The 144,179-nt window shown below is 37.0% G+C and overlaps 1 protein-coding gene across 1 annotated transcript; it reads right to left on the bottom strand.

Moving 5' to 3' along the window:
- Positions 1-39,485: 39,485 nt before the first annotated feature.
- FOXO1 (forkhead box O1) lies at positions 39,486-143,197 on the bottom strand. The gene is made up of 3 exons (XM_003764553.4): positions 141,961-143,197; positions 43,784-45,129; positions 39,486-43,309 (listed from the first exon to the last, which is right to left on the bottom strand). The coding sequence occupies exons 1-2, from the start codon at positions 142,618-142,620 to the stop codon at positions 43,798-43,800; spliced, it is 1,992 nt and encodes a 663-aa protein (XP_003764601.3). The 5' UTR covers positions 142,621-143,197; the 3' UTR covers positions 39,486-43,309; positions 43,784-43,797.
- Between the last annotated feature and the right edge of the window lie 982 nt (positions 143,198-144,179).

The following is a 144,179-nucleotide window of genomic DNA, read 5'->3' as shown; positions in this document are numbered from 1 at the left end:
TAGACAGAATTCTCCAGGCCCTGTTTGAGTAACTGAGGGACAGAACAATGGTTGATTAATTTTGGGGTTCTCAGAGTAAGGAAGGATCCATTCTCCCACTGTGAATACTCAAAATAGTGCATTAAAACTATAAATCACAAGGGCTTCCTGCATCTTGTTTTCAATTTATTTCAACAGGAAGTCCTAAAAGTTTTAGCTTTTATATATGAAATGCTTTGAGTTTTGGAGGGAGGGAGTTAAGAGACAATAAAAATATTGATCATACATATTTCATAATATTCCAAATTCCTAAGTAACCTTCCCCAATGATAATTTCCTAAAATTCTGAGAAAAAAGGGAACCTCTCAAAAATCATATTAAATGAAAAATGAAAGATGTCAATAAAAAAGATTATACAATTGCTTATACTCTAAAATTGAAAGGAAATTTCTTTTTCCTTTTCTCTCTTCAAATTTTCTTTTTTCCTCTCATTATTTCTTTTTTCTTCTTTCTTTTCTTCCTTTCCTCTTTCTTTCACCTTTATTATCCTTTTCTCATCCCTTCTTGTTCTCCCATCTTAGTCATCAGTTTTTAGTTCCCGATTTTCTGCATTGATCCTCAATGTCACAAATTCAGCCAGTTTTTAAATGTTTCATGCCATCTTATATGTTTGTGAGGCAAGTGCTTAGACCTCTATAATTCCTTGTTATCAATATAAACATCCCTGGAAAAAAAATAAGTGAACTTATTCATAATATTCAAAATTTCTTCATTCTTCTGATAATTCCACATATGGATGGTATGGTACTAATGGGTGGATTTTCTTTGTATTAATTATTAGGCCAAAATTAGCACAAGCATCAGAGAATTGATCCATACTTTGTTGCATCTTAGCTTCAAAGGCTTCCTTGAGTGTACAATCGTTTGTAAAAAAAAAAAAAAAAAAAAATCACAGACCAACACTCCCTCCACTTTAGTCTTGGCTTATAGCCTTTTCCAGTTGAGTGATTTACCATTAGTGTGGTAGCTGACCTCCAGGGCATGTTGGCCCTCATTAATGGTGTTTGACAACATGGCTGAAAACATCGTGCTAAAAACCATGAGAGCAAACACACAGCCTTGTTTTACTCCACTGGTGACTGGGAAAGTGTAAAAGCATTGTCCATTATCCAGAACCCAGGCAAGCATGCTCTCATGAAACTGATGTACTATACTGATCTTCTCTGGGCAACCAAATCTTGACATAATTTTCCATAAGCTCTGGCAATTGATAGCATCAAAGACTTTGGTCAGATCAATAAACATTGTGTAAAGACTTCTGTCTGCTCCTAGCATTTCTCCTATAGTTCTCAGGCAGCAAACACCCTCTCAACCATTCCTCAACTGTTTCTGAAGTCACACTGGCTCTCGGGTAGATGACCATCTTCCAGGTGAAGGATTAATCTATTAACGAGGACTCCAGCAAGAATTTTGCCAGCAGTAACTAAGAGAGAGAGCACCTCTCCCCGCCCTGCCATAATTATCAAATGACAGTCTATTTCCTTTACTCTTAAAAGATGGACAATATGAGGGAGCCTTTGAACTCCTCCAAGATAAGCTCCTTTTGCCATGTATAGAAAATTTCAATCAGATTTTGTATAAGCAACAAACCCACACACACCTTGTATATCTCAATTGGAATAGAATCAGCACTAGGTGCTTTACCACATAAAAGGAGCTAATGATCTTCAAAATCTGTTCTTCAGTTGGAAATTTGACTAGAGAGGGATTGACTTCAACTTGAGGTAAACAGTCAGTGGCTTCAGCATTGATTGAGATCGGTCTGTTGAGAACACAATAGAAGTGTTTCAGGTTCATGTCCTTATCACTAATCAATATGACTCCAACAGACTGAGTAGCTGAGATGCACTATTGGTCTTTGGCCCATAAATAGCCTTCAGGGCATCATAAAAGCACATTGGATGACTACTATCAGCCTAAAACTGAATTTCCTCTCACTTCTTGTTCTTTACTTTTGATGCAATTAAATATTGCCTTCTTAGAGATGAACTATTCAGCTGGTAAACCTGTAGAGTTCTCATTTTTCATTTTGCAATTTCTGAATTTCCCCATCATTTTTGTCTAACAAGTCTAGATTTTTGTGAGTGTTCTAACCCAGATGAGTAAATACAATGGTGTACCCCAAATCTTTGAGAGCTGTCCACTCTTCTTCTCCTCCACTGTTGGCAATTTGTGTTGGTTCAACTTTCCCTCAGAAGTTGCTAATGAACTGTTCTTACTTAGAGAAGTGCTCTAATCTATTGACAATAATTCTTTTTTTTTTTTTTTTTTTTTTTTTTGACAATAATTCTTTGGGGCACTCATTTTGCCTTAGGGCTGCCACTAATATAGTCTATAAAATGCCAATATTTATTGCAAGGTTGTATTCATGAAGTTTTATTATGTTTAGGTAAATGGAAGGCAGTGTGGGTGATGAGAAGGTCATGAGATACACAGGTCTTCAGACCATAGCCGTTGCTGTTTCCAACTCCATTCTTCCCAAGGAGTCTTTACCATGTCTGATTGTCTGAGTTTATTCTAGCATTAAAGTCACCCAGAATTTAAAAGTTTGTTCTCTTATGGCACACTGATGATCATAAAATTTGTCTTTGATCTCATCAAAGTTCATCACAGGAGAAACATAAGCACTGATGATTGTCATGAGCTGGTCATTCATTACTTCTGGTAGACATACAAGATTGTTAACTGGATTAGTTTTGATTGTATAAGCTGTATCAGCTTCACAGTGTTTTTCTTCATAATGGCCACTCTAAAAAAAAAATGCTTTCAGTAAACTGGCCATTTGTCAATCTTGTTTTATGTGGGACTATTTGGATGTGATACCTGCTGAGTTCTCTCACAGCAAGGGCTATTCAGCTTTCAGGTCTACTGAATTTTATATTATTTATAAGTATGTCCACATTCCATGTGCCAATGGTGAATGGAATCATTTTTGCACAAGATTTTGTACATTTTTGTGTGTTTTGACCACAGGATGGGAAACCCTTCTGCTGTAGTTAATAGGTCAGGGTTGGCTAAGCAGAAAATTTTTAGGGTAACTTTTACAGCCCCTTCCTCATATCAGGAAGTGAGCAATGTGGTCCTTAAAAGGCTTCTCAGATACTCAAGGGGCTACCAAATCCCACTGCTATTTCCAGGAAGAAGATGACTCTGTGGTTTGGGACACCTGTGTGCAGGGTTGTGACTACAGATGCCAGTGTATCCACACCTGTTGTTTCATCACTTGCCTGTCACCACAGGACTTTGAGATAGGTAAAAATGGTAAAATGGTAAAGGTGGTATCTTCTGATTCATGTATAAATTGGTTTTGTCGTGCAGAGTTTTACAAAGTCTCAGCCTCATTGTCTCTTCCAGAATCATCACAGTCCAGTGACAGAACAGAGCCAAGAAGACTTGGTGATGGCTGGGGATCTAGCAGATGACTTTGCCATTTTCAAACTCTAACCAAGCTACAAGGTATCCATATTGGATGGATTTTTTTCTTTATGGTTGTTGGAACACATTGTTACTAATCAGCCATTCCAGCAAGGGAAGTCTTCACATGCTTGAGATAGACATCCCCTAACTTACCAACAAGTTTGAGACCCCTCAGCTGCCCTCAACCTGGCTTAGCCAGAATGCCAAAATGATTTACTAGAACATGGCTATTCCAGCTTCCCAGAGATATAGGTGAGAGGTAATGCATCGGGTAGACACCAAAGATGGAAAGCAGCCCTCAATCCAGAGTTAGTCTTTCCTGAACATATTTCAAACCCCACCAGAATCCACTTGCTAGATCTTAAAATATGCTAAGAAGAATAGACTGTAATTAGCTAGGAAAGAACTTGGAGTCAAATTATGAAGGGTTTTCAATGCTAAATGAAGTTTTTATTTTATATTTTCTATTTCATATAAGCATGCTAAGAAGTTCTACCAGAGGACTTTCCATGGAATTAGACAGGTGTTCTGACCCCTTGCTAGAACACACCAGTGAACAGTGACTCTTGATGGATCCCTTTGTCTCCATAGAGGGATGGGGCTTGAGAAGTAGCTACATCAACAATAACTGGCACTTGAACCAGGAAAAATAAGTGACCCGCTCTGCAGGATCTAAAAGGAGAAAAGAAAGATCCCATCTCTCCTTTTTTTTTTTTTTTTTTTTTTTTTTTTTTTTTTTTGAGTGCACCATTTTGAAACTCTTCTAGAGCTCTCTTGGGAAACTAGTTGGATAGAGTGTCAGACCTGGAGTCAAAAAGATCTGTGGACTCAGACACTAGCTGTGTGATACTGGGCAAGTCATTTCACTGTCTCTTTTTTCTCATCAGTAAAATTAACTGGAGAAGGAAATGGCTAACCATTTTATTAAGAAAATACCTGAAAAGGGGCCATGAAGATTTGGAAATAAGCGAATAACAAAAGAGCTTTCTCTCAGAGAGGGAGGGGATTTCTCTCCTCTCCCACCTCTCTCCCAGTCCCATCCATCCCCAAAGTGGCAATGAACATCAAGAACAAGTTCTTGTTTAAGTAAATCTGAGACTAGGCTTCCATCCTGGCTGCCTCTCCCATTGTGTCTTTCTCTGAACCTAAATGCCCAAAGACATGGATGCTTCTAGCTGGGCAGCCAACTGGTAGGGAATTCCTGGGTTGACATCAGTTTCCCTGCAGAAAGTGCTTCTGACAATTATACTGATTTTTAGGGGAAAAGAAGCTTCACTATCAGAACAAGACTGCAGCTGATAAGCTATAAGAAAACCTAAGTCATTATTGGCTAGTCAGGAAATTCAAGCTTGTGGACTATGAAAGCAGCTGAGGTCAGAGATTATCATGAGGGTAATGGGTTATTGTCTTACGTTTGTAGTATTTGTTAATGAACTTTATGAGTCTTTTGTGTTTTAAGCTTTTATTTCTTTTATGATAGAGAAAATAAATAACTATTTGTACATTAAGTACCTTTTCTAGAAGAAACCTTCTAATTCCCTATAGGGAAGACCCTAGCTAGATGAGACTTGCCCAAATTTTCTGTTGAAAATTTCCTCCTCAGAATTATTTTGATTTTAAAAAATATTTGTATTTTCCCCAGTTACATGTAAAACAATTTTTTGCATTTGTTTTTAAAATTTTGAGTTCCAGATTCTCTCCTTTACTCTCCACACACATCCTCATTGAGAAGGCCCAGGCATGGTTGTGCAAAACATTTCCATAAAAATCATGTTGCAAAACAAAAATGTAAATCTCTTCCTCATGCCCAAAATAAACTTTCAAGAAAAAAAAGAAAGTAAAAAAAAAAAAAAACTATGCTTCAATCTGTATTCAAACACAAGGCTCATTCCCATGGAACTGGGATCCTTCAGACTGGATGGAGTAATCACATCTTGTTCTGATGACCAGATTCTTTCCATGTAGAAATAAGGAGGAACATATCAACTACAACCTTTTTGAGTATCCTTCTTATGACATGAGTAAGTTTTATTATGCTAAATATTTATGCCAAGTAGTTATTTCCAATTCCAAAATCAGACCTAAATTTCCAGAGGACCTCACCTGAATCAGGCATTTGAGGTGGAAGCACTGAGTTAAGAGAAACTCACTCTTCATTCACTGATGTGATTCACTGAATGATATGTTCACTGAGTGACTGGAAGAATAGTGATACCCTTAAAAAAATCAATGAGCATATTAAATGTAATAGCAAATCTGTATTCTTTGTGCCTAGATGAAAGCTTATTCAGAAATTATTTGAGATTATTCACTGTAAAGTCAAATATTATAGCTGAAGCTTAAATACTTTGGCTTCCAAATGAGAAGATGGGACTCACTGGAAAAGACCTGAAAAGCTGAAGGTAAAAGGAAAAAGGGATGGCAGAGAATGAGATGGATAAATAATGTCATAGAAACAATGAACATGAACTTCAACAGACTTTGAGAGATGGTGGAAAAAGGCCTGGTGTGCTAGGGTCCATGGAACCAGGAAGAGAGGAACATGACTGAATGAGCAACAAGAAGACAGATTATTATTCCTATTTTACATGTGTCTACTTACAGAAGTAGAGTAACCCAAAATTACAGGCCTTGGAGTCAGGACTTTTTATTCCAAGTTCATTATTCTCCATCACTTCATATTACTTTTGAAACACAAGTCAAAAAAAATATGGGACCTGGAGGAGGTCAAAAATTGGTTCAATAGACTGGTAACTGAGAAAATCCTCCACATATGAGAAATCAGTTACTACATCAAATGTCTCTGTTGAAGATCCCTGGACAGATAAGTGGAGTACTGAGTTTGAAGTCACCCTTTTGTCCTTCAATTTCTCTATCTTTAACCAAAGTAATAATACTTCCCTTCTTCCTTGTCATTTTTTTTTTATTCAGACAAGTGATTTTATTGATAGAGAAAACTCCCAAGTAAGGAAAACTCCCACCAATGCAGATCAGTAGCCTGTTTTGCAACATATAAATAGATTTAGAAAATTCCCAGGGACACTGAGAGATGAAGCAACTTTATGTCACCCTCTATTTCATAAATGAACACATAGATGTTGAAAAAAGTGGAAGTAAAAGAACTATAAAGATTTTAATTATTTAAATTATTGTAAACCCAAATCTTGAATCCTATAGGTGTGAGACTCTTTTCTCAGTTGTGGAGAGGTAAATTGATTTGGAGTCTGACTTTCTTCCAGATCTTGAGATGTTTTTTGGGGACTCTACTTTTGCTTTGGGTATTTCTGGCTTCCAACTTCAAGAGAGAAGATGGAAGATACCAATTCTACCTCAGTTTGTTGAAGAGAGAATAAAATTTTGGGAAAAAGCTGACACGAGAGAAGATAGCAGTCTCCAGTGTGTCCATATTCCTGCTTGCTCCACTAGAGATTTGGGGAAATTTCTCCTTAAGGTGAACTCTGGAACTCTGTTTCTTGGTTGACCTGAGTTACCTCATTTCCAATGAGAGGGCCCTTTCACTCTGTATTATCCAGTATATATTCTTCTTGTATACTTGCTCTAATTTCTGTTTTGCTATTGACCTAGATGAATGGGCTTCTTTGCTCTTTCCTATATGTGTTCATTGTGAAATTTTTCATTTATTTATTTTGCTGAGGAAATTGGAGTTAAGTGACTTGCCCAGGGTCATACAGCTAGGAAGTGTTACATGTCTGAGGTCACATTTGAACTCAAGTCCTCCTGACTTCAGAATGGTGCTCTATCCACTATACCTATTAGCTGCCCTCCTATAGTTAAAACTTAACAGAAAAATTGCTAAATTCAGCTGAATAAAATTTTCTGCCAAATAGTTATCTCCATTTCATCCATTTATACTTCAACTCTTTTAGCCTAATTTCAGTTTCCACCAATGCCTAGTATTGTGCTTCTACAGAAGATGCTAAATAAGTGTTTGTGTGTTTTAAATTGACTTGAATTACAGGCTTCCCAATATCCACCCCAGCACCAACTTAATCTTCTACTAACAGAAATCAGGGCAGCTAAATGGCACATGGGATAAAACACTGGGCCTGGAATTAGGGAAGAACTGAGTTCAAATCTGGCCTCAGATGCTTACCAGCTGTATGACCCTGATAAAGTCACTTAATTAATTAACTAAAATCACTCCAGAAAATGAGCTGGAAAATGAAATGACAAACCATTCTTGTATCCTTGCCAAGAAAAGTTAGACACAACTGAACAACAAGATAAATCAGTCTGTTCTTGAAACTAATAAGTACTTAATGGATTGGAAGGGATTAGACAGAAGCCTGGTCAAGGAATAATAATACTAAACATTTATATAATGCTTATCTTTGCAAAGCAGTTTTTACACACTTCATCTTATTTGATCATGAAGCAGGAGACTTGGGCTTCTCCAACCCCACCCACTTTGGCGGGTGGTTGTAGCCTGGGAAAGATAAAACCCCCTACTCACTGTTTCAGAGATACAGATCTGCAAATTATAAAATGGTAGCTATAGCACTCAAAACATTTAGCAACTAGGAGTAGAAAGGAGCTCAAACCAAAAGTCACTATCTGCAGAGACAATACACAGACAGAACCAACATGACCCAGCAGTAAAAAGATTACTGAGCAACTTAAATCCCTTTACATAATCCTTGTTTAAAATAAACATGTATTTCACATTCTTGGCCCAAGTTCCCAGAGGTCCACTGGCAAACTAGCACAAAAGAATTAAAGGGTGGAAGTTCAGGCTAATGGGGAAACGGGTATAGGAAATTTACTGAATGTTTCATTCCTTCTTCCCTGGAACTCACTAGTTCTACCTCACCCACCCCATCCCTCTCCCTGAACACAGTTTTTTAAGTTGTAAAAGTTTTACCTTTCCTGAGAAGGAACAGCTGGGGTTTGAAACACTCAGAGAAGTTGCATCCCTCAGAGCCCAATCAGCCAGGCTGGAATGACTGGTAAAGATTTGAAGAGCACCCCAGGTGATTGTTCCGGAAAATTCACAGATAAATGCAGAGGAAAACTGACCCCATAAAATGTCACCCCCATAATGTGGCTCTTGCTTCTTGGATATAAGGTGATTGGGGGCTGAACTGGAGGATGGGGGCAAGCAGCTTTATAAAGCAAGACCAAAAACAAAAAAATGCTATGAGATCATGATCAGTCTGGGCTGCCCACTCAGGAGGATGATGTGTTCAGACTTAGTCCCACAAGTAGTTTTGGCAAGCTGGGCTGGGACTGGAGGATTTGAAAGTCAAAGGTTAGCAGCTGAGTTCATTGCTCTGTATTTTTGTATTAAAAGAAAATATCCAAGCATCAACTTAATTTCTTGGGGCTCCAGTTTCTTTATCTGCATATAGGAAATGGTACTAGTTAATCTCTAACTTTCCCCAAGTATCTTTTTTTCGGGGGTGGCAGGGTGAGGGAGGTGAGAGACAGAAGGGAGAGAAAGAGAAAATTGGAGAAAAAAAAAACATTTACTTGTTTTCTGCAAGCCCAGAACACTGACATCTTGATAAGACCAGGGACAGCAGCTAGAGATGAGGCAGTTGACTTTGAATAGCCATGTCAGAATGACTGAGAGGATGAGGGAGAACCATACCCAGGAACAAGTCCAATAAGCATTTCTTATTCTCTAAGGGTCAGACAATTGATGCAATCAATGAGATAAGAACTGGCCACCTAGCTGTTTCTTTCAGCTTCCTTCCTGCACAAAAGAAATACTGCTTTTAGTGGAGTTGATTTGAAATCAAAAAGAGATAATATTTCTAGGCACTCATCTTAAAAGAAAATTTGAAGAAGCCATTTTTAAATTACATTACCATGTGACTGTACTCTGAGAATGGCAAGTCTTTCCAATATTTGTAGGTCCTTTTCAATGGGATATTCTGAAAATGAATTTCAGAATTCTTTGCTAGTAGGAACTGAGTTTTTGAACATACCTCACAAACCCACTACTCTCTATTTCTTTGGGTCAAATGCTACTTTGTCTATCTTTCCAATGCTTCATTTAGTTAAAGAGGAAATACTATAATAAGCTTGAGACTGCATTAATTATAGTGGAAAGAGCTTGGCTTTGGAGTTAGAAATTATAAGTTCAAATAACTATCTCTGGCCCTTGCTATCTGTATGACCACAGACAAATCACAACTTCCTTGGGTCCACTTTCTTTATCTGTTAAATAATAAGGTTGGACTAGATGGTCTCTAGGATCCTTTATACCTCTGGATGTATAATCCATGCAGGAGTTTATTCCTTCTTTTTTATTTTATCTTATTTTTTCTCATTCACATGTAAAAACAATTTTTAATTTTTTTTAAATTGAGCTCTAAATCCTCTTCCTCTCCCTTTCCCACAACTCCTTGAGAAGGCAAGCAATTTATTATAGATTATACTCATGCCATCATGTTAAACATATTTCCATATTAGTCACGTTGTAGAAGAAAATTTTAAAAACCAAAAAAAATAAAGAAAGCTTTAAAAACTAAACTTTGATCAGCATTCAGATTCCATTGATTCTTTCTCTGATGATAGATAGCATTTTTCATCATAAGTCTTTTGGAATTGTCTTAGATTATTGTACTGTAGAAAATAGTTGTCATTCACAGCTGATCATAGTACAATATTGCTGATACTATGTACAATGTTCTCCTTGTTCTGATCATTTCATTTTGCATCAGTTCATGGAAGTTTTCCCAAGTTTTTCTTAAAGCACTGTGCTTTTCATTTTTTATAGCACAATATTTTTTCTTCACCATCATAAAGTCACAATTTGTGCAAGTATTCTCCAATTGATGAGCATTCCCCTCAATTTCCAATTTTTTGGCATCACTAAAAAAAATTGTTAGAAATATTGTATATATATAAAGGTGATTTTCATTTTTCTTTGACCTCTTTGAGGTATGAAAGAGTATGTAGAAAGATACCCCTTTGGGCATAGTTCCAAATTGCTCTCCAGAATGGTTGAACACCAGTTCACAAGTCTACCAACAAGTGCATTTAGTGTCCCAATTTTTCTACATTCCTTCCAACATTCGTCATATTCCTCTCCTGTATTATTAGCCAATATTATTAGTGTGGGGTTGTTTTAATTTGTAAATCTCTCATCAATAGCAACTTACAGCATTTTTTTTCATATGGTTATAGATAACCTTGATTTCTTCTTCTGAAAATTATTTGCTCATATCCTTTGACCATTTATCATTTAGGAATTATAAATTTGACTCAGGTTTTCATATATTTGAGGAAGGAGGTCTTTAACAAAGAAACTTGCTGTAAACATTTTCCCCAGTTTTCTGCTTTCCTTCTAATGTTGACTGGTTTTGTTTATATAAAACTTATAAATTTAAGGTACAGATAATCAAGAAGTACCTACTTTACATCCCATAATGTTTCCTATCTCTTGTTTGGTCATAAATTTTTCCCTTATCCAAAAATTTGATGAGTACTATATTCCATGTTTCCCTATTTTGCTTATGATATTTCCTTTTATGTTTAAATCATAAACCCATTTTGACTTTATCTTGATACATTGTGTAAGAGTTGGTGTATAAGTATATATACAGATATATATATATATATATATATAGTTTTTGCCAAACTTCTTTCAGTTTTCCCAGAAATTTTTGTCAGATAGTGAGTTCTTGTCCCAAAATCTTGGATCTTTGTGTTTTTCAAACACTCGATTAATATAGTCATTTACTAATGTGTGCTGTGTAGCCAATCTATTCCACTGATCTACCACTCTTTCTTAACCAATACCGGATTGTTTTGATAATTACTGCTCTATAATACATTTTGCAATCTTGCATGGTTAGATCACCTTCCTTCACATTTTTTTTCATTGATTCCTTTTATATTCTTGTCCTTTTATTCTTCCAAATGAACTTTGTTAATATTTTTCTAGGTGTACAAAATAAGTTTTTAGTAGTTTTGATTGATATGGCATTGAATTTTCAGATTAATTTAGGTAGGATTGTCAGCCTACCTATTAGCAATTAATATTTTTTTTCTAGTTGTTTAGATCTAAATTCATTAACATGAATAGTATTCTGTAACTGTGTTCATATAGTTCTTGGGTTTGTCTTGACAATGAGATTCCCAGGTATTTTATATTGTTTGCAGTTATTTTAAATGGAATTTTTCTTTTTATCTTTCGCCACTAGACTTTGTCGGTAATATGTAGAAATGTCCATGATTTATGTAGGGTTTTGTTTTTTTTAACATCTTGCAACTTTGCTGAAGTTGTTAATTACTTCAACTTTTTTTTTAGTTGATTCTCTAGGATTCTCTAAGCATACCTTCAGATTGTCTCTAACAGTGATAGTTTTGTTGACTGATTGCTTATTCTAATTCCTTCAATTGGTTTGTTCTTTCTACATCACTTTAGGTATTATATAACCCAGAAACAAAGGGATGATATTCTCCTGAACTTAGATTACTATGGAATCTAAGGACAGTCTGATACAACCATATAAATTTAGAGCTGGAAGGGGTTTTGGAGATCATCAAATCTATTGTCTTCATTTTGTAGATGAGGAACCTGAGGCTCAGAGAGAAGAAAAGGTGCCTCCAGACACATAAGAAGTAACCAAAAGATCTAGAATTCAAGCTCTGACCACCAAATTCTAAGTCAGGCATTCTTCCTTCCATAACACTTAAATCCTGTGACTCAGTTTTTCAAGCTGCAAAAGTATATTAAAATTATAGCTACCTCTATAAACTGCAGAGAGGATTAGAGAAATTAACAATTAGTGACCTTTTGTGTGTGCAATGGGACTGCTAAAGTAATAGCCCAGATGTGTTTCAGCCATATTTTATATGCATGCTGCGTTTCCTAGTGACACTGTACCTTGGAAATGCATTGTTGAGCATATTTATGCCGGCAAGAGCAGATCCATGATCCCCAGAGAATAAGTTCTTTTTGAACTGAAATCTTTGAAATTACTTCATAAAATCTGGAGTTTCTGCAGCCTTTAATACTGTTATAGCAGAAAGAGCTTGAGTGGGAGTTTTCCCAACAAAGTTTAACAAAAGAGCCCTGCACAGACTTGACTCTGCCTTCTCCACATAATGGTTGATTATTAGTTAATACAGATTGTTTTCTCCTTTATTTTCTTCTGAATCATGTGTATGACATTAACTCCAGAAAGCAGATTGTTCAATACATTCAGGCCACCACAATTTTAATTCACAAAACTATCCTTAGCTCTGTGGGACAACAAAGGCCTGTTCTACATTGGGTATGGCTGGTGAGTGTATAATATATATTTTTTTTTACAAATTTAACAGAGTAGCCATAAGGAAACCTTCTGAGTTTTTCCCTGGGTCCATCTCACTAAATGCTGGAACTAAAATAAGGGTGAGCTGGAGAGAGACCTGAAGGCTGCTACAGTTGGAAAAAATGCTGTTGGACTGAATATTGACCTGGCAGCAAACATTTCAGACAAGCTGAATTTTCCACCAGTGGTTCTGAAACTTAAAAAAATGTTTAAAAGATCTACTGAGAATGGCAACCATCTCTCTGTGACTTAGGTCATGATGACCTCAGAAGTAACTACTCTTTCATCTACTCCTACTTTCTCTTTTCACACATGTATACACACACACACACACACACACACACACAGCCTCCCAAAAGTTAAACTCCTGAAGATTTGGTTTGGATTTAAGATCTGATCAGAAGGAGGAACCATAGAAGTTAATGGGGTATGATTTTACTTATCTCAAATTCCCAAATCCAGGTCTCTTATATGCTCTGAGTCTTCTTGATTTTTAAATTCCAAGCATGTCTAAATAAGGGGAAATCTGATACAATTAATTGCTTTATGGATAGACAATCACTTTCTCTAATAGGAAATGACTAATTCATTTTAAATACATCTATTAAATTAATTACATTAATTACATTACATTAAATACATCTAAAAAGTATATATGGTGGGGCCAAGAAATAAAAATCCATTCTGGATGTTTATTATCAAGTCTAAAGTAATACATCAAGACCATCTCTTCAATTAAAGCCACCTATAATCATATAAAAAAATGCACTATTGATTAGAGAAATGCAAATTAATTCTGAAGCACTTCACACCTATCAAATTGGCTTTAATGTCAGGAAAAGGTAATTATAAACATTGGAGAGGATTGAGGAAACTGGAATACTAATGCATTGTTGGTGGAGTTATGAAATGATACAATCATTATGGAGAGTAATTTGAAACTATGCTCAAAGGGCTATAAAACTGTGTATATGTTAATATATATATAATATATATGTGTATATATCTATATATATCTATAGATATAGGTATAGATATAGATATATATAATAAGGTATTTTTTGATCCAGCAGTGTCACTACTGGATCTGTATACCAAAAAGATTATAAAAGAGGGGAAAGGACCCACATGAGCAATAATGTGTGTAGCAACTCTTTTTGAAGTGTCAAGGAACTGGAAATTTAGTGGATGCTCATTAACTGGGAAATGGCTTAATGAGTTATATGAATGTAATGGAATATTATTGTTCTATAAGAAAGGATGATTTCAGAAAAGTTTAGAAAGACTTACATGAACTGATGCTGAGTAAAGTGAGTAGAACCAAGAGAACCTTGTACACAGTTACAGCAAGATTATGTAATGATCAACTATGATAGACTTACCACTTCTCAGCAATACAGTGATTCAAGACAATTCCAATAGACATGGGATATAAAATGTCGTCTGCCTCCAGACAGAGGACTATGGAGACTGAATGTGGATCAAAGAATACTATTTTCACCCTTTTTGTTTGCTTCCTTGGTTTTTGTTTTTCATGGCTTTTCCATTTTATTTCTGATTTTTCTTTCACAATATGGCAAATATGAAATTTGTTTAAAATCATTGTACATGTATTCAATTTCTTGCTGTGTTGGGAAGGGAAAGGAAAAAAATTTTGGAACTCAAAATCTTGCAAAAAAATTAATGAGAAACACTATCTTTATATATAATTGGAAAAATAAAACAATATTGATTTAAAAAAAAAAAGTCATTCCATCATATGAAATTGGATTGCAAAGGCTTGCTCAAGTCACTCCCCTCATTGCTTAAAAACCTTCAATAGCTCCCTATTACCTCCAATAAAAAAAAATTCAAACTCATTAGCTTGTCAAGTCTGGTATTAAGCCTTTTCTCAATCTGGCTTCAAGTGAATTTTCCAAATCCATTTCTTTTTCAGGTTCCCTAGCTTCCAAATGAACAGTGGTGTTATTTCCTGATCTTACCCTGCCTCCAATTTCATCTCCCACCCACCCATCTCAGACTGAAATATGTTATTACCTCATACTTTCATCTGTTCAAATGTTTTTCTTCCTTCAAGACCATACTCAAGTGCCACCTATTTCATGAAGCTTTTGCTCATTTCTCCACATAAAAGCAATCTTGTCCTAGAGTTTTGTTTTGTTTTCTAGTCATCTTGTTGGGATTCCATTTACCTTTTTTTTCCCCTTTTCTTTTCTTTCTTTCTTTTTTCTTTTTTTGAGGCAATCAATGACTAAGCTTGTCAGACCAGATTTGGACTCAGTTCCTTTTGACTCCAAAACCAGTGCACTATCTACTGTACCAACTAGCTGTCTTTCCATTTACAGACTGTTGGATACATACAGGCCACCACAATTTTAATATATAAAACTTCCATGGGATAACAAAGGCCTGTTCTATGCTAGGCTAGGTGCTAGAATTAAAATTTAAAAGTCCATAGTTCAAATTCTGCCTCAACTACTTGCTAGCAGTATTATTCTGAACAAGTCAATTAACTTTTCTATATCTTATATTTTCTATCTTTAAAATAGGAGAATTGTACTTGGTGACCTCTTCCAACTCTAAACCTATAATCCATGGGGGTAAGGATAAGGGAAAGAGCCCAGAAGTTTTTAAAACAAATGTAAAGAAAAATTTTCAAATGTAATTAGGGGAAATACCAAATTAATAAACTGATTAATTAATAAAGAAAATTAAATAATTTAAAAAGGAAAAAAATATTCAACAAATAAAAATACTTGAGAAGAGTACTGAAGGCATTCAGATGAGTCAATGAATAATATCTGAACATTAAAACCATTTTCCAAATGTTTATCAGCTATTACCTAAATAAATGCAGACATTAACATTCATTGTCAAAATAAATAAAAATTAAAAAAAAACTATAATCCTTTGGAGCCTATGATTACTTTAAAATGGAAGTCATACCTTTCTTATTAGATTATAAACTCCATGAAGTTAACTATAATTTTCTAGTTCTTCATCCCCCAGAACCTAATACTATGTTTTGCACTTTTAAAATATTTCATTTAAATAAGTAGACTGATTTAAGAAAAACCTGGAAAGACTTACATGAATTAATGCTAAGTGAAGGGAGTAGAACCAAGAGAACATTGTACACAGCCACAAGATTATGCAATGATCAATTCTGATGGACTTGGCTCTTTTCAACAATGAGGTGATTCAAGGCAGTTCTAATAGACTTGTGTTGGAAAAAGCCATCCTGAATGTGGATCGCAGAATATTATTTTTGCCTTTTTTGTTATTGTTTGTTTGCTTGGGTTTTTTTCTTTCTCTTTTTTTCCCTTATTGATATGATTTTTCTTGCGCAGCATGATAAATGTGGAAATATGTTTAAAAGAATTGCACGTTTAACCTGTATTGGGTTACATGCTATCTAGGGGAGGGGAGAAGGGGGAAAAGAGGGAGAAAAATTTGAAGCACAAGTTTTTGCAAGGGTGAATGTTGAAAACTATTTTTGCATGTATTTTGAAAAATAAAAAACTATTATTATTTTTTAAAAATATTTAATTTAATCTACTCAGTGACTTTCCCCAGTTTTAATAGGATAAATACAACAAAGTTGTATAGGAGAAAACCAAGGCACAGGAAAACTGTCTAATTCCAGATTTACTTCTCTCCAATAAAAGTAATGGAAAGATTGATTGTTGGATATATTGGGGCAGTTAATACTAATAGGAGAGATGTGATTGTGAATGGATAAGTAGAAGGACCTGAGTTTAAGTCCGGATCCATATTGGCTAAGTGAGCCAACACAAGTCACTTAATATCTTAGCATTCAAACAACAACCTAAGACTATTCATTGCAGAGAAGGTGCTAACCTGCTTCTAGCAATGAAATCACAGAACCAGGTCCTATCTATGGTGCAAACAGTTAAGTGATATGCTCTCTACTCAGTCTTGCTTTTGACTCACCCTATAGTCTTTGCCTCTGTGGGATTAATTCAGTGAGAACAAGTCAAAAGCACCCGGCTCTTAATTTAGGGGAATTCCAGATTTAGTAATAGTGCTTCTAGTTGTGAGAGAAGGGAGAGAATTACAGATACACTGAAAATCCATTTCCTCATTAAAAATAAATAAATAAATTAGCTGAGTTCTGCTGCCTGTAGGATCTTCAGACAACCATACTCCCAGGGAGCTTAAGAGTTTAAGTTTTCCAACAAATGTGGTCTTGTGATTTAAAGTCTCCAAGGCTGGGTTGCAATCCTAAGACACCAGACTTTAGCTAAGTCCAAAGGCCCTCCAGTATCTGATATACCACACAGCTGCTGAGCTTTATGGCCCGTTAGCAGACAGTTCAAACAGAGGGCATCCATCAGCTTCAGAAAAGCAAAGCAAAATAATATCTCAATGCTGCCCAATTCCCAAGTATCAAGTGTTGGGGGCACAATGGTGCCAGCCACAAAATCATCTTGGAATTGGTCATTAAGCACCATAGTGTGACCGGCTGCACCTGTCTCTGTTATACTTGATGCTTCCCTTGAGGACTAGGGTTTTCAGCAGCAAGAAGACCAAGAGTCATTGACGGGGATGAGTCAAAAGTTCCCCCAAGCTTCTGAGCTTCCAAGCAAAGGAAAAGGGACAGCAAATACACACAGCAGGAGTGTCTAGCCATGACATAAGATGTCAGGCAGAACACTGAGTATATTTAGAAAGTCATTCATCCCCAAATCCCAACCTCCTTTACAAACACTTAGGAAAAATGCTCCACTTCTAGTATCCCCACAGGTCAGAAAGTCTATTGCCAAAGCTTTTCTCCTTGGTGAAGAGGCCCTCTGATATGGCCACGTACCATGTCCTGACCGCTGGTACTGAAAGTCTCTGGACCAGCCATGTTAATGTCTAGCAAGTGGAGGAGTCAAAATAACGGGGTGATTTTCTCCACTGGTTATTCACCTCTCACTGTCAAGGATTGGCACCCAATCAGCTTCTCTTCCTTGACAAAACAGGAAACACTGTGGTACCACATGTGAGCCTAAAGCAGACGGGAGCTAAATCTTGAGACCCTGGAGGCAAACCACACTTTCTAAATGACTCCCAAGAATGACAAAGTCTCACTTGACACAAATTTCCTCTTTGGAATGCAGCTCTCTCTACAAAGAACACTAGAAATATATCAATTAATCTCTTAGGTCTTTCTACAAGTTCTCAAGTAAAAATAAGACCTAGAAACATATTACTTACTACCCTGGTAACGCTCTTCAAAATCTGGACAAGTATCTAGCAAAGGGTGCATTGCTAACAAGATTTCTACCTCCACATCTGTCACATTCATCCCCTTCTCTTTCCTCTTATTTCTAGCACCTGAGCTCAAGCCTTCATCATCTATTATCTGGGCATTTGAAGGAGCCTCTTAGTTAACCTACCTAAAATTTCTCTCCTTTGTAATCTACCTTTATACAGTTATTAAGTTATTTTCTTCAAGCACAAAGATTTAATAAGCATTTATTCCTTTTCCATTTTCTTCCCTCAACTTCAGTGGAAAACCTTTGGCAGGTAAGAGATTTAGATCTGGAAAGAACTTTAGAGAAGATCTAGCCCAATCCCTTATTTTTGAAGATGAGGTAAATGATTTACCTAAACCCTCAAACTCCAAAGCTGGCATTTTTTTCATAGATCCACACTGCCTTCATCATCCATGCAGGATTCAGCACTTTTTTCCATCTTCCTATATATATTAGACATGCTATTGATCTTATATTAGAAAAAGTACTTATTTCAACTGTTTCAACACCGTACAACTCACTGATTACTACCAACACAGGTCCAGATAAAATGTTATACAGGTTTATTGGTGGCTTGTCCACTTGGTCTTTTGCAAGCCATGTTGAAATTTCAGCATCAATCCTGTCTAACCAGTATTGGCAATCTTGGTTCACCATTCTCACAGCGCTGAGAACACCTGCCTAATAGGCAGAATCACCCACTCTTTACATTACTCCTAGTATCCCAGCCAACAGCATCCGAATAAGTTTCTATGATAGTATCACCAGATGTGCACATCTGGCTCCATTCTGCAGGAGTTTCACTTGGAAGTGGTGTGACTGGTCTAGATATGCTGACTTGTGATCTGTTGGTTGCATTGTTAGCAGAATAGTCAAAACTGAATGACATCATGGCTGGTTTAGAATGGCTTACCCTGAATAACAATTCTCTATTGTTATCAGATCCAAAAGTAAAGGAACAAAAATGTCATCTACGTGTAAGTCAGAGCACCCATGCCAATTTTTAGGAGTCTTAACTCCCATGATCACTGATCTATGAAGATTAGGTCAAGTAGCTTTTCAAGGAATCTTACTGAGTCTTCTTCCCATACTATCCATACAATCCTTTCCTAACTATTTCCATATACAGACAACATAGACTAGAATAAAAATAATAGGGAAAAATGTAAATCTACTGCTGAAAAGGTTAATGGATGGACTAAATGATTACTAAAAATGTGACATTTTCTGGAAAAATACTAGAGGAAATTACCAAAAGGTAAGGACTGAACTTTTGATTTCAATATAATACAAAACTGCCACCGGTGGAGTTTGACACTTTGCCTGCAACTTGTAGTCCTAAAGACTGAGACACTGAGAGATTAAGGGGGTGAGAGATGGGCAAGGACCTGGGAACAAAAAAAAGTAAATAATACAACATGGACAATACTTCACCAGACCATAAAGGTCAAGTGGTAACTTACTTCAGGAATACAAATCCTTCTGCCCAAAGACCTTGCTGAATGATGTAGCTTCCCCCCCCAGAAGGAGTTATTGTGGTGAACGTTTATCTACTGAGCTTTGAAAATCTACTTCTTAAATAAATTTTTTAAAAGCAAAGGCTTTTTTACTATTTTCTTTAGAAAATGTCTCCTATCTCACCTTTTCTCGGGATGTGTTCATACACAGAGGAGAATGAAACTCAATTACTGGAATCACTTTCTCTTCTTGACTTAAAATATAACAGGAATACAAAGACAAAAATGAAACAATTCTGTTCTCATGGAGTTTAACTTTGTTTTAGTATATAAGATGTACTCAAGCATATATAATACCCATGTATATGTGCATGTGTGTATGTATATAAGTATTCCTATTATTGCATATGAGCCATTTGGTTCCTGAAAAAGACAAAAAATGAAATTTTATGTAAAAAAAAAAAGATAGAACCAACTTGTAAATTATGTAAAATAATCCCATCTTTCATCTATGAATAGTTTCGTTACTGAAAGGGGTAGAGAAAGAACATCTTTGAATGAAAATTTTAAAAAAATCCATGCATGAAGAAATATAGTTTTTCCATTAAAAAAAAAACAGATTGAAAAATCTATTTTTAAAAAAATCTATTTTTAAAAAAGACCAATTGTAAAAAAGTACCAATTGTAAGGATTAAATAGAGAATAGCCCCTTGGGTGAAAGGACCTTGAAGACTTTTAGGGGAAGGGCAAAGGAGTTTTGAGTTTCCTCATTGCATCTGCAGGTGACTGTATTTAGGTTTTAAGAGTTTAAAACTGACAAAGCAGTAAATCAAATAACTGGAGAATGTGGAAAGATTCAATAAGAACTGTTAGTTTCATAGCTGTCAGAAAGTTAGATTTCGTTGATTTTACCTAATAAGGAAAAGATGCCAATAGGAGGCTTTGATTTGAGCCATTAGGGGAAATGAAGAACTCATCAGGAGAGTTTAGAGCCCAGAGGGGGGTAAATGAAAAATATACTAGTTGGAGCAGCCACCTGACAGGAAGGCTTCAGTCCTTGAACTTGAGAGGGAGGCTTCTGATTAGGGGGGAAAATGGCATTTCTTTGCATATTGGCTGAAGCACAGGCTAGAAGCCTGTTGATTAGCTGCAAACTGTGTCAGTATTTTTATGTAATTGAGACAGTGGTGTCAAACTCAAATAGAAATTGATCCACACTGGCCACATGTTGCCTTAGAAAACCACAGATTTACAATATCTACTTTGTATCATATTTTCATTTATGTTGTTAAACATTTTCAAATTACATTTTAATCTGGGCTCAGAAGTTTTGCAGGCTGTGAGTTTGACATCTCTGGTTTAAGCAACTTAATCTTCTCAGAGATGCCATTGTTTTCAATTGCCTCTGGTTTAAGACATAGCTATGGTGGTTGGTTGTTGTCCTTGGTTGTCCTTGTTGGTTGTTGCTCATTGAGCACAGCATCTTCTCTGATGAGGGCACACCACACTGGGTGGTCCTGTGCCAGCATCTCCCATGGCATATAATCAATTCTAAAGTTCTTAAGAGAGACCTTGAGAGTGTCTCACTTTTTCTAACCACCTTGTGAGCACTTTACCTACATGAGTTCTCCATAAAATAATCTTTTTGGCAAGAGTACATTTGGCACTCAAACAATATGGCCAGCCCAATGGGGTTGTGCTCTCTGCAGTACAGCTGGAATGGCTGGCAGTTTAGTTCAAGAAAGGACCTCAGTGTCTGCAATCTTACCCCTGCCAGGTGATTTTCAGAATATTCCTAAGAAAATTCAAACGGAAGTAATTCATCTTCCTGGCATAGAGCTAGTACACTGTCCAGATATCACAGACATACAACAATAAGGTCAGCACAATGGACCAGTAGACCTTCAGTTTGTTAGTCAGTCTAATATCTCTCTTTTCCCATACTTTCATTCAGAGTCTTCCAAACACTGAGCTAGCTCTGGCAAAGTTTCATCTTCATTATCAATGGGAACATCCCTGGAAAGTCTACTGCCAAGGTAAGCGAACTTATCCACAGCACTCAAAACTTCATTTGTTGTTACTGATGATTCCACATATGGATGGTGGGGTGCTGGCTGATGGAGCACCTGTGTTTTCTTATTAATTGTTAGACCAAAATTAACACAAACAGCAGAGAATAGATCCACACTTTATTGCATCTCCCTTTATTGAATTTCACTTTGATTAAGTGCATAATCATCTGCAAACAGAATATCATGCACCTCCATTCCCTCCACTTTGGTTTAGGCTTGTAGCCTTTTCAAGTTGAAGAATTTACCATTGTGGTAGCTGATTTTAATGCCATGTTTGTCTTCACTGAAGGTGTTTCACAACAAGGCTGAAAATATCATACTAAGAAGCATGGGAGCAAGCACACAGCCTTGTTTCACTCTATTGGTGACTGGGAAAGCTCAGGACAAGCTCTGTATTTGCTTTGCTATAACAGAAGCTGGGAGTTGATTAGACAATGCAGCATCCCACTGAGTGAAGAGCTGGCTGAGCTGAACTTGTACTGCCCAGAATGTCATCTTGGGAAGCTTTGTAGTTCTCTGGCTTAAAAGGAGCTATTTATCACTATATAGTATGACAGTTTTTCATCAATTTTTTGAAGGTTATTTGTGAGCTAAAAGACCTTATTGCTGTTTCAACAGTTCAAGAAGGGAATGGGAGTGAAATTCCCAACAAGAAAACGATGAGGACAGGATGGGAAACAACTAAGAGAAATGTGGCTTCAGGTGGAAGTATAGATTATTCTGAAGGAATCAAGGACCTCAGTGCTTGCAGTCTAGATTTGGGAGTTTCGCTGTGTACATGGGTTTTCTTCATATATCTCCATGCTAGATTTCTATATGTGTTTTTTCCCCCATTGATACTGCATGTATTAGTGGGAAGGTATCCAGGTTTAGGTATGGACTATGATTATTGACAATTCTTTCATTTGTTTTCTATCAAGAAACTGATGTGACAATTATGGGGGGGGGGGAAGTTGCCTTAGTATTAAGTAAATATTTACTATTTATGAGTTAATAGTGTCATGATGACTGATTTTATGTAAATGGGAATCATATTCCTGGTAATTCAGTGAGCTACAATTACACTCCCCTCCATACACAGACACACAGAAACACAAAGACACACACACACAGAGCATTGCCTCTAGGACTTTGAGAGAGTTTGAGCTAGATAGTGATGATCCATGTCTGAAAATCTTAGACCTGTTAGTGTATGTTCAGGTTGGAAGAGTAAGCCTACCAAGAGAAAGAGGAAATGGGCATGTTTGCATATGGGTGTATATGTATATAAATATATATGTTTATGTATGTATATAAATACAAGGGTATAAGTATAAATGAAATGGAGAGGGTAGATGTATTAGCAATTGGAGGTAAATCAGAAGAAATCTGAGTGAAATTAGGGATGCTAAGAGGTATAAATGAAGTAGAATTATATTCCAAACATGGGGGAAAGTCAGTGCCAAGTCTAAACTTATGCTTCAAGATTGCCTATAGGCTATTCTCAGGGATTTTAATCTTTTCATTTATTAAAAAACAGAAGTTACATGATTTTATTGAAAATATTTTAGTTGGTTAATCAGAAGTTGAGCATATGCAGAGCAGCATCATGTTGACCACGAAGTCAATACCAGTTATCCTCCATTTCTCAGAAGAGAAACAGTTCTTTCTTATCAAGAGCCAAGCAAGGATATAACTTCTTGCCTTGAATCCACCAGTAGAAAAAAATGGGACTATTCATCCAACAGCCATGGCCCTTCTCTTTCAATATATTTTAGATAGAGAAATTACACTGATTAAACACCTAGTAGTATGTGTCTCTTTGGATTAGATGGTTTTACATGGAATGGGCATTTTCTTCAGTAGTATATATTGAGCATAAGCTGTTGTAAATCTTAAGAATAAGAAAAAAATGCAGCCTTACATTTATTTAGTTGATATAATGCACTGGAAAGAAGGCCAAAACAGGATCAGCCTATAACCTTCTGCCCATGAATCTAAGAATCTGCAGTTGACATAATTCAAGACTTTCTGCAGAAACTCCCACTGAAAAAATGTCAAGACTCTCCTATAGCCCTTCTCTGTGTGTGTGTCTGTGTGTCTCTGTCTCTGTCTTTATTTCTTTCTCTCTGTCTCTGTGTTTCTCTGACTGTCTGTATCTGTCTCTCTGTGTCTGTCTGTCTCTCTCATACACACACACACACACACACACACACACACACGCAGGAGTCAAGGCCAAATCTGTTCTTTCTTCCACTAGCTCTATTGTACCTTCTTAAAGTGGTAGAATAAAAGCAAAACAATTTTCTTTCCTTAAAGCAAAAGGACAAGAGTTTCTGAGCTAGAATAATGGATGTTTTTTGGAGCAAAGGGAGATAATAAGTTTTATTTTGGACATATGGAGTTTAAAATGTCTATTAGACATCATTTCAAGATATTTGAAAGGCGTAGGTTTTTCGGAATGATAAAAACTTGCTCTTTTCTTCCCCTCTTTCACCACCCAGGAAAACAGGATTTAAGTGAAATCTGATCCTAAAGAGTTTGGGTCATGTTTTTTTTTTTCCTCCTCTGATTAGAGATAAATGAATGCAGAAACTGCCCAAATAAAGGCCGAATTAGAGAGTAAAGCTATTCAATTTGTCACTAATTATACAGTTACATTTCATCTACCCAGAGGTCACTTCTTTGGCAACCTCACCTCCCTGAAACACTGACACCAAGGATTCAGAAACAAGCAGAGATTTCTGGAAAACCACGACTGATGTCACCAAACCCCTTTGTTATACTCTTAAAGACTTTCATTCTGCCTATTTATTCTTCCTTTAAACATCACTCTAACTTATCAGGTTCTCTGATTTCTCTGTCCACTATAAAAGCAATGAATTAGAAGAAAGTGGGACTGGTAACAGCAAGTAAATGACACTGACAGGAAGGGGAAAGATTGAAATCCTATAAAAAGCAGATGCAAAAACTCAAGTCATTAATTATCTGAGTAAACTCTGTATAACAACAGTTCCAAGGAAAATTTCAGTACAAACATAGGACTTTAGAACAAGAAGGAAACTCAAAATTCATATACTCTAAACCTATTATTCTCCAAGTAAAGAATGCCCAGAGGCAGTCAGTTGATCATAAATCAATGCTTAATAAGCAATTATTAAACACCTACTATTTGCCAGGCACTTATATTAAATGGTAGGAAGACAAAGAAAGGTAAAAGACAGTCCTTGTCCCCTAGAAGCTCACAGTCTAATGGGAGGGACAATATACAAATAACTACCTACGAACTTTCTACAAAGGATACTGGTATTAATCCACTGAGAGAAGGCACTAGAATTAAGTAGCTGGGAAAAATGTCCAATAAAAGGTAGGATTTTAATTGGGACTTGAAGGAAGTCAAGGAAGTCAGTAGGTAGAGATAAGGAAGGAGAGCTTGAGAATAGATGATGAATAATACCGTGAGCCCAGGGATGTTTACAGAAGAGATAGGAGGCCAGTGTCAATATATTGAAGAGTATGTGTTTGGGAGTAAGACGTAATGAGATTGGAAGGAGGAGGGGGCTAATCAGGATATTTTGTATTTGCTTCTGGAGGCAGTAGGAACCCACTACAGTTTAAGTAAGGGGGAAAGGTGACATGATCATGTTTGATCAAACTTGCATTTCAGGAAAATCACATTACTGGCTGAATGGAAAATGGATTAGAGAAGGCAGACTCACTAGAAAGCTATTTTAATAGTCCAGTCTATAATGATAGGGGAAGAGAAGAGGGAGGAAAGTGGGGAGGAGGGGAGATAATGAGTTCTATTTTGGACATGTGAGTTTCAGATGTCTATTGGACATTTCAAGATGTCTGAAAGGCACTTGGAGATGCAAGATTAGAAGTCAGTAGAGAGGTTAGAGCAGGTAAATCCAAGTATCATCAGCATGAAGATGATAATTAAATCCAAGGGAATTGATGAGATCACCAAGTGAAGTAATATGCAGACAGAAGAGAAGATGGCCCAAAATAGAACCCTGAGGGACACATATAGTTAGTGGGAATGGTCTGGAAGAGGTTCCAGCAAAGGAGGGAGAGAAGAAGCAGGGTGACAGGCAGTGAGGAAGAGGGGACAAAAGAGGTTCATAAGGAATGGCTTCAATTTTTTTTGTTCAGCAAAAAGATTCTCAGTTGAGAGAGTTGGGCTAGGGGTAGCATAGGAGGTTTAAGGAGGATTGAAAAGTTTAGAAGAGCTGCCATGAAGAGCACAATAATGAATTGATAATTGAAGTATAGTAGGATTGCCTAGCAGCAGTGAGGGCCCAGTTGTGTAACATAAATTTGTAGTAGACTCAAAATAATTACATGATTTTCTTCACTACATTAAGCAGTACATGTGTAGGAGTGAAGGCCACAGAAAGCAGGAGTTATCTAAGGCTGAAGTTTTGAGGTGTATAATCAGTGTTATCATAAAGAATTCAATAAAAGAAGATACTGTAGAATGGAAGTGGCTCACCAAAGGGTCAAAATGAAGAGAAAATGGAGACGGGATGGCCAGGAAACAATGAGGTTAGAAAGATTGGAAGTGACTATGCAGACAAAGAATAGCATTTAATAAGGGAAGTTAGGACAGGAGACAATAGATTGTAGTCTGATAAAGAAATTTTAGATTTTTGAACATATAGGTAGTACATTTGTGGGTGATGGCAAGATCAAAGCCATAATCCTCTTTGTGTATGGCTGAAGAGGGGTAGAGTAGATGGAGAAAATGAGTAATTAGGGCACTTGAGAACGTCTAGATATATATATTAAAATCTCCCTAGTATGAGGGCAGGAGTAGGAGAGGAGTAAAAGATCGACCACACTCATGGAAGAAGAAAGGCAAATGACCAGCAGGGTCTATGGACAACTTCTACCAGATTTTGTGGATTTTGAGGTTAGATATAAATAGAATAGGTATCAAAGAAAGAGTGGTTTCTGGGTGATGGAGATTCACCTCCTGTAGAATGTGGCATTTGAACTTAGTTATCAAGGACAGCAGGGAAAGTAAGAATTAAAGAGAAAAAGCAAGAATATTGCACAGTCAGTGCAAAGATGCAATCAGGAATGTCATGTGCAATTGTCCTAGGAGGTCAATATAAGTGGATCATGAAGGGGAATAAAATATAAAAAGACTAGAAAGTTAGGAAGGGAGCAAGTCAAAGTGTGAATGGCTTTAAAAGTCCAACAGAGTTTTTGTTTTGCTTTTTATTTGATTTTTGGTTTTTTATTTTGTTATTTTTTCATTTGTTATTTTATTTGATTTCATTAAATAGGAAGATGACACAATTAGACCCCAATTTAGGGAAATCACTTTGATAGCTGAGTGAAGGAAGGATTGGAATAGGGAGACTTGAAGGAGGGGAATCAATTATTAGACAGCTATTATAATAGTCCAGGCAGGAAGTAATGAGAACCTGTCCTATAGTGGTATCTGTGTGGTAAAAAGAAGGGGACACAGGTGAGATATTGTAAAAGTAGAACTGATAAGATTTGACAATAAGTTGTGAAAGAAATTATTTCTCCCTTGTTTTAATAACTAATATTGAATCAGGTCCAAGGTTTTTTCCCCTTTTCTACTTCCTCATCCAGAAATCAACTAGCATGAAAAATTTTAGGCAAAGACTTATTTATCTTATTATTATATTGTATTATTCTATGTCAGGAGAAAGATTAGGGTCCAATAAATAGATCTGAAAATCAACTGCAGAGAGAATCACTCTGATGGTAAAGAAAGCCCAGTTTCAATTAAGCATACCATTAGGTGAAATAATAATATTAAAGGGGAGGCAGTTACATTTGTGGAAATAATCTTACAACTAGGCAATCAGTCAGATTATATTACTTAAGACTCTGCAATGTTCACATGGGGGCTTTGTTACAGTTTTTTTGTTTTGTTTTGTTTTGTTTTTTACTGAAATTATTGTGAAAGAATTGCTATGGTTGTCTTTCAGTAAAGTTTCTTGAAAAAGATGTGAAATTCACTAATATAATATCAATTTTCCCTCACCAGTTAGTGGTTTGAAAGTATTTCCTATGTCTTTTCCAAAGGATAATCACAAGAATTATTGAATCAATGTATGCAAAGTATCCCCAGAATCCTCAGAAAGGGCACAAAAAGTTATCACAAATGCCAAGTGTTATTATAATCACACACACAAAAAAAAACCCACCTTTGGATTTAAAAAAACCCCACTTTTCTAATAATACATTTTTTCTTAATGATAGTTTTCCTTCCACAGTCTTCTAGTTATTCTGGAAAGATTACATGTTCCTTCTCATCTCACTATATAGCCTAAACCCCTAAAACCAGTTTTGTGTCTTATCTCATATTCCCTAAGCCTTATTGTGCTCTTCTTTTGCTAAACTTCAGAAATCATTGGAAGGCTTTCTTGAGCCCTAAGTTTTATTAAGTTCTGAAAGACCAGATTGCAAACTACATCAAATAATAAATTTTTGGAAAAGCATTAGATTTACACTTAAATTTGAGGCAAAGGAACTAATTAGACAGATATTATATTAGTCCAGGTGAGAAGTGCTAAGAGCCAATTCTATGGTAGCATTTGTTATGAGTGAAGCGAAGAGGACATAGATGAGAGACATCGTGAGGGTAGAAGCCTGGTTCTGAACCTTGAATAGTAATAATAGCTGGCATTTACACAGTGCTAAGACATAGATAGTTACAGTTAGTATTATCCTCATTTCACAGATGAGAAGCTTAAGGTTCAGAAAGTTTAAGTCATTTTCCTATGATTACAAATCAGGTATCAGAGATAGCATCACACACAAATCTCTACTGATTTGCAGTCTGCTGTCTCTGCTATTTAGGCAGAGAGATTAAATAAAATCTCTGGATCTTAGTGACTTCATCTACCAAAATCCTAAAATACCTTTCCTTCTCTTGTAATCTTGGTGAATTAATTATTTTTCATTATAAGCAAATCTTGATCTTCAGGACACTTATTGTGACAATGATCCAAAAAGCACATCTAAATGGCAAATTAAATAGTGTGCTACAATTAAGAGTCAGGAAGACCTGAGTTCAAATTTGCCCTCAATCATTGAGCAAGCCACTTAATTTGTATCTCAGTTTTCTCATCTGTAAAATGGAGATGATAATAATAGCACCTACCTCCCAGAGTTGTGAGGAATAAGTGAAATAGTAAAATACTTTACAAACCTTAAGGTATAGTATAAATGCTATTCTTATGTTTGGAATTATCCATGAAAAATTCAAGTTTCTTTTTGTCACAAAATGCATTTAGAAAACCTTAACAAAACAGGATTGAATAAATGAAAATTCAATCTCTAACAACTATCCATAATAGAAACTGAGTTTTCATTTATTCCTATCTGTTTCTCAGATGCTTATAAACAGCAGGGGAGAAAAACCAGATGGATTTTGATCTGGTGCTTTAGGCAGACTTAGTGGAGGAAATGCAGACTTCTAATTTGTATAAAATAAAAAGCTTTCTATTGGAAATGTCTCTAGGCCTTTCAAAGCACAGTGACATGGATGCTCAGGGATGACAATGAAAATTATGTACCCTAGAATAATTTGCGTGTTGGTGCAACCAAGAGATTGAAAATTTTATTTCTCTACATCTTTCATTCCATCTTGAGTCCTTCCAGGATCCAAATATTACCCTGGGATGTGGTCTTTTGGTCTTCTATTTTTTACCACATTTTTTTTTAATAAGACCTCATTTCTCAAAAAGAAAACTGAAAGTTATGTGATTTTTCCATTCAACTATTTAATGATTCCAATTAGTTCTATTCAAAGTCTTGAATAGAACTAAAGTCCTTTCTCTTTAATAGAGATGTCATGGAAAAACAATGACAGGAGACAGAAGTTAGATAGAAAAGAACTGAAGCTTTGGAGATGATTATCTCATTAAAAAGTCTAGCCAGGGCTTTATAAAAGCCTGGAATTTTAACATGAACTGATGCTAAGTGAAGTGAGCAGAACCAAGAGAACCTTGTACACAGCAACAAGACTATGTGATGATCCACTGTAATGAACTTGTCCCTTTCAACAATATGGTGATTCAAGGCAATTCCAATAGACTTGAGATAGAGAAAGCCATCCACACCCAGGGAGAGCACTTCGGAGACTGTATGTAAATCAAAGCACAGTATTTTCACCTTATCTTTTTGTTGTTGTTGGCTTGCTTTTTTTCTCATTTTTTTTCCTTTCACCTTTTGATCCGATTTTTCTTAAGCAGTGTGATGAATATGGAAATATGTTTAGAAGAATTGTATGTTTGACCTACATTTGATTGCTTGTGGAAGGAGGTGGTAAGGGGAGAGGGGGAGAAAACATTGGAACCCAAAGTTTTGCAAAAGTGAATGTTGAAAACTATCGTCACATATATTTGATAAAGTAAAAGTTTAAAAAATTTTCTAGCCAATTCTAGATTTTCTAGTGTCTCATGGACCACATTTATCTGAATAGAGCTCTTTAATTTAGGTGATATCTATGTAAGAACAACACAGAACTATTTTTAATGACAGAAATCCTGTTCATTCTCTATATTGTCAATGACAACCTAAAAGTTAAGCTCTTAATTCTAGTGCCTTCATTTTGTGGACTATTTTCAATTTCTCCTGTATAGGTCTTGTTTGCACATAGTTGTTTGCATGCTGTCTCCTTGTAAATTCACTGAGATCAGTAACTCAACATTTTTTGTATCCCAAGTGCTTAGTATAATGCCCAGTACATAGTAGTACATTATTGACTAAGTTTAAGAGAAGTCCTTGTTCTTAATTAATAAGAAAAGAAATAGAGAAAGACAATTTTGGCTACTTTTGAAAAGAAAATCTGGTGCTTTCCCTTAAAAATAAATATCTAAAACCCATATGGTCATTTAGAGTTGGAAGGTGCCTTGAGAAGCCTTGAGCCAGACCCTCTCTTTCTTATTGGTGAACTGACTTACTCAGTCACACAGATAATGAACCTACCTGGAATTTGAACACAGGTCTTTTGATTCCAAAGATTATGTTCTTTGTCACCATAGCTGCCCCTCTCCCAGTAGTTATCCAGTCCCATATGGATAGTGGACACACTCAGGGTTCCATAAATAGATAGACAACATTTTTTAAAAATAATTATTTCATATATTTAGAAGAATTGTACATTTAACCTATATGTTTAGGGAAGGGGTATGAAGGGAGGGAGAAAAATTTGGAACACAAGGTTTTATAAGGGTAAATGTTGAAAACTATCTTTGCGTGTATTTTAAAAAATAAAAAAAACTCATTATTAAGAAAAACAACTATTTCATCTCCAAATAACCTGATTTAAGAGTGTATAGGAGCTGTTAAAGCCAGGCTAACCTGCTACTGACATTGTCACTGTGAGAGAAGGTAATCACTTAAAAATTAGAGTAAGCAATTTCTAACTTTGTGGAACTTCTTTAGTAGATAAGCACTTTGAATGTTTGCCAGCACTTCCAGAACTGCCATTAGTGAAGAAAAGGGAGCCCAAAGATCAGTTATCTGACTATATCTAGAATCTAGTAATAGTAAATGTGAAGAGTATCATTTTAATTGTCAGTAAGAATAGTAATGTTTCAGAAAGTAGTTTATTGACTTATGCTTGAAAATTACCAGTTTTAGATCTATAGATCTTCCTGTTTTTGAACCTCCTTATTAAGGAAAGTGACTGAAAAGTAAACTAATATATCTGCACCCTTGATGAAATGTAAACTCCTTGAGTATAGCAATAAATGGACTTTTCCTTAAAATAATCAGCAGCATCTATTTAAAACCATCAGTAAGCATCATATGTAATGGAGACAAACTGCAACCATTCCCAATAAGATCTGGAGTGAAACAAGGTTGCCCACTATCACCATTACTATTTAATATTGTATTAGAAACGCTAGCTTTGGCAATAAGAGCTGAGAAAGAGATTAAAGGAATAAGAATAGGCAATGAGGAAATCAAATTATCACTCTTTGCCAACGATATGATGGTATACTTAGAGAACCCCAGAGATTCTACTAAAAAGTTATTAGAAATAATCCACAACTTTATCAAAGTTGCTGGTTATAAAATAAACCCACATAAGTCATCAGCATTCTTATATATCACTAACTAAATCCAACAGTCAGAGTTACAAAGAGAAATTCCATTTAAAGTAACTACTGATAATATAAAATATTTGGGAATCTATCTGCCAAGGGAAAATCAGAAACTTTATGAGCAAAATTACAGACCACTTTTCACATAAATTAAGTCCGATCTAACCAATTGGAAAAATATTAAATGCTCTTGGATAGGGCGAGCAAATATAATAAAGATGACAATATTACCTAAACTAATCTATTTATTTAGCGCTGAGTTTTTCTCAGACTCCCAAAAAACTATTTTAATGACCTAAAAAAATAACAACAAAATTCATATGGAAAAACAAAAGGTCAAGAATTTCAAGGGAATTAATGAAAAAAAAAAAATCAAATGAAGGTGGCTTAGCTGTACCAGATCTAAAATTATATTATAGAGCAGCAGTTGCCAAAACCATTTGGTATCGGCTAAGGAATAGATTAGTTGATCAGTGGAATAGGTTAAGTTCAAGGGACAAAACAGTCAACAACTATAGCAACCTAGTCTTTGACAAACCCAAAGACCCCAGCTTTTGGGATAAGAACTTACTGTTTGACAAAAATTGCTAGGAAAATTGGAAACTAATATGGCAGAAACTAGACATTGATCCACACTTAACACCGTACACCAAGATAAGGTCAAAATGGTTCATGACCTAGGCATAAAGAATAAAATTATTAATAAATTAGAGGAACACAGGATAGTTTACCTCTCAGACCTGTGGAAGGGGAAGGACTTTATGACCAAAGAAGAACCAGAGATCATTACTGATCACAAAATAGAAAATTTCGACTATACCAAACTGAAAAGTTTTTGTACAAACAAAACTAATGCAGACAAGATTAGAAGGGAAACAATAAAATTGGAAAATATTTTTACAGTCAAAGGTTCTGATAAAGGCCTCATTTCCAAAATATATAATTAACTCTAATTTATAAAAAATCAAGCCATTCTCCAATTGAAAAATGGTCAAAGGATATGAACAGACAATTCTCAGATGAAGAAATTGAAACTATTTCTAGTCATATGAAAAGATGCTCCAAGTCATTATTAATCATAGAAATGCAAATTAAGACAACTCTAAGATACCACTACATACCTGTCAGATTGGCTAAGATGACAGGAAAAAATAATGATGATTGTTGGAGGGGATGTGGGAAAACTGGGACATTGATGCATTGTTGGTGGAGTTGTGAACGAATCCAACCATTCTGGAGAGTAGTTTGGAACTATGCTCAAAAAGTTATCAAACTGTGCATACCCTTTGATCCAGCAGTGTTACTACTGGGCTTATATCCCAAAGAGATCATAAAGAAGGGAAAGGGACCTGTATGTGCACGAATGTTTGTGGCAGCCCTCTTTGTAGTGGCTAGAAACTGGAAACTGAGTGGATGCCCATCAATTGGAGAATGGCTGAATAAATTGTGGTATATGAATATTATTGTTCTGTAAGAAATGACCAACAGGATGACTTCAGAAAGGCCTGGAGAGACTTACATGAACTGATGCTGAGTGAAATGAGCAGGACCAGGAGATCATTATATACTTCAACAATAATACTATATGATGAGCAGTTCTGATGGACCTGGCCATCCTCAGCAATGAGATCAACCAAATCATTTCCAGTGGAGCAGTAATGAACTGAACCAGCGCTTCAGAGAAAGAACTCTGGGAGATGACTAAAAACCATTACATTGAATTCCCAATCCCTATATTTATGCCCACCTGCATTTTTGATTTCCTTCACAAGCTAATTGTACAATATTTCAGAGTCTGATTCTTTTTGTACAGCAAAGTAACGGTTTGGTCATGTATACTTATTGTGTATCTAATTTATATTTTAATATATTTAACATCTACTGGTCATCCTGCCATCTGGGGGAAGAGGGAGCGGTAAGAGGTGAAAAATTGGAACAAGAAGTTTGGCAATTGTTAATGCTGTAAAGTTACCCATACATATAACCTGTAAATAAAAGGCTATTAAATTTAAAAAAAAATTGTAAACTCCTTGAAAACTGAAACATTTTTGTATTTGTCTTTGTATTTCCAGAGCTTTGAACAAACATCTCTCAAAATTTCATGACTTCCTTGGTTTTTGAAATGTTCAGTGATCATACCCATGCAGATAACTACATTATCCAGGACATCATTGCCCTAAGGACACTAGTTGTTAACTCTAAAATTCTTTGTGAAGTCTCTGTGAGATTTCTGTTCAAGTCAACTCTGAGACCAAAGTCAAAGCAAAGGTTGACCAACCTCCCTTCTCTACTGGACCTTCATCAAAATCCTAAATATATCCTGTTCTTATTAATCCACTGAAATAGTGTGGGCTCTATTTTTTATTTCAAAATTCATAACTGGATCTGTGAGAACAGAAAATAAATTTATACCAACTTGATCATTTATTTATGTAGTTTTGAACTTTCTCCTGGAAGTGAGATGATTTGGGGACTGGCAATAATAGACATGTGTAAAAGAGCCAAATTGCAGAGTATCATAGAAGAGATCTACTTTTCTCTTCATTTTTGGAAAGGGGACAATTTGCTATTCTAGAGGATCAGCAGAATGTTTGGAATGCCATGAGAAATCATTTCTTTCCAAAGCAAGAAGTCATGGAAAGTACCTAAAGCCTCCCAGAAATCTTAACAGAAATGGAGGAAAGTTACTGCTATAGGAAAATTCAGTTCCATGGACAAGTGTCTACACAGCAAGCATTCTGTCATGAAAAGGAACACCCAAGAAACTTGTTCACATTTTATCACTTTATATAACAATTAAGTTTGGGAGATCTTCAGAATATAACCAAGCTCAAATCTAACCTGGGAAAGCTGAAGGGAGAGTTCTCAACGCAAATACTGATAAGTATTTAAATCCAGATGTTGGGATAGCCATGGGGGGAAAACAACAACAACAACAACAAAAAACTCTCACTACCCAATTTTTGAATTAACCTTTAACGATACTGAAATCATCTTACATTGTCCTGCAGGCATGGGAACAGTAATGAGTGAAAGCAAACTCTTTGATCCTTGTTTGGGTCACATGTTAGACTAGTTCAAAACAGTTTGCTCTTCTAGTGATAAAACTAGGTAGTCTAGGGAGACAAAAATAGAATGAGAAAGTGATAGAATGATAGAGGAAGAGGAAGCAAGAAAGAAAGCCTCTCCATTTTTTTTAAAGGTGATTTGGCAGTAATTGCTCAATTATACATTTAACCACAGTAGAGTCAAAATGTCCAATAATATTATTGTCCTATTATAAGGCCATTCATGAAGATGACAAATGGTTGAAAATTTCTGGATTATCTGCACTGAGACCATGATTTTTCATTAAAATTCACTTCTTTTTTGTGTGTGTTCCCCTAGAGACACAGCCCTCACCTAATGGAATGCAATCTCCTTGAAAGCAGGAACTTTGGGGGGCAGTTCTGGTTTTGAGGGAGTTGTCATTGTTGGGAGGGGGATTTGTGTTTTTTTTTTTTCTTTCTTTTTTGTGTATATTGAAAAGTCAGCTGAATGGAACAATTATTTATCAAGATATAATAATATGTGCAAGAAGGATCATGGATAACAATAAGCTAGCCAGACCTCTTAATTTTTCTTTGTAGACCAGTAGGGAAGCATCTGAAGTAGAAGAGAAATCCCCAGAATTCAAAATTTAATTAGCACGTTACAGGGCACATGGTAGGCATCTAAAAAGTGTAGCTTTATTCAGAAAAGACAATTTCAAACCAAAATGCTATTAAGGAGCCACCTCAGTCAATAGTGATTTATTAAATAAATATCTACCAAATGCCAAGCTCACATTTCAGGATAATCTCCCCATACCTCTGGCTGGCTGATGACAGGACAAAGGGGACTGGAGGAAAAGTGGGAGAAGGGAAGAAGCCAGATTGACTCCTTCAGCTTCAAAGCATCTGCTGACTCTTGAAAAGCTCCACACAAGAGACAAGTCCACTATCATCTGAGAGATAATGATACCACCATGTATTTGTAAAAGGCCTTCCTTTGAGGCACTGAAAGCCATTTACAGACATTACCTCATTCTCTAATCTTCACATCAAACCTGTGGCAGGTAGTGGTACATAACCTTGGTCCCTGCCTTAACTATGTGAAAATGGAGGCCTAGAGGTGAAATGCTCCCAGTTCTGGATTTTCAAACACCAAAAATAGCTCTTTGGAAATGTTGAGACATCTGAAAAGGAGTGATTGTGTCAAAGCAGCATATTAAACACAAACCCCTGGGGTAAGGCAAAAGCATGAGAAATATGACCTGGAGTAGAATGTGTTCTCAAGGTGGTTCACTGAAAAGCTATCCCAAGAGATATTTTGTAGTTGTGCACCAAAAAGTTACTTAGCAGTGACCCCCAAGAATGTAACGGAGAAGTTTCAGTTTACCAAGAACAACTCACCTTCCCAATCTCTTCCAATTGATTCCTCATTTAACCACATTCTACTCCTAAGCCCCAGTATCTTTAACTTCCTCTTAAGGCTCCTATGATAATTTTGACAGTTGAATGTGAGGTGATTCAGTCTATTAAAAAGCCCCAGACAAAATAAAACTAATGCAAAAAAGTAATTTTTTCTCCCCCAAAACACAAAATATCCTTGTTTCTTTCTGATAGTTACCTTGTGGATCAAGCAAAAATAAACCCCACTTGGTACTTATTCAAGATAAATGGCAAAATCACTTATTGGAGTGCCTTGAACCCATTCTCCAAGTGTGGCAAGATGGAGGGAGGAGGAGGAAACTAATTTTAATTAGGAGACTAATCTCCCAGTTGTCCATACTATTTTACAGTAAAATGCCTTTTAGAAATTCCTTGCTTCACAATGGGCTGGTCCAAAAGCAAGAGGCACAACTTACAAAGATTTTCGACTACTCCTGTATGTTGCACACATTACTTTTAGCTATTATTTATGTTCGTAACGTTCTCTCCTTAATAGAACCTAGTCAAGTCTTTCTATTTTTTTAACTAAAAATAGAAAGTTTTTATTTTATATACATATATGTAGGATTAGCGACTGGGCTTGTGATTTCACTGACAAGGATTCCTAGGAAGAAAACTCCCCTCTACCAAATGCAGGTTAGCCACTTTTCTCTAATCTAAAATCATAAAAATTGCCTAAAATATCCTCAGGTTAAATGACTTATCAAGATCACATGTCCAGAGGTAGGACTTGATCTCATCAGCCAGGCTCCATCCTGCCTTATATGTCTATCTGTACATCACACACTTGGCAAGCCAGGAAACCTAATGCTGTTGGAAAAAGAATTCTTTAGAGACATCTTATCAAAGGCTGGTACTGGCTTAGGGCAGCAGCATGATGGCTGACTTCTGTCTCATGGTCCACTGCCACCATGACACTCGGGAATGCTGGATAGAAGGGATTTATGATTACTTTTTGCCATTTTCCTCTCATCTCTACTTAAGGAAGGCTTATCCTCCTCAACTGACCTGTGCTGCTTATAGACCTTTCAGAAGCAGCTTGGTATAAGGGATAGCACTCTGAACGTGACGGAAGGCTTGGATTTGAATTCTATTTCAAAATCTCAAGCCTGGACAAGACCCTTAAACCTTCTGGGCTTGTTTCATCACTTGCAGCCTCATAGACTTCAGAGGTCCCTATCTAACTCTACATCTATGGTTCATAGATCTTACAGAAATCTGTCTTTAGGGAGAAAGGCTATCTTGTATCCAGATTTGCCTTTGCCTGGCTCCTTCTATGAGTCTAAGTCACTTCATATTCAAATCTCAAAACTGTCATCTTCAAAACCCAGCAAAAAGGTAACTAGATGGGATTGGGAGCAATATGTGATCAAACGAGGAATGTGGGAACTCTTCCCTTTCTCCTGCCTCAGTTGGGTGTTGGATGTCCATTCTCAATCAGATGCAGACCATTCTCCCCTAACCCCATCCTAACCTCTGCTTAGCCCAAAGCCCCCTTGCCCTCCCACCCTTGGGCCCATCTGGGGCCCTTACTAATTGACTTCTGGACCTTAAGTCCCAAGGCCTTAGGCCTTTATGACCTTTCCATCTGCCTTCAAGCTGACCTCTTGTGCAGTTTCCTCTTGTTAGATTATTAAGTTCCACAAGTGGATGAATTGTATTATCTTTTGTGATCTCATTACTTAGCAACAAGCTCAGTACACAGCAGATATTGTTTTCCATTCTGGTAAGACATATATGTGTGTGCATGCATGTCGTACAAACAACCTTGCCATTGCATCTCCCTCCTTAACTTTTAAAGGTTCAACCCATCCCACAGCACCCTTTATCCCAGAAAAAACATCTAGAAACCGTGAGTGAACACTTCAATTCCGCCCCAGACTCTTCCATTCTATGGTTTGTTTCTGATAAACTCCTGTGTCCCAAAGAATACGGGCCTCTCACCTTGTTTCCAAGGGTCTCCTCCCCTTGCACCTCTCTCATAAGCTTCCTCTGAAGCTTGACTAGCATCTGTCCTTCAAGGAGAAAACACTCATCTATAAATCATCAAAGTGCTTTAAAATTTTTTCTTTTGACCTCAGTTTTTCAGAAAAAAATGGAACCATTCTGCCTACAATTACCTATCAATAATAGTATTGAGTATAAGCTCTCAGGGAGCACTATTCTACCACTTTAAGTTTAGCCCTGAAGAGTGCTGATTATACTTCATTAATTTGCACCCATTCCCCAATGCATCCCATCTACCTTTGCATAATTATTATATTTATATATATATATATATAATTATATTATATTATTAGTATAAGTTTAACTGATAAGATCATCGATGCAGATAACTGAACCACATGGAGAAAGAACCACAGCAGAGTTATCACCCTTCCCTTATGGCACCCACTCGCATCCTACTCCTGGCCTGGTTTGTCTTTTATGTGTCAATGAAATAAGCCTGGAATTAACATTCTACTTTATCTCCCTTTTCCAATCAAAAGGAACAAGTACCTTGTTCAAAGAATTATCTTTCCAACTAAGAAGTCTGCCTCTCTCCTGATAGTCCCTACCAGTGGAATAGGTAAATCCATCACACCTGACAATTAGGCAAAAAATTAGGCTGTATAATACTGTTTGAACTTCTAATTGGAATACTTAAGAACTTCCAAAAAAATTAGATTTTGTGCACATATATAAATGTAATGCACACAGATAGGAGAACTCAACTATTTCCCTGCCACCTTAACTCACTAAGCTAATAAAAAAAAGGCTAATAGTAATACTTAAATACTAAATATTTTGGTTTTAAAACCAAATCAAATTCTATTTTAACCAACCAAAACCAACTGGTTCTTGAGGTATCTTCTGCAAAGTGCATACTTAGAAATTGCCCTTTTACCACCACTTCAAGAGACACTACAAACCTCCTCTAAATTTAGGTGGGCTTCAGTGCATGAGAATTCCCAACACACAATGGTCTTTTAAGGCAGCTGTTCCATAGACCCTGCTAAAAGGTATTTTTGCCTCAAGCACACCTAGCCATGGAGAGATGCTCCTTACTTCTCAAGCCACGTAGACTTCAACAAGCTCAGTAATTAAAGTACCAGACATCATTTGAGACATTCACCCCAAGCAATCTCTCAAATGAGGCACTCCAAAGGTAGTTTATTGTTAGAAGTTTTACTTGCTCTTGTTCTCTCCTGAGGCTCAAATTTGGCCCTAGAAAAAAATGTTTCTTGACAGAACAGGTTATGGCAATAGTAAAGGAATTTCCAGACTTGAGCTGACTATGCAGTGGTGGTCATCAGAGCCCATCTGCAGTCATTGCTAAATGTAAAAACCCTAGTTTATCTTTCACAATGGGGATTAAAAAAAAAAAAAAAAAAAAAAAAAAGACACCAAACTACTTTAACATAATTTATATACATTTATGGCTTTATACAATAATAGCAAAGATTGTTCTTGTGTCTGTAAGTACATCATCATCAGGCACTTCTCAGAAAATAGCTAAGTATGAACTTGAAGTCTGCAATGTTACTGAACCAGAGTGGTGAGATGGAGGCTGTGACCACCACCATGAGCCAATGAGTTTCTATGCTTACCCTTGGTGATATTGCTGGTCTATGGAACACCCTCAAGTTGGAGGCCAGTTTTAATGCCACGTTGTGTTTTGTTTGCATAAACCATGCTGCTTTTATACATAATGACTACCAAAATGAAAACAAAACAACACAAGGATTCACCTTATTTAAAATTAGTTATAAATTAAGAAACCAAAGAGTTGAAAGGAAGAATTTCAAATAAAAGGATGATGAAGGGGAAAGGGAAGGGAGAAAGTACTGATAACATACATCCAGTGGTTTAACAAGTGCAAATTTTATACTGTTTGAAAATTGGTCCAATTTTAGATTTCCCGTCCTCTTCTTAGGGATGCTCTGTTCATTTACCACTTTTTAGGTTACAACTTTTGCTTATCAACTTAAGCATTTTGTCAGTTTGCTAAAGCAGAGCTTTCCAATTAATGCATTTACTACCTAAATATATTCCATACATCTATTACAGAAACAATACATCTTTATATTTAAAATATCTCAATAGTTCTATAATACAATATACTTTTAATAACAGTACAAACCAGAGAAAATAAATCAAACATGGCTGCATAGGTAAGATCATTTGCACATTTCACAAAGCAATCATTTACAATAATTGACAAAACTAAATTATTCCAGAAATTCAGTATTCTTAACTGAAAAAAAAAATTACTAGAGGTCACATAATGTTTGCTATCAAAACAGACAAAATGCCCTTCATCAGACTTCATGGTATCCCAGAGTTGTATAGGATCAGTATCAGAAATTTGACACAAATTGTAAGAGAAAAAGTCATTCAAAGATATAGGCCCAAGAAAGTAGGGAAAAAAAAGTATATCAGTATACCCAGTAGTCAAAAAAGTTCACAAAGTAATTTTAGTTGCCTCTCTAATTAAAGGAATGGTTTTATGTATTTATTTGTTTGTTTTGGTTCATGCTATGGTGGGAGGAGGGAAGTGTGTATTGTGGTAAAATAGTAATACGGTGGTGCAAGGAATATAAAATTTAAGAGATACTTTGGCACCATGGCTTAACAGATTATATTTGATAGAGTAAGGCTACTAATTAGGAGAGCTAAGGTTTAAAATAAGCAAACAGGCACACTGCAAATATTGTAGTACTCAGCAGATGGGGAGACCAATTTCTGAAGTGGCCATCAATGGAGATAGCTATGTATGGTGGATGGAAGGCTTTTCCATGCCTTGAGATCATCAACGCCTCGGATGGTGAATGCCACAGTGGGGGGCCTATAACAGAGCCGGCCTATAGACTGTCTATCATCTACAGTAGCTGCATTTTTGTTTAGTATAGTTGAAAGGCTGAGAAAAGCCAAGAGAGATGCAATTAACATGCAAGACAAAGCAAGTGTGATTTGGGCTAAATACACAGACAAATGCAAAGAAATCAGTGTTCCTAACAAGCCAAAATGAACACTGCTCTGCACCTGGTCTTTTATTTTGTTGTCTTGGAACATTCAAAGAATGACTTGAAAATACTGATTGACTAAATGGGACTCAAGCTCCAATTAACTTAGCCTACAAGTTACAGGTAATTAGAAAGTGTTAAAATATAGTGATGGGAATGGTGAATTAAGTGACTTAAAGCTGAAGAAATCTTCAAATTCTTCACTTGTACAAAGACTTTTTCTTTTTAAGAGGCATGAATTAGAGATTCTGAAACAATTTCCTTTTAGTGTTGGTGTAGTAATTAAAACCCACCTGTATTATGAATAATCAGTATTGTTCCATTTAAAAATTCTCACCCCAAAATTAATGTGTATAGTACACTAAGTGATCTGAGGAAAAGAAAGAAGGGCGTGTGTGTGTGTGTGTGTGTGTGTGTGTGTGTGTATGTGTGTGCATGCAAGCACGCACGTGTGTAAACAAAACATCAAGGAAGGACTACAGTCCCAACCTTTTGGAATACAGCAAACATGGGGGGGCAGGAGGTCATAATTAAAATATTTGACACTTTTTTTTTAAAGCTAAACTGAACGCTAACTTTTTTTTTTTTTTTTTTGTAAACTCCAGTTTGTAAAAATAAGATTGCAATGTGGTACTGAGGAAGAAAAAAATGCTGGTTCTGAAGGCAAAGACCTGGGTCCAGATTCTATCTCCAATGTTGACTGGCTACGTGATCCTGGTCAAATTGTTTTACTTCCCTCTGCCTCGAGTTCCCATTTGTTAAAGCAGAGAGCTGAATTCCATTGGATCCTCTGGGGTTTCTTTCTGCTTGAGATCTCTGACTCTATGGCCTTTTAGATGAAGGTCCTGCATCCCCCCTTTCCTGGTCTAAAACATGATGAGACCTCTAGGAAATAAAGGTGATGAAGCATCATACAAGCATCTATCAAAGAATACTTAACACTTTGTGGTACTCATTGTTAACATGGAAAGAGAAGCAGATGAAGTTTCTAAAAATGTATATATAAAAGCAGAGTAGATCCTCCTAAACATGAAATGTCAAGTGTCTATAACTATACATCACTTTTCTATCCCAAAAATAGAACAGAAATGCTTAGTATTCAAGATCCTAATTATGACTCCATTTCTTTTTAGATTAGTCATGGAAATATCACCAAATAGCATCCCAAAGTGTACAAACCAGTTGAGCACATATAAAATTAGTACTACTCCAGTTAAAAATTCAAAACGAACATTATGAATGCTGCCCAATACCTGTGATTCCGTAAATTTACAAGCTGACTATGTAACAAAGTAGACTCTAATTTTAAGAAAACATTAAAGTTCAATATCTATTCCCCCCTCCCCCCCAAAAAAAATTATCTCAAGTCCCAACAGCAATAAAAATCATTCATCTGGAAATCAGAACCATTTAAATGTGTGCACCAATGTGCTACCCACCCCATCAACAATTAAAAAAAAAAAAAAGCCCAAACAATAGAAAAGACCTGTGTGATGTGGTATTTAATCTATTGTTTCAAAACCATTGATAAGTCAATTAACACAGCTGATTCCTAACAGGATATTTCGTTCTTAAATGAATTATGTGGCAACATGAATAAAGTCCGAAGCCATCTTGAAGCCGTTGAATGGAGATCTTGTTTCACTGTGAGTCATCAGTTCAGTTCAGAGGAACATAGGTAGTACAAACAAAAAAAAGGTGTAACTTACTTAGGGCATAGACCATCACGGCATTACAAAAAGAGTATAAACTTTCCTTGGACCAAATGGATATTCTTAAAAAACAAAAACATATAAACACACACACACACACACACACACACACACACACACACACACACACAAGATTCTTTATCTACTGCTTATATACAAAACTCCAAAGCTCTACGTGATCTTAAAGTCTATTCTGTGATTATATGGTGTAGTGAGTTTGGCACTTCATTGTAATGAATGAAATCTCCAATGGCACAGTCCTTATCTACAGCAGCACATAACCTGCAAACATTGGGCAAACATCCTGTACAGGAAAAGTATCTTTGCTGCCAAGTCTGACGAAAGGAAAAAAAAGGAACATGGATTTTTGCTTTTTTGTTGCGTTGTGTTGGTTTGTTTTTTTCTATCAAGAAAACTAAAACGAGGGTGAAGGACATCTTTGGACTGCTTTTCTCAGTTCCTGCTGTCAGACAAATCTGAAGTACTTTTAAGTGTAGCCTAGGAAAATCAAAAAGAAACAATGAAAATATAGTCAAAATGAGATCGACTTTGCTTAAATACACTACAGTGACACACATATACTTTTTAAAAAACTCACCACTCTAAAAATGAGAAAGCTAATATTACCAAAAGTGGCTCAAAGTCACTCAGTGGGGAAAATTCTACTTAAAAAAAAAAAAAATCAGCATTTGACGGGTACCAAATGCACTCACTTATTGAAGAGTTACTAAAAAAGGCGGCCATTTAACTGTCTAAGGAAAATCTTGAAAGTGGTTAACAGAATTCTCCTTACACTTCTGCTTGACAGGGAACACATAACAAGTTACAAAATAGGCAGAGAATAGTAAGACGTCACTTAGCTGCCCTTTCCAGAGCAGGAGAAAAACTCCCTAGCCGGTGCTGAGACCCAGCAGTTGTTGCTTTCAGAAGGTGGAGGTTTGGGTTTGGGTTCTGAATATTTGGGAAACTTACCTGCTCACTAACTCCTAGCCCGACACCCAGCTATGTGTAGTTGTCTTTACACTGTGCGGAAAACTTTGGTTAGGCAACACATTGTCAAAGTTAAAATCTAACGTGTCTCCGTCCATGAGGTCGTTACGGATGATGGACTCCATGTCACAGTCCAAGCCTTCAATAAACATGCCATCTAAGTCACTGGGGAGCTTCTCCTGGTGGAGAAGGCCCATCCTTCCATAACCATTGCAACTGTTCACAGTAGGGTACGGGCCCATGGCATTCATCTGCATGGGATGAGTCAGAGGCACTTGCAATAATGGTTTCACGGGGGTCAGGCGGTTTAGGCCCGAAGAGTGAGACATGGTGTTCACCGTGTGGGGCAGGGCCCGCCCGTTGACAGCGTTCGCCTGTGGAGAGTGTCCCGGGTGTGGGTGGGGATTGGGACTCATCATTTTGTTATGGGATGCTTGGTTACCATAGGCCGGCATCACCGAGCTCGGCCCCATCATCTGGCTCATGACCCGACTGCTGGGCTGAGCCACGCCTGTGTCCACAGGCGTCAGGATGTCGTTGTGAGGAGGGGAGTCGGACGTGAGCAGTTCCTTCAGAAGGCCCGCGGGGCAGTTATACTGGCTCATACTCCCGTAACTCGCCTTATTATCTTGGAGGGTTTGCATAGGCATCTGGGGCAACGGGTTCATGGCGGACTGGCCGTAAGTATATTTTTGGTAATTGGGGCTCGGTGAATTCATGCTCGTATTCGGCGGTGCAAACGAATAGCAGGGCGTCTGCTGCATCATTGCAGCAGGCGAAGACTGGGTGGACACAGTTAAGGATGTAGGCGACGACAAAAGGTTGAGATTATCCAAGAGGTTTTCCATGTTTTCGGGGTTGCTTATCTCTGACAGACTGGGCAAGGTAGAAGCCATCTTAGTGGTTGATGAAGGGTAGACCATTGAGTGTACATCCCCATCCCCAAGATCATCCTGTTCAGTCATGATGGGAGACAGCCTTCCGCTAATCGTGCTAGCGTTCGAGCTAGTGCGAGGGCGAAATGTACTCCAGTTATCAAAGTCATCGTTGCTGTGAGAGCTGGGGCTGGCGGGCCACTTGGAAAACTGTGGTCCGGGGCTGTCACCGTTACCTTCCTGGCCAGACTGGAGAGAGGCTTTTTTCTTGGCTGCTCGGCCTCGGCTTTTAGCAAATTTGCTGTTGTTATCCATGGAAGCGGCTCTTCTCCGAGGAGATTTCCCACTCTTTCCTCCCTCTGGATTAAGCATCCACCAGGAGCTTTTCCCAGTTCCTTCATTCTGCACTCGGATAAACTTGCTATGCAGGGACAGATTGTGACGAATCGAGTTCTGCAAAAGTGAAATAAATGTGTTAGAAACGATATACTTTCTCCATTTGTGAAACTGTACACACACACACATTTTTAAGCCATTACAATATAAGTTCCAGGGACCTCACCACACAGGTACCTATTCATATTCATTCATTCTCATTCTCATTCTCATTCTCATTCTCTCTCTCTCCCCCCCCCCCTCCCCCCCCCCTCCCCCCCCCCCCCCAGCCCACCCCAGCAACTGGGATTAAATGACTTCTCCAGTGTCACACAGTAGGAAGTGTTAAGTATCTGAGACCAGATTTGAACTCAGGTCCTCCTGACTTCAGGGCTGCTGCTCTATCTACTATGCCACCTAGCTGCCCCCACATAGGTGCCTATTCTCAATTGTAAGAAATAATTATCCTGGACTGTTAGTATTATAAACTAACAATGTGGACAAAAGGGAAAGCAAATTCTATTAACCAATCTACTTTAAACACAGGAAGCCTGTTCTATCTTAATGGGGAATACAGAATTGATACAAAAATGCCTTTTAATTCATTTTCTACTTTAGTTCTACCTAAATAGAAGGCCCCTAAAACCAAAAATAATGCAAATAGTATGCAGACACAAAATTCTAAAACCTGTTTTCATGCCACTCTTATTTTATTTTCAGTTTTACTGCAAATTCATCTCCAATGTCTAATTGACAACTTGAGAAAAAATGGTAGATGGTTTATATCATTGAGTATGTGGGGGTAAAGTGAATAGGTGGTTGTTAATTTGGTAGTAACAAAAGATGCCTAAAATTGTATGACAAATGCCTCATGAACAAATATATATTATAGGTCTTCCATATGTCACATACTTTCACATATATGATAAAGCTTTAAATAATATTGGGAAAGTACATAAATTCAATGTAAGAAAAAATTTCCACTATCAAATAATTCTCTTATTTAGGAAAAGTTACTAAAAGAAATTGTAACCTTTGCCAGGAAGCCTCTAAAATTAATACGTGTAATTAGAATTACTAACTGCACTAATTGCCTTTTATAACTTTAGTGAAATCTTGGATGAAGGGTAAAAGGAAAAAAACAGCTGAAATCTTGATTTTCCCTTCCTTGATTTGGGATTGAAAAGCTGAATTTCAAAAGAAAATATTATAAGAAGAAAATATACTTAAGAGAAAATGTCAGAAGCCAAACTGACAGAGAATCTTCTTAGATTTTGTCTTTTGAAGGGAAAAAGGAATGGGAAAGAATACTTGACAAGGGAATGTATAGGATAAAACATAAGGGAGCCCATCCACTAAGGCACAATCTTAACTAGGCTATATATGCTCTTTAGGGAAAGCCTAAGGTTACTTTAGGTAATAAGATTAAGATCATTTGTAATGTTCCCAGAATATAAGAGATAGCTGCCCAGAGGTAGGAGAGGAGAGATATGGTCAAACCTACAACCCTCAGAGTCATAGGAAACATTTTCAATCTGCAATTGTGCTTTTTGTCTTTCTCTATGGGACACATCAGCAGTCTCAGCTGTAGATTCAGTTACTAGCCAAATCTATGAAGCACAGAAAAGCAAGAAAAAAGACATTTCATGGTTCTATACTAGAGGAAGAAAGGGGAAAACATCATCACAAGTACCCAAATTCAAATTGTCCTAATAGCTTGGTCTGCAGACTCCTAAGGCCCCTGCTGGATTTCTGCTGTTCTAGAAGTAAAGTGGCCACATATTGTGACAACCACAATAATCTTGAGTTTCCAAAAATGCTTTGAGACTTTCCTTAGCCCCCTGTATATGAAAAGGGTTCAGATGACCTAGTATCTTTGCTCCCTCTCCCCCTTCTAACCACAAAGAGGTTCTGGTTCAGTTTGTGGTCACATAGGGATGCAGCCATAGTATACACATCCTCATGTCATCAACTTGGGACATAGTTTGTCCAAAAAGAAATAATCCTACTAGGGGACATCATAGAACAAGGGAACTTTAAATATTTTACTTCAAATTTTGAGATGAATATTTTTTTTTCTTTTAAGCCAGAAAAAGCATGGGGAAACCCCCCCCCCACACACACACACACAGCTTTGCTATAACTTAACTAAATCTAAGAAATTTAAAATTTGAAGTGTTCTCCAATTCACAGCATCATATCCAACTATTACAACAAGAACTATGTGAAAATGATCTCCAAAGCAACCACACGGGGACATTGGGTCAGAGTTCCAATCGTTTATATGAGTTTCATTTGAAGTATGGCAATATCAACATGCTAAGTAAGGGATAGAGGAGTACAGGAGAGGGAGACTTTATAATAGAGCTTAGTGAAGATATATTCTGAAAATTACTAATTCTTCTCCCTCTTCCTATTTACCAGGCTTTCACTGAAAAGTGAGGAGGAAAGTACTTTGGGAAAAAAAATTGTGATTTCAAAGCCTCTATTACTCGGTGATTGTCTAACAAATATACTACTTTATACCTACATTTATCTAACATTTTAAGATTTGCACAAAGTACTTTATATGCACAGACTACCTACAGATACCATTGCACCATCTCCAAGCCCTCAGGACCTCTCTTCTTCTATCAAAACCCAAATCTCTGGTGTCCTTTCAGATGGCATTTTAGGATTAAAAGCTATATCAACAACTAACATACCAAGTTTTAAATCTTGCCTTAAAGGCAGAAACCAGATATTCTGACTGTTGGAATATTTGGAATATAAATGGATTAAATCCTAGAATATTATCCTGAAACAGTTTTAAGATTTTGAATTTCACTGCACTAAACATATAGAGAGATAAACTAATATGAAATCTATAATGGAAAGCAATTTCTGTACTCCCCTTCTGTTTATACTTAGTTTAATAGTAAAGAGGAAGCAAGATTTTCCTAGATAGTAGCTTCCTGATTTCTTATGTTAAATTAGGAAGGCAGGAAAGGGAGGTTTTGCCTCTCACCAGCACATAAAATGAGGCAGGGCACTGAATCCCTCCCCTAACACTTCTGCGCTTTTATTTTGCAGTCTGATCTGTGTGTCCATCCCACCTACCATACTGTGTCTCTCTCCCATAGTAGAAGCAGCACTGGATAGCAGTTACAAAGTGAAGAGAGGTGGGGTTGGGCTCAATCCTGCCTCTGACCCATAAGGGCTGTGTATCCCTAGAATAATTGCTTAATCCCTCAGAGAAACTGGACATCTTTTCTAAGATTATAAATTGTGAAGCAGGTACTAATGAGAACTAGTGAAAGAAATTTGCAAGATGAAATTACAGGACCAGTTAAAGGAGAAAAAATTGCCCCAGAGTAATCTCCCCAAAGTATAGAATTAATCAACAGTTTTGAATTGAATTACAGAATATGCCTGGGTCACATCATTGTCAAAATTGCATTTGGAAGTATTTTTGATGTTTGGATGAAGTGTCTTAAAAGGGTGGCTATTAAACAAGCCCAAGAAAAACTGTCCACACGTCAAGCAACCCATATGCAGTTAACCTACATTTCCCTTCTTTCTAAATATGCTGCCTTCAGAATTTACAGCCATCCCTTAGTCATCAAAAATATTACAATCTAATATTATTGTAAGAGGACATTTGAGGTCGCTCTTTGAGTAACAGAGCTGTCTCTTAACTTTGCCAGTAGTTAAAAAAAATTTTTTTCCGAACAGGAAAAGGTTTGCAGCCCTGAGTTTGTTACATAAATTCCTGTTTTTCACACAGCCAGCAGGACATTAAAGAAGCTATGATTTACTAACTCGGGGGGTGCAGGGAATAGTGAAGAGGGTGCATGGAGTGTTAAAGAGGTAAAGCTTGTCAAAATATGCACTGCTATTAATAACGTTGTGTCTGCAAATCTTTGCCAAACACAGACATGACATGACAAAAGTAAGAGTTTCACCAGTGGAACTTGGCAGTGAGCAAATCTTGATTGTCAGGATTCTGAGATAATCATTTTTTAAGACTATTAACTAGCATCACATTAAGTGAGAGACTGGAATGAAGAGAAAGTAAACTCCTTGTCCAAATACTGAATTTTCTGCATAATCTAATTTGAAAGAAACTAAGTCAGCAAATCCCTTTCTTCATTTCACTAAAATTCATTTTCCCCCAACATGTATTCATCTAACCAAGCTTATAGACAATCTTATCTGACAGCTTCATCCCACAACAATGTACAAGCTTTTTACTTCTATTTATTCTTCATGAAGTCTTGTGGCTTTCGTTTCAGAGGGAGCTCTTCAATTTGTCTCCTCTTAATTAATTTATTAATCCTACCTAAAGAATGTTAATAACCATTATGTGAACCATTGTATAAATTTTTTTTTCTTTTACATGTGGTTCTGTGGCATTCATTCATAAATAATGAGGATGATAATTAGCTTTACTTCAATGCTTTAGGTTTGCAAAGAGCTTTATATATGCTATTTCATTTGATATTGAATATTATTATTATTGCTATTATTATTATTATCATCAACATCATTTTACAAATGAGGAAATTGAGGCTGAGGGTATTTAAGCAATTTGCCCATAGTAACATGACTGGTTTTACAGATGGAATTAGAACTGACATTTTTCTGATTACAAGTCCCATCTCTTTATCCTCTACATTAAATAGCTATACAATAACTTTTATAGATGACAGAATATTTTGCATATGTTTTGCATATATTTTTATATATGGATGTTTCCCTGATAGAATGTAGGCTCCCCGAGGGCAGAAAATGTTTCTTTTTTTGTCACTGTGTCTCCAGTACTTAACATGGTACTTGGTGATTGATAAAAAGGCAAAGACTTATTGCTTCCTTCCTTCCCGTTAAAAAAAAAAAAACTCTCATTATTTCCTTGTTGAAATGAATTACAAAACACTCTAAATCACTCATTTTAAGAATGCATTTTGGAAGTATTCTTTCTGGGTAATGCATCTTTAAAGCACATAAGTATTAAATAAGTACAATAAAAACTAACTTACTTCAAGAAGCCTATATGTTAACCTAAAGTTCCCTGCTCCCTAAAACATCCACTTTACTTTTCCAATTCCTCCCCTGTGCTACAAGTTCCAAATACAACATGCACTCAAAAAAAAAAAAAAAAAAATGACATTTCAACAATATCCATAAGGAGATAACACATTGGAGCATTCCAACTAGCTTTTTCAGAGAGCACAAACGTTCGAAGTATGCTGTTATATGGAGTAAGAAAAGAGATAAGTTGAGAATGATAGTTTTATAATGCTTCTGCTATCTTTGAGAAGTTCCCTAACTTTTTTTCCCCCTGAGGCAATTGGAGTTAAGTGACTTGCCCAGGGTCACACAGCTAGGAAGTATTAAGTGTCTGAAACCAAGTCTGGTGCTCTAACCACTGTACCACCTAGCTGCCCATCCAACTTTTTTTACCAGTGTGCGCACATGCGCACACACGCACACTCACACACACACACACTCACTCACACTCACTCTCTCTCTCTCTCTCTCTCTCTGTCACTCACTCCTACACAGACCAAGTAAGGAAAATGGTTTTGTGTGGCTTATGGAAATTAATTTCATTATTTACTCTACAATCATACCTGGTTTTTCTTTTTATTCCTCACAGTGCTGAAGCACAGAGCAGGTATGAAAAAAATAACTGTTGATTGAGTGAAAATCAGGTAAGACTTATACTTCAAGAACTAGTTTTTGACTCTTGGGGTACACCATATAGAAAAAATTACCAAGTTCCCAAAAAATACAGTTTAGTTTCCAAAAAATTGTTGAATGAGCACTGAAAAATGCATTTTGTTCATTATTTTTGCTATAAGTTTTCTCAAATGACTACAGTCTTCAAAGCATCCAAATCTTCCCAAGAATCCTTTAAGTACCTGGTATTCCTAACATCAGGGGAAAGTAGTTTGCCTCAGGTATCTGATTAACCAGTGGTTTATCTAGAATAGTGCTAAGGCAAAACTCAGCTCTTACCTCAGAGCCCCTGATCTTTTAGCTTTCAAAATCATTCTATTCTACTGACCACCCTATAGAGGTCTGAAATCTTGACTTCCTAGCATCTTAGATCTCCTATATCTGAGCTTTTGAGCTGAACCCTCCATCCTATGAGCTCTACCTTAATCAGTCCCTTACCTGTCAAATACCTTCTCCTTGTTTGTTGTATCATGTCCAATGGCAGAGGATGTGGCCAATGGTTCAGTGCTTTATACAAGAATGAGACATACTCATTGCTTTCCATATCCTAGACTGACTATGTTTACAAATATGTGCTTTTGATAATATGGGAGTCCAAGAGAAAGAATGAGGAGAAAGCAACCCAGATTCCCCATTTCTAGTGAGTTAGTCAATAAACATTTAAGTACTTACTATGTGCCAGGCAGTATGACAAGGACCAATGAATGCTGAGGACATGCCTCAAAGTAGACAAAAACATCTTTACATATGACAGCTAAAATACTATTCTAGATCAGATGTCAAAATTGCACTTGTAAAACTCCCAAATGGGGCTAAAAGCAGATTATAACATGATTGGGAACTGTTTAATGAAATAAATAAAAATATAAGACAAATAATGTTAATTTGAAGTTTTCCAAGTCCACATGTGGCCAATAAATCCATTTCAATTTGAGTTTGACAACACTGTTCCATAGATTTATTTTTAAAAACTATGATCCAAAAATATACTTTCAAAAGAAGTTACATTTTTGTTCACATGATAATAGAAAATCATTTCCATTCAGACAATGTTTTGTTATATATGTGTATAACACATGTTTGGATGTTTGGATGAAGCGTCTTGAAAAGGTGGGTATTAAGCCCAAGAAAAACTGTCCACATGTCAAGCAACCCATATGCAGTTAACCTACATTTCCCTTCTTTCTAAATATGCTGCCTTCAGAATTGAAGGGCATGTGTATAAGATCATAAGAATCCTGGTTTTAAGTATTCCAAACTTGTCACCAGTCACATATCATCATATTCCAAAATGGATGCACTTATTACAAAATATGTTATTTTCATTTATGGAAAAGAACACTCCAATACTATGTTTTACTTGGCTACCCAATCATCAGAGGCATTAACAGCTTCCCAAGCTTGGATTTATGATGCGAGTGTTACTTCCAGAGAGGTAATGTAAAGAGACTTTGGGGATTAATCAGGAAAATGACAAACTTCCAAAGAGCTGCTTCCTAGAACTCCCATCAGTATTCATCAGGTTGGGGGCAATAGTGTCATTGAGTCATCCACAAGTAAACTCCAATTAGAGACTGGGACATAGAACTAAAAGAGCTTGCTGTTCTAGAAATTCTAGAAATTCTTTCAAAATGCTGGACAAACTAGATTCTTCCAATAGCATTTTATTGAATTTCTGTGAACTTTCTCAATAGATGTGATTGTTACATAGTCTCCAAGTGACCTTTATTCCCTCCTCCTGCTTCCTCTCTTTTACACAATCTCTTCCTGCCTTTGCCTCAGTACATGAAAATGTAAGCTAGCTAAAAAAAACCACCCGGTAGGAATAATCTTTATTTAATAGTGTGGATTTTTTTTTTCCTTAAGCTCTTAATAGAACAATGTTACACAAAGAGGGGGAACATATATTTTGATTGCTAAGAAAAACACAGGACTTCCCCTGAAAAACAGTCCATTTACTGAAGAGCAACACATATGCACAGAATACATACTAAGTAACACACATTAAGGTCCAGCCTGCTATAGTCATTAAACTCTAGGCCTGTATCACATCAAGCCCTTTGCCAATGTGCCTAGACAATCATATCGTTATTTCCACTAATGATTCCCTTTTCTCAACCTTTTCCAGTCACTTCTTTCCAAGACTACTACCCCTTTTCCTCTATCCCAATCTACAATGGAGAATGAAGAAGGTGACAAAAATGCAACTCCTGACAATAGAAAATGTTAAAAATGTGTGTGGCTAAAGCAAAGTGAGAAACTAATAGCAAACCCTTCTTGCTCTTCCCAATCTCCCATTTCTCTTCCCCCCCCAAGATGTGTAGATGATCAATACCCTAGCTATGGAACAACAGAACAGTAAAGGCATTTTTCAGTTTTCCACTACTAGAAAGCTCCATCCAAGACTGGCCATTCATTGTAAAAAAGACTTTAAAAGCTACCCCTGCCAATCATTAATTATAAAGGAAAAAATGGAATCATGTTCTTTAGGATCCTAAAATAGTAGTGTAGAAAATCACCAAAAAAAATTAGAAGGGGAATCCAACCTGTTTTTAGAAGTTCACAGAAAAACTAACTAGAGAAGACAATGTAACACATTGTTCTGTTCCCAGGAGAGATTATGACTGAAAAAGACACTTATCATAATCTTCCTACTTTGAGATCCTTTCCAATTTTATTTTCTCTACAGCCAAATCAATTTCAGTCACAAATGAATCATTAAGAATTAAATCTATGTAGGAGCCCCAAAACAAAATGACCCTTATTCTTAATGTAAAAATATCTTAAATTCATAAATTAAGACAGAATGGTAAGGTACATATCTTCTCTGAAGTATTTTTAAAAGGACAAAAGTAATTCTAAAACATAAAGGAAGCTTTAAAGAAGCACTTTGTGTAAAATCTGTAGAGACAATTTGCAAAGAAGGAGTTATTATGTGGAATGAAGAAACAAAGAAGAAAAGAAGAAGGATGTTCCCCATTTGCTGTGGAAGCTAAGATAAAGAATAGGTAGGGAAATTCACAAAGGGAGAAAACTGCAACATGGAGACTGCCTGATGATTAATAAAATCTCTCCCTTCCCAAAAGCCTAGATTTTTCCTAAGATATGACCTTATTTACTAGGAATTCAAAGGAGCAAAGTCAATAAGTTCATACCCTCTTAAGATAAAGAGGGGGAAAAAACATTTCATGGACAGATATAAAATTTATTTAAAAATATCAAAACTTCACAAAGATTTTTGTTTCTCAACAACACATAATTAAAAGAGAAGCAAGAAGCTTCCCTTACTGTAGTTTAACTATGTCCCACAGGAAATTCCTATATCAAAGGAAACTAGTTTTGTGAAAGGAAAGGCAAAGCCCTTAGTTTTTTAACTAGGAAAACATAACTCTGTTCTCTATCATTCTAGGCCATATGTTCTCTATTTGAAATGGGGTACTTCATTCATGAAAATTCAATTTGATAGACCTAAATCTGAACCCAAATCTATCAGTGAACTTGCATTAATTTAACACCTTACTATGTACAGACATCAAGGATACACATTTCAAGCTAAGATGATAAGAGTCGAGTCCCTCAATGGCAAGAAATATGGTTCAATAACACATTACTTATAGTACATCCAGACTTTTAGGATCTTCTGCTTATTCACAGTGGCACTGTATATGAGCACTATTTGCTTATATATAAGTCTAGTAAATTAACGATATGGGGACAAAACTGGTCTATATATCGGCAGAACCCTGGGGAAAAAATGTTACAGCTTCCCACCAAGACATATTTGAGGGCAACTGGTTGGCACAGTGGATAGTGTTAGGCCCAGAATCGGAAAGACTCATCTTCCTGACCTCAGACACATTAACTGTATGACCTTGGGCAAGTCACTTACTCCTGTTTGCCTCAGTTTTCTCATCTGTAAAATGAGTTGGAAAAGGCAAATCATTCTAGGATCTTTGCCCAGAAAATCCCAAGTAGGGCCAAACATGCCTAAAAAAAACAACAAAACACGTATTCAAATCGAATATAACCTCTAGGTTCTCTAAAAGCAAAGATGATTCTCCAATCAAAGGCTTTCTAAGGCTGGGTAGTACTAGTCTCATAATCCCCTCTGTTCAGTATTAATGGCTTTTTACACATTCTACAGTAAGAGATACAAGAGAGACTGAATTCATTCCAGTGGTCTTTTTTTTTCCTTTTTAATATATTTCCTGGCCTTTGTTACTTGCTTTTCATTGACTTAATTTAGTTGGCCAACAATTTAAAATAGTCTAGCCACTTTCTACCCTTAAGCTCTCTGATTCAAGTCCAGATATAGACCTTGACTAGAGAGTGGTCCCTTTGTTCACTACTGTATATCTAATGAAGAAGTTTTATCTCCCAGTTTCATTCCACCTTTCCGTCATCATGACCATGCTCATGATCACGAATACCTCCACCATCACCATCACCATCACCACTTCTTTGTCCCAGCTTCAAATGTTCTCTATTTATAGAAGTCTTTCTGAAATTTTAACCCAAGGGCCACAATTTAAACTTGTACCACTTACGACTAGTTTTCTCAGATACACAAGGGGTGGGGGGAAAATGAGATGAGAATATTAAAAGCAATTTGCTACTAAAGTAGTTTCCATTGTTTCCAAATACAAATAGTATGGTATTTTATGGTCTATTTTATAGGCCTTACCTCTTCTGCTATGGTTCTATAAACACATAGCAATACAATGCAATTAATTCTCATCAGTTCCAAATAGAAGAAGAAAAACATAAAAGAACTAGTTTGCATTTTCCCTTATATGAAGAAGCAAAATATTTCCAGTTCAAGGCTGAATAAACATAGATGTTTCTGGAGTTTTTTTTTTTTTTTTTTTTTAATTACAAAGAGAGATTTTATTCTATTTTGTCTTAGAGTTGGTGATGAGCCCATTAAATTTGCTCAAGTGGTAAATGTTTATCCAAGTTGTGTGCACAGAATTGTTTGCCGAAGCCAATGAAGGTTTATGCACAACCAAATTTATAGGCACAAGTTCAGAGGTGAGATAAGGACATTGAAAATTCAGCCCATAAAATCTCTAAGATCATTTTCACCTTGGTATACATAGATCTGAGATTACCTTTATCCTTAACTTGTTTGTATTGCCTAAAGAATTCAACGCATTAAATACACATTCCATTTTTTTTTTTTGGCACAATCCATTTCTTTAAAATGATTAATAGCAAAATAAACAATTCTAACAACTGTGAAATTAAAACAGTACTAAAATCAACTTGGTAAATTATAATGACCAATCTTGGTCCTAGAGAACAAATGATGAAACGCATCTTCCTCCTCTCTGTAAGAAGTAGGGAGTAGGGACGTGGAATGTTCAATCCCATTTCAAAAGTTCTCTAAGTAGATTGGTTTTTCAATTTGTTTATATGGGAGAGTTGCTCAAGGGAGAAGAGAGAAGCACATCAGAAAACAACTAGTGAAAAACAAGAAAGTATCCATGAAAAAATTTAAAATTGCTTACAACAAATACCATTATTTGAAGTATTGAGCCTGCTATGAGGTTCACATGTATTTTTTAATTTCCTTAGTTACATATGATTATACATTAGTACTAAAAACAACATTTAAAATGCAGGAGAATATAGCACCTTGAAGTCTACTTATCTGTAAACATTTTGGGGGAATATATATAATTTTCTTTTTTGCATTATGAATATTTTCCCAATCTGGTTTGTTCAGTGTGACAAATGTAATACAAGTACCCGAAAATGGGAAATGATCTGGGGCTACCTTAAAAAAAAGTCACAGATAAATAATTCCACACATTCTCCACTTCAGATATCAGATTGCCTATCATAAGGAAAAGATGTGCTCTTCTAAGTGGAACTTGTTGCCCACTCTCTCTTATTATTATAAAACTATTTTGCAGTATAGTAAGAAACCCATTCTTTCTAAGTACCCCCTGACCCTGGGCCCCCTCCCTACCTCCATCTCATCAGAGAGGGTATAAGGTGAATAACAGCGAGCTCTTCCTAGATCCTCCAATTCAGGAGACCAGGCCAGTCACCCCATCGTCTCCTATCCAGCTGTAGGACTTTATCATGTCCTAAGGCTGGGTCCCCTCCTCCCTAGCCACCCCTTTGCAGCTCCTTTGTAAGTGTCATCTTCTCAATTAAATGATAAGCTCCTTGAGAGCAGGGACTATCTTGCTTCTGTTGGTATTCCCCATGCTTAGCATGTGCCAAGTACAAAGTAGGTGCTCAATACATGTATACTGGTCACTTGACTGATAATATGATACTAATTAACTTTGTAATTCCAAGTTCCAGGTCAGTTTTAAACAATTGTGTCCCAAATGTGCCACATAGGCCATCCCAAATATCTTAGTGCATTTTAGTTATAATTTTTTGCATGTCTGATATATTACAATGTAACTTAGTACTTTTATACATGGTACTCAATAAATGCTTGAAATTAATTAGTCCTCAAACTTCAACAACTGGGAAGTCTTGTTTGTATTTAATTAACCTCATTAACTCAAACTGCAGTTGTGGGCATTTCCTCTTCTGAAATATCAACAGTGGGCAACTTAGATCTAGGATGATAGACATGACTTAATTAAAGGCAATAAGGAGCAAATTTTATAATCTCCACATACAACCATTTTATTGCTTCTTTGGAAACATATAAATATCACTTTTTGAAGAAATTTGACTTTCATCTTTTAAAAAATACACTAGGTCAGCCAATTTTGTAACACTGTTTCTTTCACATATGGTCTCTGGAAAATCCAAAACCTTGAAAAAGCAAAATTAAAAAGTTCTGAGAATAAGCCAAAATGAATGAAAATCCAACTTCAATGGCTCCCTTAATCTTATCTTTTGGGGGAGTCTTTCCTTTAAACTATACCTCCAAAAGGCAACCATTAATAGTAAGCCATTCGATGGAATTTCATATTTCATCTCACTTGCCTCATTTAGAGAAATTATTAAAATGATGGCTCATAGCTATAGCTCCTGCCATAGTATCTTTAAGTAGCAATGCCAGAGGAATTCTTTCTTATGAACCTATATTTCCCAGTGTGATACAGGAGGAAAAAAAACACTTTCCTAGAAATTAGGAGACCAGATTTCTGGTCTCATTGCTACCACTAGCTGTAGAGCATTGGGCCAGTCACATATGGAAATTAAGAGAGAAAGGTTATCTGTAATACAAGTCTTTTCTACCTCACTGAGTTCTGTGAAAATTAAATGAGCTAACAAATAAAAAAGGATTTAAAAAAAAAAAAACATACACAGGATATAGATCCAAGTTGTCTCAATTTTTTTCATTTCAAGTGTGATATGATGAAAAGAGCAAATAGGAAGCAGAGGTAGAGACCCAGGTAGATTTACATTCTCCTAGTTATTTCCTGTATGCCTTTAAAAAAATTTCCTCTAAGACCTCTGGGTCTCAGTTTTCTCATCTGTAAAATAAGCAGATGGACTAGAGCAGCAACAAACTCAAATAGAAAGGAGGCAAGGACATGTTATCTACCTATCATCTCTCTACCTATCTATCTGTCTAAAAAGATCCCTTACAGGGTGCATATTGATTAAGAAAACCCCATATCACCCATGGAACTAAAATAATGGTGAGAAACCAGGAAACAATGCTAATTCTAGTCTTTAAATGGATTCTGGAGTGACAGAATGAAATGATATTCCAACTTAAGATAACTTTAAAAAACTGTGTTTGGTTATATTTTTATTTATTTTGTTCAGTATTTCCTAATTCCATTTTAATCTGGTTCAGACCACACAGAGGAGCATGGTGGGCATGTTTGATACTCCTAACTAGCCTAGATGATTTCTGTGGTTCTCTCCTACTCCAATTCCTATCATCCTTATGTTGGTGGGCAGATTCCTACTAGGTAAATATAAATGTCTGAAATAGAAAGATTCAAAGATTCATCAATAGATACTGCTATCGATCATATTCTTGAGTAGAAGAGACAATCTTAAATCATCGGTTTCAATGTTGCAGGTGCTGAATTAATGGTTAGTTCAGAAAGAAGTTGTGAAATGTATACAGAAGACATCATATATAAAGACCACTTTTATGTGAATCAATGAATGGTCCTGAGATGGCATTCACTTAACAGTAAGAAATAAATAAGAAGGAAGGAAAATTAATTAACTGTACAGCACTGAAAGGATATTGAAAAAAAAAATTAAGAATAAGCAAATAATGACAATTAACCCAGAATTCCACTTTATATTGTTGTTGTTGGCTTAGTTTTTATTTTATTGGCCTATCTCCATTAGAGATTTAAAAAAGAAATTCTTCTGGGGATCCCTAACCAAAAGGACTGGAATTAGAAGAACTGCATTATAACAATTTTTTTTTTAATTTATCTTACGTTTCAGTGAAATAATTGAGAAAGATATTACCTAGTGTATCATGCTATATTCCCCACAGCTGCAAATTAAGTCAGATAAGCAAACAACCTTAGGCCAAAATGCAACAGGGTTCTCTCAAAGGTCTATTTCTGGGCCTAATAGGACAAGGTAAGTCATCTTCAAATATCAAGTTTAACTTGCCTTTTTAAAGTATGGGGGGGCTGCTGCTATTTGCCTCAGATGGTCATGGGCCTGGCCAGGAACAAACCCACTTTCTTTCAGGAAGGATGGCATAGCATCTTAAAGCTGTTATTTGACTTTTCTCTCATTGCCTAAGTGCATTCTCCTTGTTTTCATACTTACAATTCTTAGGTTCTCAGAAGTTGGGTGGTTTTTTCTCATAGGAGGTCAAAAGGGGGAGCACAGAGGAGAAAGTTTTTAAAAGAAAAACAAGCTCTTCCCCTCCCCCCCCTTTATATGGAGTGTGTTTTCACACATTTATCCATCAATTATTGCAATATTTGGCCAACAAACTTAGTTAAGTTTTAAAAGTTTATTTTTGTTTCTTGAAGTCATTGTCTAGGCCTGACCATAACATCTTTAAGGTTGTTTTCAATAGCTAAGAGGAAATTGAAGGAAATAGTGCTTGACAATGTGATAGTTCTTTTGTATAAGCTGAATAAGAAGAAACAATAGGATAAAGTAAAGATCACAATTTTAGAGCTGGAAAGGACCCAAAAGGTCATATTCCAAATTATTCATTTTACAAATTGAGACACAGATGAGTGACTTGACAAAAATTACATACGTAGTAAGTGCACCTACTACATGCCAGAAACCAGGCTCTTCAGGTTTGAAAGAGAGGTAGCCCCCATCTTCAAGAAATTTACATTCTAATAGGGAATGCAAAGAATATGGAGACAAGATGGTCAAGTCAAGGAAGCAAGTTTTGAAAGGGCCAAGGTTCAAAATATTTAAATAGAGAGGTTAGTTTGAAGAAGAAAACAAAGAAAATCACCACCAGAAGATAAAACAATACAGGTAAATGACTACAGAGGCATAAAGTAAGCATTACACAGTCAGCTCAATGATGGAAAACAAAGAAATACAAAATCAAGATGGTGTACCAAAAAACTATGTCCCTTTTGTTCCCCTTCTCCCATCACTGGCCCAGAGTCAATGGCCCTTTGCCTTTTTTCTCCCTTCCCTAACAAAAAGATTTATCAGTCCATGTTTCAACCCCATAATCCAAGTCGGTGATAAAGGGGAGAGGACATTGGCCCACTTTTGAAAAATTACTGATCCCTGAGTTCAACCAAAAAAAAGAGAAATTGTTGTTTCTCTATGGCCTATTTGACTTTTTGTCCAGCTTCTTCTGCCTCAATTTCCACCCTTTCCTATAATAGCATCTCATTCTAATGACAAACTTTAAAAAGTTTGAAGTCTAATAAAAACAAAAGGAAATCAAGAACTATTTAGTAATACTTCAAATATTTTAAAAGTCAAGTCCCATAGTCAAACACTCATTTTATAGATCTATATTACTTCCCAAAATGCTTAAATTTTCACACAAAGACTAAATTTGGAAGTGGAGATAACAGAATTTAATTTCCATTGATAGTGTATTTCTAAAGTACATTTAGAAGAAGATCTTCATTTAGACAAAGTGGAGAACCAGCCTTTTCTTTCTTAAATGAAAAAGGAGAAAAAATTAATCCCAACATCAGGATCTTGGGATCAGTTCTAAGATGTACGCTTGCTTAAGGAAAGTTATCTCTGTCAATATATCAGAGTAATGTCACAGTTCTTATGGGAGAGATTCTCTGCCACAAGGAGGGAGGGAGAGAGCACATGATAGAGGATGGAGGCAAGGGGAAGGAGGGAGGAGGGGAAGAGAAGGCCTAAGCTTGTCCCCAATCACAGCTCTCCTGCAATTCTTCCCACTGCAGAGGACTGGGAAAAGGAGACAGCAATGGCATAGTACAATGAGTGGATCACAAGAATTAAGTTCTTGTCTTAGCTGCGACTCCCTGTGATCTTGGCAAGTGTTTCATTTTCTTCATTTTTACATAAAATTGGGGTAAAAAGATCTATCCTAATGATCAACTAGTTTGCTATAAGGTTCAAATAAATGATGTGTATTTCCTAGTACTGGTATTTGAAACTAGACCCATGATTTATGAGAGGGAACTCCTATAAAACTTCCTCACCCCAACTCTAATGCTAAACAGGTGCACAGTACTATTATAAATGGCAAAAGACAAATAATACCTTCTTTATTTGTGTGACCTCAGAGACTAATTGGGAGAATTGTCACAAGGTTCCTACTCTGAAATCTCAAGTGACCAGGTACACTCATGGATTCTACCAATGAAAATAATTTCCACCATGATTCATTTTCTGCAAATTTTAGCATGAAAGCACAGAAGGTTAACTGGCAGAACTCAATATAACAAGCAACTGATAGATTCAATCTAATAAGAGGACAAATTATACATATATCAAATATGCATACATATATATATATCATGATACATCTATACAATGTGTATATATTGTATAGATGTATAATTGTAGAAAGAATTTCAGATCTCACAATAGTCTGAGAACAAATACACACAACTCCATCACAACATTCAACATTAGCCTCTCTGAAGGAATGTAAACTGAGATTAGAGATGAGGTAGGGTAGGGTGAGAAAAGAGACCAATTAAAATAAGCTACTAAACTTGAATCATCTAAAGTAAACTTGAATTCTACATTCTGTTTAAGAAACAGAAAAAAGTAGAAGTAGAAGAGAGTGTAGGGAATACCAACTAGAAAAAAAAAAAAAAGAGGGCAGCATATTAAAGGAGAAAATCTGCCTTTTCTCCTTAAATTTGAAGCTTAGTTACAAATAGATGAGATGCAAATCCAAAATCTGAAAATTTACACATAGTCAGGTATGTTGACACATACCCATAATGTCTATTGTTGAGAAACCAAAGTTGAGAAACCAATTGAGAAAACTAATTTCTATTGTTGAGAAACCAAATCCTAAATTCAGGAATGTAAATCAGGAATAAACTAAGCTGACTATATTATGAGATGACAGAACTAGGGTACAAATGTGTTAGGGGAGGATACTGGCTGGGGTCAGAAATGGAGTTGGTCAAAGCTCCTGGACCAAAGAATAGTGGAATTATGCTGGTCAATTGCTGTTGCTTGTCCAGCATGGGTAAGGGTAAGGAGATCTGATCTCCTTTAAAAAATAAATAAATAAAAATCCACACATACCACCATCTGATTAGAGGAATTCCTCTGGTCTATGAATATAATTCAATATTCAATGTCAACTAAGTCCACAAAATCATACAGTATAGATTATAACTGGAAGAAATGGTGCTTTATTGTTACTACTAATATATGAACTTGATAATTTCTTTTTTCTTATATGGCATTCAAAATTAAATTTCAAAAAACACAGAAACAAAACTATTCACAGTTTTTTCTTTCAAAGCCTGAAGTTTTAGAACCAAACTTTATATTATATTCCAAGAATTCAATTTCAAATGTTAGACAACAATATAAAAGCTGAAGAACAGAACTAAGTTTATCCCAAGGACCCTCTAAATATTCACACTTGTTACCACAGCAGTAAACTATTCTTTCCCAATGAGCTCTGACATGAGTCCCTTTATCTACAATATCAACCTTCCTCTCATATGGTAAATATAGAATAATTTAAGGGCACTTGGAAATCCATGGACATAAGAATGAATTAGAATAAATGTAACATTGTTCTAGTAGCTTAAAATGGCACTAAGACTTTTGGGGAACATAGCAACTATGGGGCATAGAGTGAATTACAAAAACATCAAAATGAAATTAAGGCTCTTTTCCCATGTATCTGATAGAGTTATACAAATATGAGACTCATATATAAAACCTCAACCCTGTTTTTGTCTGGGAGTAGTCTTAGATCTTAGAAGAGCCCTGAAGACATACTGTTTGAAATTCTAGAAGGGAAAAGAAGAGTGAAGATCATAAATAATAAGGGATGGTCTTTACTTGTTGCTGAAACATACTTCAACTTCAAAAAATAATAATGAGGATATGCAGATGACTATCTTATAAAAAAAAGTACAAAATGTGTTTAAATTAGGAAAACAGCTGCTCCAAGATCAGTCGCCCTTTTATCATCAACATGACTTTAATTAGTACCCATCTGCTTCCTGTTTCATTAAAAAAAAAAAAAAATCTAACTTTCACCTGTTTCAGGCAAAACTATAGTAACTATACTCATAGTAAATAAAAATACTTTCACTCACTGCAAAAGTCCTTTGATATCTCATGTGGCATGGAGGCAACTCTGGATTCTCCCAGACTATGCTAGGAGAGTAGCACATGCACTCTTAGAAAGTTCTGCCATTTAGGAAAAAAAACATGATCCCAATCTGCTTCCTGAAGACCAGCGAAGTTGCCTATGGTAAGGTTCTTGACTAAGAGGCTACCATTCATGATGAATTCTTTGATAAAGGTATGGTGGTAAGGAGGCCAGAGAATGCCAAGTCTCACCTACATGGTATTTAGAGTATCAGTTCATCAGTTTGTGGTCAAAAAGACAAAAATCAAAGCTGAATCAGAAAAAATAGCAAAGAGACAGGGGGATGCAATGCTTTTCTGGAGTGCTGTCTTTAATTCTAGATAACGTGCTAGGAAGTAAACAGCAAAGCTAGAGAGTGCTCACTGGAATGCAATGTGAGTACCAAAAGGCCTTGATTTCATACTGTCCAAGATCAGCAGAAGGGACTGAGAAAGGTCAGCCTGAAGAAGAGCAAAGCTATTGGGAGACAGGATAGTTGGCTAACACATGGAATTTCACTTATGTTTAGCTCCAGAAGCTAGGAAAAGTAGAATGGACTGCCACATGAAATAATCAGTTTCTGCTTACCTGCAGTCTCCAAAGGTGGGATGACCAGCTGTTTGGCTATCTTGTAGAGCAGAGGTATCAAAGTCAAATAAAAATGGATCCTTGTAGCCGCATATTGATTCAGAAAATGGTAAACTAAAATTATCTATGTTGTATTTTATTTTTAGCGATTTTGTTAAACATTTTCCAGTTACATTTTAATCAATTTGGGGCCGAGTTTTGAAGTCTGTGAGTCTGACACTACTGCTGTCCTTCCTTGAGTTAAAGCCTTAGCTGTCCCTGGAGGTCTCATCTAAGTCTATCTTAGAACTGCGCCAATTTGGCCTACTTAATGTTACCAAGACAGAAAAATGAAAAATGGATAAAGAAACAGAAATTAATATTGATTACCAACAATTCATGCAGGAGTTTAACTGATATAATAAAATCACCACAATAAGGGCAAAAAAAATTTGAGAAGTTGCCTCAGACAGCTAATAATCTCCTTGACAAAGAGAGAGATAGCATTCAAGGTAACTTAGACTATGAACTCATTTGTAAAAAATCTTGGAAAAGAACAGGGACAGATTATGAATATCACTTCATAAAACTATGAGAAGCTGTGGAAAGAAAACATTTACAGAAATCTTGGTCCTAACTATACCAGGTAATATTCAGAATATTTAAGGATGAAACTGCAAGGATAATAAACAGGTTTAAAAAATGGAAAAGGCCTCCTGAGATTTCTATAGCAATTTTTTCTTCTCCACCAAAGAGAATGGGAAATACCATATTTGGACTGTAACGCCACAAGCCCCAATGTGCTCAAAGAGATTATTGAAATAGCACCAAGGAAAAGAAAGAAAAACACCTGAATAGAACAAATATCTAGGAAAAGAGGGTTTGTGTGAAAGAAGGCACCATTTTGAGATCAGTGAAAGATTCATTTTCAAAATCTCCAAAAGGAAAGGAAAAAGTAAATTAACTGGGGAGAGAAATCACAGATATTACCATACATAGAAGAGGGGAAGGAATCAAGAAGAGATAAGTAATAATTCAACCATATAGTTACTTTGTCATTTTTTACAAAAACCAATCAACTAGTATTTATTAAACACCTGTTATTCCCAAAGAATGGGGCATACAAAGACAAGTATGAAATTGTCTCTGCCCCCAAGGAGCATTCTATAGTAAATTTCTATTTCACTTCAGCATATAAATTTTTCCATAAGAGATTTATGATAATTTATACATGTATCAAAGCAATCTGTTTGAATATGAGAATGAAACAGGCAGGCTTTCACAAATAATACCAACAATGTGATATTTATTTTTATAGTCATACAACTGCTTGAAAAGTTAAGAGAATACAACATTACACTGTGGGGAGGGGTTTTAATTGAAATAAATTATTCTGTTTTAATGTCTACATCCAACATGGATTCTCCCCTGCATATATGTTAAGATCATAACAAAATTACCTGGAAGATGCAATTGAAAGTAGCTTTGTTTGATGATCCTTGGATTAGTAATGTCAAATAGGAAATCAAATAGAGACACATTTGCTCTTCAAAGTAGTATGCCATAATCAGGTAGGATGGCCAGGGGAGAATACAAATTAAAGAATTCTCTGAAGATTGTGAGATCTTCTAGGTGGTCAGGTTTACAGATAACACTGTAGTGATTGCATTAAGCCAAGAACAATGCAGAGTCTCTTAAAAGTGATGCAAAGTAACTCAAAAATGTTTGATCTACATGGGGAAAAAAACCAAGTGGCTAATGTACTTCCACCCCCGAGGCCCTTAAATGGACACCTCATAGAGTCAGTCTATTTGTAGATGTATTTTAAACAGATTCTGTGGTTGGATAGTGACTTGGGTCCAGAAATGGGGAGGGAGAGAGGAAGAGAAAGAAGGAAAGAGAGGGAGGGGAGGGGAGGGGTTAGATTGCATTTGGAAGTCTATATAGCAATTTCAATGACCCTCAATTTTCTCCTTAATTCAAATTAACCTTCGTAATACTCATGCTCTGTCAGAAATGCTATGCAGTAGTGAATTATGAAATACAATACTTTCTCAATAATCAAAATTACAGATTACCCAAAGAGAAATGAAATGAAGTATGGTAGAATAATAAACTAGCTAGAGCAAATTAAGTGATTAAATAAAAGATAATATCAAAGGGATTATATTTTTGGGGGGGTAGGGGAATAAAGTGGACTAGTATCAAGAAGGAGGTCTCCAGAACAGGATTTGTACTATCTTCTATGGGGGATTTATGGGACCAGTAGGATGTGTCACAATGAATAAGAAGGTGTGGGTAGGTTGCAATATGCACCACTGGAAAGGGTATTCAAGATGAGAGGATGGATCCATTAACACACCTACAGAAGCACTAAAAAATTTCTTACAAAATATTTTTTAAAATTCATTAGATATTACAACACTACTTTATTCCAAATAATGCATAATTAGAAAATCCAAGTGTATCCTGTGTAACATTATTAATTTGCTCCGTAAAAACACAGGCAAAATAACATCAAAGGATGTAGGTAGGTGCCCTAAGAACAATATCATAAATGCAATCAGCCAAATAATGTTATCACCATGATTTTAACAATAATGCCTTATGGTATGGTTATTATATGTTAACATTGTTTCTTTACTGTGAAACATTGGGGCAAAATCACATGGGGTTGTTAAACTGCTTTCCCTGAGTAACAAATGTCCTATAATAAAAACATCAGATAATCTGAATTTACATCAACTCAGTTCAGTTATTATGTGCAAATATAATGAACTTCCTCCGTTTTCTTACAATTTAAATCAATAATGTAATACTGGAAGGATCAGGAGTATCAATTGACATAATTTTAAAAGTAATTTTATCATAATTTCTCCTATCTGTATAAAAGCATTTAAAATATATACAATTAGAAAGATAGAATTTTACTTTGAAATAAAAATTTGCATTCTTCTCTGTTTTCTTTGCTTATGGATAAAAAATGAATTATATCAACTGATAAATTACAATTATTGGAAGTATTCTTAATTTCAGTTCTCCTTCAAGATATATAGATTCCCACATGCTTAATCTACATGTTAAAATATGAGAAAGAGGTAGTTCATAAAAATAATATGCCTAACAAAGAGCTAATGGGAGCATTTTATATTATTTATAGATACAAACAAAAGTGTAATAGATTATCTAATAAATATTCACAAAAGCATTGAGTTCAAAAGGGAATTTATGAAAACAAGATGATAAAACATAGATAAAGTTGAACTAAGCTTAAAATTCATGATTTTCATTTAAGACTCACTGGGTTGTTTTCCAGAAAGAAAAAAAAAAATTGAAACAGTGTCAAAAAATAAAGAAATGTCAACTTCACTTGCAAATTTCCTAAACTTTCCTCCCCAACTATTCCCAGCAATACACACACATACACTTTCCTTTTGTGGAGCGGGGAAGGGGATAAAGAGAGAAACAGACAGAAACAGAGAGACAGAGACAGACGGGAGGGGGGGATATTGTGTGTGTGTGTGTGTGTGTGTGTGTGTGTGTGTGTGTGTGTGTGTGAGGGGGGGGGAACAGAAGGAATGCACTAATTTTAAAACAAAATGTTAGTGTTTTGTCATAGAAGGCTACTTGAGAAAGAACCTTAATGTTTGGTCAATTCCATAATATAGTGATTAAGCACAACTTAATAGCTTTCTTTCCCATTTGCAGAGAGCCTGTAATTTTTTTTTTAAATCACTTAGAATTTCTTTTGACAGTTTTGACAATCCATCTAAACTTGGATATGGAGGTGAACTTTTTATTTGCTTTCAAAAAGAAAAGTTAAGTGTACTTTCATGAGACCAAAACTCCTGTAGTTGTAGACAGCTGAAACTGAAAAAAGTCAGGTCAACTTGACTCAGGTAATCTTGCAGGAAAGAATACAAAACCTCACACCCAGTCAAATGAATCCAAGCAGCTGCCATAGTTTCCAGGACCTGAGAGTAAAACCTAAACTGACAAACTATGCCATGAGTGGTGCAGAAAACCATCTTAACCATTCTGTCAAATCAATATTTTAGAAATCTGTTGAGATATTTGATTTTAAGATCGATGCATGAAAACAATTCAGAACAGCTATTTCTTGGATTTTATTACTCAAACACACTCCTTCAGAGAGTTCCCCTACTGATTTTACCTTAGGAGCCAATTTTCCATATGTGGATGAACTTACTGTTCTCTCCCTAGCTCAAGGCTGCTGCCAGGATCATGAATCTCTTGGAAATCCGGGGCAGGACATGATGACACTTCTCAGAAGAGACCTGTCACCTTCCCACTGAGAGGCTTCTGTCTTTAAACGAGGCTCTGATGAACAAGGAAGTTCTCAGGACCAAGGCTGTTCCCTTAAGGTCTCAGGCTCAGTAGGCTTCTCTGTAAAGCAGTCGTAACCCACCTTCCAGGACTGACCCCAGGCTCCCAGGAAAGAATGTAATTTAAAGCATTTTGCAAACCACAAATGTCAATCATGATGATCTCTCATTCTCCTCCTCTTTCTTAATGGAGTCTGGATAGAAATGGTTCTTCTGGGGGAAGTTATATAATTATCATGCTTGTATATTGTTTTAGTAGCTACATGGCACAAAAGTTAAGAATGACGACATTGCTGGAGTTAGGAAGAAAGAATTCCATCCGTTCCTTGGACTTTTCATATCTGGGTTACTCTAGGCAAGATACAATCTTCTTTTAGCCCCAGTTTTCACATCAATAAGATGGGAATAATAATAGCACCTACCTCACAAGGTTGCTGTGAGGGTCAAATAAGGTAAAACGTATAGGGTTCTGCAAACATTAAAGGATTGTAAAATGATAACGTTTCTGTCTATTACCCCATGGAGGATAAAATGACGTTTTTATTAATCCAATAAAAGTATTGTAAGATGAGCTAATGTTATGAAAGTGTTTTAAGGACAATTTCAATCATCATCATCATCATCTCATTCTCATCTTTTCAAAGAACACAGTTCAAAACAGATTAGGTTAAGTTGCTCTCCTATCATTCTTTTATACTGGATGTTTTATTGACTATTCCACAGGCAAATAAAATGACTAACTCTTATAGCTGAATAAAAGTATTAGAACATCTAGCCCATCTTCTCCAGGCACATGAACATATTCTTGGTATGATGCCAGTAGCAAACAGGGCAAAGGGAATGATATGAACCTCATCCTCAGCCTGTTCCCATCTGACTCTGATATTTGCTGCTGGATCTCTTGATTGTGAAATCTTTTCATTCCACACAGTTTGGAGAGTATGACTATTTGGTATGGCAACATTTACTAAAAACATCATTCTTAAGTTTTGTGGGATCAGTGTTATGTCCAGGCAAACGTAGGCAACAGTTTAGTCCGTAATAATGCTCTTGTACCCAAATAGTGTGTTGGTTGAGTTCTCAGAGACATTCTGAGGTCTGTATATGTAATATGGAAATTTGCCAACTCTCAGTCCATGAAAGATAGCAAATTTCTGCCATATAATTCTAGCCACCAGGACATGTCTCAGTAGGGAATAGGTGCTAAGTCTTTGCAACCTGCAATGATATGTGTCACAATTGCTACCATTTCCTTGCAGAATTTCCATTGACCATTAAATCCAAGCTCCTTTATCATCATTATCATCATCATCACCAGCACCACTTCTATCACTTTATTCTCATCTTTTTTTCCCAAGGGATTCAAATAGAAATGGTTCCAGGACAAGTTCTTATTCTACTACTTGTCTTCTATATTTAATGTTCCACAGATAAGTGTGCTTTTCTTACAGTCAATAAATATTAAACACCTACTATGTGCCAGGCATTGTACTAATCATTGAATTAAAAAATGTTACTTCTTACATATAAATAAAAGAGTTAATCTGTAAGCCCATGTTATTTTAGCTCACTGAAAGCATACGCCACACAACTCCAGAACACAGGAGAAAGAGGGTATGTACCTTTCATCCCATTCCCACTTGACTGTGAGTTCCTCTGCCGTGTCTTCTTAATACTTTGAAAACTTTCTGTTTCAAGAAGTTTTGAGAATATGAGTCTTGGCTGTGGTGACATTAAAACATTGTTCTTAAATTTTTATGATTCAATGTTATGTCTGAGTGATTGTGGGCAACAGTTTTATCGATGATAATGCTGCCATTCCAGTATGTTTTATTGGTTGTGTTCTCAATGAAATTTGGAGTTTGGAGTTTGGAGATCTGTCAACTGTTAGTCTATAAAAGACAGCGAGCTTCTGGGGTATGATTACAGCCACCAGGTTATATCTTGTTAAGTGTTCATTTGGTACATGCTAAATCATCACAGCCACCATGTTCTCCTCCCCACTCTCATCTACTTGCACAATCTACACTGAATACTGAGTTTGGGCTCTTTAAGGATAACCCTTCTATAATTTTCAGTGTCAATGAATTACTTGTCACAGCCTTTTTATTTCCACAAACAAATCTGCACAAATCAGCCACTTGCCTAATTAATGCTTCTTTGTTGATGCATTTACTGGCTGATTTCATAGAGAGCTAATTCTAAATACCTTCATCCATTAGTTCAATGAAACATCCATATTCAAACTCAAGTCCTTCACTATTATTACTGTCATTGTTGCTATTGTTGTTGACTGCTGGAAAAATCAAAGCTAAAAATAGTCCCATTTCCTCAGCAGTAAAATGGAATTGATGCTCTTACCCTCACACAGTTACGGTGAGAAACAAGTCACAAATATTAAACTCCCTAAAGAGAATATGAATCATATAAAATCTAATCCCTTTAATTGTGAAAAGTCTACTTTTCTGACAGTGATGGAAGCAGAAAAGAATTCAAGACTTTAGGAACAGCCTCGCCAGGATACATGACACTGATGGGATGAGAGAAAGCATGTGTAACACTGGCCAAGTCCCAACCTCTCTGGGTCTCAGTTTCTCCATCTGTAAAATGAGGTGGCTAGCTCTAACTCTATGGTGCTGTGAATTTTCCGTCACCTGCTTTTTTGGTGGATGCAGAAGCTGAGGGGATAGAGACACAAGAGGGAACCATAGCTCAGTCAAGTGAAAGAAAAAAAAGTGTTTAGAATGTGTTTGCTGCCAGAGCAGTGAAGGAGACACATTGAACAATCTTCTACTGGAAACACTGCTTAAGTGTTTTTAAACTGAAGATTATACCACCACTTAAGATATTTTTTTCCCTGCTATTTTGCCCAGCATATTACAAAACTGTATCCAGGACTGAAATAGCAGATTGCCTCAAGAGCAAATGACAATATTTGTACCAGAAATGTTGGCAACCAGCTGCACAGATGGATTTCTGCACAGCAATCTTCAAACTGGGGCTCCAAGAATAACTCCACCCACTGTTCCAAAGCTAAATTGTTGAAGCCAAAGGAGCTCATTATTACATATTTTTATTCCACACCTCCTCCCAAATGAACACGTATCTGTTTGACCTCCATCAGCCAAATGAGAGCAAAGAGTAAAGAAAGAAGGGGGGAAAAGGCTGGGGGTGGGAATCCCTGAAAATACACAAACAGTTGGTAAACATATACCTAATTCTTAACTATCCATGGTGATAGGATTTGCCTATTTACAAGGAAAATACAAATTATTTTGGACATTTAAGCTGTCAACAAGTACCAAAATAGACTAAGCTCTTCTCATACACCTTTTGGATGAAGATGCAAATAGGAAATAATAGCACCTAAAGCAGAAAGAAAACAGCATAAATGGAGAGAAGAGTAAAGTAAGTAGCCTAAACTTGTTGCTTGGGCAATATTAAAGCATTAAAGTGACCTTTTTTTCAACCAGAGCTGAGATTAAGAATCACATTCCATCCACTCTATATCTTGTACAAACTAACATATATACATATTGATTCTCCCATGAGAGTTTAAGGTTCTTGACTGAACCAGACCTCTGTCTAGCCACTAGAGGAGAGAGTGCGGCTAGGAGAGCCCAGCTCTACCTCATTTAAATCCAATTAACTTGCAAGTCAAGACAGAACTCTCCTGATGTCATTGGTCTTCTTTGAAGGATGAACAACAACAGAGTAACTGAGAACAGAAAATGTTTTTTTTCCCCCCTTTTGTTTCCTTTTTTTTTTTTTTTTTAAATATGGCGCCTGGCATATAATAAAAGTGCTTAATAAATAAATGCTTGTTAATTGATTATTGATTGTACTTGTAACATGACACTCTGGACAAAAATTGACTTAGAATTTCTTTCCAATGTTTTCTTCAAATTTTAAGAAAAATGTCCATGAACAGAAAAGCTGCATTCAGCTGCATTCACTCATGCATCCTTTTAGTTCCTCATCAAAATTCCTATTGCTCTGTAATGTCAACTAAAGCAGGCTGGAAAAAGCAGATAGAAAAGAGAAGTCTCCCAGTAAAAGAGACACTGATTATAAAATGTGCCCAATTACATCATTACTTCTTAGGTTCATAAGACTTATGGGGTCGCTGTGGAAAGGAATGAGCATTTACATAATGTCCATGTATGCCAGACAGTAAGCAAAAATGCTTCGTCCTATTAAATACAAGGCAACTTCCAACAGAGTTTTCTGTTCATTGTTAACAGTCACGGTGTATCCTGGACACAGCTCAACCCAATTCAACTCAACAAGCATTTACTGAGCACCTACTGCAAGCCAGCAAGGTCAGACCTTCTCTTAAGGATTTTACAGTGCTTATAATAGAAGCAAAAAAAAATGGGAATATAAACTTACACTGTATTTTCTCAAATAACACAAAATTCAAATAAATCTAATAATCTTGATCTTTTCTATGAAACAGATATAAAAAAAAGAAATTATGGTCTTTTTTTTAGGAATAGCTGTCATTTTAAAATCTGAATTCATTAAAAGCATAAAACTTGAAATTCAGGATTTGAAACAGATCTTGAAAAACTTAAGCTACCACAAAACCACTTTCTCTCCCTCTACCACTCTCCTACACACACACACTTAAAAAAAAATCCCCCAAACTCAAAAACTAAAGCATCATTATGATGAAATTTGACTTTTGTCTTGACGTCACTCTGGAGGAATGCAACTCTCTTCCAGTTTGGTTCATTAAACACTAACTTAAGAAAAACGAACAAAACTGCTGTTTGCTAAATGCATCAGTGTGGCCTAAAGAAAGCCTTTCAAGGTTTGTATTATTTCAAAACAAACTGCAGTCATTACACTAGCTGTCTTTCTGGAAGTGAAGAAATCGGCCCATGTGCTTCTGTATGTCAACAGTGAACAGTTTTTCAGGAATTTCATTGTTCCCTTCTTACTGTGGGAGGTGACAGCTGCTCTAGAATAGCACGAGTTAAGGCATGAAAAGTTGTCAGATTTCTGGGGTTTGGTCACTACAGCATGATTGGACAAGACCAGAAGCAGCAGCTGTTTAAGGGATGCTAATAAATAACAATGTACAGAATCAAATGAAATTAACTCTAAGGAAGAATGGAGTCACAATTACACAGGGTAAAGCTGGGATTTCATGAGACTCCTTTTTTAAAAAGGGCTAGTCATACACAAATACACACTCAAGCGGGCATACATACACATACACACAAACACGATATAAACTGAATTGCTTCCAATTTTCTTATATATAAGTATGTTAAAGTTTAAACAGCTAATCTGTATTTCCTGAAAGAGGTGATGTGATATATATTAGAAAGAATACTGTACCAGGAATCATGAGGCCTGGCTCTAGTCTTTAGGTCTAACTTTTTAAAAGAGAAATTGCAACTACTACATTATATATATATATAGGCCAGAAATCAAGTATTTTTTGAAAAGAGAAATTACAACTACTACATATATATAGATATAAAAGTAAATGTTATCTCTTCTACATCTGAGAAGGAATATAACAAAATAAACAAAATGCTGGACTCGTAGTCAGAAAATTCTGGATTTAAATCCTTCCTCAACTACATACCTTCTGAATGACAATAGGCAAGTCACTTAATCTTTCAGTGGCTCAGTTTACTCATCTGGAAAATGAGAAGGAAGTGGGGGGAACCATTTATTAAATGCCAACTACATATCAAGCACTGTACTAACTGTTTTACAGATACTCATTTGATCCTCACAATAACCCTGTGAGGTAAGTGCTATTTCATCTCTGTTTCATATTTGAGGATACTAAAGCAGACTGTCCAAGATCACACAGCTACTGAGACAAGATCTGAACTCAAGTCTTCCTAACTCCAGTCCTAGTGCTCTGCCTACATCGCTAACTAGTTGCCAATGTGGGGATACTGTTACCTCCTTTACAGGAGAGATTATGGTAGAGCTGGATAGATGAATGGAATGATTGATGGATGAAGTGATGGATGGGTGGATGGATGGATGGATGAGTGGAGATGGATGTAGAGATGGATGGATGGATAGAGTGATGGATGGAGTGATGTGTGAATGGATGAGTGGAGATGGATATAGAGATGGATGGATGAGTAGAGATGGATGGATGGAAAGATAGATTATATATAACAGAAACTCTGTAAACTTTAAAATGTCATATAAATGTCTATTTTGATTAGTAATACTATTTGGTATAGAACACTGGACTTAAGTCTCAAATTCCTGAGTTTCAATTCAACTTCTAACACACACTAGCAACATGACCCTGGGCAAGTCACTCATGCCCTTTTGGTCTCATTTCCTCTTCTGCAAAATGAAGCAGTTGCACTTGATAATGTCTAAAAATCCCCTCCAACTCTAAATCTATGATTCTGTGATCTTACCTAAATAAGCCAGTTTCAAGGATTACTCTTTTCTTATGCCCTAAAGAAGCCCCTTACAGTTACAGAAGCTCCTTACAAGGCTTCCAGCCTCAAAACAAAGTTCATTTTTGTACCAATCTAAAACCCTGAGCTAGAATTATAGGAATTTCTGAGACAATCTACATCAGCCCCTCCAAACCCATTTCCTCCTATCCTTACCTCCATTGTACAGATAAAAAAAAATAGGCTCCTATCTCCCCCCCCCCCCTTTTGGGGGGAAGAAATATGATTTCATTGTTCCAACAAATTAATGATAATATAATATTTACATATAATTTTCTCTTATTAAGTAAGGACAGCTGTGGTTCAATGGACAGGGCAACCTATGGTCTCGGACACTTACTAGCTGTGTGATTCCAGGGCAAATCATTAACCCTGTTTGCCTCAGTTTCCTCAGTAATAAAATGAGTTAGAGAAGGAAATGACAAACCACGCTGGTATCTTTGCCAAAAAAAAAAAAAAAAAAATTATACAGGCAGAGAATCTGACCAAGAGGTAACTTGACTTGCTTAGGTCACTGAGGATGGGATTTGCTGGGTCGGTTTGAATGGGATTGGGTCAGATTGGGTCAGATACTCTAAGCACTGTACCACTCAACTACTTTCTCTACTTGCACTTTTTAATTAAATGTTTGACAGATTTTGGAGGGAAACTTTTAATATGTGGTCTGATAGAATTTTCATTAGTTAAGTGTCACAATTAGCAGACTGTGCACTGCCCATTAGACAAGGATGACTAGATAGATGACAATGAGGGGTTAACATTAAGTGACCCCAACTTTTTTCCACCAATAATTCCCAATATTTTCTTCACTGAAAATGTATTCAAGAAAACCTGTAATTCCAAATATACTTCAAAGCCCCAAGGTTTCACTGGCACCCTTCCACCCACACCAATTCAGGCACAAAAAAAATAGTCACCTTTTTAATTGATGGTCTTTAAAATAGAGGGATCTCTTAGATGAGTAATTTACTTTTTTAAATAGTGAATAATGAGGACTTTATTAACACCCTCCTCTCTTTATTAAGACTTGGCCCTCCAGATGGTTTTTTACATTACTTTGTAGATATTCTGTATTTTTCTTCATAAGGCAAAATGAGAACACGATTCCTTTATTTTTTTTCCCCTGGATCAAATGCACAATGATCTTCCAGGCCAGATGTATCCAATACACTATCTACTTGCCCCTTTGCACAGCTAGATAATAATAACAATGATGACAATAACTAATATTTATATAATGCTTTTATGTTTGCAAAATGTTGTGCTATCTCATTAGTTATTCACAACAAACCTATGAAATGCTAAATTCTCCCCATTTTACAAATTAGGAAACTGAAGCAAAGATTAAGAAGTAACTTGCCCACGTTCACACAACTAGAAATTGTCTGAGAAAGGATATTGAATTCCAGTCTTCCTGATTCCAGCGTCCTGCACTTACCCATTGCACTTTCTAGCAAAAGTCAATATATGGAGGTGCAACTTAGACTCTTAAGGAATATCTCTCCCTCTCTTTATGTTCCCCTTTACTCAAAAATAGAATATAGAATAAAAGACAGGGTAATGAGTGAGGGAAGGAATAACCATTTGTCTAACAACCCAATCCTCAATGATATTTGCATAAAAAATGGTACCTTTAGGATTTACAGTACTGTGATTTTGATATAAGCAACTGAGAGTCACCAGAAAAAACATCTGGTTACAATTTCATTTTACAAATGGGTAAAACAAAATTAAAAGTGGTTTGAAATTTAAGAAAGAGGAAGAAGAAAGGAAAAAGAAGGAAGAAAAATTTACATAGCACCTACTATGTGCCAAGCACAGTGCTAAGCACTTTACAAATCTTATCTCATTTGATTCTCACAATCACATATTATCCTCAAATAACATGACTTGCTAGAGGTATCTAAGACTGGATTGAGCTCTAAATAAAATCTCTCTCTCCCCCAGTCCCCATCCTTCACCTGGAGATGACTCCTTCAGAGAAAAGGAAAATATAGCTTTCAAATGGCTGTTTTTTTAAGCAAGGAAAAAGTGTGAAGGGCTTCCTTGATAGTTATTTGAACTCTCATACTCTTCAAACTCGTATAATCTCAATGTCCACCATAAAAAGCTAAAAGTGTAGAGTGGAGACTCAAGCCACTAGATTGACCAATACTAGAAATAACAAGATAAGTTTTTTTTTTTGCCTTCAAGTCCATCAAGTAAGACACAATATTAATCTTCACAGCTTTTCCTTACTGCCTTTTAACATATTGAAACTGCATTTTTGTCACTGATAACTTTTTAAATCTATTTTTGTTCACCTATTAGTCTGCTCCAAATTTTTGATCTCCTCTTCTTCATTTCCACCATAGATTCCAATCCTATTTACAAAATCTCTCTCTCATCTGCTCAAATTCTTCATAAAGTGCCCCCAGACTAGCCTGAACATAGAATACCATATTTTAAAAAGAACAATGTTCCTATATAGACTGGAAGGGTCTCGGTCTCTCTCTCTCTCGGTGTCTCTCTCTCTCTCCCTCTCTCTCTCTCTCTCCACACACACACACACACACACACACACACACACACACGATGGCCAACTTTCTCCATGGGGGTGGATTAGTATGGATCTCCCTATAGCTCATTCCCACTTCCTCAAAACGGGTTTGAAGCATCACAGGGCAGAACAATTTACTGTGGACCAACACATTCACTTTGGTGTGCTTTATGAGTCTCTAAATCAGGTATTAAAAAAAAAAAAAACATTCAAATGATTCCTAATCAAGCCATCAGGATGACTCCAGGCCTATGAACTTTTTGAAAGAGAGCAAAACCAGCTAAATTCTAGTTTCTGACCTCATGAATAAAGAGGACACAGTTGGATACTGCAAGCTTCCCCAGAAGAAAAGTTTCACCCCTTATAAATGCTGGGTCTTTTCCAATCCCCTAGGAAAGGAACAACTCTATCAGTTTTAAGCATGAGAATTTAAAGGATTGCTTTTGTCCAAGTAGAGACTGCCTGGCTATCTCCCGGGAAAAAATCTTATTTTTTCCCCTTTAGATGAAGGGAACCTGTGCCGGGAAGGGTTTTGCCCAGAACCCGGATGAGTCTCTTCTGCTGATTCAGGGACAAAAAGTAAACAGCAGAGGGCCATGGAAGGCTCCCTACAAACACAGCCAGTATCTAAGGGGCTCTGTTCAGAGGCGTGAAAGCTCCTCTCTCTCCCAGGCCACAGAACCTTCCTCAGCTGAAAGGGCCTTTTGAAAGACATTAGGTGTGTTAGAAAATCTTCATTAAGTAATTTAATCATCTAAACGTCTAGGACTTCAGGCCTCAAACAGAAAGGAAGGGACTGAGAGGCCTTATTGCAGAGGAGGAAAAAGCTCCAGAGCACTGACAGATGGACTTGTTCTCTTATCCTCAGGCTCCATTCCTCACCCCACCCACTCAGATGACCTCACATTTACAGCCCTTATACCTTAGAGTAGCTATCTGTTGGCAAGTGGCGTCTGCCATTGACTCCTTGAGGGCAAGGCCACGGTTTTGTGTTTCTCTGGATCCCCAGCCCTTAGCAGAGGGCCTAGTGAATAGGAAATGATTAATAAATACTTGTTAACTGACTAAGCCACAAGTCAAATTATTGGTGAAAGGGCAAGTCAACCTTCAGCCAGGGAAAATATATGAGACAGACAGACAGAAAGATATATAGATATATAAATATACATATAACGCATGATATATATAATATGTAATAATATAGGACATAATTTGTGTGTATTCTTTACATGAACATACATATATGCATATATTAAAATATATGGTGAGTACATGTTTGTATATATATATATATATATATATATATATATATATATATATATATATATATAATATGTGTGTGGTCAAAGGAGAACAATAAACTAAAATAAAACAACAACAACAACAACAAAATAGTAATAATCTCTAGTTCCAAAGAAAAGAAATTAAAGATAGGAATAGAACTTATGTTTTCAGTGATATAGGGAGTTCCAAAAAGAATCTCCTGTCATTCCAGGTCAGGGCCTTCTCTGCAGTTTGCAATCTTAGTAGAGTTGTCTAGAACACTGAGTGGCTACATGACTTGTTTAGGATCACATGAGCCTAATAGATCTGAATCGCCCTCTTTTAAAAAGAAGGGAGGGGAGACAGCCAGACAGCTTCTACTAAATTATTCTGTCTTTTCCAGACCCTTATTGTAAAAATCTATTATTACCAGTGGATAGAATTCTTGTGTGATTTACTTTCATATTAAGGAGCCATGATTTCTGTGGATGGGAATGCTCCCTTCAACAATGCAGATAGTAACCTCTCTTTCACCTTAAAAGGAAATCTTCATAAAAGAGACAGAGACAGAAACTGTGTGTGTCTATGTGTCTGTGTGTGTATATGCACCCTCCAAGGACCAGCCTACCATATTTCAGAGAAGGCTCATCACCAGAGGGCCACCAGGTGATGAATTCTTTTGACTACAAATAATACAAGAAAATGCCTATTAAATTATGGTATGAAGAAGTTGCCCACAAGAATAAAAGAATAGAGGAACTGAGCGAACTTGCAATATATACAGAACGGGGGGGGGGGGGGGGGGGGGGGGAGGAAGTACCTTATGGAGAGCATGACAAGAAAACTTCATTTCATCAGATTAAGTGGTTTTATTGCTTTGTGAGATTTTACAAAGTCACGGAAATCCATCTGGGCATGTAAACTGCAAATTCTCATAATTCATTTTTATATTGGCATGGTATTCTATATTGTACAAAACTTCTTTTAAAACGTTTTTTCATGAAAGTGTCAACTAAGCAGTTAATCTAGCATTTATAGACAATGCAATGGATTCAGTATTCTAATATGCAAATCATCTTCTAATATTTCTAGCATCTTTAAAAGGTGGAGAAAGACATTTGTTAAGAAAATGTTTATGAATGTTCAATAACCAAAAGACTTATAATATATTCCTTTACATAAAATATTTCATCTTAAATTGACTGATATATAAGCACACACACATGAATATATATATATATTTTTTTTTTCAAAAGTTCAAAAAGTCTTTACTTGGTATGTTACTTATTTTTTTCCACAAGAATTTATTTTGAAATCAATTACAAGTTGGCTGGGATACTATCTATACCATCATTACCAATAATCAAATTTCTTGCATAAGGACTCCAAATTATGTTAAGTGCCCCCAAATAAATCAATAAATCAACACATTAATTAGCTACATGCTCCAAGAAAGATGTTAGCTGGCATAATTAAGTATTTTGGAAAGATTAATCTATACATGGGGAAATAAGATATACACATTAAAGGTTCTCATAAAAGATGCATTCAAGATATATAAATAGATGCTATGAGGTACTGCTTTATTATTTAATGTCAAGTGTACTTTATGACAATAACTGCCATAGGATTTGGGAAGAGATAAAGGTCCAGGTGGTTAGGAAAGAATTCAAAAGTACTATACCATCAAGAGTTGGTTCTTGAAGGATGAGTAAAATTTGGCTTAGAACACATGAACTAAAAAAAACAACAACAACAACAAAAAAAAACTGTGCAGACATGAAAATTAAGTACTTTGCAAAGAAAGAATTAATGAATCTCAATAATTGATTACATATGGGTGACCAAGAGAAAATGCAGAACCAGAGGTAAGGTTTGAAGACTTAGCATTAGTAGAAAAAGGAAGTCAAGAAGGAAGAAGACAAATTCAACTTTAGACACATTAAGTTTAAAATGAACAATAAGGCATGCAAAAAAGATACCCAAACTATTATGATATTGGGGGTATAAAAGTCAGAACTGCAAATGTCGTTTGGGGACATATCTAATAGATGAAATAGTTGAAGCCATGAGATATATTAAAATCTCCATAGAAGAAAAATTAGGAAAGAAAATCAAAGAACCAATGTGCCAAAACATGGGAGTCAAGAGAAGGAAGAAGGAATCATAAAAGGGATGAAGGAAGGGGTAGAGAGAGGAGGAAAATCAGGATGGTATAAAGATAGAAACACACCCCATTGGACACATTCTCTAAACAGTTGATTGTTTTGATCCAATAATTGCAAATGCTGATTCAGTGTGTCCCAGGAAATGTAGGGCACTCCGGAAGCACCATTAACTCTTTGCAGCTTCTTCAAGGTACCACTTAAGAAATTATTACTTCAATACACTAAACTTTGTAAATGAATGCTTGAGCATACTAAATAGTACCCTAGCATCCTCTAAGAATTAATGCTGCTGCCAAACTATGTAATTTATTCCTAGCAAATAGCTTATAAAATGGGAGAATCTAACTATTTGCATATCAACAATATAGACTTAAAGGAAAAGTGCTGAATTTGGAGTTGGAATTCCTACACTGAAAGATGAGTTTTTTAATTTACTACAATGTGACTGGGAAAGTCACTTAAGTTTTGTAGGTTGCAATCTTCCATATCCCCAAAATGAAGGGATTGAATTACATTATTTCAGAGATTCAGCCAGTATCCCCTTCTAGCTCTAAAAGCTGTGTCTCCCTTCACATGGTCAAGACTCTGCTCTCGTCCCATCTCCTACCAGAAGCTTCCTAGTATACTGCTCCCTGTAAAAATCCAGATGTTAATAACCTTCCACTATTACATCTACCAGTGAGATGATGATGATGATGATGATGATGATGATAATGATGATGATGTAGTAGTAGTAGTAGCAGTAGTAAACAAAAACTGAAGCTTATAAACCTATGATATAGTAACATATCTGAATAGGATTGATAATATATGCAAGCATGTTTGAGCTATGTAGATGTATAATAATATATCAGACAGTTTCAGGTTATTTTTGTTACTATGGCCAAAGAATTTGTCACCTGGTGGCCAACTTGGCGCTGATCAAGTTTCTCCATTTTTTGATGGGATGGTTCCCTGATAGGTCATCAGAACCTATGTTCAAAGCCTTCCCATCTGTAAAACAATGGGGTCAGGCTAGATGCATTCTGATTTTACATTTGGACCAGAGTAAACACAGCCTCGCTGGATTTGAACACTTAATAAACTCTCTTATTCTATCCTTATGGACAAGACAAAAAGGGAAGAGAAGCCAGATGATCCTCAGTTAGCTAGAAATCAGAAGTGATGGCACCTGGGAGAGAACTTTTGGTGCAAGGTGTCCCAGGGATTTCTGAAACTGTGCAGTTCAACGCTGATGTCTGACTGCTAAGAACCCACCAATGGAAGGCTTGGGAAACTTGCAAGCAACAGGTAGAACTCACCACCATCGTAGACCTGCATCCAAAAGGATCTTCACAGGCTGGAATTTAAGGACTAAAATGAACTAAAACTAGGATGACTCCTTCTTAAAGGAAGATGTCCAGAGTCCTATTACTTGAGATCCAAAAAAACAATTATCCAAGGACAGAATTGGGGAGACAGCTAGAATTCATGAGAAAAAATCCTATAGGTTTTAGTGGACTGGAACTTCAATAGGAATCAACAGTGTGAAGTGGCCACTAAAAGAGCTAATGCAATCTGAGACTGCATTAACAGACATGTATGGTATGGGATTGACAGCCTCACTGTATGCCCCTGCTCAGCTCTGAACCCCTGCCACACCTGTTGGCTGCGACCTTAGGGTCTCTTGAACTTCTCTGAGCCTCAGGGTTTTCCTCAGCAAAATGAAGGCAATAGACTAGGCAATAAAGCCTACAAGCTCCATCCCAGGGCACCTGTCTTCAAACTCCACAGGACTGCCCTGTGGAAACACTTATTCTTAGCCCAGACACAAGGGCAGGATAAGCAAGGCTGCTAAGCTAAGCAAAAACTTTCTCACAGTGAGAGCTAGACAGGTGTGGAATGGATTGCCTAGGATGATAAAAATAATAATGTTGATGATGATGATAATTATTATTGAGAGTAACAGCTACTATTTGTATAATGTTTGATAGAGCACTGGCTCTGGAGTCATAAGGACTTGAATTCAAATTTGACCTTACACACTAATTTGCTGTAAAGCAAGCGAGTCACTTAACTTTGTTCTCCTGTTTCCTCAAACATAAAATGAGCTGAAGAAGGAAATGGCAAATCACACCAGTATCTCTACCAAGAAAACCCCAAATGGGGTCACAGAAAGTTAGACATAATTGAAATGACTCAATAGCAAACAGCAACAAATTACAAATACCATCTCATTTTATTATCACAACAATGCTGGGAAGTAGGTGCTATTGTTACTTCAGGTTTACAGTTGAGGAAACTGAGGCAGACAGTGGCTAAATGATTTGCTCAGTCACAGAGCAAATAAGGATCTGAGGCAGGAGTTGAACTCATGTCTTACTGATAGCATTCATTCTATCCACTGAGCCTTATGCTTACTTTCAAAGATTCTACAAAGGAGATTACAAATTGGAACTGATTACTACTGAGGGCTTTCCAAACTCTGAGGTCCTGTGACAAGAAGCTGTATTTCAAAGCAAGTTGAAATGCTAGAACTATCAAATTTTTAAAAATATATCTATATCTACAAGTAGTTGTATTTCTGAAGCAATTAACCTCATACCTTCTTTATACAGATTGCATTCAGTTAGTACAGTTAGTACTTAATTAGGTACATCTTGTTATTTGGTCATTTTTCAGTCCTGTTTGATTCTTCATGATCCCATTTGGGGTTTCCTCGGCAGGGATATTGACGTAGTTGTTCATTACCTTCTCAATAATTTTACAGGTGAGGAAACTGAGGCAAACAGAGTGAATACCAGGCTTGCACAGCTAAGTAAGCATCTGAAGCCAGATCTAAACTCATAAAGGGGAGCCTTTCTGACTCGAGGCCCAGAACTCTACCTACTGAGCCATCTAGCTGCCCCAATTAGGTACCAACAGAAGCAAATGGAATGAGCAGCAGGAAAGTAGACTCCAAGGAGTTAGAGTATGAGAGGCAAGCTGGGCTTGGAGCTTCTCAGAGTAAAAAGTCCTATCTCACTTCCTCACATCAGCTTCTTCCCCAGTCACTCTTCCTTCTTTAGGCCGAGGCAATGGGTCCATCTGCTTCCCCTTCCAAGACTACCACCTACAATTTACAACTACATCCAGAACTTCTCCTTACTGATTCATCACGAGTCCTACAAAAAGCCCTTTCATTTTTCTACTGCTATTTAATACAGAAGCAAGCAGTGAAAAGGATCCCTCCTACTACACACCTGCCCAACCGATATTTTCAACCTAAAAACTGCAGAGAAAGATGAAGATAGGTTTCAGTAGGAGAAAAAGCACTGGATCTGGAGTCAGAGAAGGAGGGAGTGTATCATAGTGCAAATACCCACTCAGTTGGTTGGGCAAATCATTAAGTAGGAGAAGAAAATACTAAGCATCCCAAGAGAAAGGAAAGGACCTTAATCACTCCAAATCTATTAATGAATGATAATTTAACTCCTTATAGCAAATTCACTTAAGTTTTCAGATATCTAAAATCCTTTTAAAAGAATTAACATGGAGCTATATAATCATAATAATGGGAGCAGCAAGGTGGCACAGTAGATAGAGCATAAGCCCTGCAAGTCAGAAGGACCTGAGTTTAAATCTGCTCTCAGACTTAACACTTCCTAGATATGTGACCCTGAGCAATCTGCTTAACCCCAATTGCTTTGCAAAAATAAAAAATGAAAAAATAATTATAATAATGATGACATGGCCCAGTATGATTCAAGGTTTCCCTAGGAGTCAGAAACATCTGAACAAATGGTCCTGCCTCGGACACATATTACCTGTGATCATAGGCAAGACTCTGAACCTTTCAGTGCCCTGGGCAATTCTTTAAAACCACAAATTGCAAAGAACTTCTGAGAGGTATGAACAGAGAGAGTCTCCATACTGGACCTAACCCTACAAACTGGAATCAGAGCTCCGCTCCCTTTCCATCCCAGTCCTTCTCTAGTGACACACTTCTTCCTATTTCATTCTTAATATAAATGATGTGAGGCTTTCAGAGCTGAGATACTATCCAAAGTAATGTCTGTAAGCCCTTTCTAAGAGACAAAGATTTCTCTTTTCATTTATTTTCTTTTGATCATCCTACCATAGTAGGACCAAATTAACTTTCAAATAAAATGCAAGACACTAAAAACTAAAGCAAAATTTGTCATTAGTTCCCTACAACTTTAAAGGCACATTAGGTCCTTGCCCTAATTTATTAAACATGTTTTTGAAGGTGAGTCTGATTGTAGAAACTATCAATCAAACAATGCTTTAGACAAAATAATAACTCCACTGTCAATGCTAAGAAGCTATTGAAAGAGATAGATGAAGAAAGGCTTAATAGAAGAATATGAAAGTCTCTCAATTGTCAAACCATTCCCAGAATAAGAAGTATAAAAGTTCAAAATATCAAGCCCATTAACACATGCTTCTGGGGTCGGGGAGAAAGATGGTGTGATCAGAGTATTTGTTCAATCAAAACTAGAATGAAAATGGAATTAACAGACATACAGAGAGACACAGAGATAAAGAGAGACAGAGAGAAGGGGGAGGGAGGGAGGGAGGAAAAGAGACAGAGAGAGGGAGAGACACAGGGAGAGGGAGAGACACAGGGAGAGGGAGAGACACAGGGAGAGGGAGAGGGAGAGGGAGAGAGATGGACAGAGACAGATGGAGACAGACAGACACTGAGAGAGGGAGACAAACAGAGAGACAGACGGACAGAGAGGGAGAGGGAGACACTGGGCCAAACAGCCAAAACAGAAAGAGACATTTTTGGCCGCCAAAGCCTCATTAAATCCCAAGTCTCCCTGCCCAGGATCCTCTGGAGAATTCCTTTCGGTCAAGGCCATAGTCCCCATCCAGCCCAGCATAATGGCCCTACTGTAAACCGGGCATGATTACCCATCCCGCCTTGGTCACAGATGACCGGCCACTTTACAGCTCCCTTACAAGGAGCACCATCAGAGCCCATGAGAGGCTCCTCCCCCCCTGCTCCCTTTCTCCGCGCCCCCTCCTCCCACTATCAATGCCCTTTTCAGTTGATACACGTGATTGAAGCCAAAATCTCAAACCCCCGTGAACTTGCTAGCTCACTTACTTGAAATAAAGAAAAAGACATGGCGTCAACCCCTATTTCTCCGTAATTTATACACAGACCACTTGCTTATGGCATTTAGCATCTGACATCAATTGCTGACAGTTCTAATTCTAACACTATTCAACCTGCGTATGTTGATGGGGAGGGGAAGGGAAGCTGATTTACATATTCCCCTGTGTTTGGACACACAGAAGAGTCCAGTACTATTACTATTTTTAGGAAGAAGACCTCTTCAATGACATCATTTCCGTGTTTTATTCTGTATCTCTAACTAACAACAGCACCTCTAAAGTCCTTTTCAGTTACACATTCAAGGCCACCATCCATGTAAATTGACGGCTCCAATCGGTAATGGAACACATATCCTTTCCCTAGACCACTTCCCCACCCCCACCCCCAAAAAAGGGAAAGGGAAGAGCTTAGTACCCCGAAATCAGCAGAGCCTTGGCCACCCTCCTACATCCTGGCCAGAGGGCCCACCCCAGAGAGCTATCGGACAAATCTAAAGGATTCCTTTAAGAACAATAACAACTTGGTCAGTGGTGGCAGAAGGGTAAGAAGGATAGAGAGCCGCCCCCAATGACAGGAAGACCCCCAGGGCACCTGGCTACTAAGTGTCAGAGGCCCTGTACTCTGGCTTGGTAAAGCCAAGGCTATGCACAGGAGCTTAGCGGCTCCAAAACAATAAAACAGCAGCTGCCCTTTCAGTATTTGAAAGTTTGCAAAGCATTTTGCAAAATGATGTCATTTGATCCTCACAATGACCCCAGGGAAGGTAGGTGCTTATTATTCTTCCCATTTTACAGATGAAGAAACTGAAACAAACAGAGGTCAAGTGCCTTGAGGCAGGATGCAAATTCCGCAAGCTACCCAACATTCCACCTAGCGACCTGGGATTTGTGATGTTGCTGTGTACAGTGCTCAAATATTTATAGAGGAACTCATTTATTTATATACTCACATGTTTCTGCATAGTGGCTCTCTACTACCTCACTAATACAGCACAGATACATCACGATTCATTTCTACTGGGTTACGAAATGTTTTTTAGCACATTTGCCTTCCTAATTATATTTTACTAATAACACAAATATGAAAATGAGATTTACAGGATCAGAAATAATGAGGTTGGAAAGGCCTTCAAAGGACATCTATTTCTTGCCCTCTTGTTTTATGGAGAAGAAATTGGTGCCGAGGAAAATTAGGTTTCTTGATCATTCAGGTAGTAAAGATCAAAAGCAGGATTTGAAACCCCAGTTTTCTGACACCAGAACTTTCTAATCCATCCTCTAGGTATTAAGCTGTAACCAAATTCTCATGTGCTTGATGTGTAGAGACTGGAGGGCGGGAGACTCTCAAACTTGGCTATGAAGGATCCATAAAGCCTGTAACCAATAGCTGACTACTATATAATCACAAGCGTTTCTAAAGTAATTAAAACAACCAAAAACCTGGAAACTTTCCTTGAAACACAAAGTCCTGAGAGACTTGAGAACTGTAAAAACCCTTATAGAACACATAGCCCAGTCCCGTTATCTTACAGGTGAGTAAACTGATGCTCAAAGAAATCAGGTAACTTGCAAAAAAAAAAAAAAAAAAGTTCATACAAGTAATATAAAGCATAGAATCAGAACAGAAACCTGGAATATAAAATCATTGATTCCAAATCAGCATAGTACTTTTCCAAAGACATTGCACCCCAGCTTCATCAGCTCTAGAAATGAAAAATCTGGCTTATAAACAATACACACAGAATTCGATATTCATTCATGTTGTCATAAAAAGTCTCATCCCTAAACTATCCTCCTTAAAATAACTAACTATACATATGTCACTCTGTTAGAAAGTACTCATTTTTTAAGCAAATACTAAAACTGGTATCTATGTGGGGAGACAAATAGATATTCTAGAATCATATGTTAGTTCTCCATTCTAAAAACTGATAGGTTCCTAAGCAATAAAATAAACCCTTTCTTAGATCCTGGACCATCTCAGGGACAAAAATTTTGCTACTAATTTTCTCATTTGGCAAATGCCATGGAAAACAAAAATCCATGTCTTCATAATTTAAGAGCAGCATGTATTACTTGGTTTACTTTTTTATTAAAAAAGAGAACAGCTATTTTTAAAATATATTCATGTCCCCATTTCCTTACAAAAAGGCATTTCCATAAAGTAATTTTTGCTAATTATGTCAAAATTTAAAAAATGTTGAATATACTTTCCCTCATGTTTAAAAACATTTATAACTTGAATATTTTAGACGAATGCATTTACAAAGCTAAAAAATAAGCAATTAAAAAAAACTCACCAGACCTTTCTAATGATGGAAATCAAACACATTCTAGGCAGAAGAAAATATTAAGTCCAATTTAAAAATGAATATTTAGAGAAGTAAATAATTAAATAGAAAAATAAAACTCCAAAGAATCACTCAGGGAAAAATACTCTTAAACGAGTAATTCCATTCTGAGAAGGTGTAGGAGAATACTTTTTGTGTTGCAGCTAAATTATGCAAGCCATTCCTGCAGATTGTAGAGTTCATTTCGGTAGAGGCCATCTGGAAGGGACATCAGATATGACCTACTCCAATCCCCTCATCTCAAAAGATGAAAAAACTGAGACCTTAAGAGGTATTCAATCATAAAGTGGTAAAGTAAAATAACTAACCCAAGAGAAATTCAGGCTCTTGATCCCAAATCCAGTCTTCTTTCAATCAGTGATATATACAGATATATACAGGATATACACAGAACATCCTAATTACTATGAATAGCTACTAGGAGCCAATCCATCAATAAGCCAGAAAAAGTTTATGACAGATATGGATATATGGCCAATAAAGCAAAAGAATAACACCAGAGAAGGATATGCTACTTTTCTTTGATGTGACTTATATGAAGGCAGAACAAAAATACAATAACTTCACTTGTAAATATGCATTGCATGACTATGTACATATATACACATGTGTATTACCTTTATATATACACACACATGTACATATAACTTTGAAGATTTTTCTTCTTAACAACCCCTAAAGTAGTTAGTAGTTAATATAAAAATTATTATTCCCTGTTCTTTAAATTAAAAAAAATTGAGGCTATGGGAGACTGTTATTTTGCACCAGATATAGAATCTAGAAAGCAAAAGTTGAGACTAATTCCCAAGTCTTCTTACTCTATCTCTAAACAATATCAATCAGCTTTCCTGTGTCAGTTGATAAAATTACCATCACAATAAAAGTATGGAGCTAAGAATACGTTTAGGTATGTTACTATAAAACCATGATAGAAATGATAAAACAAATAACCAGTATTATTTAACTACTTTAGAAAATAACCACTGTACTAAGATACTCATAATAATACATAATTGAACCCTGGCCAACAAACCATATATTCTGAGTTAGTTAAACAAACCATATACTCTAAGCACTTTAAAAAAAATCCTAATAATGTTGTGGCACTTGCTGTTTCCTCTCCCAATTAATCAAAATCCTAAAAACTTACACAGAAAAAAATTAGGGTCATGACTGATAAGAGGACAAAAGTAAATGATGAAAATGGAGCTCAAAGCCAATGTGATTTCTTTCAGTGATTAAGAGGGTTTCACTAATGTGTGTAAAGCTTTTACTTTATAGAAATGGAGTTCTATCATGTTTTCACATGAATTCAAGCATTAGATAGCAATCATATAAACTGCATATGGGCAAAAACATGCCTTCCTTATCTTTGCATCCTACCATCTATCACCTAACTTGGTGCTTTGCACATTATATCAAGGACCTATGATTACTGTGACATGTGACTGCATGGTTTTACAATGAGTGGAATAAAGAGAGAAGAGGGAAGGCTCTAGATCTCTGAAAACGGATCTGGGTGCCATTTTTGCCACTCACAATATAGGGTCTCTAGATGACTGTTATTGTATGAATAAGATCAAAGTAATGACAGAAGAGCAATCATAAGAATTACTCAAGAAAATTATAAAATAAAGAAGATTTCAATACTCTTTTCTTGGGAGTTATTTACACTAGTTGAGAGCCTTCCTAGTTGGCTTTTTTTTTCCTCCTTCAAAAAGATTCTATTTCTAGCTTCTTCATTTCATGGCACTGTTCCTACCATAACATTTATTATCCCAAGCTAAGTTATTTTAAATTAGACCAAAGTTCCATGCCCTTTTTTCATACTTCAAAAGAGCTATATCTGCCTATGGAAGCAACAAAAATCATCTCCCAGGAATCAATCTTTAAATGATGCACAACTCCAAACTTTTTTAGTTAATTCTACAATGAGATTGTTACCAGAATCATACTAGAAACATTGCCAGTTTGGAAATGAGCTTCGTACTACCATAAGCATGGCAAACTACCATTAATTAAATTAACACATTCACTGTTTTCATCTTTTCAAAGATCCCTAGTTCCCCTTAAATCATTTCATTTTTCCATTCTGCCTTTCCTTCATAATATAAGAAGTTATAAGTATACAGACAGGATAATAGGGTTTTTATACTCAAGAGGCACACTGATAACCCCCTAAATCAATCCCTCATTTTAATGACAAGTACACTGAGACCCAGAGAACATAAGATATTTGCCTGAGGTGACATAGCTATTAATATGAAACCAGGTCCTGATTTCTAACCCAAGCTTTTTCTACTGTACTTCCTTATATGATCTTATTCAGATTAAGTCTTGAGGGATCAGTTCCCTTGCAATGTGATAACTCAACAAAATCAGTCCCCATCTGGACAGACAAGATGGAGAAATAGTGGAACTACTAAAACCAAGGGCTTTTCCCAGGCTTTGTTCTCTGACCTTCCAGCTTTTGATACTGTTGACCATCATTCCTTCCTCCCAACACTCTTATAAGGCCATAATCACTTCTTGTCTGGACTACAGTGATAACTTTCTAATTTATCTCCCCATTTCTGGGCTCATGCTTCTCTTCTCCAATCGACCCTACACAACAGCCAATATTCTAAAGATACACCTCTGACCATGTCATTCCCCTGTTCAAAATCCCTTCCATCCCTCTTAGTAAATCTAGGACAAAAGCCAAGCTCCTTAGCCTGGCATTTAAGGCCTGCCATAGTCTGTCTCCCCCTAACTTTCCAGACTATTTCATAATAGTCCCTTTCACAAACTCTATGTTCCAAGTACACGGGACTACTAGCCATTCTGTGAACTCAATGTTCTGTTTTTCCCTCCAAGAATCCTCACACACCATTCCTCATGACTAGAACACACTCGTTCCTCACCAACACTGCATTTCTTCAGGAACTAATTCAGAGCCAACTCCTCCACGAAAGTCCACCTCCCCAACTGCTGGTGCTCTCTCCATCCTCAAGTTTCCCTGTTCTTATTATTATTCTTGCCTTAATCCCCTATCCCTCCCTTACAGGAGTGTCAACAAGGCAGGACCTGTTTCCATTTTTGTTTCTGTATTCCCAAGACCTTCAGCTTTAAGTCCATCAATAACTTCTGTTTATTGAATTGATAAAATATTACTAAGGAGAAATCACTGTAGTATTTCAAAGTTAACAAAAGACCATAATGGGCAGAAGGAAAGAACAAACATCAATTAAGTGCCTACTACTAAACTAAATGCTTTACAGATATTATTTCATTTGATCTTCACTATAACAATAGGAGGGGGTGCTATCCCTATTTTAGAAATGCGGAAACTGAGGCAGACATAAGATGCACCACTTGCTTAGGATCACAAGACCAGTAAATACCTAAAGGCAGATTTATCTCTAAACCTAATTCTCAATCCACTGTACTATCTAGCCATAAATGCTCTGTAAAGGACTGTTCTGATCACAACTTTTAGGTATGTCCTCCCAATAAATAAAAAGATTCCCTCTCCAATTATCTCTCTGTTCATTTTCCAAGTTTGCCTTCATTCACTTTATTTTTCCTCCTGTATTCCTGGGAATTTCTTAAACTTTTCCTACTTATGACTCCTTTTTGTCCAAGAAATTTATTCACAATCCCAGAAATACAGATATATAAAATGAGCGTGTAAATCAAACATTTATTGATAAAGAATCCTAAGTCTCCAACCCTCATAGTCACGACCCATAGTTTATGAATCTTTCATCTAAGATTACATTTTAGTCCAAGTTCCTTCATACAGCAATACTTCCCCAACTGAGAGTATCATCTTCTAGATCAAAAGGCAGTAGGTACATGAGAATATCAATGGTGGAAGGATTGATCCAGTGGCTCAAAACCATACCCTCCATTCACTTCTATGTTGAACTATTTATCACTATTATGAGCCATGGTACTTAATACAATATTCAGCTCATATAGCCAATCCAATTAAAAAAAAAAAAAAAAAAGGTATATGTGGCAAGTAGGAGCTACATGATACCTGTTAATCTCTCTATACTACAGATAATAAGTTAAAAACAACTGCTATTAGTTCACAAACTTCCAGACAGAGGGATTTTAAAATTTACTTAGGTATATTTTCAATTTTTTTTAACTTTCCAGAGTATGCTAATCCCATAGCAATTTTAAAACTCTAACATTTATTTAAAATTTTAGCCAAATTGATCACAACTTTGTGATTTTTCTTCTAGTATAGAGTTCAGTGTTACTTCAAATTGCATGTAATTATCATGATTTTTTAAAAAAAATAAAATTTAAGTCTTTCTACGTCAGAAGATCTGAAATCAAATTATACTGAAATAATTAAACTTTTTATTCTGTGTAGTCATCGGGAGAAGGAATACTGAGCAGAAACAGAGAAAACTGCTGTGTTTAGAGGCCACCTAGCACACTGGCTAGAGACAGACTTGGGAGTCTAAGAGACAGGCTTATAGTCTCCCTCATAGACTAAATAGCTGAGTGAATCTCAGAAAGTTATTTAATTTCCTTCAGCCTCAGTCTCCTTTTCTTTAAAATTGGGTTGATAATAATAGCACTGACCTTACAAGGTTGTTCTAATTTGTAAGTGAAACCATATAAGGGACTGCAAACCTTGAAACAGTACTGAAGTAATGTCTCTTATTAGTAATAATAATAATAAAATGAAGATAATAGCAAACCTTTTACAGAACTGCATGAGAATCAAATACAATACAAGTGCTTTGGGATAAATAACAATGATATAGCATCTAAAGATTTGTAAAGGATACTTACAAACATTATTGTATTTTGATTCTTAAAACAACCCCAGGAGGTAGGAGTTATTATATCTAGTTTACAATCACAGAAACAGAGGTAAATAGACTTATCTAGAGTCACTCAAGTTAGTAATTTTCTGAGGCAGAATTTGAACTTGGTCTTCTAATTCCAGGTCCAGAACTCTTATCTACTAAACCACCTATGAAACCCATTGTCAATCTTTCATGTTTGTATATCTGTTGTCCTATGGGGACTACACAAAGTTTTTCTACCTCTGGTGAAACAATTATGGTTCTAAAGAGTTACAAATGTTAAAAAAAAAATAAAAAATAAATTAAAAAAAAAGGTAGGGGGCTATTAAACTTGTGAGTTTCTATATTTTGCTATTAAATATCAAATAAACATCACATAATACATATAGGTGCAACACTACTAATCTTAGCATGAAGGCATAGTTACACACACACACACACACACACACACACACATATGTGCAGCTATATACACACACACTGCATTACTCAATTCCACAAAAAATACAGGTTTGGGACAGATATCCCAAGAACACTCAAAGAGGCGGAGTCTTCCTAAGGGGAAAAAAAAAAAGAGGCCAATTTCTCCATTGGTCATGGAGGGTAGTCAGGGGATAATTATCCAGTTAGAGTTTGGCCAGAATGGTGGATTAACATCTATGGTATTGTAGAGTGTAATTTCATTACTTTAAAGTTGTAATAGAATTTTTCTATTTCTATTTGCATTTTCTACAAATCTAAAACAGGGATACCATGATTCTATGGGATTTTTATATTCCTATTTGCATTCTTCCCAAATCTAAAAAATAAGACACCAAAAATCTAATGAAGACATGTGTACCATATACTATACCAATCATTCTTTGGTATTCCCATCTAAAATATGTTCTGCTTCCAGTTATAACTACTGATGATACACAGAAGTGTCTGTGTGTCTGTCTCTGTCTCTGTCTCTCTCTGTCTCTGTCTCTCTCTCACTCTGCATAATCTCTTTTTCATTAGTAGAGAGAAAGAGGAGTGAGTTGAAGGGGGGGGGGAGGGAAGGACATAACATCCTTTTTTTTTTTCTTGTATGTCTGTAACAGTGAAATTAAGATATGGTAATTATGATGAGGCATCTGTCCATGGCACCACCTAAAACCTGCAAACAGCAATTGTACAACAAGGTAGTGTTTAGTGTGTGAGGTTTAAGACTTTCTGCCAGAAAACCTAAAGCATCCAAGTTGTAAAACAGTGTAATAAGCAGGTAATCCTCAGCCCAGCGTCCAAATTTCTGCCCTAACCTGTTCCTTATGATTATGATTTTAAAACATCCCAGTGTCAGCAGGTTCACTGTGAGTCAGAACTGAAATAATAAATGGCTTATTTTCCATCCTGATGGAGGAAATACATCATGGCTCATTGTGGCTCACTTAACTGAGACTGTTTTTACAGGAAAATGTAAAAATAACCAGTTCATTCTCTCTTACTGTTCATATTTTTTAATTAACAAAGTTCCTTACTACAATCAATTTCTAAAAGAAAAAAACCCACACATGTTTTTTACATAGGCAACAAAACAATACCCTAGTAATACCTAGAAAAGAAAAATTATGTAAACACTCAAAGAAAATTGAGTTTATGAACAATAAATATCCTGACAAGTCATAATATTGTACTAGTCATATACTTCAGTTTGCCAAGATAACCAATTAAGTCTACTCTTATCTACTAAAATGAGCAGAATTCTGTCCAAGTCTATTGCTAGACAATTGATAACATTTAAAAGACAACCAAAATGTCTCATTTTGTTTCACAAAATTGTATGTGTCTGTGTGTGTGCATGTGTGTTTGAAATTTTGAACCTTAGACAATAAGTCACAGCTTCTCATTGGAACTAAGTATTATGTAGAAGACACATAAAGCTGTACTTTTCTAAAACTGTAAGAACCTTTAGACACCTTAATATTTGCTTGCCATTCATCTTTAGAAATAACCTAATAAACACATATATTATGGGAGAATTTAATAGTTACAAATAATAAAAAATGATTTATGCTATAAAATACTATTCCTCTCTCCCTTGTATACAGAAGATTTCAATCACATAAACTTCCAAGATCATGGACAACACTACCACCTATAACTGGATTCAAGGAGGTTCTGCATATCCAGAAGCAAAGTGCAAACCACTCAAAGAGGGAGGATTCTCATACCTTACCCCTGGCCATGCACTCATTGAGCCAATGATGGATTCCTGCCTATTCCACTCAGTTAATAAACTTTTATTAAGAAACTACTATGTGCCAGGCACTGTGCTAATTATTAGGGATACAAAAAGATTTGGGTAGTCCCTTCTGTCAAGGAGCTTAGGAACAAGACACTCCATCTCTCAGCTCTGAACATTTTCTCTGGCTGCTCCACAAGTTTGAACTGCTCTCCTTCCACATCTCCATCCACCAAAAGTCCTATCTTTTACCAGAAACCTTTCCCAATAGCTCTTAATTCTAGCGCCTTACTTCTGTAAATTATTTCCTATTTAATCTGTATATATCTTGCTTCATATATACTTACTTGCACAAAATCTCCCCCATTAAACAATAAGCTTATTAAGGGCAGAAGCTGTCTTCTATTTTTGTATCCCCAGTATTTAATGTAGTTCTTGGCACATAGGAGTCATCTAAAAAAAAAAAAATCACAGCCATCCACTATTTCCAAAATTGATACAAATATAATACATGGTGTCCATTTATCACAAGCTTTCCTTAAAGACTACTATCCAATTTACAGCTATCTTTGATACCACATTCAGTTATGGGATCCCATATGGGGGTCTCAAACCACAGTTTAAGAAGCAGGGGTCTAAGAGAAGCACTTGCTGAATGTATGACCAGAGATTTCCATATGTTGTATTCAATTGAGTTAATCAATTGGCAAAGATTTACAACCTACCGTTCTAGGTGCCAGAAAGTATGCTAGTACCAAGAATCTTCCTCTTTACCTGCTCCTTTTCTATGCCCCAAAACAGAATCAACGGAAGATCACAAGTCTAAAAAGATAAATGAGAATTTCTCAATGTTCCTAAAAAAATTACTAAGATACTAAGAGTAACTCTGAAAATCAAGGGCCATCATCAGTGGTTGACAGAAAAAGGAAAGGGCACAAAAACAGTCAAGGAAAACTTTTAATAGTCTGGTCAATGCTTCAACATACCTTCAGGACCTTTCTTTTGACTTTTCTTCTATCCTTTGTTAAAAATGCTAAAAAAAGAAACTGGCTACAGATCTTACCACTCATAAAGCAAAAGGATATAAGATGTGAATATGGGATTCTTATATTCTATCCTAGCACCTTGAGAATACCCATATATTTAAGTTTTCCAACTTAAAGCTGAGAAATATAGGATATCTGCCCCTTGTCCATTCAAACTGTTTACAAAAAAAACAAAAAACAAAAAACAAAAAAATCCAGGAAAATGAAGACACATGTCACTTTAAAGCTCCAAAAAACGCTCTATTTTTTTAAGTCAAATAATTTTAGTCCATTTACTGATTCCAGCTTAATTCTAAGTGCAAACAACCTTTAAGTAGAAACATCCTTGTACATGTTTAACCTATATCAGATTGCTTGGTGTCTTAAGAGACGGGGAGAGATAAGGAAGGGAGAAGAAAAATTTGGAACACAAAATCTTACAAAAATAAACGTTGGAAGAGGCCGATAGATGGCTCAGTGGATAGAGCACCAGCCCTGAAATCAGAAAGACCTGAGTTCAAATGTGGCCTCAGACACTAACACTTACTAGCTGTGTGACACTGAGCAAGTCACAATTGGGGTTAACCCAATTGCCTCAGCAAAAAAAAAAAAAAAAAAAAAGAAAGAAAAATGGAAACCCTCTTTACATATATTTGAAAAGTAAAACGCAATAACTAATCGAGAGAAAAAAAAAGAAGAAGAAAAAGTACCATCCTAAGTCTGGTTTTCCCTTTCCCCTATTGTTATCAGCAAAGCATACTAAACAACTGAGGCATGTGAGAATTTCCCACTTGAGAAAGACTATGCTATGAGAAGCACTCATTCATCAAGTCATTTTTTTTAAAGAACTGTTATTTGTTTCAAGTGTTCAAATTTCAAAAGCCTTTCTAATTTGAAATGTTCAAATTTGTTCAAATTTGAAGCCTTTCTAAAATAAGAACACCTAACAAGACAGTCATTCTCCATGGGAACTGCCACTGACTGGATCACATAAACATTCTGAGAGTCATCAAATCCTGAGTTTCTTTTTTCCCTTAGGGGAGGGCTAAGAAATCAGCGGTCAGCTCCATTCTTCCCCTTGCCTGGATCCATAAAGATGTGATAGGAAGCCAATCACTGTTTGCTACAAATGAGGTGTCTCCCCCAACACCTTGAAATCTAAATCAATTCTTATTTTGGGCTTGGAAGAACACACACACACACCACGGACTGGAGGGCTGACATAACTTGAATCACATCAAAGTCTGGAACTTCAAAGTTGCAGTTTCCACAGCAACAGCCACTGAGCTCTGCCAGTTTAAGTCTCCTGTATAGGGTACTCTCTCAGATTTGGGGCCTTGAGATGTGGGCATTGTGGCCAAGTCAGTGAACTTCCTGATGGAGCTGGGGAAGAGCAGTCCCACTACAGAGAAGGAGCGCCAGCCTCTAAAGCAGGTCTCCCAGGAGGAAACCCCCGCAAATTATCTGAATGCACACACACTGAGCTACGGATTTTCCCTTACTGCTCTGCCCTTCTCTAAGTATAACATGCCAGAGGGATGTCAAATGCCAGGGGAGGAGAAAGTGGGATCCATCCAACTGTCATTTCAGTGGTTCACTTCTTGGTTAATGTCAGAAATGATCATGAACCAATTATTTTCCTTTTTAATTACAATATATAAAGTGGTATTATAATAATAGTTTTCATTTATATAGAGCCTACTATATACCAGACTAAGATCTTATGTCATCATCATTATAACTCGCATTTATGAAGAGTCTACTATGTGCCAGGCTGCATAAGCTCTTATCTCATCATCATCATGGCTATCATTTAGAAAAAGCCTACTATGTGCCAGGCTATATAAGTTCTTATATCATCATCATCATCATCATCATCATCATCATCATCATCATCATCATCATCATGGCTATCATTTATATAAAACCTATTATGTACCAGGCTGTGTAAGCTTTTATCTCATGATATCCTCATAACAACTCTAAGATGTAGGAGCTATTATTATCTCCATCTTAATTCCCAGATTAAATGACTTGCCCAAGGTGATGCAGTTAGTAAGTGTCTGGGGCCACATTTAAAACTCAGGTCTTCCTGACTTTGGGCCCGATACTCTATCCACTGAGCCACATAGCTCTCCCTACAAAGTGCTGATTAATAAGATGAGTTCAAATTTTAGCACAGACACTGAGTCTATGTCCAATGATCCAGGACAAACTAATTAACTTCTCTTAGCCTTTCCCCATTTGCAAAATAGGAATAACAACAGCAAATAATTCACAGGGATTCTGAGATAATCAAATGAGATGACCTATATATAAAGCACTTTGCAAACCTTAAAAGTGCTTCACGAATGCTGGTTATCATTATTATTAAGTCAGTTCTAACCATAGCCATGTTCCCTTCAGTGATTTCCAAAGGTATTTCCCAGTCCCTCTAGTTCCTGCTTTCAGTGGCTTCTTTGGTTCAAAAATATATGCAAATTTAACCCCAGGACTAAAACCCTGAAAAGTCCCAGGCAATCAACACAGGGCTATATAGTCCTCACAATGATCATTTTTAATAAGAGTTCTTCCTTGCCAGATCTCTAGTGCTTCTCAAAATTGGTCTGTCCTGGATTCTTAAGTTATTGTCTCTATGTTTCCTACATGTCTCCCTAGTACATGGATTGTTAATCCAGTCTGGGGAAGCCTATGAAACTGTTCTCAGGAAAATTATTTTTAAATACATAAAATAAAATACATAGGATTATAAAGGAAGTCAATTATACTGAAATACAGTTATCAAAATATTTTTCAAAAACAAAGTCCCTAGTCCAGGTTAAGAACCCGTGATCTGCAACTTGGAAGCTAAAAATGCTTCAGAGTCAAGGTTTGTATTGATTGCAACCTGAAAAACCCAAGGATTTCCAGAGCCCTTTGGGACAGCAAGAAATACCTACCAGTTAGATGAAGGGGAATGAGGTTTGAAGGGGGGAAAAAAGTTATTGGACTTGTTGGGCTGGAAGCCAAGAATGTCCTTTGAGAAAAGTTTGTCAGAGATCTGAAAGATTCATCTAATTGTGTGATTAAACAAGAGGGAATAGAAATTAAATTCATGGGAGAAGATCTTGATCATTTTTGAGGATTGGGAGAGAGGGGTGGAGGTAAGTGGCCCCATGGCTTCAATTTTCTGGGTGTATTAGGTAGTTGTCATTTTTTCTAGAAGTGTGGATCATAGGGTATGGTTGAGAGCTTAAGGAATGAGGAAATAAGATAAAGAGTCAACAGGGATAGAATAGGAAGGCTACTAAAATAGCTAGGTAAGATTATTGTTATACACCAAATTTACAGGATAAAATCTTACTGATTTTAGACATGCTGTAGTAAAAGCCTCAGTGCCTTATGTGACAAGTTCTCACTCCCTTTGAATTAAGGTAGCAAAATGCATTTGGCTTTCAGCCATTCAAGCAATTTCATTTCAACCAAATGCTCAAATCACCTCCTTCTATGGGCCAGTTTATTCATTCATTCATTCAATCACTCAACAACAAGCATGTGGCAGACCCCTGCTGTGGTAGGTACTGGGATAAGCCTAGTTCCACCTTCACATACAAACAGCTAGCAGTGTGTGGTCCTTTGACTCCAGTAGGGAAGTAAGCCTTAAAAACAAAAATAATATAAAATAAAGCTGATAATAATTTCACCTTTAACTTTAAACAACAAAATCAAAGATGCACTTAAAACTATACATCACTGAGTGAAATGAGCAGGACCAGGAGATCATTATATACTTCAACAACAATACTGTATGATGACCAGTTCTGATGGACCAGGCCACCCTCAGCAACGAGATCAACCAAATCATTTCCAATGGAGCAGTAATGAACTGAACCAGCTATGCCCAGAAAAAGAACTCTGGGAGATGACTAAAAACCATTACATTGAATTCCCAATCCCTATATTTATGCCCACCTGCATTTTTGATTTCCTTCACAAGCTAATTGTACAATATTTCAGAGTCTGATTCTTTTTGTACAGCAAAATAACGGTTTGGTCATGTATACTTATTGTGTATCTAATTTATATTTTAATATATTTAACATCTACTGGTCATCCTACCATCTAGGGGAGGGGGTGGGGGGGTAAGAGGTGAAAAATTGGAACAAGAGGTTTGGCAATTGTTAATGCTGTAAAGTTACCCATGTATATATCCTGTAAATAAAAGGCTATTAAATTAAAAAAAAAAAAAAACTATACATCAGACTTAATGTATATGTATAAATGTGTCTACATGTGTCTTCTTTCCTTCCTTTTATCTCCTTGCACAAAAAGTTAAATGTTTTATACTACAGAAGTGTTCTTCAAACTTTTTTAATCCTACATCTCCATCAGTAAGTACATGAACACACACACACACACACACACACACACACACACACACACACCCCACATGGCACTGGACAAGTCACATATATAGCCACTCTATTCCATGCTTTCTTCATCAATGGGAAAAGAAGCCACACTTGACAATGACTCCTGTGGAGGACTGTTGTTCACTTTCAAAGTATATTTTGTTTTTCCCCAATTATATATAAAAACTATTTTTAACATTGGTGTTTTTTTCCCTCCCTCCTTTCCTCCTTTTCCCTCCCTGAGATGATAAAGTATCTGATATAGGTTATATGCAATCATATAAAACATATCCATATTAATGATTTTGTGCAAGGAAACAGGAAGGAAGGAAGGAAGGAAGGAAGGAAGGGAGGGAGGGAGGGAGGGAGAGAGGAAAAGAGGGAGTAAGGGAGGGAGGAAAAGAGGGAGGAAGGAAGGGAGGAAGGGAGGAAGGGAGGAAGGAATAGTATGTTTCACCCTGTATTCAGACATCAGTTCTCTCTCTGGTGGATAGCATCTTTCATCATGGGTTCCTTTGGAATTTTCTTGAATCACTGAATTGCTGAAAATAGTAAATCATTCACAATTCTTCAATGTATAATGTTGCTATTACTGTGGACATTTCCCTGGTTCTGGTCATTCATTTTGTATCCATTTGTACAAGTCTTTCCAGGTTTTTCTGAAATCATCTTGCTTGTCATATCTTATATGACAGTAACATTTCATTATAATCATATATCACAACTTGTTCAGTCATTCCCCAAATGATGGGCACCCCCTCAACTTCCAATTCTTAGCCTCTGTGAAGCACTTTTAAAACTAACATTGCATATTAAATGTTTACATTCTCTTTCAGAAGGTCACTTTCCACTATTATAAAATTTTATGTTTTGGTTAATGTCCTTGAGTTTCTTTCTGTAGTGTCAATCTAATCCATAAAAGACTTTTATATCTCATTCTAAATTTTTTTAAAAGTTTTCCAAATATATGACTATTAGAAAGACTAAAGTTAGTAGGAGTCAAGGAGTAGGGAGAGCAAAAGAGAGAAGAGTTAAGATGAGACTATTTAATTTATATTTTACATGAAACTGAGAAACAAAGAATAAAATGGCTTGAGCCCAAGGTCAGCCAGAATTAATGGGACTAAGACCTTGATCTTTGACCTCAAAGTCCAATGTTTCCCTTACATCACACACTGTCTGTCAAAACACTAATCTTCCTTTGAGTTGGGTGTTTTTCAGTATGTTTCTATCTATCTGTATCTGCATCTAGTGAAGATTTCACTTCTGTGTAAAGACTGAAAGACTTAGGAGTATAGAGAAACAAGCTAAAATTCATCTCCTCTATTTACTATTATTGGTATAAGAGAGGGAGGGAGAGAAGGAAGGAAAGGAGAAATGGAAGGAGGGAGGGAGGGAAGAAGAGGGAGAGAGGAAGGGAGAAATGGAGGACTTACTAAGTTTTAATAAGTACCAGTTATATAATGTGCTAGGGATTATACACATATTATCGCAACAGATGCTCACAACAATACTAAGAGGTAAGTACTATTATTATGTTCATTTTACAGTTGTGGAGACTGAGGCAAAAAAAGCTAAGTGACTTGCCCAGAATCACACAACTAGTATAGTAATTGTCTAAGTCTGAACTGAACTCGGGTCTTCCTGATTAGAGATCCCACACAGCTTTCCCTGTAAATAAGGGGTAGCACTTAATGGAAATTAGTGGAAGGTTAAAAATTACTGTTGGCATTTGAGTGCCTTTAACTTATGAAAGGTAGAATTGGTTTTTTTTCCTAGATAGGAATTATCACTAAGATCCTTCCATATTCAAAGATTATTGGAATTAACATTATTGATATATTTTCATACAACCATTATTATACAATAAGAAAATAAATTTCTGTTGAATAACTGAATGCCTTAGGGCATAATAATGTTGTTTAATATTACATCATTAAATAAAATTAAGTATCATAAACGCTAATAAATATGAAGTAATATTAAGCAACAACTATTTTATTTCTATAGTCTTTAAGTAATTAACAAATGAAAAACACTTGTTAGGTTCCTGTCCTGACTTGTAGAATTTTTTAAAACAGAAAGTACATAATACTACAAAGATTTTACCCTAACATACCTCGCAGCAGGCTGGGCCATGCAACAAAACTCATGCCTGTTTTTTTAACACCAAAATGGCTCTCCTTTACCAAGAAGTAATAGGAATAACAGTAGTAGTAGCAATTTAAATATCAATAACCTATTTAACCACCTGTAAAACAAACAAACAAAAAACACAGCAATAGCTGTATGATTCAGAGTAAGTCATTTAGCCTCATCTGTAAAATGGAGATAATAAGAGTATATGGCTCACATGGTTGTTGTGAGGACCAAATGAAAAAATAATTATAAAGAACTCTGCAAATATCAAAATATTATATTTATTAATTTTTTTAGAGAGAATAACCACACAATGGAGAAATGATGATTTTAAAACACTGAGTTTAGAACATAGGTACATATTATATTAAAAAAAATATATTTAACTGAATGCAACAAGAATAAAACAGTGAAGGCAACCACTCCAAATGCATCTCTTTGGCATTATTATTTTCATTAAATGTTTTAACACTGAAGAAAAATCAAGGCCTATTCCCTCAATGGAAATGAAAGAGCAGAGCTGTCTCATCCATAAACTCTGATTGAAAATCCTTCCCTCTCATGAAGAAAGTGAAAGCTGAGGATTAAAATCAACAATTAGCTTCATCCTCAGTTCAACAAATATTTAGGAAGTTCAACAAATATTTAATAACGGCCTCCTACTTTCGAGCTCTGAGATAAAGTTAACAAAACTAACCAATGCCTGTAAACCCTCCCAAGTCTCAACAGACAGGTTGGTTACCTTCCTGGAGAGATCAGCTGTGAGCTCACCAGAACAATCCCTAAGAGTTGGGAAAATGAAGTACACAGGGCATTCCAAAATTCTTAGTGCAGTTTTAGGCGAAGACATTGGGGATGGGCTGTATAAGAATCCGGAATAAAAGCTACCAAACAACATATTTAGAGACAAGGGGGAAAGGGGGAAGAACAAGGTGACAAAGAACTATGATAATGTCGTTAAGTAATTCAAAGATCACCATACAGGAAGAATGCCATAGGGAACAGAGGAAAGAGCTATAAAATATAAAGTACTGGGAATGAACCAGTTTACAGAAGCATTCTCATGGGATTTGAGCTGAAAGAGACTAAATCAGCCCATCTAACTCCTTCATTTGATAAATGAGGAAATCATGACCCAAAGAGTTTAGTGACCTGACCAAGATCACGTAACTGCTAAGAAGCCGAGCCAGAATTTGAACCCTGAAGCTCTCACTTGGAATCCACTTCTCTTTCCTCTCATTCATGCTACCTTCTCCTTTGTAAAAACATGGAAAGAAAAAATAAACAAGTTCCTCTGGCAAATGGGCCAAGCAATTGAAGAAAGGGAGGAATTACATAAAATCAGTTCTGTCAGGAATCACAGTAGTTTAATGTATACTCGCTAGGTATTTTCCAGAATTGGAGACCAGTTTATCATGTCTAGGCTAAAATACAATAGATACTAAAGCTGGTTCCCCTCAATTAGTATGAAGTGATCCCATGTATTCAAAAACACACTGTCCAAAGTTATGCTTATGCAACATGTGATATGTATTTCTATAAGCCATCTTACCACCAGGAGATATCTAAGATCAACACAACTGCAAAGTTTTTGGCTAATAAAGTCAATGATTTTTAAATGAATTCATAACTAGATACACTTGAATTTTTAAATTTGGTAATAAGAATGATCCCAATAAGTTATTTCTTTCTTCCTTCCTTCCTTCCTTCTTTTCTATCTATCATCTATCTATCCATCTACTATAGTAGGTAGTTATTTACTATACAGATCAAGGGAAGCTCTCAATATCTGTGAATTGTCTATCTGAAGTGCATAAGTAACCACAATATGAGCTATCTGCTATATTTTGATTATTGGATAGAGTTTTAATCCAATTGGATTGTTGTCCTTTATTCACCTGGCCTAAAGGTTAACTGACTAATGATAACAGTTTGCATAGACACCCACATACAAACTCACTGAACTCCCTTTCCACATTTTACTCCCCATATTACATCAGCATTTACTGATTGCATCCAAAGAACAGAATTTTCACAATACAGACTTAAAAGGTCACTAGCTACCAGCAGGACTGTGGACACATGACATAGGGGCACTCTGAACAGTTTTTTGGTTTTTTTTTTTTTTTTTTTTTTTTTTTTTGCTAATAACTCCTATAGCTCAGAACTTGCCTCTGGACCTCAAACATTTTTCTAAAAGGTGTGACCTACAAACTAGAGAGACTTCAGAACTGTTGTCATACTGCGTGAAATTCAGGAATCAAAAAGCATACAAATGTTGCTTTCCCAGGACTCCAAATGATAAAAAAGGGATGAACTTTAATTGAAAGCAGAGAGTAATGACATTTTTAGCTACCCTACAGGAAAAAGGAAGGGAATAAATAAGCATTTATATAGTGCCTACACTGTGTTAAGCAATTTACCAATATGGTTTTATTTAATCCTCAAAACTACCCTGTGAGGTAAATGTTATTATCCTTGCTTGGAAGCTGATAAAACTGTCACAAAGAAATTAAGATACTTGCCCAAGGTCACACAGCTAGGGGCTGAATCTGAACTCGGGTCTCCCAGACTCCCAACCCAGTGCTTTATCCACTATGCCACCTAGCTGCCCCATATGGAAATTCAGGAGTCAAGAATTCCTAGAATAAGAAAATGTTTAAACAGCAAAGGATTCCCTAAACCTCATCCTTTCATTTCAAGGATGAAGAAACCGGCCTAAGGAGATGAAGTGGTTTGCCCAAGCCATCTCAAACCCCAATTTTTTCTCTGGAGCAAGCTCTCTTGGTTTCTGCCACTCTGCCCTTATTGTGGGGAATCTCTCCGCTCTCTTTGACTTCCTTGGCCCCCCCTTTACCAACTTCAGACATAGTCTGGGACTTTGCCAGGAGGCGCAGACTCTCTGGCCCCTTCTGGTAGGCCATAGTAGGCCTTGCTAAAAATTAGCATGATGTGGCCAGCTACAGGGACCCGAGCACAGCTGGCCAGCAGAATGGGCTGGAGAATCTAGTTAATGACAATGGAAAATGGGAAGTTAAAACCACTAAATAATAGCAACCCTGAGACCAAAAGGTGACAATGACTCCAATTCCCCCAAGAAGAGCCTGCATCCAAAGCTTATGCAAAGCATAAGCAAAGTCTACACAAAAATCTGTTTTTAGGGACCATTCCTTTAAGGTTTTCCTATTTCACAAACCTGAATGTAATAATACTAGAGAAAATCCTAAGGGAATTCTTTAGCTGCATGGCCTGCACTCCTACCGGGGACATCAGATCTAGGGGGAAAGGTGAACTTGAGGGGGTGGAACATATGGAGATCAGTTCCGACAATACTAAAAGCTGAGTGTTCCTGGCAGTCAGAAGGTTATGGAATCAAATCTGAAAAGACAGGGTGGCTGGGGATAACAGAAAGGAATGGCAGGAGGGGGTGGGGGGCAAGGCACCATCTAGAAACTAAAAGGTGGAAGAAGGAAAGCCCTATTAGCCAAACCAGGGCCTTGGCAGTTAGCTGGCCACTCTGGGTGGCCTGCCCTGGGCTTTCCTCATCCTGAGAGCTTGGGCTGCCCAAATACTGGCAGAAGTACCTATCGTTCTGTGAAAAACCCCAATTACTCAGCGACTTTGGCTTTTACTGCTTTATGGCTTACACACTGAGTAAGCATCATCTGCAAGTGTGGAAGGGAGTCTTCCTCCAACTTTCCACCTCCACTCCCACCAAAGGTAGATAGAGCATTAGTTCTGTCAAAATGCAAAGTTCAAAAAAAAATTGTACTACAGTCCTACTTTAGTAGCAAGAGGAACTGAAACCCTGAAGAAAATAACAAAAAGGGGGATAATTAGCAAAAGGAAAATTAAGGCATCCATTGTCATCATTTCAGAAAAGTGAGACTGAAGTGTATACCCCTATTTCTTGGCAGTGAAATGAAGGGCTACAAATGGGAACAAGACACACCTTTTTATATACAGTCAACATCTGGATGTTTTAATCAACTACACTTATTTGATATAAGTGAGAACTTTTATTTGGGGAAGGGAAAAATCAGTCTACAAGTGCAGGAATGAGGAAAATGAAGGGGGGGAGGGGGAAGGGACCTGTGACCTGTGATAGGAGTCTGTGGTAGAGTAAGGTGTAAAAACCAGAAAAAGAGGAAGGGCTGAGGGGGTAAAGGACTTGGAATGCTAAAAAGATTTGGTTCCTAGAGGCCATGGTCAGGGAGGGGGCACAAAATGAATGGGGGTGGGGAGACAGTGAGGAATCCAGGATGACTGCCAGGTTACTAATCTGCTGGTGCTGCCCCTTTACATTATAGGAAGGAGGGAAGGAAAGGAATGGAGAAAGTCACTGAAGAAATCCTGAGCATAAGGGGTCTTAGGTAGTACAGCCAGTTAGAGATGTCTGGATGAAAGGCAGTTAGAGAGGGCAGTGGTGCAATAAATAGAGTACCAGCCCTGAAGTCAGGAGGATCTGAGTTCAAATATGGCCCTAGGCAAGTCACTTAACCCTAATTGCCTCAGCTGCCCCCCCCCCAAAAAAAAAAAGAAAGAAAAGGCAGTTGGAGAAGTGAGATTGACAAAGAATTTGGGGCTCCCGGAGATCAGGGATTGTGGACTTCTGTCTCTTGGTTTCCCTGGCACTTAGCACAATGTAAATGCTTTTAAACATTTTGATTGACTGATATTCAAAACCAGGAGGTTAAAACATTCAAAACGCTAAGGCATTCAGTTTAGATGTACTAGAAAAACCACAGAGGCTCCTCTGAGAAACCTCCTGAAAATGCAATTAGAAAAATGAGCTTATTTTTTGTGCAATTATTGTCATCTAGGTGCCTCTAAAGCCCCCTCGATCACCAGTGGCAGAGACATCATTTCCACCATCAGTACATGGGGGAGAAAGAGGGTCTACAAGCACTTAGATTGATATAGGGAACTCTACAACCAATGCAGAACAGCACCTCTTCTCCAACTGAGAACAGACTTTAGAGTTGCCTAAAACTCAGGATCAACATGAAAGGGTTTATTATTTTTAAATGAATTAATAAGTATTTTAATAATTTATCAGCTTTCAATTCTAACACAAAATATTGGTAGATATAACTCAAGTAAAGAAAAGCTCCTTCAAAGTTTACCAAAAAAACAATTTTTTTCCCACAAAAATCCCATGAAATAGTTCAGCCTCACAAAGCTAATAAATGTTAAGTATGATTTGAATCCAGAACTCTAGAGGTCTTTCATCATTTACTGCTGCCGTCTAAACAGATTCATAAATCTCAAGTTTAGAAGGAACTGCAGGAAGTTATTTAGTTCAATCATAGCCGAGCAGGAGTGCCTTTTTTAGAATACCACCCAAGTGGTCACCAACCCTCTGCTTAAAACCATCAATGATGAGGAATCACTCATTGAACTTAATTGAACTGAAAGTTAGCAATTGTTTCTTACTATTGAGCTAAGTGCTACTTTTCTGAAACATTTACCCTTTGCTTCTCTTTTTGCCTTCCAAGGCCATACTGTACTTATTTCAGCAGACTACTCAGGGACACAAAAAAGGAAGTTTTGTAAAAGTATAATATTCTTTAAACTTTAGAGCATCAAAGCTGGAAACTCCTAAAGACAGAAAACTCATAACTAATTCACAGCCACCACCCCTCTTAATAAGCAGCTTTATAATCTAGGACTCATGTAACAAACCTCTCTGCCCACATAACAGACACGTGTATAAGATGATATATGAATTTTAGATTTCATCTACTATACAATGATATAGAGGAAGTTGAAAGAAAGCACGCATTTTTAACAAAATTCTTTGGCATTTCCAAAACTTTCTTTTTCTCAGATTGTTTTTATAAAATTACAGGACTATTTAGAACTCCCTGATTAAGGTTCAGATGTATACATCCTTTCCTAATAAAACTACTGTATAAATCAACATACCACTGGAATTGTGAAAACAAAATCTCATTGAGACAATGGCAAAATAATACCATAACATGCCCAGGAAACAGACCAAAGTAAGATAAACTAAACACAAAAGGGACACAATCCTAAGAAATTACAGGAGAGAACAGATATTTTCATTCTCCCAGGCTTACTAACATAGAAACCTGACTCTAGTTATTATGAAACTATCCAATTAATCCTTATTTCTCAGGGTCCTCTAAAACTAGGCACTTTACAAGCATTATTCAATGGAATTTAAGTAGACAACTCAAGCCAATGATGATAATGTGCTCTAACTGTCCTCTGACAATTTATATGAAACATCTGTTCCTACAACATTAAACACATTCTTACATGTATAGTGTTATACAATGATGACCTTCAAAACTTATATAGAGAGAATCATTCAAAAGAAAAACATCACAGACCTTAATGCTGCTTAATACTGATATATTGCCTGAAAATGAGAAAAGAAAAAAAAAAAAAAAAAAAGAATGGGGGGAGATGAAGGAAAAGACAAAGATTTAAATGATGCATTTTTGAGAGCAAATAATTTTCTAATGTTTATTTATTGGCCCCTGAAGACAAACTTCTTTATATTTCAGAGAAAATATGAAATTTTAAATTACTATTAAGATTACTGAAAACATGAAAGAGCAAATTTTTAAAGATTCACTTTCCATATTAATACTTCAGAGGTGGATTAAAAAAAAAGTCTCTTTTATGTTTCTTGGGATAGTAAAAAAAATCACTGTGGTCAGTTTCATTTTTATACTGTTTCATTTTCTTATTATCACACAGTACTTCAATACAATTCAGGTTTGTAACTGCTATGAATGCCGGCATAGCCACCTAAAAGTGTCCCTAACAATGTTTAGCAATGCTATAATTAATAATTAATGCTTCTGGAGGATAGCCATCCCCCCTCACATTTTGCCATCCCTTCCATAGCAAGATGGTGCTCGGTGGATGCAATGCTGCCAGTCAGAAAGACCTGAATTCTGTAAGTAATCTGAAGTCTCAAACACAATATAAATGTAAACTAAGTGAAGTGCCAGGAGAAGAGGCCCTGAATAGTGCGCCAAGTGATGACTATTCTGATGGAACTTACTACCCTTAGTAACAGAGTTTCATCTAACCATAGCTATGCTTTGCCTGTACTTAAGCCCATTTCTCAGCATTTTTTTAAAAAAATCATCCTATGATGATGATTTTTACATTTATTTACAGCAGTGTTTCCATATTTATATTATTTTTAGAAGGATTATCTGAACAGTCATTGAAAATTATTATCCAAGTCAACCATTTACTGATCACTTGGCTCTACAGATTTCTGTTCTGGTCCTTTGTTTACTATGTGTATGATGCTAGTAACCTACTATTTATTTAAAAGTGATAATTCTCCCTCCCACTTTACCTAGAGACAAAAACTTTCATTGGAAAGTCTATAAGGAGTCCATGGCTACAAAGTAAAAGAGCTTAGCAGCCAGTCAATAATGAGATTTAATCTTTGATACTGGTCTCATTAGCACCATTCTATAACTAAATCTCTTCCTGAAGTCAGTGAACAAATATTTATTATGTACCAGTGTGTTTAATACTAGTAGTACCTGATTCAAGACTTCAACCATCCTCTCCACATAGATGATTTCTAAATTCGTCCCAACCTCCTACTCCAGCTCCAGTCCCCCATCTCCACATAGCGTCCCATCATCACATTAAATTCCATTGGGCCAAAATTGAATTCACTCTCCCCATGCTCTCCAACACAATCCTGGCTAACAAAGTCCCCTTAGGAGTTCTTATAGAATACCTACTCTCTGCCCAGAATGCTATTAGGTCAAAAGACACAATCTCTTCCTGCCAAACTTTTCCTTCTAGGGAACTAGATGTAGCTTTCATTTAGCCAACAAGTATTCATAGACTATCTACTGCCTATGTTAATGACACCATGTTACATGACCCCAAAGAAAAAACAATGTTATATTGGATTCATAATTAAAATGATAACATACGGTTCAGATTATCAAAGCCATGTTTAAAATTAATATTTACCTGTAGTTTACATATTATTTACATATCAGCCTAGTTGTGTAATCATGGATTCTTGGACAACTTTCAAGTTAAAACAACATTGTTATTACTAATCAAAACCTCTGCCTGTATGATATTCGTATATATTTCAGATACCTACATGTATGTGAAAATACCGCTCCTTACAACTATATGTATTCTTACAATTTTAAAAGTACTTGAAAGCTTTCCTAACTTTTGAAATAAGGTTGCATGAGGAAACAAATATTTAGATGACTGGCCATTTGTATTGCTTTCACTAACACTGAAAGAGAAAATTTAATTTAAGGCTAGTTAAAACATGATTATAACAAATAATAATATTGTTAAGGGATCAATGACCTAAAAGGAAATTCAAGCAACTACTTCTTGCAAAGGGATTGGGGGAGGGGGGGAAGAGAATGACACAGAAGAGGGTAAAATTACCAAAAAATATTAAACAGTTAATGATAAAAGGGAAATCACAAGAACCTGTTTTCTTTGCCCCTTCATCAGACAAAGGCAAGGGGGATTTGGGCAACTGCTCTTTGAAAATAAACAAAAAAGGAAATACTTTACACAAAATTTGCAACTTTTCTATTCAAAAATTATTATAGAGGCAAAAAGGCCTATCAAAAGAGGATTAAACACTAAAGTAAGAATATTATCTGTGGTTAAGCTAGCAGACTAAGATAAGAAGAATTACTCCTTTATCAAACCTCCTCCTTCAAAGCACAAAGTGATAAGCAAATCTCCCTTTAGAAGAGTCATCCATTTTGGAGGATTGCACAACTGTCCTTTAAAAGGCAGAGCTTTGCTTTGGGTCTTCAGTCATCAGTCACTGTCGGAAACAGAGCACCTGATAAAGAGGAATCTTGCTCTATTCTGACATAACTCCTTGATTTCTCACAAACTTGCTATTATATCAAATTATTGTACAAAAAGACTGGTCCCTCAGATACTAGAATTAACAAGTATTTAATCAAAATCTAGAAGAATCACAAAAAAGCTTTTTAAATTTATAAATGGGACTAAAAATACCTATTTCTTTATCATCTTGCCAACTAAACAAGAAATCAATTGAATCTGTTTCTCCATATGCCCATCAGCTTCTTACTGGTCTGCTTTTTCTGATATTACTGGTAATTCTATCAGTACAAGAAGCTCCAGTGAAAACCTTACTCTAACAATAAAGATCCTACTTGCCTGAAAGGCTGAATGATTTTTCCAGTCATATTGACAGTAATATGCTAGAAATGGGATTTGAACTCAGTATTCTTCCTGTCTGTCTCTTTCTTTCCCTCCAAAATGCCATGTTGTTTCTACCTCTACTCATAAATATTGATAACTTTAACTCTAAGCCAGTGGATTTTAAATGTTTTCACTCACTTATTTACCTCCTTCCACCCCTGGAAACCCCTACAATTCATCTATCTCTTATATTTCCTCACTCCTCTTCCCCCCCCCCCAACTAAATTTAAGAAATATTAACAAGGAAGCTTATTATTTTGAAGTATACTCTCCTTCGCCTCATGCAGGACTTCTAAAGAAATACTAGAGGTGCCATTATTAGTAAGTAACCTGAGTCCTAAAGTCCTATACCAATGAATTGGGGACTTCAACTGTAAGGACTTGGAACTTACTAAGCAGACCACAAGTTAGTCATTTAAAATGCTAATACAAGATTTAATACAAAATTATAATGACCAAGCTTCATGAAAAGCTACTATCCCCTGCTTCTTTGAAGATATACATGACTATGAATATGGAACACTGCATATGCTATCAAGTTATTTTAATCTATTGGTTAGTTTTACTCAGCTTTTTAATTCTCTTTTTATTCATTATTATAGGAAGTAGTTATCTGGGAGGATGGAAAGAGATACATTGGGAAACATGGGTGATATCAAGACAAAAGATAGCAATAAAAATATATTTTAAAAAAATACTATCCAGAAATCAGAGATTTTATTTTCTTTTTCTTTTATTTTTTTTCCCACTACAGAAACCAAGATTTTATAAAATGGCAACTGAAGAACCAAAAAATCCTTCTCAATAAAGGTACATCTAATTGATTCACAGCCACTAATTCTGTGATTAAGGCTGTTTGGGGATAGACAAATACAAATGCCTGAAGAAAATAAGGAGCAACAACTACTAAGAATGCCAGCAAATGATACTTTTTTTCAAGTCTGTTAGATCTTAGAAAGTCTGCCAGGCAGAGTAAGACCACTGGGAAGGGGGGGTGGAGGGGATAGAGGGAAAGAGTTATAAATGGCCCAGAGATAAAGATGATCATGGTAAGAACAAGAATTCATCACAGAAGATTTTTGTTTTTAAAAAGCAAAAGTTTCAGTTTATTCAGAAAAATTAAGTCCACCTTTGTATAGAACTGATTATCAGTTCTAGTCTAAGGTCTTGAAGAGTACACAAAAGCTCCCTTAAATGCATATTCAAACCCCTAGAATAGCCTAGTCTTTTATGGAATGCTTTTCAAGGGCTGGAATTGTTCTCTTCATGTTCCTACTCTCTGAAAATTAAATCATAAGATCAGAGAACTAGAGCTGGAAGGCCCCTCAAAGGTTAAATGCATCTAGTCCAGTCTTCTCCTTTTATGGATTAGGAGCCCAAAGAACAGAGAAAGGAAGTGTCTTCTCTAAAAGTAACACAGATAGAGGCAGAAATGGGCACAGGGCCTCTGACTTCAAAACCCATGTTGCTACCATGACCATTTTGACAGTCAACCTTATAGTATAGCTTCCTGCTGGACCCAGATGGCTCTAGAGAATAAGCCTGATGACTTTGTGTAACCCTCCCTCCCTTAAATCCAACTCACTTCCATGTCACTACATTACCCCTCTGAGGTCAAGATCTTCTTGAAAAGCAAAGAACCACCTTCTGCTAAATAGTTCACCCACATAATATACTGATGGGTATCAAAAACTGAAATGTCAGAATTGGAAAAAAAAAAAACAAAAACCCAAGCTTAACTGAAAGAATCAAACCTTTTTTTAATAGTTTTTTTATTTTTCAAAATAAATGCTAAGCTTTCCACATTTTCCCTTATAAAAACTTATGTTCTAAATTATTTCTTCCTCCCTGCCCACCTCCCCTCTTTCCTAGAGAGCAAGTGCTCAAACATGAGCAAGTCTTCTAAACATATTTCCACGTTTAAACTGCTGCACAAGAAAAATCAGATCAAAAAGGGAAGAAAAAAATACAAGCAAGCAAACAACAACCAAGGTGAAAATGCCATTTTGTGATCCACATTCAGTCCCCACAGTTCTCGTGTATCATTAATGATCTCTTAGTTCTGCTTTCACTCAGCATCAGTTCATTCTCTCCAGGCCTTTCTAAAATCATCCTGTTTGTCGTTTCTTACAGAACAATAATATTCCGTAACATTGGTATACCATAACTTATTCAGCTGTTCTCCAATTGATGAACATCCACTCAGTTTACAATTTCTTGCCACTACAAAAAGGGCTGCCACAAACACTTTTGCATAGGGTTCTTCTCCCTTTTTTATGATTTCTTCAGGATGCAGGCTCAGAAGAGACACTGCTGGATCAAAGTGTATGCATAGGAACATAAACATATGCTCACACAAAACACCAGTCAATGGGATGGAAAATGCCATATGCATCCAGAGAGAGCACTATGGAGCCTGAATGGGGATCCAAGCATACCACTTTCACTTTTTTTTAGTGTGTGTGCTTTTTTTTCCTTTCTTGTGGTTTTGCCTTTTTGTTCTGATTTTTCTTTTACAACATGACTAATATGGAAATATGTTTTTAAAATTATACATGTATAACCTATTTCAGAGAGCTTGCTGCCTTGGGGAGGAGGAAGATAAGGGAAGGAAGGAGAAAAAAACGTTGGAACTCAAAAATCTTACAAAAATGAATATTAAAACTATCTTTACATGTCATTGGCAAAATAAGACACTATTAAAATTTTTTAAAAACCACTAGTCAAGAGTGTGTAACTTCAGGCCACATTTTAACAGTAGATACTGGTATTTAGACTGAAGTGGGGCTTTTTTGTTTTGTTTGTTTGTTTGTTTGTTTTAAGATAAAAAGAAAAAGAAAGTGACTTGTTTCACTTTAAAATATTGATACCCATGTCCAATAAGCATGGGGAAAATATAAGAAAATGTAAAAAATAATTCAGACATTTTCTCAAATGATTTTTAATATGAGCAACTGACATTTTATTTTTCCATCTGCTTTTATAAAGGTAATTTAAAAAAAAAAAAAAACTGAGAACAAGCAACACATCCAAGAAAAAAACTTGAGTAAAGAGAAATAGAATAAGAAGCTATGAAAATAAGGACCTAAAGTTCTAATTAATAAATAAATGAATGAACAAATAAACAAATGAATGGATGGATGGATGGATGGATGGATGGATAAAAGAAGGAAGGAAAGAAAGGAAGGCTCTAAATTTAGTTCCCAAATTACATGCACTTACTCCCAGCTCCCATTAATTCTTATCAGCTTAGGAGACATCAGCTGGGTCAGCAAGAAGTCAGTTCCTTTTTTCCTATCACAAACAAAGGTGTTATTAAATCTACACATTTTCTCCTTTATACATCCCTACATTTTACCATTCCCACTGCTCCAATTGCTTGGGGAAAAAAATTTTTTTTTTCTTTGGTCCAATGCATAGTTTTCTTCCTGGCCTACTATTTTGTCTGCTAGCAAGAAAAGAAAAGGTCATTTGAATTTTCTGGAGACAGGAGTAAAAGCCATAAGTTTAAAAAAAAAAAAAAAAAAAAGCAAAAGTGCGGAAGTTTAAGACTTGTGCCCCTACTCTTAACAAATTGCAAAGTGGAATGGGGGAAGGAGGAGTAGTCCTCAAATAACTGCCATAAAATTGTCCCCTTTTCCCTTAAGTTTTAGTGTGCTTTTGTAAAGTAAAAGATTTACTTAGAAAAAGATGAGAGGCATTCTGGAGAGTCATTTGTAACTATGCCCAACGGGCAATCAGTCTATACCCAGATCTAACAACACCACTACCAGATCTGTATCCCAAATACAAAAAGGGAAAGGATCCATACGTACAACACATTTATAGTAGCTCTTTTTGTGACAACCAAATATTGGAAACTGAGGAAATGCCTATCAATTTGGGAAGGGCAGAGCAAGCTATGGCATATAAATGGATTTCAGTACTTCAGATACCTGCTAGCCACGTGACCATGAGCCAGTCACAATCTCTCTGAAACTAGGCATCCTCATCTGTAAAATGCAGGGATTCAACAAATTCAACAAGCATTCATTAAGAACTGTACTACTTGTGCCGGCACTGGGGCTCCCAAGTATTCTGATTACACTGGGAAAGTCACCAATAGCTGCCTCTAGGAGTGGTAACTATGTTATTAGTCCTGCTTTACCTACCTCATATTAGTGCCAAGATCAAATGAGATCATGTGAGAAACTGTTTTGAAAACCATCAAAGACCATATCCAAAATAAACTATTATTACTCATTAGAATTAGTGAAAATCACCTTTCACTAACACAGGGTGCTAATTTGAGAGGGATTTAATTTCATTTGCAAGTAGATGGAATTCTAACCTCATTTCCATGTTACTTCAAATATTTGTGTCTACAGTATGCCCAGTATGATGGAAATGTCAGACACATACATATATACATCCAAAACACAAGGTACAGGACCTACCTTCAAAGATATTACACTTTCATTAGAAAGACACTAGCTCAATGTAATTTGTACATACCCGCCTTAAAATGAGTCACAAGAGAATAAAAAGGATTAAATCCAGAGGTTTACAATTTAACCTGCCCTGAGAGTCCCAAAGAATAGATCTAATGTCGGGAAATATAAAGCCTTCTAAATGATGCTAGAACTTAAGATGTTGATAAGAAAGAACAATAAGAATAAAGTTAAGAATTACCTGACAGATTTGCTCCAACTACTGCCAAGAGTTTAGAAAAGAACTGAGATTAGAAAGGCTGCTTGAAAGTATTTGGAAGAAAGATGACTGAGTGAATTTCTGAAATGAGAATATACAGCCCTTTACTTTTTTATCCTTTCTTCCTCTCGAGCCAGTTCTGCAAATCTAGCTGACACTCAATAACATGATAGTAGTAGCTGTAGTAGTAGTAGTTGTAGTAGTAGTAGCAGTAGTAGTAGTAGTAGTAGTAGTAGTAGTAGTGGTGGTGGTGGTGGTGGTGGTGGTGGTGGTAGTAGTAATAGTAGCAGTAGTAGTAGTAGTAATAGTAGTAGTAAAGATAGTAGTGGTGGTAGTAGTGGGAGGTAAGAGTTGGAGTAGTGGGATACTGCCAGTGGTGGTAGTAAGAGGAAGAACATCAGCAGCAGCTAGCATTTCTATGATGCTTTAAAATGTGGGAGTGCTATTATCCTAGGCTGAGTGGCTTGCTCCAAATCACAGAGCTACTACTAAGTGTCCTTGGTAACATCTGAACTCAAGTCTTCCCCACACTCTATCCATTGTGCTCCTTTGCCTGCTGTTTCAATTCTGTGATTTCTCTTCAATCCGCTTAAATGTTCTAAACCATTACCGGGTGCCCAGCACCAGCGGGAGGAATCCAGAAGTAAATGGCACGAATACCTGTCCTCTAGAGACGTGAGGTCCATCTGGGAAACCCTCAGAAAAAGACAGAGGGCCAGTCTGGGGCCACAGCAGCAGCCCGGAGAAGGTGGAGGATTCGGAGGCGAGAGTGAGGCCGGCTGTAGCCAACCGGACTAATGGAGAGGCCTTGGTTTGAGGGGGGAATGAAGGGGAGGGGAGGGATTTTAACCTCCCGGAGGGGGGAGGGGGAGAGGACCCTCCAAAGTCTGGTCCAGACAGGAGGAAGCAGGGAGATAAGGGCGGCAGCGGAAGGTGGAGAACGGGAGGAGCAGCAGGTACTCCCAACCACAGCTTCAGAAGAGGAAAGTGCACTACGTGAAACTGTCTCATTGGGTGACCTACGAGTCACCACAGACTCTCCTCCCGTGGCCAAAGAAGCTTCCCTTCCAGCTCTCTAAGTTAAGATTCAGGAGAAGCCTCCTCCTCCTCCTCCTCCTCCGGGGAACTAGAAAGGATCTTGGGGAAGGAGGCAAGCCCTAAGGCTGCTAGGGTAGCAGCTGTACCTGAGTTTACCAGTGTCCGTTCACATTTTAGCTTCTGGGCTGACCTTCAAATGCAAAGGCATTTACCATAAATTAACAGAAACAGGTGGATTAGGAGTTTCATTTCCAGCAAAACCTTGACAAAGGGAGTTGAACTAATCCCTAAAGACAAACTTTCTATCCGATTGGATTAGTTCTCGTGATTCTTCTAGCAGTCCCAGCACAAGGCCAGGAACTCATCTTCCCTGTTCGGTTTTGTTTTGCTTTGAGATTGTGGGATTTGGGGTTCTGTTTTTGTTTTTGGGAGCGTTTGTGAAGTTTTTTGCAAAGGACTTAATTGAGGAAGTTTTTGAATGGTTTATTTAAGGTTACAAGTGACAGCGATGGGAGGTTAATAGTAGCATATCCATCCACGTGAGCACATCCTGGACCATACTTCCTCTGTATTCTACAGTAGTGGCCCAAGGCTGTGTTTCTCCCAGTCACTCATTAATCATCCTCATAAATGCACTATACTTCTCCACAATGTACTTAAGGAAAACTCACTAAACCAAATACTTATCATCCTCTGGATTTGTCACCTTCTTAAAGCTAGTTAACCAACCGGTCAAGCCAGCAAGACTACAATTAAAATTAATATAATAGTGCATGTGCATGCTAGCACCTTAATTTCCAGTGGATAAGTATTTTTGTGCTTTTAGGTTCATGCAGGCTATGATAATTGCAGATCTGTTTATGCTAGCCCCTTGTAGTCAGCTTCTCAAAAAAAAGAAAATTAAGTCCTAATTATAGCTGAACAAGTTCATTATTCTTCTGACATAATCAAGTCATTAATATTCTAAATGGTTTGAAAAGAAGCATGGGGATGGAAATGTCCAGTGAACTCTCCATACTTCTCAAACACCTGAGAACTGATAGGATGTGTAGGGGAAGTGCAAATGCCACACTTTAAATTCTGAACAACAAAACTTCATAGCTAGATTCGTATCCAATATCATCCTATAAATAACCTATTTATTAATTTTCTATCTATCTTGGTTCCAAATCTAACAGCCTCTTCACAGCCACTCTACAAATGCAGCTCCTCTCTTGAGACCTTCCTTATAATCTTGTAATCTTTTCCCCTAATCTCTTCAATTTTACAAATCCAAACTAAAAGCTGACTGCTATCATCTCATTATTTAGTGCTGCAATAAGATGCATTCTGGAATTTATGTGAGAAGTAACCTCAATTTCAAATGGATTTGTGGCCAGTACACTAGAATAAGTTTTCTGGAAAGTGTTTCCAAACTTTTCAGGTGAATAAAGCATCAAAACTGCAATAGATTTACTATTTCCATTCTGGTCTGTTTGTCAGATTCTTTTCCCTTGTTCTCACAATAAAGTCATTTCCAACAGAATGGAAGCTCCTTGAGGGCAAAAACTAATTTTGTAGCATAGTACATACCACATAGGTGATTGTAAAATGCCTGTTGGATGTACTTACTAGTACCTCTTTATAAAATACAAACCCACAAACTGCTAGTTTTCCTAAACTATGGATTTATTATTTAACATTTATTATTTCACATATCAATATATATGTTAATAAATTATCCCCCAAATTAATAAGTAAATATATTAATTAATGAATAAAAATATTTGTTAAAATACACAATGGAATTTAAGGTTAAAATATATAATTCTTCATAATTACATGGAGATCCTCAATCTAGAGAATCTCCCCATCTTTATCATCAACATGTTGCTAACTCAATTAACTAACACTACCTCCTTCAATTGGGATAGAAGGGCTAAAATGTGAAATATCAAACTCCTCCCCCCGATGCCTTCCTTTATACTTCCATTTTTGGCCCACTCAATTCTTCATCCGCTATTCCACCTGGCTTCAACTGCCAAGTACCCTGTAGTTTCTTGCCCCAGCACTCATTCCCCACCACTCTACCTCACCTTTCTCAATGACACCAGTTTTAGTTTTGGAACATCCTTGTGACACAGAACCAGGTTATCAGACCTTGGCATTCTGCCCTCCCAGAATGAGTTAATAATGGGTATCCTGTAAAGCACCTTTCATTAAAGGCTCTCCAAGAATGTTTTATTAACACAGATCTACCAGTTGTCTAATTATCATTCTACATACACCTATGAGAAAATTGGGGCACAAATAAGTGGAGAAAAGTTTCCCTCCCATAACTAGTGATAAATTTCTCTTCTATAACCAGTGATAAAGAGAGGTATAGGACTTCAAAAGACTTCTTTCACAAACTAACACATCCTAATCTTTTATTAAATGAAGCAAAGATGAACATTTTTTCCTGGTGTTTTAAAGGTTGGGAGGGGGAGAGGAATAACGAGGCTAGAAGCAGAGAACAGAGAAGTAAGATTCATAAAGAAACAGACAGGAATTAATAGGTACCCATGGGGAAGCTGTCTGGCAGACACACAAGACCCCTCCCTGTTGAATATGCAAATACGATGCTATATATATACCAGATGGCATTTCAGAAATCATCCTGGCTTCCTAGGTGTGGTCAGATTTCTGGGGTATCTTAAAATGTACATTGCCCACACACAGGAATAGTCTGGAAGACTAAGTGGAAGGCATTTTATATTCTGCACACACACATGACAATATGGGAGCAGAGGCAGGGCACCTCAGAGACACTGACAAGGCCTCCAGCCAGCCCAGCCTAGAATCAGCTGTGTGATCCTGGAGGGTCTTTGATTCTCCAGGGATGCAGGGAAAGTCTGGGTCTGCACTGTTCTGAGCTGTCCAAAGAGTCTTCCTTTACTTGGAATTACAGGTCCCAGGCCTGTCTCCAGAGACACAGTGAGGGAGCACAGCAGCCTCCAGCCCCGGTCCTGAGTCAGAAAGATGAGTCCAGGTCCAGCTGAGACTGTTACTGACTGTGGGACCAGAGGAGGTCACCTAACCTCCATCTGCCTCAGTGTCCTCCACAGTAATGTCCCCATACTACCTCCCAGAGTTGTGAGGCTACTGGGAACTCTTATGAAGGAACCTTCCTTTACCAATACAGCTATGAACCTTCTCTGCAAATGAACAATCTCAGAACACCATTAAAAAATGATCTTAAGTCTGATTCTTTTTATACAGCAAAATAATGTTTTGGTCATGTATACTTATTGTGTATCTAATTTATATTTTAATGTATTTAACATCTACTGGTCATCCTGCCATCTAGGGGAGGGGGTGGGGGGTAAGAGGTGAAAAATTGGAACAAGAGGTTTGGCAATTGTTAACGCTGTAAAGTTACCCATGCATATAACCTGTAAATAAAAGGCTATTAAATAAAAAAAAAAAATGATCTTAAATTAACTGTATTAAATTTCTTAGAGAAGATCTCACTGTTTGACAAGAACTTAAGAGTTTGGCAAAAATCACTTAAAGGTCTATAATTGTATAAATTCAAGATAAACTATGAAACCTACAAATTAAAGGTTATACTATTAAAAGAATGAGAAGAGAACCAGATCAGGTACATTTCAAAACTATGTATAAGGGACAGTTCTCAAACAACAACAAAAAAATAGGCAATCACAAAAGATAATTTGATTACATGGGAAGATTCTGCATGAATAAAATTAATATATCTCATAAGAAAGGAAAAATCTTTGCATCAAATATCTCTGACAAAGGTTCTATCTTGAAGATAGATATATAGAGAATTAACACAAGTGTCTAAGACCAGTCTGGGCTAGGATTTGAATTCCATTTTCCTGAATCCATATATTTATTTCCTGAATCCATAATTAGACCAAGCCACGTTGGTCTAATTTCTAAAGTCAACATTGAACACGAAAACAATTTTTAAATAAAGACATAAAAATAGTTAACAGCTAATATAATCAATAAGGAATAGAGAAGTAGGGGATAGTATAGTTGTGATAGGCAAACATAAATATGGATGTAAAAAGTACATTTTCATCCTAAATCTCTCTCTATTATATTATTTCCCTTTTCAAAAATCAACAGTCCATTTTCATTAACTCATTTCTATACAATCACCATTCAACTCCAGAGTTTCATGATTAAAATACCAACATGAATTTAATTAAATAATAGATAGCCAATGTATGATAAAATTGATCCAAATCATCTCCCCTCCCCCCACCAAAAAAAATCTCACACTAGATGATCCCTAGCCAAGTTCTCAATGGCACTTCAGAATTATTCCCCCATTTTGAAGGACACCAACAATTTTCTTATCATTATCATCAATAAATCCCCCACAATTTAACCTGGAAACAAATGGAAATACAAACCACTATCATCCACGAGGCACTGTGGGGAAGGGGGGGGGGGGGGGGGGAGAGGAGGAGAAGACACAGATCATCAGTATTACAAGTGAAAGGCTAGGGGAAAAAAAGTTAATACAGAAGAAAACTAGAGTATATAATTTGAATAGAGAGGAGAAAAAAGTATCTCTTTAGTAGGAGTCACTTGTTTAAATAAAAACTGTAACCTTAGCCAGTTTCTAAGACTGCAGTGGGATTCTTCACTGGCTACCACACTAAGGGAGAATAGAAGAAACTTCCTGTACTCTCTATATAGTCAACTGCTTTATCCTAAGGGTAAAACTTTATAAGCAAATGAGAAATTAATCAATAAAAAGCCCACAAAATAGGATGATTTCTTTTATTTTAAATACATTTTCTTTCTAAAATATTTAAAATAAGAACTTTTTTTTTAAAGCAACAGCTTAAGCAAACTTCCCAATTTTTCAAATTTTGGATTTTTCAAACAAATTCTGTAACAAATCAAAAAGTGAGAATTATTGATGATGGTGCTAAATATGACAATCATGGACAGAAGCCAAATGTTGGTGGTGCTATAGATATCCACACCAATTCAGCAGCTCCTTTTGTTTATTTCTTTTCCTCTTTTGGGGGGTGTGTGGGATGGGGTGTGGCAGGGTATAAGAGAAGGGGTGAGATGTAGGAGCAAAGGTGTGAAGGAATAATTCTTTTACATATCTTTCAGTGCTAGAAGTCATCCCAAAAGATTAGATAGGAAAAGAAATGTTGAGTTACCCCAGCCTTTTACGTTAAAAACAAAAGAAAAGAATTCAAAAGCCTCCAAAGAGTAAACTAGTATAAATATAGACGTAATAAATACAGATGCAAGACTATGAACCAAAGCAATCCATTACAATATTCTCTTAACACTTTTTTTTTTTAACTCACTAAACAGTTTTTGAGAATCAAGTCTTTTTTAGATGCCCGCCTATTTGACCTATCTAACAGCAATCAAAGAACTAAAAACTCCTTTGTATACTCCTAATCTCACATTCCAATATGACTTTTTCCTGTCTTCCCTCAACACTGGATGAACGAGCCAAAATTCCCATTCCATGCTATCACAGGAAGCTAAACAAGGGAATTCCAAATTGAAGGATGTCAAATCCCCTGGTGGGGCCTGCTGGATAGCAAAGGGCAAGCCCCACGTTTGGCAGGGCAAGCTCTCTTTTGGGGACAGAAATACTATTAACATATTTATAGACAGGATGGGTACTCATAAATCTAAGGACTTCACTTCATTATCAGGGAGAGAGGCTATTAAAATTCAATGATGCTAAGTCTCAACATTTCTGCAGTTCTTTCAGGATGTAAGCTCATTTGCACAATAAATGTGGTCTAACAACTCAAAAGAAGTCTTATCAGTCTGCAGAGTTTAAACCGTCAGTGATGGGCAACTCCACCCATTTAGTCTGCTTAGAGACTAGTGTATGGGAGCATCTGGTAAATTGTTGTTAAAAGGAATAATTTATCAGGGACTGCTGAAACTCATTGTCACTGCTGGAATTTTATGTTTAAAATAATGGAAGAATATATAAGTATATATGCACTTGAAAAGTTTACATGATAAAAGTCAATGCAGCTTTTTCATCAACTGTAGTCAGAAAGGTAGCATTCTGAAACCAGCCAGTAATTAAAAACTTGAATGCAAGGAAGAGTAAAGAAAAAACATTCTCAGTTCCAAAAAATTTCAAGGTGCTTTCTGAGCACAGAAGCACTAAGTATCACAATGGATTTAGTTTTATAATAAATGTATTCCCAAAGGACCAGAAATTTATTTCATTTTTTATATTTTTTACCATCCCCTCTTTTTTTTTTTTTTTTTTTGTAGTTTGAAACAGAAATGGAAATACGAATGAAAAACTTAAATACAGCATTAACTTAAGATGGCAGAATTAGCCAATCAAAACCAAGAGAATCTGTACTCATGCATTTACATGACTAAACAGAGTTTTATCCTTTTCTCATGTTTTACACAAATACATGCAGCAGTTACAGTTAATCTGGGAATCATGACTTTCAAATGCTTGTCTTTTAATTGTGTGCATATTTTGACTAAAAAGGAAATTAAGGATTTGTTGTTTGTATGAATACATTCAGAGTGCATTTTTTCCCAGGACCAAAACTACTCTTATTGGTAAAAAGTGGCCACCCAATCATTGTCAGTATTTAATAAAAGGTATCTTAAAAAGAGAAAACATATGAAGTACTCAAATTTACCCATATTTATTCCAATAATTGTAATTAATGATTCCAAATTTGCATCGATCAAAGTGTGGTTTAAGAAAAACAATGGGGGGGAACAGAAAAAAGATTGAGAATAACTCCACCACAACTTTGTTTCTACATTACATTCCCTCCCATTAATTACAAATTACCCTATTTTCAATCCCATGCCAAGGGAGCAAAGTCACCTTAAGGAATGCAATGATACAACCTTTAATATTCAAACCACTTATTATTAAGCAGTTTAAAACTCAACCAGCCTGAACAGAAGATCTTCTAGAATATTTACTTTGGGTTTGAGAGCAAAAATTAGAGCTCTCACTGGAAAAGTAAAGAGGAAGATCAAGTCATTGGAGGATCATGGCACCATCTTGAATATGACAAAAATAGGCTACATGAAATCAAACATCCAAAATTAGAATCTTATCATTGTAATTATAATTATAGCTGATTTCTATAGAGTTTTAAGGTTTAAAAAGCTTTATATACACCACCTCATTTGATAAGATCAACCACTTATTAAATTTGGCTCCATAAGATCAGAGATTCTCTTAGTTAATATCTTTGTATCTGTTCTTTCCTTTCTCCTCATCAAGCACAGGGTTTTGTGCATAGTAGATATTTAATGTTTGTTGAATAAATGAATGAATGAGCTTTGATGATATTAGCACCAATCTGGTGTCAAAATACACTTGCTACAGATGGTGGCTGTCATGCTTTTTGTAATTCCTTTTCATCTAAATTCAGCTGTAATTATTAAAAAAAAAAAAAAAAAAGCTTTTTCATGGAACTAAAAGCTAACATCACAGGGCCTAACTGGGCTCTTCAAGAAATACAAATAAAAGATCATAAAGATATGGAAACAATATCTAAAAAAAAAATGCAGTACTGTTCCCTAGCTGATAAATGTTGATTGCTAAAGTGGATGAGTTAAAGAAATTATATGTAAATTGCTACATTTTGTGTATATCATAAATAACTAAAGAAGATTTTTTTTAAAAACAGAACTGGGAATTTTAAATGACGGTCTCAAATACTAGGTTGCTATATTTTAGAAAAAGATACAGAAATGAAAAGGCTATTCATTAAAAACAGGCCAATAGTTTTTATAAAACAAACCCCAACTTACTAAGTGCTCATGTTCTATTTTATACATGATGTGAAGAGACAAGTGAACACCCTAAGAATAATTCAATTTAATTCAACAAACACTTCCTAAGCACTTTACTAAGCAAGGTGTTGTAAGAATTACAAGAAATACAAAGACAAAATGCAATAATCCTGGTCCTCAACAAGACCATTTTATTGGGGAAATACAACAAAGACTAAGAGGAATATGGACTTAGAGCTAGAGAGCTATCTCTCCCATTAGACTAAACTCCTTGAGAGCAGAAACTTGTCTTTTGCCTTTCTTTTTATTCCCAGTTCTTAAATGAGCCTGGCACGAAGTAGTTGCTTAATAAATCTCAATTAAATCAAAAGGTATATAATCCTAGCCAACCTTGGAAAATGAGGTCCACTGAAATTCAATAACCTATCCATGATCACATACCTATGAAATGGAAAGCCAGAATTTGAACTCAAAATTCTGATTCTTTACCAAACACTCTTTCCACTAAACAGTTTTACATAAATGTAATGAAATATTACTTCGCAATAGAAACAACCAATCTAAAGAATTCAGCGAAAAATGAGAAGAACTCTACTGAGATTAGAGCTCTATGATCAGATATAAGCAGATAAGGCAACTGAGACCTAAGACCACAATGGTATAAATACCAGGTCCTTGATTCAGAAGAAAGTGTTCTTTCTGTTCACTCTATTATGCCTGAAACAATATATACAACAATGTAGATGGAAACACAACTGAACCTGAAAGCTGCCTCTCTGCCTCCCTAACAGAAAGGGGAGACTGTATGGAATATTTTCTAGATCATATGTCATACTTAGTTGATGTGTTGGTTGTTACATTTCCCCCTTTCTTTTTTATTTGTTAGAATGATTTCCCTTTTGTTGAAGGAGGGGGGAAGTGGAGAGAATAGATGTATACAGAAATAAAGATAATATAAAAACAAAAGATATCCATTTTAATTTGATATAATGACGAAATGAAAAATACTTCACCAAACATAATCTTCACATAAATTTTTATAGTCAAACCACAAATACAAGCCAAAGGTACAGAGAAGTCCTAGAATAATGATGATGATGATTAATGATATGGTGATGATAATAATAACTAGCACATATATCACTTTAAGATTTACAAAGGCTTTTTATTATGTTAACTGATTTGAAGATCACAACAACCCTGGGAGTTAGGTGCTATTATTATCTCCTTGTTACAGATAAGGAAACTGAGTCTAAAAGAGGGGAAGTGACTTGTTCAAGGTCACACAGCATTTCAGTATTTGAGACAGAATCTGAACTCGGCTCTTCCTGACTAAATCCTTAGCTCAACTCAGGATCAATAAATAAACAGTATCTTTGTACAGTAAAGCCAATATTTATGCATAAACTGAATATAAGATATTTTAACATGATTCTTCTAATTCTTATATGATTTCTCTATTTTTTAGTCACATCACTTACTGATATTAGTGTGATCATATTAAATTGCTGACTTTTGCCAAATTAAAAGAAACTACAAGCACCATTAAGCTACATCATCATTGGCACAAAATGATGACTGCCAAAAAGCTGTTGAATGTGTGTTTAATTTTTATATTTTGTGATACGGACATCAAATTTAATATGATAAACAATTGTACAGAACACAAAATAGAAAATTGCATTTTCTATCCAATGATTGCTAAATTGTTTTAAAACAATACAAACCAAACTCAGAATATGCAACTACCTCAAGAAGCTGACAGAAGTATGAGCTCTTCTAGTTAAACCATATGCAAATTATTTCATTCAAACCAGCTTTTAAGCATCCAATTTATCAAAAGTCATGCCAAAAAGCACATAAGTTATTCCCAAACATTTAGTTGATAATTCTATTTTCAGTCTTCGAAAAATCATAATGGCCTTTAGGGGAGTAAGGAGGATAGAACAAAGTTTCAGAGTCAGGCGATACAGAGCTGCTTTACTTCTTCCTCAAAGGGAGTGAAAGGTAATCCAAATGAACTTCCTTTTAGGGAGGCACAATGTCAGGTACAGCATCTCTCTAGAATGTCAGGTAGGTATTCTATTACCTAGCAAGCCACTAAATTATCTATCTTTTCAACAACTATATTCCTTCCCTTTTAACAAGATCATAGGAAGGAGACTGAAAAGAAAACTTACAAGTCCTTTAAGAAGATTCTAACAATTCACACACATTTTACAGATAGGTAAACTAAGGCCCTGAGAAATACCTTCATCAAGGTTACCTAGATAGTGAACTGCAGAATTAAAACCTGAACCCAGGTTCTCTGAATCTAGGGGTGTTTACACTGCATTTCCTGCTTCACTTCTCCAAAGTAAAACTTATTTCTGAAAGAGGGCATTGTCATAATCTCCAGGCAGAAAGGATTTGCATCCTATTTTCCAGATTTTAAAAATGCAAATAAAGCACTAAAATAATAAAGAAGCAGCTAAGGAGGGTCCAAGTCCTTGGGGCATGCTCTAATCTGCCTTTCCCAATGGATTATATAGCACATACATTGATATTCCTTAATCACTTCCAATTCCATGAAGAAGCTTGGAAAGGCTACTTCTGGCTGCAGGGGACTGAAGAGTCAATACTGCGGTAATGACAAAGCTCACAGATTGGTTGAGGAACTAGAAGGTCTAATGGCTAAAAACTTGCCAAGCTGGAGCTGAGAGGTCATTATACAAATATGACCTGCCCTTTTAATATTCTTTTTTGCTTCTTTTCCTTTCTGGGGAGTGAGGGAGAACTCCAGTGAGCTTCAGGGTGGATAAAGAGCAGCTGCCTTCCTTCTCACTGGTCACCACGTATCCTTGGGCCCACATCACCTGCTTCCTTTCCTGATCTTAAATGAATAAGCAGACCAAGGTGACATGACCAGGAAAATGGACAAGAGAAGATTTACTAGACATCTGAGAGGCTAGAAATAGAATCTCTCAGAAAGATAGTGCCCTGCAGCAGAGAAACCACTTCAAACACACGTGGAAGGATACAGTCCCCTAGGACAGTTACAGCTTGAGAGCTTGTGACCTCTTATAAAGGAAAAAAGCTGGCATGGACGTTAGGAAAAGAAAAAAGAAAAAAAAAAAGCTTCACTCAGAGGGAACCTCCTAAAGATTCCAGGAAAGAAGAACATGGCCTTCAAAACCAGGAGATGGAAAGGCCCCCTCCCTGTTCTCTACAACTGTGTCAGACCATCTTTACCCTCAACCCAGGACCTTGATAGACGGAGAGAAAACATTCCCTTAATGTAGGGAGTATAGTTTTTGTTAGACACTGTTCTTGCTATACCTTCTTAGAAAATCTACTTTCTAAAAGCTAAATCAGTTGAACTGATGGGGGAAATGTCTATCCCTCAGTGCTCCCCCTAGAATCCTGCAGGGATTTGTAGTCAGCTTCACTTGGAAGTCTCTAATCTCCAATGCACATCAGTCAGGAGAGAATAGGCCCAGAGAAGCCAGAAAGGGAAAAGGGCCAAAATGGAGGCCACTTAGAGTTGGAGGCTTCGGCCTTTTCAACATTCAACACCACTATAATGTTTGGGGATGATTTTTTTCTTCCATTTCAAATAACCTGACCTTATTTTCCCCTTGCTCTTACGAATTGTAAGCCTGAGGATCTTATTATATTTACAGATGAGAAAAGTGATGTCCAAAGAGGGAGTAAGGGAAAGCAGCTTCCTCAAGCCTAGTGAAGCAGGGACAGAACCAAGCCCGGAAGCCTTGTGCTGCAGGACAAGCACAAGGCGGTTCTGTGCAGGCTGTCTGCTGTCCAGGCACTAATCCTGATCTCAACTTTTCACATAATGATGAGGGGAACAGCTCCCATTTATAAAGCACCTGCCCAGTTTGATTTTCAAGGTACTTTCACTATCATCCCTAGGCTGTAATCACTCTCCTGTTTCCTTCTGCTATTGCAAAAATGTTATTTTGCGTCCAAGTGGACAAATGGGATAAACCAACATTATGGTCTCCTTCTCAACGACCCAAAGACAATATTGAAACAATATGCTTCAAGTCTAACAAATTATAATTATTTAAATAGAGAAAGCAGATAAGTAGTTCATCATATATACACATTGAATTCAGTTAAAACATCACAAAATCATAATCTTTTTAACAGATTTGTCAGCAACAAAGAAAACTCTAGTTATACAAGAAATTATTTACAACCAAATTATGTAAAAAAATAAATAAATAAAGATTTTTTCATTCTACTCTCTTCCACATCCTCTTCCCCCACCATAGATTTTCTCTAATCTGATTAACCAGAATAGCATCTTTGCAGCTGTTAAGGTCTTGTGTATATCATTACGATCAGACCTGCAACAGAAGCAACAACCAGTACCACTGTAATTAAACATCATCTAGCAAAATATCAAGTCAGAAACAGTAAGATTTCTTTTCAAAACTTAAAAACTCAATCAAGACTTCAAGATGCACAGAGATAAGTGGAGGTGAAGGAGGTAGCCTTGGAATTTCCATGTACAGAGGAGATGTGTCAGAAGCACAGGGCTGGCCAGAGATAATCACCACTTCCTGTGCAGGCTAGGGAGCCACAAAAACCGTGCTCAGATATCCTGGGAGGCAGATTAGGACAGGACATCTCTTCTGAAGAGGTCAAAATGAAGTACAGTAGTCCCTGAGAAATTAAGGAACCCGAGGCACCCTTCAGTGCCAGAGGGAGTGGGAACCCACCAATACTCACACAGGGCCTTCCTCAGGAAGATGGCACAACTTCCTGACTGACTTCAAAATCAGAACTAAAAGGTTAATGAGAGAAACTGAAAAAAGAATACTCCCATATTCTGATTTCTTGATTTCTTTCTCGAAGGATGGTGTAAGAACACCTGAGAAGCTGATGTTATCAAAGTGTAATCTTAGACTTCATTGAACATTTAAATAGCACCTATTCCATAAGACATTCCCTACCAAGAAGGCAATTTGCCCAAGAGGGAATAGGAATGAATAGGGGAGAGGAGACACAGAGATCTACAATTGCAATCCACAAACCATGAAAAAATGGGGAAAATTGAAGATTGGTTGCTTTCAGATTGAACACACTTTACAGGTTAGTGTGACTAGTCTGAGCTGGTACCAACCACAGTCATGCAGGTGTGATATTTTGGTTCAAACGCTATTTTCTTCATGTAGAAGTTAATTACATGTTTGATAAAACCTCAAGTAGTGAGCTATTCGACCTATTTTTAATTTTTTTTTCAGCAGAGGTTATTTTTATGAAATAATGGTCTGTTACTACAGGTATTGAACATACCAGTAGCAAAGCTTTACTTACCAATTATTATACACACTTCACTGCATGTTACTTCTAAACGGCTCCAGGCTATTTAAGAATCTGTGTTTGTGGCTTCTGAAAAACCACACCCTAGAATTTTCTTTATATGTAGTCTTATGGTATATGATGAGTTAGTCATGATTATTCCGATTATTCCCTAAGTAATCACTTTTATTTGGTATCAAACTTGGGTTCAGAGCTTACAAATTTAGTTTATTTTGGTTGGCTGAAACTTACTATTAATTGCTTTTTATTCCTATGCTAATAAGTATAAATTATAAAAGCAAGAATTCTTAACTTTTTTGCAATGTCCTTAGCTACAGACCCCTTTTAAGAATAAAAAAAAAATTAGACAATAAATATATAAGATTGCAAAGATAACAAATTATATTGAAAAAAGTTATCAAAATTTTTTAATAGTTTATAGATGCCAAAATAGGAATTCCTTCCCTAAAAAGACTAAATGACCACAAAATCTAACATTTAATAATGATCATATTAGTCTCTATAGAAAAATATAAAAAATGTTAGTTTACAGTGATATTTAATTTTGTAATAATGTACTTGACCTATATCTGGCATAAAATTCATGAAAAATTCAACATTTTTTAATATTCAAATTCTGGATTTATTTTCTTTTCAAAGACAAATGCATTTATAAGTTTCCTTTACAAAAGGGAGATGTATTGGTCTGGGATCAAGTACAAACTTCAATATTCTGGAACTAAGTAAAAATCAATTCTATGATTATAAGTCTTCAGGTAACGTAAACTAAATCATGAATTTTATACATCAAATTAGCATATATTTGTGTGGAATACCCAACTTTGGAATGCCTTTATAAGCATCTCTTAATTTAATAGAAGTTTCCTGAAAAACTAAGGAAACCATACACATCAAATCCTATTTTTTCATTGATATATTATAAAAATATGATTTTCACAGAAATATTTTTGTTTATGAAGTGGAGTAATTAAAGAATACAAAATTTAATACATTTTTATTACAGAAGAAAAACATTAAATTTCTGATGAAATAGGCTACTACTTAAACAATTTTCAGATAAAGGATTTTATTAAGGCTGAACATATCTTACAAAGAAAGAAAACAATGCAGTCTTCCATACTATTGTTAAATAACAAATTGCTGCCTAAGATGTATAGTTAGCTACTTGTGTTGGCACATCTTATTCTCCTGCTTTTACCTTCTTGAGAAAAAGGACCTGGTCTTATTTAAACTTTTCAACTTCCTCCAGAACCTAGCAGGGTGCTTTATAGACAATAGGTGCTTATTCTTGTTGATTAATACATGTAAGGCATTTTTATTAGTCAAACAAATTCTACTAACCAAATTTAAGCCAGGTGATTTTAAAGTCACTGTTCACTTTAATTTCTCCCCTATAAAGGCACTGTCCAGGCACACTGTCAGCATGACATACAGCCTAACAATAATAAATGTTTTTGTATGTATAGTTTTAGAGTTTACAAAGAGCTTTTCCTCATAACAACCCCATGAGGTAGGCAAGGCAAACATTATTATCCTCATTTTCCCAATGAGGAAATTGAGGTTCAGAAAAGTGAGGTGAAAGACCCATGATTACACAATGTTGTTTTTCAGTCCTACTGGACTCTTCTTGACCTTTCTTTGAGGTTTTCTTGGCAAAGGTATTGCCATTGCCTTCTCCAGCACATTTTACAGATGAGGAACTGAGGGAAACAGGATTCAGTGACTTGCCCAGGGTCACACAACTAGTGTCTGCACTCAAATTTGAACTCAGGCCTTCCTGACTCCAGACCCAGGGTTCTTTCCATCCCACACCTGGTAAGTGGCAGAACAGAGCCAAGTCTCCTGACTCCTGCCCTGATTTTTCTTTCACAATGCTCTGCACTACTCCTGCCTTCAAAATACTTACAATCTAATTGAGACAAGACATGTGCACACAAGTTAAAACAGACTACAAAATGATAGGCCCCAAGGACTTCAAATAGGGAAGAGAGCTTTGGGGAGTGGGGAGGGAAAGCTTTAAAAAGTGTGTCCTGAGTTAAGCAATGAGGACTGGAGGAAGAAGAAATTCCTGAAAGGAATCAGGGAGACAAGGGGCAGGGGAGAAAAGAGATAAAGTTTAAATGGGGGAAATGAGACTAAGGTGACAGGAGTGGGAAATGGATGAGAGAATCTTCATGAATCAACAGGAGCAGATCTTCTGAATTCAGCGAGGAGAAAAGAAGAAACAAGTTCAAAGAATAGAACAAACATTTACCACATGGCCATGTCTCCATGGTGACTGGAAGGTGATGGCGAACATTGACAAAAACGGTGCAGTTGGGAATTGGAGCCAGTTTTGAAAGGAAGTAACTTCCAAGGTAAAAGCAGAACAGGGATAGGGCCTAGAATCATGATTTCATCAATGCAGGTAACTCTCAGCTGAAGAAATTCTCTCCATCAATGCAGGTCTGAACCTTCTCTAAAACTTAAGTCTTCAAGAGTTTCCTAATGTCCTAAGAAGTCAACTGACAACCAGGGTGACAAAGCCAGTCAGTATATGTTAAGAGATGGGAACTAATCTCAGCTCTTTCTGGCTTCAAGGCTACTACTATACTACTACATTATGCATCTATTTAAGGATAACAAACAAATGTAAAACTAAAGCAAATCTGAGATTTGGGATTCATCTGAATAGAGGAGATAATAAAAGTCTTTAGAATGAATGAATTTTCTGAAGGAGGAAAATTTAGATGGAGGGGAAGAACCAAGCAAAAGAGTCATGGGAAATGAGCTCTGTTAACTGATAAAACGAAGAAAAGAAGCACAGAAGAACATGAAAGAAACCTGGACAGTGGATGCTTTAAGAAGAAAAAGGTGGTTAGCAGTAGCAAATCCTGCAGAGGAGTCAAGAGATCACAGGAGTTAATGACCAAGGCCCTCTAGGGTGTAATTTCAGTAGGATGGCTCCAAGTCAGAACCGGAGGATTACACATTACACTTCCTATCATCATCACAAATTCTGACTCCCAGCACCTTCTTAATTTTTCTAAGTAATGAAAATGCTTAAAACAGAGGACACCTATTGAACATTTCCTAGTTTAAAAAAATATTAAGTGAAAATGTAGTAAATTAATGTGATGAAAGCCAAGAAACACTGGTATGGGAAATTTGGATTACATATTTCAATTCCTAATTATAGGCAGGCCCTAACTTATGGATATCCAACTTCCTCATAAGTGGCCAGCCAGTTTTTCTTCAGTCAGTGGCTTATTGGTGGTCACCCAAGAACAGAATATCCTTGGGATGGGCCTCCCTACCCCTCTAGTCTCTGCATACCCCAGTGCTCCTCAGTTTCTCAAATGTAACTTCCAAGGAAGTCCTCTTTCTTACCTTGTCTAGGGCCAGGATAAGGTCTTTAGTGGTTGGAAAAGGTAAGAGAAAATAGATAAAGGTTAATCCCTAAGTGCACTCCCTTCAGTCTGATTCTTTAGCTTCAGCATCAGTTAGTTCCTTAGCAAACCCTAAATCCTGTCTCACTCCAAATCACACTTATATCCAGAGTATCTTTCTTCAAAGAAATTGGAAATCCTGACTTCTCTAAAAAGCCTTCACAATTATTAGAGGACGTAGGAAGCTGGCATCAAGTAAAATCAATACTAGGGACTAATTTGTGGACTAATTATATACTACTAATTTTAAATAATCACACACACACACACACACACACACACACACACACACACACACTCCCCTTAAGCTGTAAGTTGTCTTACTCTCCACTAGAGTTCCTATTTAGGTTATGCCTCAGATGCTAAGGCTGGCCTGCATCTGGGTTATTATCTGAAATACAGATGAATTTAACCTTGTCTTTCTCTACAGCACAGCTTCTAATCCTTTCCTGGCAGTCTAATGAAGCCTATGGACTCTTTCTCAAAATAATGAAAATCAAGATATATATATATATATATATATATATATATATATATATATATATATATATTTCCTCATCTGAATTCAGAGGTTTACATATCCCTGGATCCCAGGCTAAGAACCTCAGTGTATATAATGTCTAAAAGGAGTAGAGGAAGAAGAGAAGAGGGAAATCTGAGAAATGAGACATAAATGAGATTTTTCATAAGAGACATTTCTTATCTTCACTGTAACTACAAACCAGCAAAAAGTCTTAAAAAAAAAAAAACTGAAAAGAAGTTTCCTTCAAGAACATTAGAATTTGGACAAGGTGCATGTAACACTGCATTTTTTTTTTAAACTGCAGTGATCCAGGAAACAAACCCTCCTTAAAAGCAACAAGCAACATCAACAGAAATCCCTGATGCTAAGAACTGACCAGTTCAAGACCAGGACATATCTCCACAGGTTTACCTAGCAGGAAGATATGGTCCTTCATACTCCTCACTCCCCAAACTCTGAAACTTTTCTCCTGTTCCTCACTACTCAATACCTCCTCCAAATCTCCTGACCAAAACTCTGGCCTTATTTCATCTACGGCCCCTTAACTCCAGAGCCACCCCGCAATGGCTCAGACCTAAGATAGCCCTCCAAACCTTTCCCTAGCAGATGCTGCAAGCCCCAGAAAATACCCCCCAAGCAATGGAAGGGAGACCCACCACAAGGGGAATCTGATTCAATTCAATGAACTTCGGACATCTGATGTGTTCCTGGTTTCTCAAGTTCATATTAATGAATACTTTCCCACAGACAGTTATATGTCATGCTTAGGGCCCAAAATACTAGTTTTCAGGTTCATTATGAGCTAAGTATTTGTGTTCCAACCTGAAAACTTAACATTGTTCCCATTAAAAAAAAAAAAAAAAAAACGGAGTATAAAAAAGCAAGAACCTAAATGTCTGGGAAAAAAACTTTGAAAATCTAATGGGTGTGCAGTGGCTTGATAAACTTGACTCCATGTTTTAAGGGACTTGATTTGACATTTCTAATCTTCTAAATATGTCTGTTACAATGGAAAGAGCACATGATTTGGAAGGCGGAGAGCAAAGTTGGAATCCTTTTGTGATAGTGAACAAATTATTTAACAGCCTTGGTTTTAAATTTCCTCCTTTATAAAAATAAAATTGGACTAGATATGATCTCTACAGTAACTTCCAGCTCCAAATGTGATGGCTTTACAAGTCAACTCTTGGATCATGGCTTCTTGGAAAGGAAGATAGGTATCTCCAGTATAAGTGACTTAAACTAATCCTAAAACTACACCCAACCTGATGATGAAGAAAGTATTCCCATGTCAGCTTAGAATTTAAAATTAGTAGTGTATTATAATTAATCACAAAGGAAGAATCCATAGTAAGATCATGAAAATGCAAAGCTTCACACTGGATATGTGACAAGGGCTACTAAGAGAATCCAGCATTTTGAGCTCCTTAGGAGAAAAGTACTTTGAATATAAAGTAAAGCAACAGTAGATCTTTTCCTATTATCCACAAATGAATAGTTTAAAATCTGATTGTCCTTGTTACTTACTGCTGCCTCCTATGCTGGATAAACTAAATAAATCCCACATTTTGCGTTCCTCGGGGAAAATGCATTATGAAAATGCTAAAAGTAAAATAATACTAGATGTTTTCCTTTTATCCACATATGAATAGTCCAAAGCTTGACCGCCCTCGCTACCTCTGTCTGCCTCCTACACTAAATAAACTAGGACTGCTAAGAAAATCTAACATTCTGAATTCTTTAGAAGAAAAGGAAAATGAATATAAAGTAGTATTTATCTACAAGGAGTTATCTGCCACTGACAATTTTGTCTGACTCTTCAAGAAACCAGGCGATTCAAGTTGAAGGGATGATACAGAGAAAAAATAATAAATCATTTCTATCATGCTTTAGGGTTTATTAAAAATCCTTTCCACACCTGCAATAGCAAATGTCTATGATCCCTATGGATGAGAAAACTGAAGCATAAAAAGTTAAATAACTTGCTATGGGTTAGTTACAAATTGTAAATAGTGGAAAAAGAACTTAAATCCAGATTGACAAACTCTTAGTACCAGTATAATTTCCAGTAAGACTAGTGTTGCTTCCCACTCTAAGTATATCGAAGAGAATCTGTCAGCCCCACATTTGCCTTTGATCCTTTGAGAATAGAAAAAAAAAAAAAAAAGGAAAGGAAAGAAGGAAGAATTTTCTTACATTCCACCTTCCCTCCATCCTTCGCTAGGGCTAGTAGCAGCCCAAGAAAGGGGAGCTCAGAAATAATGCATTGGGGCTGAATAGGCCCTAAGACCCAGAGGAGGTCCCTCTGGTGGCACAATTAAGTCCCTGCAAGTACCCTCAGCATCTCGGGGATCCAGCCCAGGCCCTACACCATTGCAGGCATTTCCTGGTTCTCAACAGTATCGTGACAGACAGCCAGAACACCGAAGTTATCTGCCCTGGAGAACGTCCATTGTTCCTGCCCAACCCGACCTCAACAAGGCCGCTGCGTTCCTCCCTCCGAACCCCTCTGGGATATCACCACAGAATCCTGACTTGCCAAATCTGCCGCTCGAGGTCCCCATCCTCCTCCAAGAAGCCCTTCTGGATTACTTCTGCCCACAGAGACAAAGGAACTTGGGTGTACTATTTACATCTCTTCATGGACTATATGGTCTTAAGAGTTATTTGTATATATATCCTCCATATCATAATATAAACTCCTTAAAAGCTTATTCATTCATAGCACTGAGCATAGCATAGTATATATATCCGATAAATGTTTGTTAAATTGAAACAAATTAAAACCATCCCTGATACTGTAAAATCACAGGGTCCTCTCCAAAAAGTAGGCCAGGAAAATAACCCGATGATGCAAGTTTCTAGGCAGTTTCCAGAAACATACAGGCCTTTGCTGTTGCATATTTCACCCTGAAAGTGCTAAAAGTACAGAGGGGACTAATAAACCACTGGGCAAATGCCCGACTGCCCTTTAGGGTAATTTACCATTTGGCAGAGCTTAAGAGTTAGTCATGGAGTAAGGAAACCATTTTCAACTTACTATAGGGTCTAAGGACCCCACTGCTGGATAATCAACTTCTCCCACAACTCTCTACCCCCATCCAAACCCCTGGAATTTCCTAATTACTAATCTTAAATATTATTCTTGACCTAACTAAAAGTTAGCAATGCTTAATCCTGTACAGCCACCAAAAAATAAAAATTCCTAATAGCTAAACAATGGATCTTAATTTTTATGAAATGCTATTGAAAGAAATTATGTGCCAAATTTTTATTGTTCAAAAGTTTTATTTTTTTAAAAGGATATGTTAAAAATCTAAGCATCACTGAAACCAAATTACATTTCTTGATAAAAAGTCAACACAGCTACATCCACAGAAAACATAATGGCTCAAATGCAATAAAGTTCTTTTCCCAAGTACATTATTTTCAATCCTTTCATGTAGACTGAAATCCCCGCTGTGTCATCAGAACAACTAGGCACATTTATCACTCTAGAGATCCATCAAATGAATTTCCAAACTCAGGCAAATGTCAGGATGTATTATTCTGGCCTCCCAACCCAAAGGAAGACAAAAGTTTTTGAAGATAGAAAAATACTGCAAAATACCTTATTTTATTTAAAATAATTACATCTTTATACAAACTAGAAATAGGGAAGGTGTCTCAAACCATCTAAGTCATTCTCAACAGGATTAACACTACAAATCAAATACAGAGTATCCCAAAAGTCTTAGTGAAGACTTAAGCTACTTAAGCTTTTATCTACTCTGAGACTTCTGGGACAGGGCATATATTCTATGGCAAATTATCCCATCCTTCTGAGAGGTACTAACAGCCTAATATTAAAAATTTCAGTAGCAAAATTTATGAAAATTTTCAAAGGTAAATTTAAAAATTGATAATGCTTTTTTAATCAACACACCAAAGCTTTCAGTCCAAATATCATAAAGCCTACCCACCACAAAACAGATGCGATTCTTTCTTCCTAAAGGCATTAATTTTAACTGTGGTACAAATCCTATGATAGGACAAATCTATCTCTATCAGGTTCTATCAACACACATGAAATACCTATATTCTCACAAAGATCACAAGTACTTGAGGCGATACAAATGTAGGCAGTATTATTTTGGCAAGAAATAAGAAAGGTCAAAGTATCACTATTCACATTATTATTATTATTATGCATAACAACTTTCCAACTAATGAAAATGATTTATATGGAATTTAACTTGGACTCAGGGAAAACCTGTGCATAAAAGTCAAAAAATCACATTGAGACATGTTAATGTCAGGGCTGAGTATTATGTTATATCAAATATTTATTTCCAACATATTATCAGCAATCCTAAAGCATCCAATCAATTAATAAGTTTGAGGTCGCTTCTCTTTTTGGAACAAGTCTATAATCTAAGGGAAACAAAATTACTTCACTTTATAGACCTTGAGAACAGGCGAGTCTTTCAGATCTGAGGGAAGCTTGGTTTTAACAAGTAACACATTTATGAAAGAGGGAGAGAAAAAGTTGTTTCTTTGCTGCTAAAATACCCTTTTACTCAAACTGAAAATGCACTAGATATAATCTCACTTCTACCAACTGACTTTGATGACACCTGAAAGGTTTAGTCATTTGAAAATGATGGCCTACCTTGAACCAACTAAAAAAACTAGTTTCTTAGAGCATGTATTTCATAGATGATTTCCTTAATGAAAGCATATATACATTTTCTAGCTTTAGTAAAAGATTAAAATGCATACTTTATCCCCAGAAACTGTTTTAATAAAAGTTCTGTGAGACTAAATACATTTAAATCCAAAATAAAGTCCTACTCTACCTTTATAGAATGGTACTATAACAGTTTTTAAAACCTTGCTTCTATTCTCAAGGTCTAAAAAGAGTGGATTAAGTACACATGGCTCTTTGAATGTCAGCATAATGGGCTTTTGGGTTTTTTTTTTTTAATAACTATAAATGTTCTAAATGACAAGAAAGTCTGATATTCAAGTAAGATTTTTATGTGAGCACACAAAAAATGTATATGCTTTGGAGGGTAACCCAGATTATTTTAATTTAAAAGAACAGAAGTCTTTCATAACTTTCTTATGAAAGGAATAGTTACATATGAGGTAGTAAAACGATGCAGAATACACTTTCAAGTAGTTTTTAAGGTGTGATTACTTTAAAATCCAACACAATGAAAATTGTTAAGGAAACAAAACTAGTTACTTGAGGAAGAGCTTCAAAATAATATTAAGTAGTTCGACCTTTTGGTCACACATTAATTAACTACAGGTATGACCTTTTATATAAAACAATTTTGCTATAACAATTGCTCAACAAGTCTTAGATTTAGTTATGCTGTAAACCTCAAACTGGGGGGAGGGGGGAGTAGACTCAAGAGAGAATTATGATCAAACTGGTGAACAATTAAGATGTTTTCAACCTGCATGATGCCAGTAGAACTCATTTGTGAAAACAGGACCGGAAGGACCACCATAGAGACTGTCCCTGCAGATTTCTGAGATTTAACCCCTTGCTTCTTCAAAAGCTGCCAACCTTTTATTTCAGAAGCTACATATAGTAGGTAAATTAATCTCTTCTTGAGTCTCAATAACAGTATAGCTTAAAATACAGCTAAATCCAATCCTCTTTGAAGAAAAAAACTTCAGATCATTTTTTCATGTTAAGTAATTTATCTCTACCTGATCTCCAAATTGTATATGACAGAAAGCCCCTGACACCACACTTCGGATGTTGTATAACCCAAGATGAACTAATTTAAAATCTCACTTCTTAATTAAAAGATTTATGCATGCGGCCAGAGCAAGTCCGGAAGCCCCTTCCCAACCACACAGATCTTCTTTCTTTTCCAACCAAGGCAAACTCACAGGCCCGAAAACTGCATTTAACCCACAGGATATGTTAGATCTCAGGGAAAAAGCACTGGCCCTTTAAATGTGTTGGCTTTCTTCGCTCGGTCCCTCTCCAGGCAACCACCCCTGAGGTCCCCTCCCTCTCACCCCACCCCCTCCAAAGTGTCACACTTGAACTTTAACTCAGCTAAAGCAGCCCAGCGCCCGTAAACCCCGCCAGCTGTGGCCGCCCCTTTGCACGTGTTGGATGAGCTATCCCGGGCTCTTTTAGCTAGCGCCCAGCCCCCTGAACCCGGGGTCAGTTCAGATAAATCAAAACAAAACAAGTGTTGGATCCTCTAAGAAAACTGGAAGGCCCGCACCAAACCAGCTTCCTCAGGCTTCTTTTCCTCCACCTGCTGGTCCCACTCTCCCCCAAGTCCAGCACGCAGACACGCGCGCGCGGACACACACACACACACACACACAACCCCTAATTGTGCTGCCACTCTAAGTTTCTGGGGAAATGGCATCACGGCTCGGCACCAATTTGTAGGCTAGCCACCGGCACGGCTTCCACCCGGGGCTTCCAGACTCTGACCCTGCACTTCCCTGTCAATTTTAGGGAAGGAATCTTTGGATTTGTACTCAGGACATGGGTTCAATCCCCGTCTCTCCCGCTTTATTACCTGCGCAACTTTTGAGTTTCACCGTCATAAAAACGAGGGAATTGGGTCTCTACGGTCCCTTTCAGCTCTGAATCTAAGATCCCACAACAAGGAACTGGGCCTGGGGCCGAATCTGAGGCTACGGGAATCAAACCTTCTCTCCTTTCCTGGGTCCTGCCCCAGCACCCACTCCGCGTCTATCATCACCGCATTACGGACCCGTCTTTAATCCCCAAAGGACCCACTTGACGCAGCCCCCCAGCCAACGGAGACACACGTACACACACAGACACACACTTCCTGCAAATCTCGGACTTCTTTTGCAGGCACTACTACCGAGTTCCCGGCAAACAAGGGCCGGACATAGGGGAAGGACGGCTAGTTTACAGCTGCCCCTCGTAGGCACAAACCTGCATGCTTAGCTCCCTATGGCTTCCCCCTTCTCCGCACACCCCCAGGGGGTGGCGGCCACAGAAGGCTTTTCTCACCGTGGTGGCTTCGCGGTGCCCTCGTTTCCCCCTCCCTCCCGCTCCGGGGGGTGCCGGCGTGGGCGACCTCACCTTCCAGCCCGCAGAGCTGTTGCTGTCCCCCTTATCCTTGAAGTAGGGAACGCTCTTCACCATCCACTCGTAGATCTGGGACAGAGTGAGCCGCTTCTCGGCGGAGCTCTCGATGGCCTTGGTGATCAGGTCGGCGTAGGACAGGTTGCCCCAGGCGTTGCGCCGGGACGAGCTGCTCTTGCGGGGCTGCCCGGCCAGGGGCCCTGCCGAGGCCGGAGGGACGGGCGGGTGCTGCTGGAGGGGCCCGGGCTGCTGCGGCTGCTGGGGCTGCTGCTGGGGCTGCTGCAGGCAGGTGGTCTCCGGACACTGAAAGTCCGCGCACAATCCGGCCGCCGCCGCCGCAGCCGCCGCCGCAGCCACGGCCGCCGCCGCCGCCGCCACGGGACCCGAGGGCTGTTCGAAGTCCTCGCTCTCCTCCAGGAGGCTCAGATTGCTGATGAAGTCGGAGCTGACAGCGGCCGAGGCGGCGGACGCGGCATCCCCGGGATTCCCTGTCCCCCCGCCGCCGCCGCCGCCGCCGCCTCCGGAGGGGGCCGGACTGGAGGTGGCCGAAGTCGACTGGTTAAACTCCGGTCTGGGAAGGGGCCAAGTGCACGACCGAGGCCGAGGCAGTGGCTCGAAGTCCGGGTCGATCTCCACTACCTGAGGCGCTTCGGCCATGGTGACCCCCTCCCCTCCCCCCGGCCACAAGAGAGCGAAAAAGAGAGAAACCAGAGGAAGGGGGTGGGGGAGGGGACTTCTCGGGATTTAAATACTGGGCTGGGGGTGGGGGAGGGGAAAGCGGGGGGGTAGGAAAGGGGGGTGGGGGGGCGGAAGAGAAGCTAGGGGCCGGGGGAGAGAGAAACCAGAACTTAACTTCGTGGGCTTATTAATAAATGCCTAAGCTTCCCCCGGGCTGCGGCGACGGAGGCGGCTTGCCGCTGTTGCTGCTGCTCCGGCGACCGCAGTGGCAATGGCAATGGCAGTGGCCGCCGGACAGCAGGTTCGATTCGGCCGCGACCGAAAAGGGGACAGAATCCGCGGCAAAGGTATCCAGATAGTGAGCGCGGAAGGCGGCGGCTGTGCGGCGGCGGCGGCGGCGCCTTCACTGCTCGTACGGTGGTGCGGAGGCGGCGGCGGCTGCTGCTCGGGCTCCTGCTGCCTGTTGAATGTGGCGGCGGCTGGCTGAGGGAGCAGCAGCAACTCACCGGCCCACACCAGACTTACGGGATCTACTACCACCACCCAGCCGCGGGGCGGTGAGTCCGCACCAGCGCCCGCCCCCCGGCGCTGATTGACTGCACCGCCTCAGCCAATGGGAGCACGCGCGCTGCTTAGGAAACGACTCGCTTGTCAATTTCGCGGGGCCAGTTTTCCAAGCGGAGGAGGAGGCGGTGGTTCAGTTTGGGGGGGCGGGGGAGGTGGGAAGTGGGAGGTTTTCGTGGTTTCTCTCTCTCTCTTTTTTTTTTGGATCATTATTTTCTGGTAATTCTCTAGTGTGTCTCTATGAGACTCAGTGTTTTGATTTTTGTGAGGCAAACCAGCGTGGAGGCGGCGACAGTAGTTTGTTTACTACGGAGGACGGGAGAAGCCTGGGAGGGAGCCGAAGACTTCGGGATGCGAAGCTCTAGGACTCATTTTGCAGCCGCCCCCGGGGTCCTCGGCGCACCTCCCAGCGCCTCTTCGTTCTTGGGGTTCGGGGAAGATGGGGAACGGGGGGGACAGACGATAACGTGGAAAGATCCTTCATGTGCAAGACCCACAGGAATTCTGAGCGCTTTAATAAAACGTGTTGGGAAAGGGGCGATAAAACCTCGCTCGTGAATTTCTACCCAATCACCTACTTTCAGCCCCCCGCGGAATTTATTTGCGGTGGGATATAAAGTCAGGCCTTTCTCGGTCCCTCTGTGTGTGTCTGTCTGTCTGTCTTCCCCTCCCTCCCTAATATTCCGTGTTTGAGTGAGAAAAAGCCAGCTCGGGTTGCTGACTCTCTGATCCTCGTGACAAACCTCACTAGTGTTGACTATGTTCCCGCGAGCGCTCTCTCTCTCTCTCTCTCTCTCTTTCTCTCTCTCTCTCTCTTCTCTCTCTCTCTCTCTCTCTCTCTCTCTCTCTCTCTCTCTCTCTCTCTCTCTTCTCTCTCTGTCTCTCTCTGTCTCTCTCTCTCTCTGTCTCTCTCTCTGTCTCTCTCTCTCTGTCTCTCTCTTTCTGTCTCTCTGTCTCTCTCTTTCTGTCTCTCT

This window comes from Sarcophilus harrisii, chromosome 3, assembly GCF_902635505.1.
Source record: "Sarcophilus harrisii chromosome 3, mSarHar1.11, whole genome shotgun sequence".
Taxonomy (NCBI): domain Eukaryota; kingdom Metazoa; phylum Chordata; class Mammalia; order Dasyuromorphia; family Dasyuridae; genus Sarcophilus; species Sarcophilus harrisii.
The sequence above is the reverse complement of the archived record's forward strand: the minus strand, read 5'-3'. Positions and strand labels throughout refer to the sequence as shown.

Bases quoted from the DNA above. Each gene is read 5' to 3' on its own strand.
- FOXO1 (XM_003764553.4), bottom strand. From the start codon at position 142,620: ATGGCCGAAGCGCCTCAGGTAGTGGAGATCGACCCGGACTTCGAGCCA. The intron at 45,130-141,960 runs GTGAGGTCGCCC...TCACTTTTGCAG, and splicing joins ACAGCTCTGCGGGCTGGAAG to AACTCGATTCGTCACAATCT.